The 121,896-nt window shown below is 39.8% G+C and overlaps 3 protein-coding genes and 4 long non-coding RNA genes across 10 annotated transcripts; 5 read left to right on the forward strand and 2 right to left on the reverse strand.

Annotated features, from left to right (window-relative positions):
- Positions 1–387: 387 nt before the first annotated feature.
- On the reverse strand, positions 388–2,670 carry LOC145451951 (uncharacterized). The gene is made up of 8 exons (XM_080330161.1): positions 2,311–2,670; positions 2,099–2,250; positions 1,887–2,037; positions 1,737–1,821; positions 1,601–1,669; positions 1,246–1,317; positions 1,020–1,184; positions 388–723 (listed from the first exon to the last, which is right to left on the reverse strand). The coding sequence occupies exons 1-7, from the start codon at positions 2,344–2,346 to the stop codon at positions 1,021–1,023; spliced, it is 729 nt and encodes a 242-aa protein (XP_080186287.1). The 5' UTR covers positions 2,347–2,670; the 3' UTR covers positions 388–723; position 1,020.
- An 8-nt stretch (positions 2,671–2,678) lies between these two features.
- On the reverse strand, positions 2,679–9,780 carry LOC145451954 (uncharacterized). Of its 2 annotated transcripts, XR_013919145.1 has the most exons (6): positions 9,344–9,780; positions 6,507–6,894; positions 5,964–6,156; positions 5,461–5,580; positions 3,374–3,563; positions 2,679–2,884 (listed from the first exon to the last, which is right to left on the reverse strand). It is a non-coding gene; the product is annotated as an uncharacterized LOC145451954 (long non-coding RNA). The 2 variants fall into 2 exon arrangements; XR_013919144.1 differs by lacking the exon at positions 9,344–9,780 and having other exon boundaries at positions 6,507–7,748.
- Positions 9,781–24,248: 14,468 nt separating this feature from the next.
- LOC145452746 (uncharacterized) lies at positions 24,249–26,044 on the forward strand. The gene is made up of 4 exons (XR_013919490.1): positions 24,249–24,587; positions 24,647–25,800; positions 25,865–25,939; positions 26,002–26,044. It is a non-coding gene; the product is annotated as an uncharacterized LOC145452746 (long non-coding RNA).
- A 25,946-nt stretch (positions 26,045–51,990) lies between these two features.
- Positions 51,991–82,347, forward strand: LOC145451741 (uncharacterized). 3 transcript variants are annotated; one of them, XM_080329981.1, is made up of 17 exons: positions 51,991–52,341; positions 56,864–56,949; positions 60,029–60,155; positions 62,328–62,525; positions 64,123–64,208; positions 65,744–65,933; positions 66,844–66,954; positions 67,799–67,896; positions 67,959–68,108; positions 69,116–69,595; positions 70,263–70,411; positions 72,319–73,311; positions 74,805–74,842; positions 75,812–75,838; positions 76,619–76,680; positions 77,537–77,607; positions 80,086–80,236. In XM_080329981.1, the coding sequence occupies exons 1-17, from the start codon at positions 52,258–52,260 to the stop codon at positions 80,097–80,099; spliced, it is 2,964 nt and encodes a 987-aa protein (XP_080186107.1). In that variant the 5' UTR covers positions 51,991–52,257; the 3' UTR covers positions 80,100–80,236. The 3 variants fall into 3 exon arrangements, with proteins under 3 accessions (XP_080186107.1, XP_080186105.1, XP_080186106.1); XM_080329979.1 differs by lacking the exons at positions 74,805–74,842; positions 75,812–75,838 and adding an exon at positions 75,951–76,040 and having other exon boundaries at positions 80,086–82,347; XM_080329980.1 differs by lacking the exons at positions 74,805–74,842; positions 75,812–75,838 and having other exon boundaries at positions 80,086–82,347.
- A 4,584-nt stretch (positions 82,348–86,931) lies between these two features.
- LOC145451743 (uncharacterized) lies at positions 86,932–88,198 on the forward strand. The gene is made up of 2 exons (XR_013919022.1): positions 86,932–87,831; positions 87,894–88,198. It is a non-coding gene; the product is annotated as an uncharacterized LOC145451743 (long non-coding RNA).
- A 6,956-nt stretch (positions 88,199–95,154) lies between these two features.
- On the forward strand, positions 95,155–97,997 carry LOC145452100 (uncharacterized). Its single transcript, XM_080330318.1, has 2 exons — positions 95,155–96,390; positions 97,678–97,997. Exons 1-2 carry the CDS (start codon positions 95,212–95,214, stop codon positions 97,762–97,764), a joined length of 1,266 nt encoding a protein of 421 aa, XP_080186444.1. The 5' UTR covers positions 95,155–95,211; the 3' UTR covers positions 97,765–97,997.
- A 347-nt stretch (positions 97,998–98,344) lies between these two features.
- Positions 98,345–104,477, forward strand: LOC145452101 (uncharacterized). The gene is made up of 4 exons (XR_013919199.1): positions 98,345–100,163; positions 100,221–100,380; positions 100,747–100,843; positions 103,720–104,477. It is a non-coding gene; the product is annotated as an uncharacterized LOC145452101 (long non-coding RNA).
- Positions 104,478–121,896: the final 17,419 nt, after the last annotated feature.

Here is a 121,896-nt window from a genome sequence, read left to right on the forward strand (position 1 = left end):
CGATCCAGAATTGTAACTTTGAGCTGTCATGTTACTCATTTCTGCCAGAAATTATAGCCAATCTGCTTGATCTGTATTTGAGGTATAGAGAGAGAGATATGATATTCTTTCTCGCCTGCACCATCGAGATGCTTTGGCGACGGAGTTGCGATACGGCCCCATGAGGTCATCTAGTCTGCGCCCCCGTTTTTTTTTCTCCTCCATGCTATCCGTGATTGCTGAGCGCCTAGCAGAATAGCTGCGGATACCATTTTTCGAGTCTTTGGTATGACCCGGCCGGGGATCGAACCCACGACCTACCGCTCGAGAAGCCGGACGCATAACCATTACACAATCTCGCTAACCAAATATCTTTGGAGTTAAAAACTTTAAACTCATAAGTCCCGCTGCTTGCAACACAAGGTTTTATACTGCTTTTCTAATATACAAGTTAGCACACTTCGAAAAAAATACACAAATTCAATCATGTGACAGCTCAAATCATCGGAGTGGCACCGTCGCTGTTCACGTGAAGGCAAAATTCACTTCAGTCCGTGGCCTATGTACATACAAGAAAACAGTCGACTGTCGCGGTAGGACAACATGTGGTGGTCAGAATCGCCCCAAAGTATATTGCCAGATTGTTATTTTCGAGTTGGTCGAAATCATTGCGATGACTTCACACACCATGAGTAGAGCTCGGTACGACGGAATGCGGCGGCGGAAATGCGACGATTGCCAATTCTGTAAAATCTCCACGATAGCATGACGTCGAAAAGGGCATCGTAGCACAATTAAGACTAGCACAATTTAATGAATAGTAAAATACAATAACATGCCTAGCAATAAGGGACCAGCAGGGTTGTAATGACTCGAGTCGTGATTTTTTGGTGACTCGGGTCATTTTGTTAAAAATGACTCGACTCGAGTCAATTTGTGTAGTGACTTGACTTGTACTCGAGTCATTGCGCATGACTCGGACTAAAACATATCACTCGAGACTTGGTTACAACCCTGCGAACCATTCTGATTAGCCATACCTCATTTCTGCATTGAATCTGCCAGTCGAGTAATAGATGACATGAACTTCATCATCATTTCTCGGTCTGCCTTGCATTCTTGCTGTAGAGCATTTAGTTCTTCACGCCTAAGCTTCCGCTCTTCGTCAAGATGGCTGAACAGCCTATCTTCAAAACTGCCAGATCCTAGTAGGTAGCAAGAACATACTTTTCTTTTTACCTCAATAAACAAAGAAATGGAGCATACGTTTTCTCTTATGCTTAGACGTTCTTTGTCTAGATCGTGCTCTGCTCCAGCTGTCAGACGTTGTGGAAGACTCTGGAATCAAGAAAGTAATTGCTGCAACCGCTTTGTGTTAAGTTACTTGCTTAGAAGAATAAGATAGAAGTAGAACACTTTCCTAGAGCATATCCTCATAACGAGAGGAATCAACTATATGACAATTCGACACTACATCTAGGTACCCAAGTCATACTTCTGATTTTAAAATGTATCTTTAAATTTTACAAACTCCTACTTCGATCATGTACATTGTACAACCGTGCAAAGATGCTGATCATAACATGAATGCTAGGAATCCGATCGAAACTGACCGACCTACCTTCATGATCATGCTCACTCACAACGAGGCTGTCGTCAGCGTCTTCGTCTCGAGTTTGGCCATCAATACCTGCCAGGCAGATTGAACAGAGATTATCACATGATTCAGGAATCTTCATTGATACCAGACACTATACCCGTGCCTTCCGAATCCGTGAAACTGGTCTCGTTCACTTCCACTGTCATCGTAGGAAACGACTGAAGACCTTCAGCAACTAGTGCCTGTAATGGGTTACTCGTGAGTCTTTTTGTGATTACCGTATTGATATTATTACAAAATCAAATACCGTAGTCCTGGGTCTCGTTCCGAGCAGCTCATCCAGTTGTGAGAAGGGTGGCCAATGACGCCCTTCTGCCCCCATTCCTGACGTCATGAGCTGCTTTTTTACTTTATAATACTGCCTTTTTAGATATTTCCATTGGTTCTTGACCTCTTCCCTGCATTCGAAATAAAGCTGTTAATCTTCCGACCAAAACTCGGAAGAGACGTGTACTTCACCATGTGAATGTGTATCCTTCCTCAGCTAACCTTGTAGTCAAATCTTCGAAAATCACCCTATTTCGTTGCCTACGGGCATCTAATTTGGCCAAAAGATCTAGCTCTTTGATCAGGCCTAGCAGAGCTTGAATAGCCGCACTGCTCCATGTTTTCTAAAATATATGCAGAGATGTTTGGAAATTGTCAAAATAAACTACCGTATGGTATCTTACCTTTTTCTGGATATTAATGCTTGCGGACTCCGACATAACCGTAACGTATACTTAATTAACCACAGAACTGCAAAGGAAGCATATATCGTGTGAAATTTTCGAAAATTCTCCGATCCATTGACATCTATTATTGCCGCTAACATTTCTCGGCCAGCGATCTTCCCTACATCTCACGACAAAGCGTGAAATACCCTGCTCCAAGGACGAGTGTCAACACGCACGCCAAAACGCATGACAAAATCGCCCGCCATGACGACGGGCTCAGTATTCTCTCGAATCGGTCACACATAACCGATCAACTGGAAATCTCATGACGCGTTCAGGTGTGTCGTGACACCAAATTGCTCCATGTGAAAAGGCTTAGTGAGAATGCAGAACTGTAACTCAGGATGAAATTTATAGCACAACGTCTATGTACGTCTATGAACGGTCTATGTATATTTGTATGGTCCACAAAACAGAAAGATTACGATACCTGTTTCAATAAGACATGCGCTTGGGTCTTGGATTGTATTTGCTTGTCTCTCGATTTGGCTTGGAGAAGAAGACAGTTGACTTCATCAACCTCGTTTTGCTGAAAATGTAATTGATTGCAAACAAGATCCGAAAATAAATATAGTAGAATCGCTATTCCTATGGGTTTGGATTTCCATTACAATAATTGACCAGACAAAGAACACATTGATTGTCTTTAGTACAAAAAACTTTGTGACATCTTATCGAAGGTGTTGAATACTTTTCCTTCATTGCAGTAATTGTAATTGTTCTCAATCTTTCAAAATACTTCCTTCCTGATTAAATTTAATTAACGAAATTATTTGGAATTAGCACGACATGGGAAATGATCTCAATTTGATGTTCCAAGTATAGATCAGTAAGCAGTAGTTTAAATACAAGTTACCCCAGCTCTTTACATTCAACAACACCTCTGTTCAATGTACACAGATCAAGCCTCTCTTCAGCTCATATCGCATATATAGATAGTTATTAAGAAAATTAGGACTGCAAAAACCAGCACATTACATGATCAATGGTGATATATGAAATGAGTAAATAGACTTACATGATCACATGTTTCCATGGGTTCTTGAGGCAAAAGTATTATCGCAAAAGATGACTGCACCGGCACAAAATCCGTTCAGATGACTCCTCACGTCACTATCAACATTGTCTGTTAGCACAGGCACGGTAGAACCAGGGGGTCTCTTCGAAGAGTCGACACCAGTTGGATGAATTTGAAGATCAATCCAAGACTGTTGAAAAGAAAATACTTGTTTCAAAAATTTGCAATACAAGGGAACTATTCAATATTCGAACAGCTTCTTCGAGGTGCAAAACTTCAATATAAAATTGAATAGTATATGCATATTGAAATGAGCCCGAATATTTTAGGCAGAGACTCGTCAGGGGTAATCGTCAGTAACTAGTAGAGAACTCGAAAGAACGTTGTACATCAAAAATCGTATCACAAAATATCACGTCACCGGCATTCAGTATTACGCAGATATCACCAGGGCATGGTATGGTATGGTATGGAACGAGAATTTTCCATACTCCATACTTGCCTTACTCGCTCCATACCATACTTGCAATTTTCCATACCATACCAACATTGTTCCATACCATACTTGATACATGTTCCATACTTTCAAATACTAAAACATCGTAAGTATATTTCCTTATCTAGCACCTATATTATTGATATTTTGGATGTCAATATTGCTTAAACTAGCCATGATGCGAATCTAATTCCAGGTAATAGTTTTACAGAGTCTCTTTTGGTGAGGTTTAGTCCACGGACCACGGTCCTACTCTATAGCTTCCGCGAGCAAAATGAGATAGTCAGCAGATTGTTATCTAGGACCGTCCATAAAAGGGACAGGTAACATTCGGCCCGCGACGAGATTTTGTCCGGCCCGCGAACAGCTTCCCGTCTTTCATGATAATGTGGGCCGCGGCCCCAGTCAGCCGAGATGCCCCACCACTTGCTTAAGCGTAAAATGTCAGTGACTGCGTACGTAATTATATAGGTGCGAGAGTGGAGCTCACGCGTAAGTTCGTCGAAGGTAGAAGACTTGCATTATCGGCATTTATGATGTACTCAACCCTAATGAACTGATATATCTTGGCGAATTTTGGGTACCGGACTTATGAAACGCTTTGAAATCTTAATTAAGGATTGCATCGTGGGTTAGTTGATCAGAGAGAAGCAAACAGGGCTACGCCTGTGTGACAATGCTGTTTTCAAATCAACATTGTATTATCATTATCGGCGAGAAATGGTTTTGAAGCGACATTGCTGTCGATAAAATACATTCATTAAGTACGATTTATTCCTTGTATATAGATGCGCGAATAATGTATCCATTCAGCAATCCGGCTTGCCAAGTACTCAATTTTCCTATATCCGGCCCACCGGCTCGGGAGTCGCGAGGTTGCCCGCCCCTGCTCGATAAGAATATCATCGACGTCGTGTCGATACTCAATAGAATATCAGATCAACATTACTGTTGTCATTATTATATCACAAATTCATGTCATTTCAAGTGCTCCTGAAACCGTTGCACAAGCGCATATTTGTACCTATACATCGTTCAATAGTTCACGTTCACACATAACAAAAGCGATCGTATTGAGTGAGCAGCGATCGACGCACGATTCATGAAGCTTGCACAGATCACGATAAAATGTATAAAACATCAAAGTATGGAAGTATGGAAATGTCGTTCCATACCATAGATTAAAATCTTCCATTCCATACCATACTTGCCTTCTTCCATATTCCATACCAAAATATCGATCCATACCATACCATACTTCCATACCATACCATACCATGCCCTGGATATCACACTGGATACATTTGTATGTGACAAAAGGGTGTCTTTCATAGAACAAATAATTATTGTAATGGAAAGTTGCATGTGACCGTACCACCAATTTTACTACAGCACGAGTAGCATACTTTCCTGGATTGTTAATCATTTTAGTGGAATTTTACCAGCAAACATTCATAAAAATAACCAAATGCAGCAGAATCAAATTCATTATCTAAGGATATACCAGTTTACTTACGAAATACCGCGATGCTTACCAGTATTTAAAATAACAAATGCATTTCAAGAAGGTGCCAATTGCAATACATACTACCTGCACATTAGGGCATTTTTCATATTCTTTCCATCAGCCGCAACCCAGGCTTGATGAGTCCCTGATTCGTGGCGTGCCATGGCGGATCTTTTTTTTACTGGTCAAATCCAAATGCTGCTCCTAGAAAATACGAAACATTACAAAGGAAAATTGTAAATTTGATGCAGAAGTAAATATAAATATTTCACACAGATAGGTTACAGAAGCGCTGGAGAGGTGCTCAGCCCCCCAGGTTGAGAACCACTGACCTAGCCCATTATAGTTCAGTAAGCAATAGTTAAAGTACAAGTTACACGAGCTCATTACGTTCAACTACATCTCTGTTCAGTGTACACAGTTCAGGGTACACTTTACTGTGCAGTGTACACAGATGAAGCCATTTTCAGCTCATATCGAATAGCCCGTAAGCTACTCTGCGAGATAGTTCGTGAGAAAAGTAGGACTGCAAAAACCAGCAAATTACATAATCAATGGTGATATATAAAATGAAAAAATAGGCTTACATAATCACATGTATCCATGGGCTTTTGAGACAAAGGTCTGTATCACATAAGATGACTGTGCCAGCACAAAACCCGTTACGAACGACTCCTCACATCACTGTCAACATTGTCTGATAGCGCAGGCACGGTAGACCCAGGGGGCTCTTTTTAAAGAGTGGACATCAGTTGAACGAATTTGAGGATCAATCCAAGACTATTGAAAAGAAAATATTTGTTGCAAAAATTCGCAATTCAATTGAACTGCTCAGTAATCACGCAGATATCATACTGGATACAGTTTTTTTTTTTCTGCAATAAGTTGTGCGTGACAGAAGGGTGTATTTCATAGAATAATTGAGTAATGGAATGGAAAGTTGCACGTGACGTTACCACCAATTTTACTCTGGCACAGTTAGTATACTTCCTGGATTGTTAACCATTTTTGTGAAATTTTACCAGCAAACTTTCATAAAAATCTTTATCACAAAGATAACCGATTGCAACAGAATCAAATTCATTCTCTAAGGATATACCAGTTCACTTACAAAACACTGTGATGCTTACCAGTATTCCATACAGCAAATGCATTTCAAAAAGGTGCCAAGTTCAATACATACTACCTGCAAAATAGAGTTTAGTTCAGTTACCGTATCACAATAAACTCAGAAAAGTCAAATTTGGGGATTGGGCAAAACAAATACTACCCCTTGTGATCCATGGTTTGTTGAAAAGATTGTTTGTTTGGCTGTGCTATTATTGGGGCGATTTTTTGGACCTAAAAAGGTAAGATTTTGACTAAAAAATTCAAATTCACACATATTTTGATGATGAAAAACTTAATTTTGACCCCATGTACTTAAATTAGGTGTTTCTCACATAGTGTTAGAATTGTATTACCAGAACTTATCTTTATTTCTGGCTGGAGCTGTCTGTTCTTCCGAAGTAATTTGATCTGAAAAAATCTTTTAGCATGAAAATTGACAAATTTTTACATGAAAAAGAACTTATTTTATCGAAATCTGGACCCATGAATAATTCTAGTATTAGTTACATCTCGTAGTATGGTAGAAATAATTAAAAATTTGTTGTAGTACAACGAAAGATACTTTCCTACATTTTCGGGTAGAAAGTGTCTGTCCTAACTAAGTAGCTTGGCAAGAATGAAGAAAGAACGTTCACCAGCTGCAGTTGTTGGCCGGCAACACTGAAGTTGTGCGTACACTGCACTCTCTTTCTCATTATGACAAAGTTGTCTACATTGCAAGTATTCATCATACGGTTTTTAATAGAAGAACCAATGCCCACGCAGTCTTGCTTCAGTTAGGATAGTGCAATAGGCTACGTTGAGTATTTGTTTCATTTGACAGTTTATGATTCACAATGAGCAGACGATGGTCCGTCTACAACGGTAGGACTATAAAGTAGGTTACAAGATGTAAATTGTAAAATGATAAGTTCACCGACAGTGCAATCATCTATGATACAAACGAAATGCAAGTTGCCAACAAAATTTTGATTTTGTAAAGAATTTTGGCAATTTTTTACCTAACGGTACAATTTTGACAAAATTCTGACCTATTTTGACATTTTAAAAAAATCGCTTTAGTTAACACCTTACCACTTGGAATAAACAGTAGGCCTATACAGTGTAAAACGTGTTGCAGTTGAAAAACAATCAAAACCGTTGCATGACTGTCATACCGGCATTCAATTGCTGACATTGCAGTACTTGTCCACAATGGACCACAATATCGCCTACATAGTGATATTTCAGTGTGGATAGAGAGAACATCCCTTTATCCATATGCAGACCGTGTTATTTTTGGCATTTCACGAGCCAGATGCCAAAACTGCCAAAAATAAAAATTTGAAAGTGCCAAAGATAACCAATTTTTGGCATATGCCAAAAATAACCAATGGTGTATTTTGTTCATGGTGTTGTGTTAACAGGACCGCATTACAAGCAAGAAGAGCGTGTGTGAAGGGCACGTTCCTTATTCTGGGTCCAGCCCACCCATTAGTGGTGAAAGCATGGCGTCCTAAATGGTGTGGGCACAGCGAGATTGAACAACTGACTGCATTTGGTTTACGCCATACTTTTCATTTGTCCAAAGGCATACGGCCATTCTTGACCGGCTTGCCAAGCGGGTATCAATGAAAAGCTGCCTCTGTACTGATTACTAAAGTATAAATTGGATTCTGCTCATGGATCTTGAACCCCCAAATTCAATCACGATTTTTGCATTGTGATTGAGTTGAACATTGTGACGCAACAAACAGTCTGGCTAATTCTGAGCTGCAGTCTCGTTTTGCCAGACAGTCTTGTTGCATGAATGTTCTTAAACAAGCTAACCTTCCCAGGACTCTGCCATGCGAGTTGGGAATACTAAAGCCATCTGACGTGACAATAGTCCTCCTAAAATATATATCGGTAGACAAATGGAGATGGGATGGTCGGGCTACAAAATAGAATGTGGTTGAGACACAACACAGGGAACACCTGGGAAAGTATCGGAAAGAAAATTATTTCCGCGATGAGATCGATGGCACTGGCACAGTGATTTCTTTTCATGATGCTTGGTTCGGCCCTCCGAAAATTTTGAAGCTCTGAAAACCTTTTGTGGAGGACTGGCAACATTATTCCCTCAACAGTTACTGTTGAAGCCGATATTTCCCAGATTCGTTAGGCGAAAAATGAATTCAGGAGAAACTTGCTGACCCGAGTTTGGAAGCACTGTTACAGTTCAAACAATTTAAGTCTATTCAACAGCTGTAACAATCAGGTGTTGAGCGTGGCTTCTCATTCTTTTTGCTTATTGGCACCGATTCCGAGTGGATATTGCACATTTTGTGGGTTCGTTTGATATTATTAACCTATGTAATCGCTAGGTTTTCTTATTGTTTGTTGGTACTGATTATAAGTGGATGCTGCACATTTTTTGGTACCTTTTGATAAACTGACCAAAATAAAGCGTTTTTATGACTAATTCGAGTCTGAAAATATCTATTTAGAGGTCGATGCCAAAACTGCCAAAAATAAAAATTGAAAAATGCCAAAAATAAGCTATTTTTGGCAATTTTGGCATATGCCAAAAATAACACGGCCTGTCCATATGTCAAAAAAGTTAATTTTATAGCAGCTTCCCATCAGTACCGTAGTACTGGAACTGGTCGCAGCCTGGTATATTATCAGATTCGAAGCTCGATCATCCAGCAATAATATCAGACGAATCATATACTACAAAACATCTAAAGAACATTCATATGAATAAGGGATATGAGTACTGAGTAGCCTGCTAAAACATCTAAAACAAACGACGTTACTGCAATGTCAAAACGAGTTAATTTTATGACTATTCTCACATTACATACATTCAATAACATTTACCGCATCTCCATACCTTACAGTACATGGAATTTATGATCCTTTACGCCATCAGGTAGCAGAAACTGCTTCAATATATCCATTTCGCCAAGTTTTTTCGTGTACCTTACTCTCTGCCTGAAGCCTGACGAACCACCAATTCAAATCCAAACTGAAATCGAGCGCGCTCTACCGTGACGAAGGTTGTGACCCCTCTGCGTCACAGGGAAATATGTATATTTCATTGAAATATTACCCTTAAACTAAGTGTTGGGTCAAGTGAGTAATATTATTTTACATATACCGTGATTTAATGTGATCTCCAAACGTAGCGATGGTTTATGAATGCAAAATTGATGATAAATTACCAAGTATAAATTTTCTTGAAAATAAGCCGCAGTGACGAAGTGTTACATGTAAACGGAGAAATACGCAGAAGCGTTGCGACGATAATGGCCCAATGCGTTTATATGCCCAAAAGTGTGTCTGTACGCAGAAAAAAGTGTTATGAAGTGTTCAATACGACCTTGCGGATTTACAGTGTAGGCCTACACAATAAACAGGAAACGCGCGTCCTCTTTCCCTCAAATTGTGTAGCTACACGTCGAGGGGCGCAAATCGTTTTTAAAAACCGCTAAAAAACTTCGAAATGTCGCGTTGCAAAGCTGCCATTACAGTGGCAGAGGCTTCGTAATAATTTTTCTTGTAAGAATTTAACCTGTAGGCTACGCAACATAGCCGCATTATTATAAGTGGAAATATAATGATAGCTGGCTATAGCCATTTTGTTGTGTTTCCTCTATCAGAATCAAGAGAGAAAAGGCTGGACGAATTAGGTGTAGGCGTGTAAGATGTACCGACTACGTTGCAACCCATTTGGGCTACAGCTCATTTGAATGACAAATAATTCAAATTCATTTAGGCTCAAGTTCATTTGACCGACAGATCACTCCTGTGGCGAATGCTAATTATGGTCATTTCAGTGTCGTGACAAGTATTTTTTTTAGGCTCAAGTTCATGCTTTAGTATTAAATAATTAAGTTCGAGCAGACTCAAGTTCAGTCGAGTGACAAATGACAATGATGGATTCGGGTCAGGGCTTGGTACGAGCTTGAATTCGGTTAGGATGGGGGTTCGAGATGGATTAGGTCAGGTGAGTGCCTAAACTAGGTAACTAGGGTTTATATTATAAGTGGAAGGGGTAGAATCAAACACAAGCGATCAAAACGACATTTTTCAATGTGTCACAAACAAAGACAGTATCTTTGTCACAAATTAAACGGGTAAAATCAATGTGTCACTGGTAGCTGTGTTTAAGTCACGCTAATCCTAATTGCTCGAATTGAAAGCAATTGCCACAATATACGTCATGGTGCCGTATATAGATTGGTTTTCCATCACGTATAAATTTCTGATCAATAGAATATCTGAGAGCTCTTCTCGTGTAGTCTATACTATGCAAGACAAAGACATGATATCATTATATAGCCCGATTATTTGACGATAGTATGGCTGCATGTACTTGTAGTAACAGATGTAGAGTACATACGACAATCGATGTCTTGCCACTTGCGATAGCAGCCTCTCGCTGATAACATATACCTTACAAATAAAAACGGTTGGCTCACCTGCGGCACACCACAGAAACACAACAAAAGCGTTGCTGTGCAGCATTTTGGTACCACCAACTATAACTGCCACAATGCGTATAGATTGTTTTGTCCATTGAATTTTTTCGTTATGGAAGTAACATTAATTCGTTGTCACATCTCACATTTTCGTCTCGCAAATGTGAGATTTATTCCGATCAACGTGGCATAGGTGCTATATGAGTTCACATTTCCGAAACATTAACCCGAAGCTTACATACTCCATACGACTGAATTATTATCCTTAGCGTATCATAGAATCTCCTTATACTATATCTTATATCCGAAATCCTTCTCATCGAATATTTCAACGTGGGAAATCGCGGATTTCAGCATAACATTCGCATTTCACTAATCCAGGAAGTCGTAGTGACACATAGGCCTACTCGTATCATACACCTCGATGGAACGGTAAAAATATCAAAGCGGGATCTTCCAAGATGAATTGATTAGGCCGGGTTACCATACGTCCTCTGGAGTGAGTTAACGTAAATTAGCACCGAATTGAAGCTCCGGCGGGTAATTCGGGAGCTGAGCCGGAAACAATATATCGAGATGTCACATTGAATCGCATGTAGCGCGAAAAAATTTCAAGATTAATTGAAATCTCTCCAGATATCGGTAGTCAATTCGAAAATTCAAATTGCATATCGACGGCCGCCAACACATATTAATTAGGCTTACCATATTTTGGAAATCCAAAAAGAGGACACTTTTTTAGAAATTCGCCACTTGCAAAACCGGAGTAGAATTCACAAAAAACGGTGAATTTTTCCTACTTTGTGATCGGTTGACTAAAAAAAAGGTCATCTCTCCCGCTCAGATCTCAATATACCGTTTTTCTCTCCGCATTGCCTAGTGGATGACTAAAAAAAAAGGTCATCACTTCTGCTCAGAGCTCAAAATACCGTTTTTCTCTCCACATTGCCAGGTGGATGACTAAAAAAAAAGGTCATCTTTTCGCTCAGAGTTAAATTCAACGTTTTTGACTCTGATATATCCGCCGGAGCGTCACTTCTGTGCTAATTTGCGGCATATCACTCGCAATTTGCTCTAAATCTGACCTAAATTTTCAAAAAAGAGGACAAAATCTCAAAAAAGAGGACAAAAGGGCGTCCTCCGAGGACACTTTCAAAAAAGTTAAAAAAGAGGACAAATCCCAGTGGCGGCTCGTCCTATAGGGCAACTGGGGCATTGCCCCACCTAAAATTCTGTTCAATAACAATTTAACCATTTGTAGACGCACAGCAATCAATATATACCGAGATCACAGCGAAACCCGCGTTCTTCTTGTGCTTTCGCTTGCAAACGCCCATACATAGCGAAGTCTCTGCGAAAATCGAATTCTCTTCTGTGTTTCGCTTTGTGAATGCCTAGCCGGGGCTTGCCCCGGTAGCGCTCATAACAAACTTTCACTATCTATTCTCTCAAAGCCGCGCACAATAAAGAAACGGTGATTTACTCTCTCCTATTCGTAAAATGGCCGAGCAACCGGGGCAAATATGCTACTCGCCCTTAAGGTGTAATGTAACAATCGTATCCATATCTGAACTCGGTTACCGCAATATGCGTTGAGTCGACCTTTGCTGGTATAGGTCGATTTTGACGGTGTTTCGCACCATGATAATTCTTGAAACTTGGTATGATATGTCGTGAAGGTAGTATTTAACACTGCTCCAAGTTTCAGGCTTGCTACTTAAAGATAATGGTAGTAATTCCGTTTCCGAAGTTCAGTGTGTGCTGATCTATCATGTACATAGTACAGCAAACAGATTTTACTCAAAAGCCGGTATTGGTCTCCATTGATTTTGACGATGTTCTATACCGAGATCGGTCATGACATTTGGCACGGTAAGTGTTAGTATCGACCGCTGTAACAAGTTTTAAGTTTGTCACTGAACTATGTGGGTGGTAATTTCGTTTCCAAAGTCGAGTAAGAGCTGACTCTTCATTTATCGCCAACAAATTTACGCAAAAGCCGTTATTGGTCTCTATTGATTTTAACGATGTTACATACCTAGATCTGTCATGAGCTTTCACACGGTATGTCTTGATTTTAGTATCGAACGCGGTGCCAAGTCTTAAAGTTGACACTCAATGATTGAGGCAGTTATTTCGTTTTCGAGGTCGAGTATGGTAGAGATGCGCGCTGATCTGATACTTAGCCTACCTACGTCATTGCGGATCTCACGCAAAAGCCGGTGTCGGTCTGTGCTAATCCATAGTCTGCGTTCCATAACGAGATCGGTGATGATATTTCCAATGGTATATCTCGATGATCGCATGAAACAGCTAACCAAGATTCTCGGTTTGCATTCAAATATTCACATAATTTTATGTTCGCCAATGTCCATTTCACTGTGAAATTGTGGCCTTCAAACCATTTGCTTACAATCCCCTGTCAATTGCGATAGCTATTTCATTTTCGATGTCGGCTAACAGCTGATCATTCGATCAGCCTATTCCTTGATCTATTTTACTCAAAGTTCGGTGTTCGTCTGTTTGCATTGATTTTGACAGTGTACCATACCGGAATGGGTTATGAGATTGCGTATGCTACTTCTCGATGATTTCTTGTAACAGTATACTAAGTTACGGCTTTTATTCATGTATTTATTGATTAATATATTTTCCAACGGCGATTTCGCAGCAGACTTATAGACAGTAAGCCGTATGTGTTGTGTCCAGTGTTGCCACTCTAGGTTCGCGGAAAAGCACAAGATTATGCCTTGAAAAAACACTAGATTGGCGAAAAAAACACTAGATCAGTAAATTGCAGGAAAAATTTGCCGTTGCCAAGTAATCATGATGACCAAGGTACAAATCCATAGATAAGAAGTGTTCCACACATGAATTCTATACATATGCATGATATACTGCTTGATTATTCAACGAAAATTAATGAAACGAATTCAATAGCGGTAAGAAAAATTAAATATTGTCGTTTTCGAATTGTACGGCATCATGAAAATTATCTTTCGATTGTAGAGCGTCCATCAAACATAAGTATCTTTTGTGTGGCATCTTGATCACTACCGTATACATCTTCAACCAAATGACGGGGAGACCGTCATGTACAGCTTACTTCATTTCCACGAATGCAGTGGAATGTGGCAATGCCAAGAGATTCGTCATGAGCTTCCCCAGTTAAGGGAAATTTGATTCACCGAATCCATTGTGCACAGATTTCAATTTTTGCAAAAATGCTGTTGGGGGGCATTGACTGACAACCTGCAGCTCATTTTGTGAACTTGCCAAAGCAGCCCATTCTTCCGACAAATCATCAAGTTCATCAAATAATATCACAGAGGGAAATTGCACAGCTGGAGGAATGATTGATTTTACTATTCTTTGTGTTGATAAGGCTGTTAACGGATACAACTCAAGTATGCTGTCCTCGGCAAATGAAAATCTTGCCCGAATCCGCAGACTGAGTTCAACAAGAAACGACAGAGCATCAGAGCGAAATCGCTGTTACGTAATAATTGCTTGTGACTGCACCACCACATAGAATTGTTGAAAACAAACACAGCCAGAGAGACCAAATCGCCTTATTAGCGATAAATTCAGCGTATAATTTAGTAATCTAACGTTAGAATATTCATTGTTCGCACAATTGCAGAAAAACACTAGATTAGCCAAATTGTGCGAAAAAAAACACTAGAACACTAGGACGACCGAAAAAACACTAGATCTAGTGTTAAAACACTAGGAGTGGCACCACTGGTTGTGTCACAGTCTCCAGTTTCAAGGCCAAAATGTCCTACGTTGTTACGAGACCGAAGTTCCGAGGCTGCTGTCCTTAGTTCTTCAAAGACCATTCAAATTGATGTTCTGGATTCAATATGACAGGCCCAATCTATGAGATAACAATTGCGTATGTGTCCGAACTCGTTGACCTTTCCAGTTAGGCTTACGCAATCTCTCGAGTTCTAGTCATTGGAATTAGTCAGGTCAAGTCAAGTGCGAACATGAATCGTATTGAATCTTTATTCCGTACGTAGTTTACGCAGTTGCCTTTAGAGCGAAAATGAGAGGTCTAGAAGTTGTCCAGTCTATTGATCCAATCGTACGCCGGGTGCCTCCGCTTTGGTTGCCTATTATCACCTGGTCGTAACCAGAGATGGCCACAGTCCGGTTCAGGAGCCGGAGCAGGATTTCAATGTTTTTTTTTTACTTGGCCGGACTGGATCCGGATTTCGAATTTGGGGTGACGGTCGGATTTTAGGGTCTATCGATTTGCGTAATCTATAACTCTACCATGAAATCAAAACGCATGCTACTAAGGATAGGCTTACCATATTTTGAAAATGCAAAAAGAGGACACTTTTTCAGAAATTTGCAAGATACAAAACCGGAGTAGAATTCCCAAAAACCGGTGAATTTTTCCCACTTTGCGGTCGGTTGACTAAAAAAAAAAAAAAAAAGGTCTTCATTTCGCTCAGAGCTGAAATCACCGCTTTTCCTCCGAAATACCCGCCGGAGCTTCACTTCTGCGCTATTTTACGTCATATCACTCGCAATTTCCTCTATATCTGACCTCAATTTTCAAAAAAGAGGACAAAATCTCAAAAAAGAGGACAAAAGGGCGTCCTCCGAGGACACTTTCAAAAAAGTCAAAAAAGAGGACAAATCCTCTTAAAAGAGGACGTATGGTAAGCCTAACTAAGGATGACCTGATACTTGATTCGTGGCATAGGGACGATTCTTAGTTCACGTACATTTTGTAAAATAATCCTTTGATTAAAAATAAATGAATAAAACATTTGTTACCACACTTCAAGTCACGGCTCACCGGCAAACCTCTCGCGGCACCTACGTTAAAATCACTTTTGTCGGGAAATTCATGTGACCATCATAAAGTTACTTTTTTACGTTGGAAAACGCCATTGTGACGTCATGTTGATAAAAGTCGCTCGCAGCCCCTGTCCCACCACCCGATATTGTCACGAGCCGCCACTGACAAATCCTCTTAAAAGAGGACGTATGGTAAGCCTAATATTAATTGAACAACGTGTCCACGGCCGCACAAATATCCTTCTACGGCCGCAGGTTGGCCACCCATGGCCTAGACCAGTGGTTCTTAACCTTGCCCCCAGCGCCCCCCAGGGGGCGCTGGCGATTTTGAAGGGGGGCGGAAACGCTCAGGGGGCGATATGGGGGGCGGTATGGGGGGCGCTGGAGAAAAATGGCTTCGCAGTAGATGATGTGGTGATAGGACATATCCTTAATGAGTATTCAGAGCAAATTAACACCGAAAACTTCGTTACATATAGCCTTCAAAATACATATAGGTTTAATTGTCCATGGGCGCCTAAATGACTGACACCGAATGTTTCTGTCTTGACAATATGAAGACGAATTCCATCTGGCAGGGAAAAATTATATGTCAGTGAAGATATACCAATCTGAAATCGTGTGCGTCTTTTAGTTTAGTACGATTGGGCGACAGGGATATTCCTGTTGGGCGATATCCCCGTTGAGCGATTCTATATTTTTTGATATTGCAGACAGGGGGTCACGAAATAACATCATGCAACGAAGTCATACCAACGGGTTCGCCCGCCCGAATATGTTTAATTATTAGTAACGGACCCTACAGTTTCCAAGAAACCTCACAATGTTCGCTTTAAGTTTTGATGAGTCTGCGCACACTCAACAACTCACTGCGCTGACCCTTGGACAACAGTGCGTATCGACTAAAAAAAGGTAATAACTTCGGATTTGTTGTGCGCAACGTAGATTTTCTGTGCGCAGAGACCGTGTCAGCACTGCGCAAGTGCGCAGCTTAGAGGGAACATTGCACCTCACTCAGCTCTACCGGTAAATGTGTTTACGTGAGCAGAGAGAGGATAAAAATTAATCTCAATTTACATGCAATTCCCGATGATATTGACCAATTCAATCATTAATTAGTGAAATTTTTTGCGCTTCGCGCGACTAGGCGAAAATAGGTGCCTCAGTAAATGGACACCCAATGTAGATCCCTAACAGGCTTTCAGCAAATAGAGGACAGCCTAATGGGGGTCTGGGAGTGAAGTCCCCCGGAAGCTTGGTTTATCACCCGATGGGGTCCAGGACCAACGTTTTTTGTTTGTGTGGGGGGGGGGGGGGCTGACGAAGTGCTGTTACGGCCCTGGTAACGAATATTTGTACCTGCGGGCACGCCTGAATATATTTAATTATTAATTACGGTTACAGCACACTCAGTTTATCGCGACTTATATATGTAATTACCACCTATTCATTCATGCAATATAGAAAATTTTGGTACCTAGGGCGACCAGGCCACACAAACTTTGCTGGCCATCGAAATCACGATAGGGAGTTCGTGGGGGCGAAGCCCTCAGAAGTTCGGTTTATCACGCTATGGGTGCGCAAGGCAGTCGTTTTTAGGGGGTTGACTAAGTGCTGTTACGGCTGTTACATTATGAAGTTGGGGGGAGGGGGCGCTGGAGCACGATAATTTTTGAAAGGGGGCGCTGGAGGAAAAAAGGTTAAGAACCACTGGCCTAGACCCAGGTGGTGTTTGATTTCAAAGAATACTACAATGTCGTTTCGACAGCTTCATCTTTTCATTCTATCGGATTCTTGTGGTAATATGAAATGATAAAATGAATAATAGTATAATAGTGATACAACATGATTTATTTGTATTATCAGGATTGCCGGACCACGACGTAACATCGACCTCGCCTTCCACCACATGCCATCTCATTTTGTCGCTTTCGTGTTATATTCTCTGCATTAGGCCTACTTCTCATTCAGTATGCACTGTGCATGCCTCTTCTTTACTTCGCCTATAGGCCAGAGGTCTCAAACTCAAATGTGCTCGCGGGCCAGTTTTCCAGTTTTGATGACGCCGCGGGCCGCAGCATTTACAGGGTGTTCTAATGTCATTCCAAGTAGGCCTTATTTGGCGGGAATGAACTGTCTTATTGAAAGTAAGCCGATCCAGCAGACTGACAGTAAAGACTCATCGTCAAAATGTGATTTACTCTTGTATCAATTTAGGACTGGCACGAGAAGAATCAGCACATTTATAACTATTTCAATAAAATTGTTGTTGTACTTGATATATATTAATTATAAGATATAGACACCATATGGGTGCTGGACAAATGTATGATGCCATCATAAAAACTATCGGGTTATAATTTTTCAGCTACTATGAATATTTTTAAATTAACAGATTGATAATAGAGAATAGCTAGGCTAATCTGATACCAAAACATTTTTAACCCTTACGAGGTGGGGCCATATTTTGCAGAATTGACCTTCACTTTTTAAATTCTCACCGTGACCCCACCAGGTCTTAAATCTGGGCCGTTCTAGCTTACAAGTGGGCGGAGTATAGCCCTCTACCGATTCCACCCTTGGTCAACATCGCATGACATGTCTGAGGTTTTTTAATAAGTTTAAATAAACAAGCTTTTCCCCAAAAAAATCTCTCTCTCTCAATTTTCAAGGCTGACCCTCAGGATGACGTCAGAGAGAGGAATGTGATGCTTCAGTGCGTAGCTACTGTTGCCTGGTTTCAAACCAAGCCCCGAACTACTGCTATCTCCGACTAAGCAAATTTGCGTGATCCCCGTGCGCAGATGCATTGTGGGTACACGGTAAATTGATTTAGTACAGGGGCTTATGGAAAAGCAGTCAATGTTTCAATATATTTGATTCGTGTTGGGTCTGTAGTACTGTATGCGTATAGAGCTTTGAATGACTAATTATTCTAACATTCAGGATTTGTTTCAGCCCAATATCTCGTGCCAGTATATTGATATTCCGTGTAATTCGACATGTCGAAGATAGTACGTTCATCAGGTGGTAGTGGTAGTCTTTGCTGCAGTGGTGCCACTCCTAGTGTTTTAACACTAGATCTAGTGTTTTTTCGGTCGTCCTAGTGTTCTAGTGTTTTTTTTCGCACAATTTTGCTAATCTAGTGTTTTTTGCAATTGTGCGAACAAGGAATATTCTAACATTAGACTACTAAATTATACGCTGAATTTATCGCTAATGAGGCGATTTGGTGTATCTGACCAGGGTTGTAATGACTCGAGTCATGACTCGACTCGAGTCCGACTCGAGTCACGATTTTCTGATCACTCGACTTGACTCGATCGACTCGACTCGAGTCAATCTGTGTATTCACTCGACTTGGACTCGAGTCATTGCGCATGACTCGAACCAAGTCATTGACTCGAGTCTCAGACGGCCAAGACCGACATTTCATTGTAATTCCAGAGCCAACACACTATTGGGATTCCGTCTGTTGGTACTGGTACTTAAATGCGACTAGAAACTGCTAAGAGTGAGGAAAATTGGTATATTTTAAATGCGAACCATTCGATATCACCAAACAGAGTTATAAAAAGTGGGTTTACCAGGATTTTAACTGGAAACTGAGCAGTGAACACAGTGACTTGGACTCGGACTCGAGTCATAATTCCATGACTCGGACACGACCCTCTGCTCGCTGACTTGGACTCGGACTTGACTCGGTGGTGAATTGAAATGACTCGACTTGACTCGAGTCAAAACTATAAAAGTGAGATTGACTTGTGACTCGGAGCCTTGTGACTTGGTTACAATCCTGTATCTGACTGTGTTTGTTTTCAGCAATTCTATGTGGTGATGCAGTAAAGAGCAATTATTACGTAACCGGGAGCGCTGTGAATCCGTATTTATGAGCGAATGTCTCGGAAAAAATGAAGAGCGATTTCGCTATAATGCTCTGTCGTTTCTTGTTAAACTCACTCTGCAGATTCGGGAAAGATTTTCATTTGCCGAGGACAGCATACTTTCGTACTTGAGTGCATTGAATCCGTTAACAGCCTTGTCAACACAAAGAAAAGAAAATCAATCGTTCCTCCAGCTGTGCAATTCCCTCTGTGATATTATTTGATGAGCTTAATGATTTGTCGGAAGAATGGGCTGCTTTAACAAATTCGCAAAATTAGCTGCAGGTTATCAGTCAATGTCATTCAACATAATTTTAACAAAAATTGAAATATGTGCACAATGGATTCGGTGAATCAAAATTCCCTTTTCTGGGGAAGCTCATGACGAAGCTCTTGGCATTGCGACATTCCGCTGCATGCATGGAAATGAAGTATGGTGCACATGGACACCTCCTCATTGTTTGGTTGAAGATGTATGGTAGTGAGCAAGATGCCACACAAAAGATAATTATGTTTGATCGATGGTGTACAATCGAAAGATAATTTTTATGATGCCGTACAATTCGAAAGCAACAGTATTTGATTTTTTCTTATTCTGTGGAATTCGTTTCATTAATTTTTGTTGAATAATCATCCAGTATATCAATTCGTTTCATTAATTTTCGTTGAATAATCATGCAGTTTATCATACATATGTATCGAATTCGTATGTGGGACACTTCTTATCTATGGACTTGTACCTTGGTCATCATGATTACATGGCAACGGCAAATTTATCGTGCAATTTACTAATCTAGTGTTTTTTCCGCCAATCTAGTGTTTTTTCACGACACAATCTTGTGTTTTTCCATAAACCTAGAGTGGCAACACTGCTTTGCTGTGCCTATGGGTGCAGTAAAAGGCGGAAGAAGATATCCAGTGAGTCGTATGCAAGAAGTAATAGTGACGGCAGTAGTGATGAAGAGTCGATAGTAAAGCGGCGATACCCCAGAACTTTTCACCGGTAAGTGAATAACAGAATAAGCATAGCAGCCAGACATGGCCAGATCAGTCACAGTTGTAATAAACAGGTCATGGTAAAGTGATAGCAGAACATTTCGTTGCAGTTATATGAATGAAATGACTTGACCAGACTACCAGCAGAAATCCGTGTCACCATATCAGCTATGTAATGTTCATCATCAATATCTGTAATAATCTGTAATAATGTCCATCTCACTCTTTGTATTTTCTCCATGATCGAGTACAAGCAGTTCGGCCAATAATCAGTGTGGTATTAAATTCTTGGTTATGCTATGTAGGCAAGAGTAGGAATACAAGGAAAGATTCAATTAATGGCCTATGGGTTTTTATCAGCATATAGGTAAAACAGGATATCTTGTTCAGATTCTAAACAAATACTGTGGAATTTGCAAATTCCATAGTCAAGTTCATCTATAGTCCTTATAGCTTTGTGCGAAACTGTCAATTTGTTTATTCAAAAATATTTTTCAAGGTTTACCTTTGAACTGCTTTAGCTTTAGAAAGCTACCTCAATCTTGAATACAATAAGCCTATGGAGTGGAAAGTGACAGATGTATAATTTTATCAGACAAGATATTTTATGTACCTTCTGCTTTTATCATAGCCCATAACAAAGAATTGTCTATTTAGTGTGCTTTGCTTCATACAATGCTCCGTATAATGCAGCTTTCCTACTAATGAATCGCTGAAAGGAAGATGGGTAGAAAGCATAAAAAGAAAAAACTGAGTTCCATCAAGATCGTCAGTTATCTGCTCCGATCATTTTCCGGAAAGTGCCATTTACCGTGTGGGCCAGTTGATACGTTTGAGGGAGAATGCGGTGCCAACAAGATTTCTGAACTTTCCGAAATATATGAGGACAAAGGTACAGTAGGAATTTATAAATTTACTTCTAAAGTCAAGTTTATATTAGCATACCCTTTACCCTAGCCACTGTTGATATGAAATTCGTTAATTTGAAATTCGTTGATTTCAGGCTTCCAACAAACGGCAAGCTAGACCAGCAACACTTCAAGATAAGAAACGTTATTGTAAAGTACAGACTGGTGAAGCAGTTCTCCACGACCACAATTACTGTGCACGTACCTCTCCTCAAAAGCTCATTCAACAGCAACGCCGTAGAGTGGTACAAATTAAAAAGAGATTGCATGCTGCCAGAATGAGGACATGCCGCCTGAGAAAAAAAGTGAAAACTCTGGATGAGGTCATTGCATCTCTGAAAAAAAATAATTTGATCAGCGATTTGTGTGGAGAAGTAATGTCACAAAAATTCAGTCGTATACCCAGTGAGCTGTTGCAGCGCATGAAGCTGCAAGCTGGTGGAAGAGGAGTCAAATACTCTAAAGAACTGCAATCATTTGCAATGACGCTGCAGTATTATTCTGCTAAGGCATACAATTTTGTGCGTCAAAATTTTCAACTCGCTCTTCCCCATCCGAGTGTGATAAGACGCTGGTATGGAAAACTTCCCGCTGAGCCTGGCTTTACTGGTATTGCGTTTTCTGCTATCAGAGGAAAAGTAGAGGCATCAACAACTCCTGTAATATGTTCCATAATGATGGATGAAATGTCGATCCGCAAGCAGGTTTTTTGGGATGGAAAAAGATATCGAGGATATGTAGACATGGGTACTGACTGCGAGGACGATGATTCTTTGCCACTTGCAAAAGATGTATTAGTTTTTATGGCTGTTTGCGTCAATTCATCCTGGAAGATTCCGCTTGGATACTTTTTCATTAATGGTTTGACAGGATCGGAACGAGCAAATTTGGTTAGAATTTGCATGAACAAGCTTAACGAAACAGGTGCAACTGTTGCTTCATTGACATGTGACGGGCCTTCCTGCCACTTCGCTATGCTTTCCTCATTGGGGGCAAATATATCCTCCAGGAACATTGTGTCTAGTTTTCCCAATCCATATTTACCCAATCATCAAATCCAAGTCATTTTAGATCCTTGTCACATGCTCAAACTCATCAGAAACTGCCTAGCAGAATGGGGTACTTTGCTAGATGGGAGTGGTCAGCAAATTTCTTGGAATTTCATCATTTTACTGCAAAAGCTACAGGCTTCAGAAGGTCTGAGACTTGCCAATAAGTTGAAGAAGTCTCATGTTGAATGGCAGCAACAAAAGATGAAAGTAAATTTGGCTGCTCAAACAATCAGCAGCAGTGTTGCAGATGCAATAGAATACTGTGACAAGAACCTTAGAATGAGATGCTTTCGGGGTAGTGCTGCTACTGTCAAGTTTTTGCGGAGTTTTGATCGCCTTTTTGATATCCTTAATTCGAGAAACCCGTTTGCAAAAGGATATAAATCGCCTTTAAAGGAGTCAAACCAGCATTTGTGGCGTCCATTTATGGCTGAAATGATGGATTATATTGTCAAATTGCAGGACCCCTCAGGAAAGCCTATTGTTGAATCTCGCAGGAAAACTGGGTTCCTGGGATTCCTTGTTTGCATAAAGAGCACCCAATGCCTTTTTGACGACCTAGTGGTTACGAAAATGGTGAAGTACTTGCTGATGTACAAATTCAGTCAAGATCATCTGGAGTTATTTTTTTGTGCTGTCCGTAAAGCCGGAGGCTTCAACAATAATCCTACTTGTCTGCAGTTTACTGCTGCGTATAAAAGGTTATTGATGAAGTTGGGAATCCGTGCGTCATCAGGAAATTGTGAAGAAAGAGATTCAACTGCCATGTTGGAACTCTTGGATAATTTCCGAATTCAAGAAAGGGGACTGTCTCTTTCTTCTGCAACCCTGATCAGGAAGTATGACCTGGAAGAGAAACGGCCCATGCAAGACGAGCATGACTACTCCGATGTTCCTGAAATTACAACTTTGTCAGAGTACAAAAATCAAGCTATATCATACATTGCTGGCTATGTTGCCAAGTCCGTGGCTGAGCGATGTGTATGCTCTACGTGTAAAGGGTCACTCCTGGTAGATTCAGCAAGCAGTGGCAGTTTCCTGCAATTCAAGAACAGGGGTGGCCTAACCAAACCAGCTAATGGCGTTATTGCAATATGTGAGGAGGCTGAAAAATGCTTCCAGCGAATGATTCGCGTTACTTCTGGGAAGTTACCTCACTGCAAGGGCTTGATCAACGCGTTTGCAACTGCTATTCTGTCAAACATGTCTTGTAAATCACCTGCTTTCCCAGAGCTTGAACACCATATTTATGACACCTCGGTGGGTGATGATCACGTGATTACTCTGACAAAAGACATAGCTAAGACCTATTGCAAGATTAAATTCAAACATCTAGGAGTGGAATACAATCAAAGGACATCAGACAAGAACGTCCGCAGAGTGTTAACAAAGCTGATTCTTTTCAAAAATCAGTAACTGCCACAGATGGTCAGTTATAAAATACATCTACTCGAGTTGAGTTAACGTCCTTCCTCAAGTTGATTGAATTGTCGAGATGTTGGCAGAGCATATTTCAAGCCCATCTGAGAAAGATGTGATTCGCCGACTCTCCAAGAGAGGTGTCTCAGGTTGCTCGTTTACAACTTGCAGAAGATCCTCGCCAGCTCGAGGGGCAACAATGCGCTCGGAGTTCCCATACTGGATTCCCGCAGAATTTGGGAGAACGAACAAAAACATCTGGACTGCATTAAATATCCAGAAAGTGCGTCGTTATATACCCAGACTGGCACCCTCGTGAAAGTGGGCGTCGCATTGCCAGTCTACCGCTGCGCTAGAGGATCCACTTCTCTGGACTCTTTCCATTTGCACCTGAACAGGTTTATTCCTGGACAGTGTGCTAGTGCTGCTCATTTTCAAGCGTATCTTTTTGGAAGAACTCTGCCGATGGAGCAAGGACCAGGCTGCCAATGCGATAGCAGCCGACTCCACGAGTCAGCTGCGGAGTTATAGTGGCTTTTTGTCAAAGGAACTATCCTTTCATCTTCATACGGCTCTGTAAGTTATTGTTGTGCAGTAACTCTCAACTTTTCATTTGATATTTTTGTAATTCAAAGAGTCGCAATTCGGACGTGCTACACAATCAATGGTCGGATCGACGTACCGCAACCTGGATAGGAGGATTCCTAAAGCCGGTGAGTTCGCTCCATGGTCATGACCACAGGTGGTCAGTGAATTCATTGTTGCTACTCAAGTAGAAGTAGTTTTAAAACTCGAAGTAGCGCAAGCGAGCAAAACCTACTTGAAGTAGAAGTACTTCATTACTGACCAACTTTGGTCATTAGTAGGGCTTACAGTCGTGTCTCTATAGAGTCGTGGCGTCATGATAATATAAATTATGTGAAAAGCTCAAATCTGTATACCTGAAACAACTAAGAGTTCTCTCTATATAACATATTTTGGTGTTTAGTCGATCATGCGTATTATATAGGCTTCCAATAAAATATATTCTCTACTAGTACGGATTGGGCGTTAATGTTGATTAATTAATAAGGATACTTTCGTTAGGGCGATGACACCTCTCTCTGTCACATGTTCAATAATGAGGTGCAAGGTGATTCATTTGTTGAATGACCTTAACCCTTTCATTGAGAAAGAAAATGACAATCCGTTACTGTCTTCCGATGTTGTCGTTGAGAAGATGGATAACAATTTTGTTACATCTGTCATCCTTCTATCATAAGGCAGCATTCAGTGGCCAATACCATCAGCGGTAAACTGTGAATATGTAATTTATATGATATGAGCTCTTGTACACACATAGTAACTGTCACTATATTCCATACTTGCCCGTGGTTGTTCTCTTCTTTTTCATTCAAAGGTTTTGGAATCGACCATGGTTAAGCTGTAAAGCCGACCCTTCGTCGCCAGAAGGAATATCTACATACCCAACTCGTACTTCAAACCCACGGAAGACACCGGCTAACCTACTGATTCTTTCTTTACTGTTTTATACGCCTTTAGCTATCCTTTACGCTACTTTCTTCGCATGCCGTAGAATTTTCATTATTTTAATTCTGTACTAACCGTTTTTCGTATCTTTACAGATAACATAATCAACAATTATGAATGAGCAGATATCCTTCATTTTTGAAGAAGGAAATACAAATTTGGCTGTGGAAGAAGATTTAACGGTCGATCAAGAACAACAACCTCCGAAAGACGTAACGGTCGATCAAGAACCACCTCCAAAAGAGGTAACGGTCAAAAGGTAACCCAATGAATATGGCGCCAATGTCATTTTCATTATACAAACAATCATCTATATTGTTCAGGACTCCGATCATCTGGGACCTCCCTCCCCTACCAAAAGAAACCAAAGAAGGGAGGGAGGTCGACGCAGCTCCAAGGTGTGTCGATCAATGTGTTTAGTCAAAAATTTCTCGAATTTTAGTTCATACCTCTTGAACAGTGTTGATCCCCCTAACCCCCGTCCCCGACGCACACATCAGTAGTGAGGGTTGATCAAATTGGTACGCACCAATCAGAGAACGCCACGTCATCCTAATTGCCACGCCTATATGACGCCCATTGTCACGCCTACAGGATGCCCATTGCCACGTCACCTGCCACTGCCACATCGTATGTATTTATGAGCAAATTTCATTGTTTTGTGAATTTCAATACCGGTTTTCCATGTATATTTAGCAATATGTATTGAATAACTTGAAATGTATCATCACTAATTAATTAATATAAAATGCGATTTTAAGCGCTGCGACTTGAAAATATTAATATAATAACTTACTTTTTTGGATATAAATAACATTCAGATTACACATAAATTTCGAAAACTATGATGTCAATAGAATACTATATTTGCCAGATATTCACAGATAACACTCATCAACGTTGAACTAGGCGCGGGGTTCTATGATGATATATCAAAATTCTACACATCATCACTAATTAATTAATTCATATAAAATGCGATTTTGAGCGCAGACAGATCGCGGTTTCGATTGCCGAGGTCTCCGCATTTCATGACCTAATATGAACGCACACTACAACTGAATTCATTCCAATACCTGCAAATTTACTTTGCATGTCGAGTATAAGGATCATTTAATCAGCGCTAAAACGCCAACGGACTAGCCGTAGGCGCACAATTCTCGGCGTTACAATTAAACAAACTTTTCGCGGCAGGTACGCGATTCCTAACGGTTTCTACAGTTTCCACATTTCACGACTTATTTTCTTTGGACGCATACAAGCGATTCCCAAGGTCGAGGCTATGGAAACAAATCAAGCATGAGTACGTAAATCTTGAGCTTAGATCTCCGAGATTCTTGTATGCAACTAACATTATAGACAACCATTCGACAATATTCAACCAGCAATAATGCTTTCGATATAGTGCATCATGTACAGCGACACGCTGATCAATTCAAATTCAACAATGGGATCCCCCGCACAATTATGAATCGAGTCATTACAACCCTGCCATTGAAACCTTTCAAATTCTACTTCGAGTCAAATTTGTTTCCGCATGTCTTAGAAATAGCAACTTGTACAATTTTCAAGCTTACTTGGAAATAGTTATTTCTACCCTAATTTAATAGATTTCTCAGATATCGTAGCAACGGAACTGGGTTGAGCGAGCGGTTAAGGCGCTGGACTTGAGTTTCAATGAACAACTGCTCTAAGTTACTCATGTTTTCAACATAACCTAATCGCAAAGTGCACGAATTTCCATACCCAGCAAACACCCGATCTCCCACGGACTTACGGGTACGTCCACAATTGTGCCCAATCGTCCCACGTCCCACTTTTAGTGACTGAGGACTTGCTCAGTGAGTCACAAATTGACGTCCAATTATGTAACTCCAAGTGACCCCCAGAGGAAGTAACTTTTAGAGTGCTCCTATGCCAGTTACCAATGACCATCCCAGTGGATGCCATTATAGTGTGATGCCTGGATGCCACCTACACAGTTGTTGATTTGGATGTCCTTACTGGAAAATCGTTTCTATGAACTCAAATGTGCATTATTCTGCAGTCAATGCTAAATAAGTTGTGTTGAATACACTCATGATACAAGTGAAATCTAGTGGAGTGAAGCCGTGAATGTTGATATGGTGATGACTTTCCCATCGCGTGGAATTTCACAAGCTCGGCTATCGATCATTGTGGTCGCACAGTGCTAAAGAGGCTCGGTTTAATGTGCGATACAGAGACACAGTTGCTTATTTTATTGTGACATTACTGAGTGGAAAATGCCCACATCAGGGGCAAATACTCGAAATGCATGTGAAATCTTCCGACATCAGAACTTGATAATCGTCATGATGGGATTTTCATGACTATTCCAATCACGGAACAACGCAGTAAGCAATCCTCTCGGCTATTTCGATAATGGAGTCGAACACGCCTGTTGCTACAAATTCATCCAACCGTAAAACCAGAAGCCTGCCTTCTTCTATTTGGCGAGCATCGCGCATGCGCGTGTAATTCAATTTGATCAGCGTATGTAGCAATGGCGGAGGGACGAATTATCACAGTAATGGTTTAGTTCTTAATTGGAAACGTTAACAGCGTGGATTGTGAGATGTCTCTATCATGAGTACCGGAAGGGCAGGAAGCTTGGTATTTGAGTGCTATATTTAATAAACAGCAACAGTCTCGACTCTCGATCATCACGAGCTGCTGATGCGATAGTGAATTCGACTATATGATTATAGTGACACGGCTGTAATATCAGCTATACAGACGAAATTGATCGACCCGCTGCTAATCGGTAACTCATGCAAGCCGATGGTAGTACATTTGATACTATATGATAATGTATTGATCATAGAAGTCTGATTTATTGTGCTCTGTTGCATAATGTCTCACAAGCAATAACTTGACATTTCATGTGCATCCTGTGACAAGTTTTACAAGGATTTCTTAGGACTACAGGACCCAATCAGAAAACCAGATGCCGCATAAAGTAATGTACCGGTATTTTATAACATATCGGTATATACTGAATTTTGAAATGTTATGTAGGCTAAGAGAAATGTGGAATGTTCCTTTATGGAATGTGAGATTGCTGAATTTGTGGATGCGTGAAGATTGTAGCATCACATTAACATCCATTTTCGTATTTTTGTGTCCACAACAGTATATAACCATCTATAATAGCGTTAATAAAATAATTGAGGCTTTCAGTGAACATGTAAGAATTTATGGGAATATTGGTTTGTATTTAGGGTATTTTAGGAACAACATTATAATAGTTTGTTAGCCCATCTTTAACCTCGCTCTAATCAAAGGATACTCCAACACTAAACCAATTATAAACTCTATAAACTTAACATGTTCATGGTCTGGTGCAGACGGGTTGTTGGCAATGTTACCGCAATATTGGCACGGCCTGCGTGCATACTTTTATAGCTTGATTATAACTTTCTATATTAGTATATATACACGGAAACATTGCCTACATTGCAGCAGTATTAAAAAAGTAGGCCAAGGATGGGCCCTAAGGAAGGCTGATTGCTCGATGGTCATCTTGCCGTCGATAAGAAAACGCAACCTTATTATCAATGGCTTCTTACTACATATGGATGGGACATATCTGTGTTTGTGTATACAAAGTTACTTCATTTCTACCAGGAGACTGGATATTGAACAGGCAATGTTATGTAGTTATAAACTTCAGAGGAAGGCGCCGCAGTGGTGCATTGTTCCTGGATCAAGATGTTGAATTATGTAAGTTGAAGTTACGAACTATATATGATGAATTATGATTGTTCAATAAGTAGCAATTTATTACCCTGAAAAAAGTGCCATCGATGATGCGGGAATATACTATTTACGGTGGTTCGCAATCGGGCTGCTAAAACGTGCTGGATGGAACTATAATTTTATTATAAACTGCATTCTTATAGTGGCATAGAGCGTGTAATTTCAGTAGGCTGTCTTGAAAATAGTCACATACTTGGCTCGAATCATAAGAATTGATACTCGTTCGAGATTTGAGTAACCATACCAATGTGCTCAGCCCTACTGATTAGTCATTATAGTGAGTAGAATGTGGGAATGGTCCAGCTTGAACTTCATTGTCTTTGTTATTTTTTACAGGATATTCTAGATTCCTGGCTTGGCTTCTTGACAAATGGCTTCACTACAAACATTATAATAATTTTGATTATTTAGATCGGCAATGTCTTCAATTGATAGTGTTCAACAACGCCAAGAACACTGTACAAAGAATGTCTTGATGACTGGAACCAAAAACGTTCGGAAGAACTATACTGCCACATGGAACAAGCGTTGCTGTAAATCGGTGCTGTGTCATCCTCAGGAAAAAGCCGAAAGGTATAAAACATTGATTACACTTCATGGAAACCAGAGGCTGTGAAAGTAATCATCTTTTGAACTGAAGTAGATGTAATGTTATGGATTTATACACACCTAGAGGTAACAACTTTAAAGTTGTGTTAGATCTACCCGAAATGGAAGTAGATAATGCAGTTCTGGAAAGTATACAAATAATAAGTTTTAAAAAGTAGATTTGGTTGAGGTGTTGCGTAGGCCTTCTTAGCGTTTAATCATAGCTGGTGGTCAAAGTAATTATTGTTTGCACTGGAGTTGAGATAGTTGCAATTGCAACGCCTTGAATTTCTACTGCTGTACAATTAGCCATTTACCAAGCTTGTAAAATTCACTTCAAAATGAATTAAAAAGTTCTAAAAGAAAATTTTGTGCTCTATTCTATCCCAAGGGTTCTTAACGAGGGCCCGTAGACCCTTTCGTGGTACGAAGCACCACATCAGAGGGTACGGTATTCATCGTGGAATTAGAACTATATGCTGTGGTTCTCGTGCTATGCGCAATTTTATGTGAATTGACTATCTGATTTTAATATAGGTACCATCAGAAATTGTGTTGAAAATAAATTGTGGGCTGCTAGAAATCTTTTAAGTAGCATAAAGGGTGCGATCGCTAAGGCTAAGAAACAATGCTATTACTATGGCTAAAGTTGTTATTGATATGTTCCAATAATAATCGAAGGCAACATCTAATTCTGAATTAATTTGACTTCGGTAATGACAGTAGCAACAGCCTACTTATCACGACTATATCAAAACCCGGATTAGGCCACATCGCTCAAATGCTCTAATACCAGATCAAATTTCAGTAGATTTTAAAATACCCTACAAAAAACTGTGACACGTCAAAGGTCCACCAACTGCAATATTATAACCCAGAGTTTGACGATGTCATGATGCATCATATTGCATTATCTCTATAACTCATTATTTTAACAAATTATGCCCAGCACAAAAATAATTTTATTGAAATATTCAAAACTGTGATTTTTTTTCGTGTCAAACGTGAATGATACAATAGTAAATTACATTCTCGAGATGTTTGTGGAATGCTTGTCTGCAAGCTCCCGTCAAATAAGGCCTACATGGAAATTATACATTGAATATCCTTATCTTACTGCGTCGTCAAAATTCCGGAAAATGACCTGCGACCACCTTTGAATTTGAAGCCTCTGCTCTATATGATGTGACAACATTAAGAACAAGGAAGAGTTGAAATATCTATCTCCTATGCGACTTCAAAGAAAATGAATACCGGCTCTACATCACATCGAAGAATATTTTTTAGATTTAAGATAATTCCTATTTTATTGTACTTTGAGACAATACATTTGTCATTCACACGATCGCGCGTAGCTACGTCCCACATGTGCCGTGTTCTGCAAAATGACCAATCGATGTTTTTAGGCCTCGCAGTGGTACATAGAATCGGAATTCTAATTCTTGTTGAGTACAATTCATGTACCCTAAAAGATCATCTGTTTCAACTTATCGTTACTCTATTCAGATCCGTGGCAAGCCCTAGTTGTAGTATGTGGTAAGTTCGAAATGAAGGTGGTCAAAGTATTCATCGTTAGTACCGTACTAAATAGTATAAATAGCGATTTACAAGACATCAAACTACTTCCAAGTGTCGACACGGTCAAAATATGGAGACTTGAGGAATGTCGTAGTTGTATGCTTTTAAACAGAGATAAGGAAAGTAATCATTTTCAGCACTCAATTAGAAATATTTGTAGAGTCAGTAGTCTAGTACAAGTAAGAGTAACGCAATGTATTTCTACTCGGGTTCAAGCACTCTAGCAGCGATATACACGGCTTATCAAAACTATTTTAGGTATAGTAGAAGTTCTGGAAAGTACTGAAGTATGTACTTGAGGTGTTTCCACAATTTAATTTGATTGACGGGTCGCTTACTCCGTATCACTACGTCAGAAGCTTCCCGCACTCGAGTAGACATGGCAGTATCGTCATAAATTATCACTCAGCACAAGTAGAAGTAGCGGTAGTGGATAACTAGACATCACAATTAATGCACGAGGAAATAGAAATTGAAGGCCTGACGCAAATTCCAAATGATCTGCTGACATTGTTGTATATGTTTCAGGCAAAACAAAGACCCAAGAAGAAAACTGTTGTTGCAACCAAGTTTATTGCGAATACGCGCTTGCGCTCTTAACATGATGCGGTGCAAATGATGCATCGTTTTATCATATGCAATGTAAATTATTACTTATGATTGCTTCATGCTTTTCCCTGTTTTAGTTGTATTAGCAGTTGTACTTTTTCAAAGTCATGTGACACGTTTATTTCTAATTTCATGATGCACTTCAATTGAAATGTTTGTAATGGTAATATAAAATTGACTTAGAACTTGCTGTTATATACAAAATCCCACTGACACATTTATTCGTAGTGATTTCCTGATCGATTTGTCACGTAAGCCTGAACTTTGTTAACAAGTTAGTTCATTAGTTAATGTTATACTTGTATTTTGCAATTGTCGTTTTCCAGTAACCCAATATAAACAGTTCGTTAGTTTATATGATGTTGAATTCCATGTAATTGCACCAGGTGTGGAGGGGAGTCCTGATATGGTAATCCCGAGGAATAGAACAGGTGGTAAATGACATATCCATAGGGAGTCACTTCACGTCCACAGTAGGTCTGACGCATCCATAGGGAGTCAAATCACGTTCACAGCAGGTCCTATGAGTCCATATGGAGTCGCTTCACGTCCATAGTAGACCAACTCAGGAAGTGTTTAGGACGCTTCTAGTAGTCGACAAATCCACTCCAGGGAAGTAACACTGGGCGCCCTGCGGCTATTCCGCAGGAAGTCAACTGGAAATCGAGTGTTTGCTGGGTATTGATCAAATACCACAAACTTAGAATGCTAACTTTCTTCGTAAATTGCCACTTCTACCAGTTGTATCGAGTTATCGAATGATTTTTTCCTTACATCAAAACAACTAAAATGTGTAACTGCATTAAAAAACGTATCTAAATGAGCTCCAGGGCATTGTGATTATGCAGCATACCAAATTTCATCACACATTTCATAATGGAACAACTTTAAAACTAACGCAGTTCTATAGCAACTTTTGCCTAAATCTGTTTTCGGTAGCGTGTACAATGTACATATACATAGTCAGCTTTAATAACAGAATTACCATACTAATATGTGACTCCTCACATTGAAACTCGGTACGTAGTTTAGGACATTGTGATTATGCAGCATACCAAATTTCCTTGCGCATTTCATAATGGAACAACTTTAAAACTAACGCGGCTCCACATCAACTTTTTGCGTGCATCTGTTTTGCGGGAGCGTATAGCACGTACCTATACATAGTCAACTAACGGAATTACCATGCTTAACATTGAATCCCAACTCTAAACTTGATACGTAGATGTAGGACATTATGGCAATGCACCATGCTAAATTTCGTCACACATCTAATGATGGAACACCTTTAAAACTAACGCAGTCGAATACCGACTTTTACGCATATCTGTTTTGCGTGAACATAGCATATACATATACATAGTCAATTTTAATAGCAGAATTACCGTGTTAAACATTGAATTCCCACCTTGAAAGTTGGTACGCGGTTATAGGACATTATAAAAATGCGATGGAACACCTTTAAAACTAACGCAGTCGAATACCGACTTTTACGCATATCTGTTTTGCATGAACATAGCATATACCTATACATAGTCAATTTTAATAGTAGAATTACCCTGTTAAACATTGAATTCCCACCTTGAAAGTTGGTCGGTGGTTATAGGACATTATAACAATGCACCATACCAAATCCCATCACACATTTCATGTTGGAACTTTAAAACTAACGCGGCTCTACAACGACTCTTTGCGTACATCTGTTTTGTGGGGGCGTATATAGCACGTACCCATACATAACCAACTTTAATAACGGAATTACCATCCTTAACATTGAATCCAAACTCTAAACTTGAAACGTAGTTGTAGGAGATTATGGCAATGCACCATGCTAAATTTCAACACACATCTAATGATGGAACACCTTTGAAACTATCGCAGTCGAATACCGACTTTTACGCATATCTGTTTTCGTGAACATAACATATACCCATACATAGTTAATTTTACTAACAGAATTAGCATGCTAAACATTAAATTATCACCTTGAACCTTGGTACGCAGTTGTAGGACATAATAACATTGCACCATACCAAATTTCGTCGATTCTTCTTGCTTCCTATAACATCCCACTCGAAGCCTTCGTTATTAGGCTATGATCTCAGGCTGAGCTATGTCTTGAAGCCTACGGGACTCTGCAAATTGTTTCGATTTATTCTAACCGTTTTAATTCGAGGGCGCTCATACATAACCAACTTTAATAACGGAATTACCATCCTTAACATTGAATCCAAACTCTAAACTTGATACGTAGTTGTAGGAGATTATGGCAATGCACCATGCTAAATTTCAACACACATCTAATGATGGAACACCTTTGAAACTATCGCAGTCGAATACCGACTTTTACGCATATCTGTTTTCGTGAACATAACATATACCCATACATAGTTAATTTTAATAACAGAATTAGCATGCTAAACATTAAATTATCACCTTGAACCTTGGTACGCAGTTGTAGGACATAATAACATTGCACCATACCAAATTTCGTCGATTCTTCTTGCTTCCTATAACATCCCACTCGAAGCCTTCGTTATTAGGCTATGATCTCAGGCTGAGCTATGTCTTGAAGCCTACGGGACTCTGCAAATTGTTTCGATTTATTCTAACCGTTTTAATTCGAGGACGCTCATTTCACTCAATGTATCGATGCGTACGGTATACTCTACATACAAAATTTTCTGAATAATTCTCCCTATGGTAATTTACCATAAGAAAGACAATTTGACTCCTAAAGCCCGAAGTACTTGTTCGCTTGAGCTAAGCCGCAGCGCTTGGAGTGGAATTTTATAGTTCTTGTAAAAAGTTGTTTGTACACAATATATGTTTAAGGTAAGTCTACGCATTAATGATTTCGTCCGAGTTTGCATTTTAGTAGTATATACTAATTCACGATAGCGCGATTGTAACTTGTGCAAGTACAGGAAAATCATAGTTCTTGAACCGTACTCAATGATTAATAGAGCATTTTTGCTATTTTTCATTGCCATAAGTCATTCTGGAGCGCGTTCCGAATAGTATTGTAGAATTTTCTAAAGTCGTAACAGCTTACTAGCATATACGCGAATCCCAAGGTGAAAATAATCGACCGAACTATAGCCGTAGGCGTGCGATTCGCAGGGCTTTATTTATACAAACTCTATCGATGCCTGTACGCGAACCCCAGCGTGAAAACGATTAGGTCTAATTAACACGTTCTGAAGCCGAAAATTTAGTCAACATCATTGAGATAGCCATGATTTGAAGATGGTGATCGAGTGTGACAATAGCACTCACCAAGGTTAGACAAAAATAACCTTAAACTACTCTCTACTTCACAAAATATAAAGTTATAAAAGTAAGCAGATTTCTATGAAAACCCGTGAAATAGAAGTAAAAGTAGCCTAGAAACATAACTACTTAATGAAAAATCGTGATTCTTGAAGTGACCACATTTCATACGATTCAGTCCTTTTCATGTCACTAGAATAAGGTGATTACACGATTCAAGTCTACCTGAGAATCCGAACTACCCTGTGAAGTTGATATATCAAGTTGTGAACCGTGAAAGGGTTGTAATCTCGGTGAAATAGTGTGCGACACATTTTTCCACAATTCGAATGCATGTCGGTTCGTACTAAGACCATGTTACGGTCAAATATGTGTGTTTTTCTGTCTCCAAGTCAGCTACCTCCACATTGAATGTACAGAGTCGGTGCATGTATGAGACTTCAGAACATGAATTTGTAATCCATGATGCTTGTAATGCCGGCCATGATGTTATCCATGATGTATGTAATGTCACACACCTCGTTTACGCGAATACTTGGTATTTATGAACAATCGTGAAGTATACTGGATGTGTAATGTCTTGTTATTTTCATGGAAACACGGGGGTGTAACATGTTTGAATATTGTTCATTGGTTTGTCGATTCAGAGTTGATATCCGGATCCGGTTAATACTTTCTCGGGTTTCCGATTTCAAACTGAACGGTGGGATATGTATTGACCAATAAAGAGTGACACAATATAGTAAACATGTGTGAGAAAACTCACAAGTAACCCGACATGTCAAATTTTGTTACGCATTTCATGATTGAACAACTTTAAAACTAACGCAGTTCCATACCGACTTTAGCTGGAGCGTAGCACGTACCTATGCATACTCAACTTTAATAACGGAATTACCGAGCTAAACATTGAATGCGCAACTTGAAGATTGGTTCACAGGTGTAGGACAGTATGATGATGGAACATATCAAATTTCATCACACATTTCATGATGGAACACCTTTAAAACTAACGCAGTTCTATACCAACTTCGCGGGAATCTGTTTGCGGGAGCGTAGCACGTACCTATGCGTGATCAACTTTAGTGATGGAATTACAGATGTAATTAAGTTTCAACACTTTTACAACGATTCGTCTTGCTTCCTATAACATGCCACTCGATGCCCTCGTTATTAGGCTGTAATCTCAGCCTGAGCTATGTCTTGAAGCCTACGGGACTCTGCAAATTGTTTCGATTTATTCTCTCCGTTTCAATTTAAGATAAGGAAGGCCATTTCACTCAAAATATCGATGCCTACGGTACTCTAGAAAATTTTCTGATTAATTCTTCCTATGCTTATTTATCATAAGAAAGATGATTTGACACCTAAAGTACGAAATACTTGATCGCTTGAGCTAAGCCGCAGCGCTCGGAGTGGAATTTTACGGGGTATGTGGACTCATTTCGTAGGGCTCTATGCCATAGGAGCATACTTTACGCTCCAATTCGATTCCCACACATTCCATATAATTACTAACAGAACCATTGAGTACCAGCCTTGACATTTTCCGTAGTACTAGATGGCATGTATACAATTTCATGACATCCGACAGTACGACGGAGACTATCAAAATATCGAATGAAGACGTCTATTCTTTTCTGAAATAATCAAGGTTTTATCAGGACTTCCCTTCATATAAACTCCAGCAGAATCACTAATAACCACTCAAGTTTACTCAATTTACTCTAATTTGATACTCGTGTACCAAATCCCTATTTTCCGCAAGTAGGATAGAGGCTATCGCTCGATACTCAACGATTCGTAATTTTGCTGGAATTTTAGTACAATTAGGGATTGAAAAGTGACTGATACAAGTGGTTATGTTTGTAGGATATTTACACTTCTACTAAGCGGTTTTTCAGGAGAAACTACCTACTTTTAGGACTTTATATTTTAAAGTAGTTTAAGGTTACGGTTGTATCACCTTGACAAATGCTATGATCAAAAACTGCTTTTGCTAAACTCTTACACATTCACTAAACTTCTACACTGAATCTTGAGCTCCAGGGCATTGTGATTATGCAGCATACCAAATTGCATCACACATTTACACTTCATGATGGAATAACTGTAAAACTAACCCAGTTCTATAGCAACTTTTGCCTACATCTGTTTTCGGTAGCGTGTACATGTACATTGTACATATACATAGTCAGCTTTAATAACAGAATTACCATGCTAATATGTGACTCCTCACCTTGAAACTTGGTACGTAGTTGTAGGACATTGTTATTATGCAGCATACGAAATTTTCTTACGCATTTCCTAATGGAACAACTTTAAAACTAACGCGGCTCTATATCGACATTTTGCGTACATCTGTTTGTGGGGGCGTATAGTACGTACCCATACATAGCCAACTTTAATAACGGAATTACCATGCTTAACATTGAATCCCAACTCTAAACTTGATACGTAGTTGTAGGACATTATGGCAATGCACCATGCTAGATTTCATCCCACATCTAATGATGGAACACCTTTGAAACTATCGCAGTCGAATACCGACTTTTACGCATATCTGTTTTTCGTGAACACAGCATATACCAATACATAGTCAATTTTAATAACAGAATTAGTATGCTAAACATTAAATTCTCACCTTGAACGTTGGTACGCAGTTGTAGGACATAATAAGAATGCACCATACCAAATTTCGTCAGACATTTCATGATGTAACACCTTTAAAACCAACGCAGTTCTATACAGACTTTTGGCTAAGTCTGTTTTTCCGTAGCGTAGCACGTACCTATGCATAGTCAACTTTAATAACGGAATTACCATGTTAATAATCGACTCCCAACCTTGAAACTCGCTACACCGTTGTAAGACATTATGACAATGCACCATGTCAAATTTTGTTACGCATTTCATGATTGAACAACTTTAAAACTAATCCAGTTCCATGCCGACTTTTGCGGGGGGCGTAGCACGTACCTATGCATACCCAACTTTAATAACGGAATTACCGAGCTTAACATTGAATGCGCAACTTGAAGATTGGTTCACAGGTGTAGGACATTATGACAATGGAACATACCACTGCGCTAACTTTCAGAATTGTTAAGTATAGTACTCGCACTTTGTGAGAATACCCAAGTAGCTTTTTGCCTACATGCACCAAATACTCTCAAGTCCTTATGATATTGGAGTACATCAACTTCATGATAGCTAGAGTATTGAACAGAAATAGACCCAGAGTACTAACGTTTTACTTACTCGGAAATGACTACTTCTACCTTATTTTAAACGATACCTCGTTCGAAGTGAAATTTATGTGGTTTTTGGATAATATCCAAGATGTAGGCTCACTTTGAAGGGTACTTCCTAAAACTCAAATATTGCGCAAAAGTACAATTAGGGATCTAAAAGTAACTAATATAGATGGTTATTTTCGTAGATTACTTACCCTCTACTCAAGAGGTTTTTCAGGTGGAACTACCTACTTTTAGGACTGTGTATGTCAAAGTAGTTTGAGCTTACGTTTATATCACTTTGACAAGTGACATTATCACACATGAAAATGATATTATCGCGTAATACCAGAAGTTAACACACGTCAATGTGGTTCGGAATTCAATAGAAATTGGTTACTAAGAGAAGTATATTCTTGTGTACACAATAGCGGAGAGAATATTTAAAATGTAGTAAGCAGGCCGATGGGTATTCATTGAGTTGTATAAGAATAAAAAACATTCCCGTGCGCGTTTTAGGATTAGGTGGTAGGGTTAGGCAGGGTTTAGGAGCGCGCGGGAATGTTTTTTATGCTTATACAACTCAATGAATACCCATCGGCCTGCTTACTACATTTTAAATATTCTCTCCGCTATTGTGTACACAAGAATATACTTCTCTTAGTAACCAATTTCTATTGAATTCCGAAACACATTGACGTGTGTTAACTTCTGGTATTACGCGATAATATCATTTTCATGTGTGATAATGTCACTTGTCAAGGTGATATAAACGTAAGCTCAAACTACTTTGACATACACAGTCCTAAAAGTAGGTAGTTCCACCTGAAAAACCTCTTGAGTAGAGGGTAAGTAATCTACGAAAATAACCATCTATATTAGTTACTTTTAGATCCCTAATTGTACTTTTGCGCAATATTTGAGTTTTAGGAAGTACCCTTCAAAGTGAGCCTACATCTTGGATATTATCCAAAAACCACATAAATTTCACTTCGAACGAGATATCGTTTAAAATAAGGTAGAAGTAGTCATTTCCGAGTAAGTAAAACGTTAGTACTCTGGGTCTATTTCTGTTCAATACTCTAGCTATCATGAAGTTGATGTACTCCAATATCATAAGGACTTGAGAGTATTTGGTGCATGTAGGCAAAAAGCTACTTGGGTATTCTCACAAAGTGCGAGTACTATACTTAACAATTCTGAAAGTTAGCGCAGTGGTATGTTCCATTGTCATAATGTCCTACACCTGTGAACCAATCTTCAAGTTGCGCATTCAATGTTAAGCTCGGTAATTCCGTTATTAAAGTTGGGTATGCATAGGTACGTGCTACGCCCCCCGCAAAAGTCGGCATGGAACTGGATTAGTTTTAAAGTTGTTCAATCATGAAATGCGTAACAAAATTTGACATGGTGCATTGTCATAATGTCTTACAACGGTGTAGCGAGTTTCAAGGTTGGGAGTCGATTATTAACATGGTAATTCCGTTATTAAAGTTGACTATGCATAGGTACGTGCTACGCTACGGAAAAACAGACTTAGCCAAAAGTCTGTATAGAACTGCGTTGGTTTTAAAGGTGTTACATCATGAAATGTCTGACGAAATTTGGTATGGTGCATTCTTATTATGTCCTACAACTGCGTACCAACGTTCAAGGTGAGAATTTAATGTTTAGCATACTAATTCTGTTATTAAAATTGACTATGTATTGGTATATGCTGTGTTCACGAAAAACAGATATGCGTAAAAGTCGGTATTCGACTGCGATAGTTTCAAAGGTGTTCCATCATTAGATGTGGGATGAAATCTAGCATGGTGCATTGCCATAATGTCCTACAACTACGTATCAAGTTTAGAGTTGGGATTCAATGTTAAGCATGGTAATTCCGTTATTAAAGTTGGCTATGTATGGGTACGTACTATACGCCCCCACAAACAGATGTACGCAAAATGTCGATATAGAGCCGCGTTAGTTTTAAAGTTGTTCCATTAGGAAATGCGTAAGAAAATTTCGTATGCTGCATAATAACAATGTCCTACAACTACGTACCAAGTTTCAAGGTGAGGAGTCACATATTAGCATGGTAATTCTGTTATTAAAGCTGACTATGTATATGTACAATGTACATGTACACGCTACCGAAAACAGATGTAGGCAAAAGTTGCTATAGAACTGGGTTAGTTTTACAGTTATTCCATCATGAAGTGTAAATGTGTGATGCAATTTGGTATGCTGCATAATCACAATGCCCTGGAGCTCAAGATTCAGTGTAGAAGTTTAGTGAATGTGTAAGAGTTTAGCAAAAGCAGTTTTTGATCATAGCATTTGTCAAGGTGATACAACCGTAACCTTAAACTACTTTAAAATATAAAGTCCTAAAAGTAGGTAGTTTCTCCTGAAAAACCGCTTAGTAGAAGTGTAAATATCCTACAAACATAACCACTTGTATCAGTCACTTTTCAATCCCTAATTGTACTAAAATTCCAGCAAAATTACGAATCGTTGAGTATCGAGCGATAGCCTCTATCCTACTTGCGGAAAATAGGGATTTGGTACACGAGTATCAAATTAGAGTAAATTAAGTAAACTTGAGTGGTTATTAGTGATTCTGCTGGAGTTTATATGAAGGGAAGTCCTGATAAAACCTTGATTATTTCAGAAAAGAATAGACGTCTTCTTTCGATATTTTGATAGTCTCCGTCGTACTGTCGGATGTCATGAAATTGTATACATGCCATCTAGTACTACGGAAAATGTCAAGGCTGGTACTCAATGGTTCTGTTAGTAATTATATGGAATGTGTGGGAATCGAATTGGAGCGTAAAGTATGCTCCTATGGCATAGAGCCCTACGAAATGAGTCCGCATACCCCGTAAAATTCCACTCCGAGCGCTGCGGCTTAGCTCAAGCGAACAAGTATTTCGTACTTTAGGTGTCAAATCATCAGAGGTGGTCAAAGTAGTCAAGAAAGCTACTCAAGTAGAAGTAGAAGTAGCAACGAAAAAATCTACTCAAGTACAAGTAGAAGTACTTCTTTCATGAGCAACCTAAAACTACTTGAAGTAGAAGTAGAATTGACTAACTTTAAAAGTACTCAAGTAAGTAAGTAGTTTTGAAAACGATCCTGATTGGATGGACTATAAATAGGTGCAAATTGAGCTATGTGATAGGTGACGAGCTTGATTCATATTGATGCATACCAGCAGGTATCCAATTTTCGATAGCATAAGCATTCGTCCACATCATGGGGTGAAAATGATAGTATTGATAAGGAAATGCGATACTAATCCTCTGTTTTCTCGAACAACGCGTTTTGGAAAATTGCATGGTATGGCGCCATCCCCCTATAAGGCCCGTAGTTTAGTCGAAGAGCAATATGGAAAAGTTGTATAGGATACGGTGTAAACACTTTGCGCGATTTGTAAACGTTAATAAAAAATATGGTGGACCGTAAAAATGCCACATTGTGTAGCTTTATTTCCAGAAATTAAAGGCATTACTGCACTTGCTTTTATACTTCAACATGTATGTTATTCGGACAAAAGAACTGATATTAATTATAACTCAAAGTATATGATACTGAGAATTGAAAGTGAAATATAAATACTACTTCTAAAAGCAGAATATGTATTTCATGTTTTTAGTCCAGAAAGTTTCAAGGGTGGTATGCTAAAACACTCTTCCAGGACATGCCATGGACATATATGTGCTAGATTACGATATGACAAGAAAATGCTAGATTGCGAAACATCAGTTTCAAACGTTATGATGAGCCATATACTGTGATGAATTATTTCATGGGTGAAGGGCGACAATGTGGTGTGAACGGAACCACGCCAACCCTCCGCCTAAATTATATTCACCGATACTTTCGTGAAATCATACTGGTCACACCGTATCCACTGCGCGCGAAGCGCGACGAAAATTCTGTGCTTTATTAAACTTTTATGAAAATTAAATGTTAATATACTCCGTGAAAACAGCTCCGAAATTCCTCAGGCTATCTTCCTGATTGGAAGATTGAACTACTTCTACTTGACAAACTGAAAATAGCGAAAAGTAAGTAAGTAGATAACAAAATATTAAGAAGTAGAAGTAGAAGTAGCGAAAATCAGATCTACTTGAGTAAGTACCAGAAGTAGAGGAAAACTACTTGAGTACTTCGAAAAAGTAGAAGTACTTCGTTACTGACCACCTCTGCAAATCATCTTTCTTATGATAAATAAGCATAGGAAGAATTAATCAGAAAATTTTCTAGAGTACCGTAGGCATCGATATTTTGAGTGAAATGGCCTTCCTTATCTTAAATTGAAACGGAGAGAATAAATCGAAACAATTTGCAGAGTCCCGTAGGCTTCAAGACATAGCTCAGGCTGAGATTACAGCCTAATAACGAGGGCATCGAGTGGGATGTTATAGGAAGCAAGACGAATCGTTGTAAAAGTGTTGAAACTTAATTACATCTGTAATTCCATCACTAAAGTTGATCACGCATAGGTACGTGCTACGCTCCCGCAAACAGATTCCCGCGAAGTTGGTATAGAACTGCGTTAGTTTTAAAGGTGTTCCATCATGAAATGTGTGATGAAATTTGATATGTTCCATTATCATACTGTCCTACACCTGTGAACCAATCTTCAAGTTGCGCATTCAATGTTTAGCTCGGTAATTCCGTTATTAAAGTTGAGTATGCATAGGTACGTGCTACGCTCCAGCTAAAGTCGGTATGGAACTGCGTTAGTTTTAAAGTTGTTCAATCATGAAATGCGTAACAAAATTTGACATGTCGGGTTACTTGTGAGTTTTCTCACACATGTTTACTATATTGTGTCACTCTTTATTGGTCAATACATATCCCACCGTTCAGTTTGAAATCGGAAACCCGAGAAAGTATTAACCGGATCCGGATATCAACTCTGAATCGACAAACCAATGAACAATATTCAAACATGTTACACCCCCGTGTTTCCATGAAAATAACAAGACATTACACATCCAGTATACTTCACGATTGTTCATAAATACCAAGTATTCGCGTAAACGAGGTGTGTGACATTACATACATCATGGATAACATCATGGCCGGCATTACAAGCATCATGGATTACAAATTCATGTTCTGAAGTCTCATACATGCACCGACTCTGTACATTCAATGTGGAGGTAGCTGACTTGGAGACAGAAAAACACACATATTTGACCGTAACATGGTCTTAGTACGAACCGACATGCATTCGAATTGTGGAAAAATGTGTCGCACACTATTTCACCGAGATTACAACCCTTTCACGGTTCACAACTTGATATATCAACTTCACAGGGTAGTTCGGATTCTCAGGTAGACTTGAATCGTGTAATCACCTTATTCTAGTGACATGAAAAGGACTGAATCGTATGAAATGTGGTCACTTCAAGAATCACGATTTTTCATTAAGTAGTTATGTTTCTAGGCTACTTTTACTTCTATTTCACGGGTTTTCATGGAAATCTGCTTACTTTTATAACTTTATATTTTGTGAAGTAGAGAGTAGTTTAAGGTTATGTTTGTCTAACCTTGGTGAGTGCTATTGTCACACTCGATCACCATCTTCAAATCATGGCTATCTCAATGATGTTGACTAAATTTTTGGCTTCAGAACGTGTTAATTAGACCTAATCGTTTTCACGCTGGGGTTCGCGTACAGGCATCGATAGAGTTTGTATAAATAAAGCCCTGCGAATCGCACGCCTACGGCTATAGTTCGGTCGATTATTTTCACCTTGGGATTCGCGTATATGCTAGTAAGCTGTTACGACTTTAGAAAATTCTACAATACTATTCGGAACGCGCTCCAGAATGACTTATGGCAATGAAAAATAGCAAAAATGCTCTATTAATCATTGAGTACGGTTCAAGAACTATGATTTTCCTGTACTTGCACAAGTTACAATCGCGCTATCGTGAATTAGTATATACTACTAAAATGCAAACTCGGACGAAATCATTAATGCGTAGACTTACCTTAAACATATATTGTGTACAAACAACTTTTTACAAGAACTATAAAATTCCACTCCAAGCGCTGCGGCTTAGCTCAAGCGAACAAGTACTTCGGGCTTTAGGAGTCAAATTGTCTTTCTTATGGTAGATTAACATAGTGAGAATTATTCAGAAAATTTTGTATGTAGAGTATACCGTACGCATCGATACATTGAGTGAAATGAGCGTCCTCGAATTAAAACGGTTAGAATAAATCGAAACAATTTGCAGAGTCCCGTAGGCTTCAAGACATAGCTCAGCCTGAGATCATAGCCTAATAACGAAGGCTTCGAGTGGGATGTTATAGGAAGCAAGAAGAATCGACGAAATTTGGTATGGTGCAATGTTATTATGTCCTACAACTGCGTACCAAGGTTCAAGGTGATAATTTAATGTTTAGCATGCTAATTCTGTTATTAAAATTAACTATGTATGGGTATATGTTATGTTCACGAAAACAGATATGCGTAAAAGTCGGTATTCGACTGCGATAGTTTCAAAGGTGTTCCATCATTAGATGTGTGTTGAAATTTAGCATGGTGCATTGCCATAATCTCCTACAACTACGTATCAAGTTTAGAGTTTGGATTCAATGTTAAGGATGGTAATTCCGTTATTAAAGTTGGTTATGTATGAGCGTCCTCGAATTAAAACGGTTAGAATAAATCGAAACAATTTGCAGAGTCCCGTAGGCTTCAAGACATAGCTCAGCCTGAGATCATAGCCTAATAACGAAGGCTTCGAGTGGGATGTTATAGGAAGCAAGAAGAATCGACGAAATTTGGTATGGTGCAATGTTATTATGTCCTACAACTGCGTACCAAGGTTCAAGGTGATAATTTAATGTTTAGCATGCTAATTCTGTTATTAAAATTAACTATATGTATGGGTATATGTTATGTTCACGAAAACAGATATGCGTAAAAGTCGGTATTCGACTGCGATAGTTTCAAAGGTGTTCCATCATTAGATGTGTGTTGAAATTTAGCATGGTGCATTGCCATAATCTCCTACAACTACGTATCAAGTTTAGAGTTTGGATTCAATGTTAAGGATGGTAATTCCGTTATTAAAGTTGGTTATGTATGGGTACGTGCTATATACGCTCCCACAAAACAGATGTACGCAAAGAGTCGTTGTAGAGCCGCGTTAGTTTTAAAGTTCCAACATGAAATGTGTGATGGGATTTGGTATGGTGCATTGTTATAATGTCCTATAACCACCGACCAACTTTCAAGGTGGGAATTCAATGTTTAACAGGGTAATTCTACTATTAAAATTGACTATGTATAGGTATATGCTATGTTCATGCAAAACAGATATGCGTAAAAGTCGGTATTCGACTGCGTTAGTTTTAAAGGTGTTCCATCGCATTTTTATAATATCCTATAACCGCGTACCAACTTTCAAGGTGGGAATTCAATGTTTAACACGGTAATTCTGCTATTAAAATTGACTATGTATAGGTATATGCTATGTTCACGCAAAACAGATATGCGTAAAAGTCGGTATTCGACTGCGTTAGTTTTAAAGGTGTTCCATCATTAGATGTGTGACGAAATTTAGCATGGTGCATTGCCATAATGTCCTACATCTACGTATCAAGTTTAGAGTTGGGATTCAATGTTAAGCATGGTAATTCCGTTAGTTGACTATGCATAGGTACGTGCTATACGCTCCCGCAAAACAGATGCACGCAAAAAGTTGATGTGGAGCCGCGTTAGTTTTAAAGTTGTTCCATTATGAAATGCGCAAGGAAATTTGGTATGCTGCATAATCACAATGTCCTAAACTACGTACCGAGTTTCAAGGTGAGGAGTCACATATTAGTATGATAATTCTGTTATTAAAGCTGACTATGTATATGTACATTGTACACGCTACCGAAAACAGATTTAGGCAAAAGTTGCTATAGAACTGCGTTAGTTTTAAAGTTGTTCCATTATGAAATGTGTGATGAAATTTGGTATGCTGCATAATCACAATGCCCTGGAGCTCATTTAGATACGTTTTTTAATGTAGTTACACATTTTAGTTGTTTTGATGTAAGGAAAAAATCATTCGATAACTCGATACAACTGGTAGAAGTGGCAATTTACGAAGAAAGTTAGCATTCTAAGTTTGTGGTATTTGATCAATATGGAAATTCGTGCACTTTGCGTTTAGGTTATGTTGAAAACATGAGTAACTTAGAGCAGTTGTTCATTGAAACTCAAGTCCAGCGCCTTAACCGCTCGCTCAACCCAGTTCCGTTGCTACGATATCTGAGAAATCTATTAAATTAGGGTAGAAATAACTATTTCCAAGTAAGCTTGAAAATTGTACAAGTTGCTATTTCTAAGACATGCGGAAACAAATTTGACTCGAAGTAGAATTTGAAAGGTTTCAATGGCAGGGTTGTAATGACTCGATTCATAATTGTGCGGGGGATCCCATTGTTGAATTTGAATTGATCAGCGTGTCGCTGTACATGATGCACTATATCGAAAGCATTATTGCTGGTTGAATATTGTCGAATGGTTGTCTATAATGTTAGTTGCATACAAGAATCTCGGAGATCTAAGCTCAAGATTTACGTACTCATGCTTGATTTGTTTCCATAGCCTCGACCTTGGGAATCGCTTGTATGCGTCCAAAGAAAATAAGTCGTGAAATGTGGAAACTGTAGAAACCGTTAGGAATCGCGTACCTGCCGCGAAAAGTTTGTTTAATTGTAACGCCGAGAATTGTGCGCCTACGGCTAGTCCGTTGGCGTTTTAGCGCTGATTAAATGATCCTTATACTTGACATGCAAAGTAAATTTGCAGGTATTGGAATGAATTCAGTTGTAGTGTGCGTTCATATTAGGTCATGAAATGCGGAGACCTCGGCAATCGAAACCGCGATCTGTCTGCGCTCAAAATCGCATTTTATATGAATTAATTAATTAGTGATGATGTGTAGAATTTTGATATATCATCATAGAACCCCGCGCCTAGTTCAACGTTGATGAGTGTTATCTGTGAATATCTGGCAAATATAGTATTCTATTGACATCATAGTTTTCGAAATTTGAATGTTATTTATATCCAAAAAAGTAAGTTATTATATTAATATTTTCAAGTCGCAGCGCTTAAAATCGCATTTTATATTAATTAATTAGTGATGATACATTTCAAGTTATTCAATACATATTGCTAAATATACATGGAAAACCGGTATTGAAATTCACAAAACAATGACATTTGCTCATAAATACATACGATGTGGCAGTGGCAGGTGACGTGGCAATGGGCATCCTGTAGGCGTGACAATGGGCGTCATATAGGCGTGGCAATTAGGATGACGTGGCGTTCTCTGATTGGTGCGTACCAATTTGATCAACCCTCACTACTCACGTCGACGTCGCCGCCGCTTTAAGACGGGGGTCACGGTGACCGTGCCCTATCTTCGGAAGAAGAAAAAATCAATTACACTTGAGCTGCAGTCTGAATCGGTACGTATAATATGCCTTGTCCGCAGATATTAAGCCCTAACTTATCCCTTATTTTACTTTCAGATCACCCTCAATTACGTCCAGGGCGACGTAAAGTCAATAACGATTATTTAATTTATTTCTGTTTTTATTTTTTCATGTTGTTATTTTAATAGAAAAATCATTCAAAACCTTCGTTTCTCATAACTGAAGCTGGTGTTTCTGAAAACGAAGTTCAGCATTTTGGTAGACACAGTACAGCGCTTGTGATCCCAGAATTGGTATATCTAAAGCTAGGTTGTCGTTGAGTTACCTTGCTATCTGATCAAATCAGTAACGTTAATTAACTCTTAGAGCGCAGATTGCTGTAACCGACATAGCGTCAATTTCAGTGACCGCTAGGCAATTGTACCCAGATAGAAATAAGGACTCGTGCATTCATCTTGTATCTCTCATTCAATGACATAAATATATTATTTCTCTCATTTGATCACCTCTGCAGAAATCACTAACCCATATTGCTACACATAACTCACATATTCTCACTTTCACTTTCTAGGATTTATTCCGACTACTTTGACACAATGAATAAGTAAGAATAAAAATTAGATGGTATAACTTTGATTGTAGCTGTGCCTTTCCATGTCATATGATGCTGAATTTTTCTCCGTCAGTGGTATTTATAGTCACCACGTAGCTGGCAGCATTAGCATTGACATCAGCGCCATTGTTGTGAGAAGATTTCGAATCGAGGCCAGGGTAATTCTGAGGCAGTCTCCGTTAATAACTTGAAGCTGGTGGTCATAGGCGTAGGTGCTTTTACTACCTATAGATACAGTACCTGGAACATAACAACAAAACTGGCATTATCCATTGCAATCATTTGATAGATTGGTTATTTGTCTACACTAAATGTGCCTGTTTGTTGGTTTTCAAGATTTGTAAGAATAGTTAATGACAGTGTGCGGTTGTATCAACAATTCGAGAACGCAGTACATGAAACTGAAGCTATGAGTAAAAAGACAACATCAGCAAGCTCCCTCAGGACGAATGGCGTCATATCCAAATCAAATTGCCATACACAGTAGGCCTACCTGAAACTGAAGGGATAAAGAAGACAACATCACCAAGCTCCCTTAGGATTAACGATATCATATCCAAATCGAATTATCAATGCCATGACAATTGCCTTAACCCAGTAATTGTGAAAACAGCACTCAAAGCCAGGAATTTTTAAGCAGAAGCATACGTTTATTTACCTGGATACAACGAGGTAAGCAATCTATATCAGGAAGATATTTTCAAATGAATACATACTGTGACACATATATAACCTTATATTGTCCGAACCATCGAAATCGATACCTCCAGGCCAAAGAGTAATCAAAACAGTCACATCACCCAACCACTTCTGCCTTCACCACCAGCTTACAGTGCAACTATCAACTTAACCCAAAGATGGCGGCCAATTGATCACGCAAATATCGCGAGTAGCGCACTCTAGTGTTTATATAGCTCAGTGTTTCAAACAAGCCGTCAACCATGGTTGTAAACCGCGCGGTTCGTCAGATATCGAAAAATGGAAAATACATATAAAATTTACAAATGGGCGTGGTCAGTGAGTGGTCATCAAGGTCAAGTTCATGATCAAGACTTAATCGGCCCCTACAGTCCGGTTTATGGCATAAAACAACGCGATATGCTTTCTTTTGTCATATCCAACCATTTGCAGGCATAGTAAACTTGTTTATGACTCATATGCCGACTGAATTTGCACTTGAACTTGACCTACATCTTGAAAATCACTGAAGCGTGACCAAAATTAACAAATCCCCCTCAGAAAACGTTTTGATGTTTGAAACGGTGTAAATTTACACAGAAAACCGTACATGTCGACATCTGATGTCCTGACAGATTTTCCGACAATATTTCCCACTCGGAAAATATCCGGAAGTTTTAGGTGATAACCATATTTTATTTTATTTTTAATTTTTTGTTTATTTTTACAAACCAAAATTTTTGAGTAAGGTACCAAATTCATCGGAAAAGTCTCAGCTTTTCAAAAAACGTAGTACCCGATGTCTAGGGCGTCTCAACATGGAGAAATCGGTGTCGGAGACATGCCATATCATATATGATACGCCCACCTCGTAAGGGTTAAGTTGAGCATGTAATGTCAATCCCGGTTTCGGGTATACTTCTGATAAGTAGGATATTAATCTCATAGCCTTAATATCTTCAAATATAGGAGCAGAAAAAAATATAAATATAATATAAATATATTAATGAATGTGTCCTATAGTGATTGAAATGTCGGAACGCCGAACGTCCCAGCATTGCTATTACATCGTTGGAGCGTACCACTACGGTACTCGGCACCTTTAAGAACATGGTTTAGCGACCAAAGATGTAACAACAGATTGCCAATGGTTGCCATAACTACTTGCTTATAGTTAGCGAAATACCAAACTGCGACCTTCTGATCTATTACTATTCTCCTGATACGCGATTAGTTTGTTGCATCCATGGTTCAAACAAATTCACGGCATTCCGAGTCACTCCAAGTCCACTCGAGTCATTTTCATTTTGCCATTGAGTTAGCCCGAGTCTGAGTAGTCCAAGTCCAACTCACAAATTTCAGTCACGAATCGCCTAAGAGTCATGTTTTGTCAACATGAATTGGAAATGTGGCGAAATAGTGAATCTTCCACTGCATGGTAGCGTTTGCAGTTGATATGAAAGTAAAGATTGATGAATAATTTAGGGCTTTCGGAGCAATTTAAGAGGGGATTGTCACTTTACAACCTGAAAAGATATGTGATACTTATATATTGTCATATTAAGAAAAATCTAAAATGTCTTCGCGGGCCGCACAAAATGCTCTGGCGGGCCGCATGCGGCCCGAGGGCCGCGTCTTTGAGACCTCTGGCCTAGGCCAAGGTGGGTGTCTCATCTTAAAGACTACTCCAAGTTGTTTCGACACCCTCTTTAACGAAATATATTGGTATAACGCCATTTTAATGATATCCAATAAGGAGTTGGTAAACCCGATGAGGCCTTCGTGAGTCGTATATTTTGTCGTGTGAACGTAGATAACAAAGTATAAATCGTACGATGTTTGGTGCATGTAATCTGTTGTGGTTATGATATATGTACGGATGTAATACAGCGTACATATACATTCATGATTATTAGCTGATTCGGAAGTCGATATACATTCATGGTTATTTCGATGATTCGGAAGTCGATAGACATTCATAAGTATTTCGCTGATTGGGTGGAGAGATATATCGCATTTTGAACCATACGTGATTGGCAATAAAAGTTACAAGTCGTGGAGACGGAACAAAATATATTCGTCAGTGTGATCCATCGAATACGTGTGCAATAGACAGGCTTCGTGGTACGTCAGCCAACAAGGCCATACGGCGTGGTAAGCCGGTCCGTCGAACGAAAGAAGAAACACGCAGCGAATTGTAAACGCAACCTTCTTGGAGTCAGATATACAATTATACAACTACAAACGTTCGCTCTGCGTTAAACCCTCCTATCTTTTCATTGTCTCGCAGTTTTGTGGTGTTTTGAAACGATGAAATTGATTGATTGATTTAGTAACTCATGTTTGCGGTCTCCGAATCGTTTGGCGTTTTATACGCTGGGTACATTGTATTTGGATTTGAAGTCCTTTGCAACTCTCTCAATACTATATATATACGTAATAACTCAAAGTCCTATAATATGAGCATGAGCAATTGAGCTACCATGTATACAAATATTGAAATATATATAAATATATATATTTCTGCCTTTCGCATAATAGATTGTTACCCTGCAACATTTATCCGCTAGATGGAAACTGCAGCACAGCCCTTGCAGTTTCGTGTTTTTCTTCATTTCCGGACTCCACGGTTTCGGGTCATTCTGGTGTGGCAACTGTTTTCGTATTCGGGTGCGTTCCGTAGCGGCTACAGTGGTCCGTGGCATGCCAATTTCATTGAGGAAGATCCCTAAATCTTGCAGAAGCTTTCGGCTGACTAAAATTATGAATATAGCGCAATGATAGCATCATCTGGTGAGCTGAGCATTGCAGCTTCGATACCACCTATCCAATCATCGCTGGCACATGCCGAGTAATATAGACCGCGCAACTGCATTTAGCCTGGGAACTTGAACAGTAAGATGTTCGAAGTGAAGGAGAATATGAAAGCTATCGGATGGAGCTCCACAATTGTGAACATTGACAAGAATTCTTCGCTTCCAATGGTGAGCAATTATGAATTTTGATTGCCCTATACCAGTGCTTTTAAACCTGTGTGACGGTTCGCACTTGTGCGAATGAAAAAAATTGCAGTGCGAATGACGAAGGTGGTGCGAATGGTGCGAACGAAAATCCGGATCAAGTGCGAATGAAAATCGTGGTTGATTGTTAACTTTTCTGACGTGAAATAATTCAAATAAACCATATGGTAAATTTAAGGTTAGTGCAACATTCGTAGTTGCGACGGAATTGTAAAACTTTATACGACGCACCACTAATCGTAGCTCTCACAAGCCGTAGTGAATTAATATTCCCGCACTATAATTATTACGTAACCAAACGCCTGGTTTGGAAGCGGGTTTGGTGGCAGTATAGAGATATGTACAATCTCTATAGTGCCAGACATACAGTATATCAGCCCGTTCGAGCCTGCGACAGGCTGGAATATGACTCCAAACAGACTTTCTACTCTCTTTCGCTAAACAATCATCATATATTCGTAAAAACTGTTCGATGAGCGCGAGGAACGAGGATATAGTAAATACCATCATTACAGACTCACATTTTCAAGTTACTGAAACGTAAAATTTTCCCGCTTCAAAGGTTATTAAAGTATGGACCGCAAAGGGTATAATTTTTGGTCGACACGATGCTATCTGTTAATATGTATGTAATATTTATTGCAAAATATACTGCGATAGTTTTTACATCCAAGGTCACTGTGTTGGGTACTGTAGCCAACAAGCGAGACACGCGGAAAATAGAGCTTTATCATGGGAATTCATGATAAGATTTGTCCGACTGTTTTTTCTGGAAAACATGGTCGAAGATCTTTGGGATGAACTAATGTAGGGGTGAGCAACGAGCGAGCTCAGACATATGAGATTCATTCATTTCGAGGCTAACCCCTGCTGCGTCAGGACACATGAAGACGTAATGTTTTGGCGAACAAACCGCTGGTAAAAGGCGGTGCCAAAAACATAAGCTGCGAAAAAACCTCAGTCAAGAGATGACCGATGTTGGATTGCCAAACCTTTCGAAATGGATTGGATATGCTCCGTTGTCGGCACGGAATAGTCCCGTTCTAGCAAACTTAGTAGAAAGTAGTACAACTGCGATAGGCAGAGTAATTTAATTCGCTCTAATTCGAAATCACGTGCGTCATACATGTTTTGTAGAGCTGTCGCGGGTAGAATTGTGGTGTACGCGTTCTGTATGTAACACATGCTCGTAAAACGTAGCAGACAACTGCAATATTAAAAATGAATTACTTTGCATGAGTGAGGCACGGGTCGGTAGATGCCACAAAAACTCAAATTCTGGTGGTAGTCTAAAAGCAACTTTACCGTTATTAAACTGTTATGAATTCTCAAGTTAGATTGAGCTAATAAGTAAAACACACATTATCGTGTGTTATTTGCTCCTCTCATAAACTCGCGAGACAGAAGGTGGAGCAACGTACTATAAGGTAAGCGAGCTCTAATGTGCCTTGATCGTTTTGCACCTTATGTTCCAAAGACGTAAGGCAACACAAACATACCGTAGGGGTTTTCCATTCTTTCGACAAACTGGAGCCTCGCGGGACCTTTGTGTCAGCTCTCAAAAACGATTTCTGCCAGCAAACATTTTTCACTTGCAATAATTGAAAGCAAAACGATCGAAAAAATTTGCCTTTTTAATGAGACACCTAATAGCTTAAGCTACATAGTAGTCAATTTGTTGCACATCTGAACAAAATGTTGTTAAGTAGGCCTATCTTCATCTCTTCATGCATAACAATTTTCGATTAGTTTGTGCGAATGAAATTTATTTTACAAAAAAAGTGCGAATGGAGCCCAGAAAGGTTGAAAAGCACTGCCCTATACAAATGAAGGATTGCTGGGAACGTTGTGTTTGTATTCATATAGGCCTACTGCTAACTTTATGCTACTTCAAACTTATTGTCTGAATCTCGTTAAGTGCAAATTTTTCGCATCTACACTTTGCATATACCGGGTAGCCTACATCCTGAGTTACCCAGAACGCATCCCAGACTCCTCAGATCAGTCAGCCAGAGTGGAATTAGTGGCAACGTCACACAGAATTTTGTGTTTAATTATTTAATTATTCTATGCAGAAAAGCTCTCATCACGCATGATTTATTTCACAAAATAGCGGCAGATCAGAATTAACGATTTATAGTCGAATGGAATAGTAAACGCAAGGATATCTATGACATGACTATAACACACAATTGCACAGGCTATATTATCTAGTCTGGGTGTGAAGTATGCCCCACTGCCCATTGAAATGGGCTATGGGTAAGCTACTTTTGGATGTATGACTTTGCAATTCAATTATACAACTGAATGCTTGAATTTATCGAACCCAATAGTGCTAACTATTTGCCAGAGTGCAATGTACAGTTTTGGTGCAATTCTCCGATGATCTACCAACCTGTCGACTCAAATGAAAACAGAATGTCAACACCTCAGCTTTACCCGAACTATTTATTGACTATAGATGAGATCACCAATGAGATCAATGCTCAGTTACTCCCACACTTTTACAAACTACTAATCTAGTTAGATGATAGTTCAACTAACTACTGGTATTTCGAGTAGATTAAGTTCAGGTTAGTTTCACATCGAAAGAAAGGCCTATTAGTTGTGGAACAGCTAGAAACTTGTGTCATTTGTTGGCGTGTATCGTGATTCTAGTGTTTTGTTGTGTAGTATCCTTGCAGCAAGCTAGCTCCAGAGTAATCACTATTAACAGTGCCAGAGTAGGTTTTGAGGATTGAAACCACTCCATTAGGGTTGGGATTTCGGGATCAAATTTGAAATGCCGGGATCGGGATTTCCCGGGATTTTCGCCCCTCAATCCCGGGATTCCCCGGGATTAGAAAAGTAGTAAAATACACATACAAGTTACACAAATTACATTTAGTCCTTGTGATATTGAATTGACGCAAAACATAAGAGCATCAAGAGTATCATCGTTTAGATCAGGGGTCCCAAACTCCAATTTGCTCGCGGGCTAATTTCGTAGTTTTTGATGACGCGGCGGGCAGCAGCATCAAATAGGGGTATAATATGTATTTCCCAGTACGCCTTTTTTGTCGGACGGACGTTGCAGATTGGCATTCCATACACATTGTGAAAATGTAATACACTATTGTAATATTCACGGTTGCCACGAAAAAGTCATATTTTTTAAAAATATTGTTGTGCTTGGCATAATTTGGCGACATGAGGAGTTATATAGACAGTTAGAAACCATGCGGAGACGACAAATGCATCGTGTCATCGTAAAAGCTGTCGCATTATAATTTAGCAGCTAGTGGACGTTTGATGTGTGATAGCGATTCAGGTTTTTGGAGTGGTTTCAGAATGAAATTTCAAGTTCTCAAATTCGAAATCTGAAATTTTCGAGTTTAATATTGTCGAATGCTTGAAAAGTCAAAACGCCGACGTGTGCCGCAAAAACAGTTCTGGCGGGCCGCGTGTTTGAGGCCACTGTTCTGGACAATCAGCCGAGTTTGTGACACTGCTTTATTACGGCGTTACATAAGCCTTGGTAGATGCTGTTCACAAATCCCGGGATTTCATCGGAACCAATCCGGGATCCGGATTGCTTCAAATCCCGGGATCCCGGGATCGGGATTTCCCGGGGTCCCAACGCTACACTCCATGTCCTTGTGAAATACTGATTCTATCACCAATGTCTCTCACTCACTAGCAATGCAATAATTTGTATGATCAGTTATTAGCAAATGATATAACATCAGACCAGTTTCTAAAACTGAAAGTATAGGTCACATGACTAAAATCGTTTGGTGGACTTTGATTTCATATTATCATGACGTCTTCAATTTTGACTTTAGACTTCATCGAAATTGTTGTATGGCTCACTGGGAAACAGTCCGAAATGCAGTAGAAAATATCGAACCCTTGACCATTATTCCCGACTCCTGAATCCCATTTTCGTCATGAATATGAGGGACGCAATATTACCAGATTTCCTCAATATCTGTATTGATATTTTGAGAGTAATCCTCTTTGCCCATTTTTAACAGCAGCTATGAGTAGCCAGCTTGATATGGTGCAATTTGATTGACACCTAATATTTACAGAGTATGTTTTTGTATGAATCAATAATTATTATACATATTTGTGTCGTCGTGATCAAATCATTTGGCATTTGGTGTTGGTCTTGAATTGATTTCAGAGCTGTTGGCTTATAAAAATATATTCATCCTCAATATTCATAGACTGCATTTGTATTTGAAATTTTTTTTGGAGATATGTCATCTGGCAAAAAAAGACCATTAGTGCTGAAAGTACAGCTGGCACAATTGCGAGTAACAACAAATTTGACTTCTGCAAACATTGTGGCCAACAGAAGATAAGATCATTTAGTTATGCACTTGGGTAATATAACACCACCTATAGACAAGTCTTCTCTCCTCTCTTACCTCAAAACTTCAGGAGACAATGACTCTGTTGAGATGATTCTGCGATTTTAATATTTTGATCACTTTTTCAGCTGGTGAAACCCACTAAGGAAACAGCAAGAGAGTATGCAATTTCTGAGGAACCGATTCTCTTGGATCAATATTGGATAGTGCAGAGGTACGCATCATTTTTGCAGCTCGGTATTAGATCAGATATTAATGTCTATAAACTTGCTGACCCATCCATGACGCCGATAAAAGACTGTTATTTTTCCATCCATGTCATTCAGTTTAATTATCTTTGAATTTGGAAAGAATTAACCATGAAACAAATTCAAAGCATAGGTTATTGGCACCTATGCGATTTTTATTTTGTCATTTGTATGATTAGTTACCATTGTTAACCAAGCAAGATGTAAATTTGTCATGATTCATGGGGATGAAGATAAGAATGAAAAATCAGGATTTTGTTCTGTTCAACTGGTTTCGAAATGAATGTTTACATTGGTTCCAGGTTGATTATACTATATACACTGTACAGTGAAACTGTTTACCATTACCATAATATGTGTATGTTCACTACTGATCTATCACTAAGATATCTATAGACTACTCAGGACTTGTCATCTGGAATGCCCTACCACAAAATATCCATGAATTGCCTTATAATAGATTAAAAAAAGACCTACTTAATCACCTCTTATCGCTATATTAAGACTGTGGCCCTACCTCGCCCAGACCTTGCTTTATTGATCATTTGCTACCATCATTTACTTTCTTTTTTATTTTCCATTTTTAACTAACATTTCTTACAACAGTGTGCCTGTTCGATGAGGGTGTGATCGGACTAGTTGACCCTCAAGGTCGTATCGATCATTCCTTTCTAATACCGTACCGAATACTGTACATGCATATTTTCTGTACCACCATCATTGTCGTCTGTTGTGATGCATTTTGGTTGGATGAAAATAAAGACTCTCTCTGTCTCTCTCTCGATTTACTGAAACATTGGCACTTTGCAAGTTACCATCAAAGTAAAAGCTCAGGGCATTTGACTTGATTATGAAGAGATATAATGCGGTGATGGTAAATATTGTTTTGTGATAGATTCGTCTGGCTGTATCAAGGCAAATTTTCCGTTAAAATAAGTTTGAAATGCCTAATGAATCCATTTACCTTACCGAAGAGAATGAAATTGTTGTGTCGGGACTCTGCTCGCAGAAATGTTGCCCAATGCAACATGCATTTAGAGTGGCGTGTTCACTTTCTAGTAGCACGTGATCTCCTATCTGGCAGCCAACGATTTAATGATCAAGGTATTGTAGAACTATAGTAGGCTACAATAGGGACTCGGAATTTCATCAAAATTGCGAGTCTGCTGGCTGAAAAGGCCATTTTTGCTCTGTTAAATTATGCCTTTATAATTGGGCACGATAAATTTATCCTGATATCATCGGTATCGCCGTTTTACATGTTATGACCTGCTATAAAACCTTCTAGGTCTACTGAAATGGTCGCGTATGATCTACCAAAAATGGTCATACCTGTTTAATGCTCATAACAGCATTCACAAAACTTGATTGTGAAAGGACCACAACACAAAAATTCAAGTTGCGAATTTATTCACTGGTAATGATAATGATTATTGTTTTGTGGTGATACTACCTGTCTCCAACTTTGCCGGGTGTTTGAGATTAGGCTAATATGACATCAAAGCTGTGCGGGGCAGTTCCTTAAAGTGTTGGTTTGTCAAAACTTAACTATGCTTTGACTTCATATATTTTGTAAAATGACTTGGCTTCGGGTATTCTTCTTCTGGGTCTTCTAAAACTGAACTCTAGTCAGAGGGTAAACGATACAGTTATTCCAGGTATTAGTTTGCAGTACGGTACCGGTATTATAAATGTAGAAGGCACCATTGTGCATGTGCACCTAGTGTTGGAAGTGACCTGCTCAACTGTGATAAATTATCAGGTTCATTACTGACCACTGTTTGCCAATGTGACGTATAATTCGTTCTTGGCAACTCGATTCGAGGGTGGGAAATATTTGTGCATTGGGGAAATATATATGCATTGTGCAATCATTAAAGGGCCTCAATCAAAGGCTCAAACAGCCTCACTTTGCCCACCCTGGTATAGACGCTGTGATGAACGTACTGTAAACTGAGAAACTTCATTGGAATCTGATTGATTTAATCATTGTAGCCCTGATAGTAATGACGTGGCTGGTATCTAGAATTTGAACATGGTATCAAATATCAATGGGACACATTCAACATTCAGATTATCCATTATATAGTAAATGATTTTTCTGGCATCATAATTTATTAAACTACTGCCTGGTACAGTATTGAAGACATTCCGTTGTCCGTATATGATTGATCTTGCGAATATTGCCACCATGAAAACTCTGCTACTTTGAACAAAATGCCACAAGCTTGTTTATTCCAATGCTGTCCATTGACTGGCCGACTCTTACTGATCAATATCATAATCATGTTAAGCCAGACATTGCTTCCTTCCTTTATCATGCTGGCCATGTTATGATAGCTTACACATAGCCTACTGTGTACTTGAAGATACTGTCAGTGTGATAGTTCATGTCGACCAATGCTATTTCCTACTTAGTTGTGAATGTTTAATCCCTAAGTTACTGTTTTACATGCATCCCTGTTTCTGGAATAGTCCCATGTGATAATTTAGTGCATTTTGCGAGTTTTTAGGCACATATGGATCACAAAAATACTGATTTTCATCAATTCCATGTTATAGGCTTAGCCGACTCAACTGCAGATGAACATTGGAAGTTTCACAACATTTCTTGTCCACTTTTTGATAGTGTAGTAGCACACGATTTAACAACTGATTATTATCATTCTTATTGAGAGTTCTCAAGTTGCTTACGATGCCGTTATTATACTCCTGGCACCTAGGGTGTTTAGAAGATATTCAATACACATACCACAATGAGGAGTCATTTATATTATAGTTACAGTAAATTGTCAGAAATAAAATTCTTCAAATGGGCTGGCTGTGATTTCATTGTCTAAACCGGGGGTCACTAACTCAGAATTGGCCACTTTTCTGAGAGGGCCAAAACGTAGCAATAGGGAACGGCCAAGGTTCTAGGATACTGCTCCATCACTACGCACCGTTTCCATAACCTGTTTTCATCCACTATATATTATTATGTCCTGGCGGGCTGCATGCGGCTAGGTCAAACTGTTAATTTTCAGCATTGGAATTTCGTTTCAGGATTGTCGCGCAGAACTTGGAAGATGAAGGAGCGTATGTTGTTGGAGCACAAGTGGACATACCCTCCGAATACACTGGCACTTTCAAATATCTACCAGATCAGAAGGGCAATAAAACACTGACTCAGGTACATTAAATCATGTTCATTCCTATTGTGGTGTCTACTTTTCAACAAATAATATGAAAAAACTTCCAATGTCATCAGTTTCATGGTATCCTGGATATTGCTAGGTAAACAGAATGACGAAAATGCCTGTGATGATGATAAAGGATGGTGTGAATAAGGGCAAATTTTACTGGCATGAAATTAGTGTTATGTTCCAATAATATTACCTGCACTGGTCCTGGTTAACCTGGTGCCGGAGAGAACTATTTACTACAATTGAGGTGTCTTCCCAGACTAATACTACTAGCAACTATCAAACCTATTACCGGTAGCCTACTTATAAAACCCTACACTTTCTACTTCTGCCCCCAAGTAGTTTTGACCTTCCTCACAAGTAATCATTACTTGTACTTACTTATATATTTGAGTAGCATTGCTGACTCTTGACTACCACCACCATTTCAGGTATCTGTGGTTGATACTTCTCGTCAATTTTGCCACTTAGTGTGGTTATATGTAGGGCTAATAATGGTATGGAGTTGTGTGAATAAGACCTACCAAGTGTGACACTCCCCATGAGACTAAGGACGATGTATAATTACATTTAGAATTGGAAATATATCATAATTCATAAATTCAAAGTCAAAAATTTGCCCTGTGAGATTTCTCCTTTAGAATTGTCAGTAGCCTCCTGACTGTTTACGATTCCATCGCTGGCAAAATCTTCATCTCATAGATGCTACACAGTAAGCAACTTGTAGCTGATTATACCATGGCAAAATTGTAAAATACAGATTCCATTATCTTTCTTTTTTATTCAGGTATTGTAAATCTGGATAACTCAGAAACTATGACACTATGACAAGACTAATTGTACTTGAATTTTTACTGCAAGACGCGGTACTACTAAAACTTGCCGTTACATGGTTATCGTTATTATATAGAATTCCCAAAAAATTATGATCCGACGCTTTTCAGCATCTCTGGAATTGTGTTTTTCCCAAGCAAGACATTGTCATATATCTTCGATTCAAGATAAAAATGATATTTTTTATGTGATACAGTGTTGCTGTACACCTGTTTTCAATACCTTATACTTACAATCATGCAACTTCGCAAATATTAAAGCCTTGCTATCTTTTAACATCCTCATTCACTCGTAGTTGAGTTATGTTGGTGATGAGAATAGGTAGTCTTCATCTTACTTTATGCTCTAATGCGATTTGACTCATCTGTATCTAGGAAGTTATTCCAGAGTGTTAGACTTCAGACCCTAGGCCTATGCAACCGCTGCCATATCCTATGACATCCTGGTATTGTACCAAACAGGAATATTCCTTGCTATTTTGCCAATATCTGCCTGGTTGGCTATCAATGTGATGTGTTGAAAGGATAGGCCTATGCGTGATCCAGTCATTTAGTTATGAATTGTGATTGATTACAATATTTCACACAACACCAGACAGCATCTGATCAACATAATGACTCTCAGACACTGTCATTCTACAGCAAAGTTCTTCCATGTCTTTTGCAAGTGACAATCAGTTTGATTCGTAGTGTGGATGCATTAACTATGACTACTACTGCAAAAATTTTGTAGACTCTGGAAATTACATTGAGTGTTCACAGTTTAATGTTGTTATTCACACTTGCGTGGGATATGTAAATGAAGTTATGGTGGTATGGCAATTGACTCATATTAATAATGTCTGCTAGTATTTGCTAGAATAATAGACTCTATTTAGGATAGGACATGGTATTCAAAAGTCTGTATATTGCACATGCACAATGTAATGAAAATGATCATGTGCATCTGTGCGCATGCACAAGGAAGCTATAAATACCTTTTTTGATTGCTGCTTTCTCTTTGGGTAGCATGTCGTGCACGATTCAGTGGTTGGTTCCACTATGAAAAATAGCTTAACAAGTTTCAATTCATATCGGAACGTATTTCAATCAGATCAGGTAGTACCGGTGATATTCAGGCTAAGACATCCCTTGCATATCATTTGCGCTACTGTATTGTGTGGCCAATATAGAAGATGGTTTATGGTCCATCTGTTTCTTTGGTTTCGTGGTTGCCAAATGTTACAGGATATGGTTAGTGTGTAAAAATAATCTACAGTAGTGGAGCCCTTCAAGCCAAATTCGTTACCTGACCAACTGAACTTTGTTTGGAACTTGTATTTTTAGACTTTCGCTACTCTGAAGGATGTCGCATATCTGATGCCGCAGAGGGTGTTCTGTCTCAAACGCACTGTGGTGTATCCCGTCATACACGTTGAGAGACCTCAAATGGACGAGAAAATCAGATCCGTTGTCCTTCTGCCTAACGAACAGTTGAATATTATTGAGAAAACCGAGGTCTACACTGTGCTGCCCTCCAGTAAGGTGAGTAATCATCGCTGAGTTGCTGCCTATCCCACCAACAGCACCACACATTGCAAACAACCCGCGATTTTCGTTACTGACTGGGAACTGCGAACACAGAATGGAAGGTCTAATGATCACTTGATATAATATCTGTCCTGGAAAAGTGCTGTATTGTTACCTGAAATACCATAGCCTACTTACACATTTGACCTATGGTATGCTAAAAGACGGTCTCCACTTTCGTATGAGCTTGTTTCTGTATTTCCATAATGCAGTGGCTCTCAACCTTTCCCCTGTTCACACCCCGGTGAAATAAGCAACAAGTTCTTGCGCCCCTTATATAGAAAAAAGTAAAAGTATGCCGCGATTATGTTTGAATAACCATATTTTCTTCTCCAACTTGCAGCCATTATGGTTGCAATCACCCAATTTTCACTACCGGTACCACTATAATGATAGGCCACACTTGGATCTCCATTGGCACCCCGTTGTTTGCGAATGCTCCGCATTCCTAACCTGCCAGACGCTTTCAATTAGGCTGTAATTGTGATGTGATCAATCATATTATTTAAAAAGATAGTGGCACACAGACACAGCAGAGGCCAGGGTAGGCGGAATGCTTTTCAGAATATTTTCGACGAAGGTGACCTGTCGGTATTCCTAGGGTGATGATAGAGTATCATAGCACTTTTTATGTACCGTTGTTTTGCCATGTACTCAATTAAAATAACATCCAATCCTTTGACGCATCTACATTGTGGATGACATCTATTGCAAATTTTAACAGTGCTTCCGACGACACTCAATCAATGCGCTCGCTGACTCTCATTTAGGTCAAGTTTCGGGGTCACTGACCTTGCTTTTCTTCAGAGGTCAGAATTTCTGATGCACATGGGAAATGGTTTGTCTAGGGGTGAAATGAAGTGAGGACCTCGCCATGCTTCTTTGACCCGGCAGTAAAAATCATCCTCACTCAGTGATGCCCATCAACCAAGTGTTACGGAAATCACTGATGCTAGTATGATTGATTGTCACGGGGCACAGTCATGGATGGGTTGCTTTTATTGAAGAAGTATTGATATTTCCTGGTGTTCCTAACATCTGGTTTGTTATTGACTGGAGATAATCCTTGAATCCTAATTGAATTGTCACCTGTATTTGGATTTCTGCCTTATTATTTCAAACTATTTCAGTATTCTGGAATACCCCTTACCTGTCTCAATATTATGTTAGATTAATGGAAACAAATGACAAGATAGGGTTTTTGTACCGACATTCGTGTTTCCTACACCTCAATTATAATTATGTCGACTGATTCACAAATGTTGTTATCAATTTTGACAACGCCATACTTTATTTGGCTATGCTCTGTGGAAAATGAGTCGGTGGCTGACTGATATTGTAAAAGAAATGTGATGAAGTGACATTTGACGGACACCAAATGGCTTCCAAAAGCAAGCCACTGCCCACCGTTAGTAGAGGAAGATGTTTCAATTTTGTAATCATAACTATTTCCTTCCTACGATTCATCCCTATCAATACTAATGGGAAATTTAATGATTGCTAGTTGTTTCCAAGAAATTTCAGTAACCTCAATGTGCCCTTTTCTTTACAGTTTGCGTTTATGGGAAAGAATAAAGTGAAATACTCGCTTGTGCCATGCCTGACTGTCGTGGTGGAATCTTCCAAGGAAATACTGAAGTAAGATGCTCTGGATACTATATTGACGATGCCTTTTATTCATGCTAGTGATTCCCGGGAAGTGCTTGAACCACGTGATGTTTTTCTGATTACCAATGGCAGCGTCGGACAAATGTCTGTGAACACTACCTGCAATGTAGATCAGTGGTTCACGGCAGCTTGATGATTGCGTTCCACTTGAGAACTTAACTGTTGCCGTGTATCACACAATTCTGAAAAAGGCTCAATTTGTTTGTCTGCACTTACAATATCGTAGGTAGAGTGCACACCATATGAGGAATGTGCATCGCCGGACGACAGTTTTTCCTTGCAACCAACTTGCTGAACGGAGTGATTTTAGTTGGACTGGTGACTTACATTTGAAATTTGTGTACGTGTCACAAAGGGTTGCCCGACATATGAGCACGAGACTTCATATCCCTGAAAATAACCCTTATATACGACCCAACCCTAACACCAACACCAACCTGTAATTTAACTCACATGGTCATCTGTCACATGCCAAAGTGTCGCATGCTATTATGTCGTATATGCCTACTCGAATCCAAATGAGTGGTAATTGCAATGATTCGGGTGGTGTAGCGAGAAACGATATTTTTGAGTACTGATAATATTGACGAAAATTGTAGTTTTGCTGCTTTTTCCAATATGGAAGTCTTCTGCTTCCTTTGGTAATATCAGAGCATGTAGTATCGTAATGCAGGAGAGTGCTAGTCATGTGATTAAAAAGCTGTTTATAGTGGCAACCTACTTTGCTGGAGACCGATTAGCATTCTTGGGATAAGCTAACGCTATAATCTCCACCATGACCGTTTGCTATTGGTGGAATTATTGAATAATCTACAATACTAGAACTTCTTGGAGGTACAGAACTTCAAAATTCATTGTAATGAACCATTTCGTAATGAACTGTTTTCGGCTGGCACTCATCAGGGGTAGGCCTAATCGTCAACAGCTAGTAGAGAATTGGAAAGAACATTATGTAGTAATGATCCTATCGCAAAATATGATGTTACAGACATGAAATTTCGAAGAATCGGGATGAAGAGAGCCCTTACGCTCAATGTACTATTTTAAGATGGTACAGGAACTCGTTCTGTTGATTTTTTGGGCAAACAGGATTATCCAACAAATATTTGCCAATGACAGAATTTATGGCCTTCACCTGTTCTGAACCAAGCTGTAGGGGATAAGTAAGGGTGAGCCTTCGGTGCAGCGTGATGCACATGTTCTGGAACATGCTGTTGTATGATTTCCTGCTAATATCCATCAAAATGTTGTGCTCGTGACTTCATGTTCGGTGACACGATTGTTGATATACAATGTTCTTTCCAATCCTCCACTAGCTGCTGACGATTACCCCTGACGAGTGCCAGCTGAAAATATTCAGGTTCATTTCATTATGAATATAGGATGCGATTGTATAATCGAAACTATGTACCCCCAAGAAGCTCTTCAATATGAATATATTAATTGTTTGTAGCTCCCAACTGCGAATCCCGTCCAGCGCTGTCAGATGCTTTCCCTTGTTTCAGCTTGCCTTTATCAACCCGGGGCTTGTTCTCCACACTGTGCAACACACCAGAACGGGACCGGCTTTACGATTTTCAAAGTATTCTCGCCGGATTGGACCTGCCAATCAATTTAACGACGACAAGGAACTGTCCTAAGACCCTGGTCGACGAAGCTTTTCTTCAACCGGGAATGCAGCTGCGGTTATCGGCGGTGCGTTTCACGAACTTGACTCGTACATGTGCGCCAGGAATGTTTGAAATTTCAATCACATTTCAATTAGCCTACGTAGTTGCGTTATAAAACGCTCCGCACCAAGTTTGGCTACATTCTGAACAGTAGGCCAAATCAGTGGTCTCAATGTTTTTCTTACTGCGTATAACCTTGAGGTCCTATGACTTTGCTGTGTACCGACACATTAACAATAAACTCGACCTCACTCCATGCGGATATAGGATTATTAACATGGGCGGATTAGCAAATAAGTGGGCTTGGAAATTTCGGAACAAAAGCAGCCTAGGAGCTAGTCTGCCCTTGGTTATCAATAACATGCACCAACAAGGCAAAATTTAATGTGGTGGTTGGCGGTTGCAATAGATTCTCTCTACAAGCTGATCTCGGAGGGCCGCAACTAGAACTAGAACAACTAGAATAGTCAGGCTACTGCCCGCAACTGGCATCAGCTACCGTCACATTTGGCTATTTCATGGAGTTCTGGCTGTTACGCTAAACAGGTCGTAATCATTGAATGGCTTAGTGTGTGCCATTAGCTCATTGTCTGATCTTTGCCGATTAATATGATGGGAATGGCATAATCAATAATCACGTTGAACTAATTGCAAATTTTCCTTCAAGTCACATAAATTTGTTTAGAGCTCACATATCACAAGAATGTAGCTCTCGCAATCGTCCAATGAAATAACCTTGTGTAAAATTATGAATTGAAAGAATTCGTAGTAGGTATTGGTGCTCTGAAAGCGGAAGAAGAATTTCAACAGCAAGTTTGTGAGTCATGACGTTAGCATTGTTGAAGCGAAATGACTGTAGGCCTTGCTGTTCTAGAATATGATCGTTACGTTATGGGGAAATTAGAAATGATTAATTGATAGTGTGTTGTCGGTAGATTGAAGAGCATGAAGTCATTCTCGGCGTCACTCTGGATGAAAGGATCATCGAGTTTTCTTCCGAGGGTGTGCAATTTCTTTTACCACGTCATTTGGATGATCATTCAGCGGTAAGTGTATAAAGGTAGAAGCAATCTGCTGTATGCCGATGAAAAGGTGCTTGTTCGTGAGTTTGGGCTATTCCTGGCCAATCATGGTGCTAGATTAACTGACTGGTTTTGCTGATTGTTAATCTTTTCGTAGTCTGATGATACTGTGGGATGGGCAAAATCACACTATAACATGAAATAACACATGACGGTATTTACCTGAATACTGTTACTGCTTAAACTTGCATGTAAATCGAATGTAATGTGACCTTCAGTCAAATTCTGGAAGCATTATGCTCTCCACATGATATTCAGTTTTTTCACAGTATTTCTTTCAGTCCAAAATAGTATTCCTGGGGGATTACCATCCACATGCCTATATATCTGGAAAGTTCTTCAATTCAAGTTTCTGGAAAATTATCATCTTTTGATCGACTCACGAAAGTCGGCTCAATTTTTATCCATGTTGTCCATCAAAACCACTAGGTACAGTTCGTCTCATAAATTCAAAGTATATGCGGTAAGTAGGGCGGTTCAAAAATTTTTGTTTTTACAAATTTACTGTCTTTTGCTAAAAATTGTTAAAGTGTCTTGAAAACGCTGCGCATCAAATTCGTTTCAATTCCAACCTGTACATTTTGTACATTGTACAAGCATTGTTATCAGACAAGAAAGATTTTCAAATTAAATTGAAACAATTTTTGGATTTTGGTATTATCTGGCTTAGTTTCAACTGAATGTAATCAGCAATGGTTTCAATCAATTTCAAATCAATCATTCGTAATGCCTATCGCCAATATAGTGTTAGGATGGTATTGCTCTTTTTGTTGTAAATTTTCTTCCTATATTTGCGTTTCTGTTACAGGGCAGGGGCCAAGAAATCGCTTATCAAACTGCGTTTCAACGATTTATTCTTCAATGTCAAATGAAGGACTCGCCGATACGTATTCAAGACTATCAGAAGTATAAAAAAAACTATTTGGATATAATCGACTCGATCAGCATACCGCGCTGTCGTATTTTAGATCAATCAGGCGTCACGTATCGAGGAACGTTCGCCCAGCAAAGCCGAAACCTTTGCACATGGTGGCGGCCCTGCGAGAGTCCAAATTCAGCCCACGGCCAGTCGCTCCGAACGAATTGACTGCAATTGCCTGTTTTTCATCAATTGATCAGTAGGTCTCATTTGATAATGATTTTATCTTTTCCTATAGGATAGCTGGGAGGGGAACCGTGCTTCCCTGCTATCAAACAACTCTCTGAGAATTTCATAGACTCTTGCTGTAAATACAAATAGGCTTGACGACCATCATGATAGCACTGCTTTTCTAAATTATACGTAGTTGGACCAAGTTGATGCAAAGGCATCGTGGTGAAGCTACGTAGGAGCATAGATGGTCATAGTAGTCAATGTTGGACCTCGGTAGAAGTAAAGTCGTAATCTGTTACTCATGAAGTCAGTAAAAAAGTATGTATTCTAGGCCTAGATCTGCTCATAAACTGATTGTAGTCTAGGAAAGGAAGTTTTGTATTTTTGTCCTCGATGTTTTTTGCGGCGTATACACCGACTCATGATATACATACATGCCATCTGTGCATATGCACACCATGAGTGAGGTGCAGATATAACCTTGTACGGCTTTCTAAGTCTTGCACCACCCCTCCATGCCATCCCGGCAATGCTAAACGCCAAGCGGGGAAGTCATGGATACCAGTGTTACTAATCAGGTCTTTGGTCTTACCCTGCCGGGGATTAAACCCACGACCTACCGATCGGGAAACCGGAAGCTTCACCATCACGCCGTCTTGTCTGTCTCACGGTGCAGTGAAGTAGAAGTGCAAGTAGTTTAAAAATGAAACCGTTTGTATGAACAGTGCAAGTATAGCCAAACCCTATCCACTGCCATCAATGGTACTACAGAGGTGGCCAAAGTATTCATCGTTGGTACTCCAAGAAAAGTAGGCCTCATTTCCCCACAACGCGAAATATGTTGTTTTGATCATTTTCGCACACAAGTAGATTTATCCATCATTACCAATGGCTGAATTCATGGATATTGCCTGTTGTGATTCAAACTGCTTGGCATGACCCAATTCTCTTTTGAGAAATAAAGTCCATATTCTGGTCCAGTTACAATCCTAATCCTTCTATTACGTGTTATTCCGTATTCATCCATTTCAGACCGCCTTTGAACCGCAGGTCATCCGCGCCCTCGCGTAGAAGCAGGCCACCACTACCACAGACACCAGATGACGGACCGAACACACCGCCTTTACCACCCCGTAACTCACGCTCGTTCAAATCATCCTCTCGTTTCATAGACTCAGAATACCCCACCAGGCCGCCACCTCCACCTCCGTGTGAAGCTGACGGCGTTTCAACGCTCGCACCCCCTTTGCCACCCTCATTACGTCCATTGTTTGTAATAAGTGACGATACTGTTGGGATATCTTCCAATCGTAATTATACAGAGATGGCTTCGTCTTCCGAAAGCCTGTCTGGTCAAGATTTTCGGCGTACGTCCCCGTGCCATAATTCCAGCGCCGCTTCCTTTACCGAGAGCAATGACTCGGGGATTAAAATCCCGTCGCCCCCTCGCTATTCTCCCCCGACCCCAGACACTAAGTCACAACAAGATTCAACCTTTGAGGTGATGGAAAGGTGGGTTTTTTGAGATTGCCTTGACTGGTGTTTTGTTATGGTCTCATTTCAATCGCGGGTATGAATTATCCAACCATCATGTTGAATCTGATCACAGCAGCGTACTACATGTTACGATTCCGTATATATCTATGTAGATTAGGGATTGTTGAACTTATTTAGTGTGTAGCCCTACGTTGTTTGAAGCGGTTGCATGGTCCCTGAGTTCAAATCTCAGATATCGATTACCTAAAAATGATCACCAGCTATCAGTTTGAGCTACCTGACGAATGAAAAAAGTCATCAATTTCATTGAGATTTGGACTGGTTGCAAAGCTACCTGGTAACTAAGAAAAGGTCAACACATAACAACGTAGTTTTATAGGTTATAATTGTAGTTTCAAGATTGGCCTATCACGGAGCCCTTAAAAGTAGTCCGTGACCCCCAGAGGTTCCTTGACGCCTGTTCAAGAACCCCTGGTGTAGAGCAATGGTTCTTCACTTATTCATAGTTATGGCCCGCATGAAAGGGCTTCTGAACAGTATATATCATATTATGAACCTGTCAATATTTTGTTACTGTATTATAACTGTTGATGTAAAGGAAACCGCCTGTGTTCATGCAAATGTGTAATCGAAACTTTCTATCATTGATTTCTAATATGATGGTTGTTTGTTTGCGTTTCAGTGATGATATCTTCGGCAATATCGGCGAATTCTCGATCTCAAAGCAGACTGATGGCGAAATATCGCAAATAAAGTCGTCTCTGGAAATTCCGGGCCATCAGAGTACGACATACGAGAACGTGTGTTTGAACAATCAGTTTTTGAAAGGGGGTAAGATCTTTTCCGTGTGAATGTGAAATGTTAGTCTGGATTTCTGACATGTCGAGCTAGTTGAATGACCATTTCAATAAGCTAGGGTTACATATGCATAGCGCTGAAGACTGGAGCTGGTCAGTTGTGGAGTGCGGTTTTCACGGATATGCCTACTTGTATCACTTACTCAAGTGCTAATGTTTGTAGACTACTTCCATATGTACTAAACGGTTTTTACGCAAACATAGTGCTTTATACAATTTGAATTTCGAAAAGCAGAAAGTAGTTTTAGCACAAGTCTACGTCGCTAATTTTGGTGAACCTGTTTCTATATCTAGGTGGCTAAATGTACAGTAGGGAAGAGGAGGCCAAGATGAGACACTTTTCTGATATTTCAACGCCACTCTAAGAGTAGTGCCTTATGAAGATTAATTTTGGTACCAATGGAAAGCATGTGATCTGTACTATTTATGACTATGTCTTGAGTTATATTGAACAACATACTTATGAATTTCTTGGCCCTCAAAAATCCTTGCTCAAATGTCTCAACTTACCCCCAAGTGAGGGTAAGATGAGACACGCTGTGTTCAAGATGAGACACCAAGCAATTCTTGCTGAATACACCACCAATTCATCCCAATTGATGAATCAACTAGCAACATCATGAATAAAATATTATAATCATGAAATAATTCACTTTTAAAAAGAATTTGTACATATAAGAATTTAAATGACGTCGAAAACCAATAATCCATGAGATAATGGGATACAACTATAATAAGAGTTTCGTTATTATTTTGTCTTGTAATGTCACATCTGGTCAACTAGTAGATGAAATCTATTATGTGTGCCTTGAACATTAAATTTGAATATTGTGAGGCTTACAATGAAAAAGCCCTCCAATACCCATGTCTCAACTTACCCTCATGACTTCGTCTCATCTTACCCCCACACCTCAATTATTGTATAAACTTCTATAAAAAATTTCTGTCTATTAGTTTTGAGAGGTAAGTGCATGATTACACTGCTAATATTGCACTCTACCAGCTCCAGTAATGTTCTTTTATAATATGAAATACTATGATAGGTATGTCCTTACAAACATGAATTCACATAACTTTCATAGACTATGAAAATATAGTTTTTGGCATTTTTCCACCCTACCTTAAATCTGTTTGGGTAGTTAAAGACGTATTCAAACATATTTTGCTGTCCGTTTTGACTGAAATTAAAAGCTGTGATCGAGAGACACTGTTTATTAAGCGACTAAATGCTAGTATATTTGTCAACAACGAAACATCGTTTCAGTTGAATCTATGTTCACGTTTTACAATTTTTCTAGTGTGCCACAAGCCGAAGAAGTTTTTTACCAATTTTCCAGTTCAATGCCAAATAAGTTAATGATTTCAGTCTTCTATCTTGCTAATGCCGGACAGGTTATAGCTATGGATTAAACATGAAATAAATATATTTTTTATAATTTGTAATGATCAGCCACCTCGACTGATCTCCACAGTGGCAAATAGTATCGAAACTATAATTTCCATGGCTAGAGTCACTGTTACTGCCACAAAATTCACTACTCGCAAAAAATAACCTCTCACTACACAACACTCAAATCATTAGAATTGTCACGCGATTCAGATGCCTGCACCGGAACCATTGTGACCAGTGGGGCTGTTCAAAAATAACTTTATATCCTTCGAATATTACCGGCTACTTGATAAATTGTTAGCTTACCCAAATAAATTCTGCACACCAATTTTGGCTCAATTCAAATCAGTGGAAGCGAAGTTATTATAGTAGGAAATTCTGGATTTATTTGATAAAAATAAATGTAAAATAGTTGGAAACAGCCCTAGTGCCCACCCTTTCTGGCGTCAACTGTCGACCTTCTCATCCAGCCGAACGATGTCCTTTCTCAGATCCGCCGTTCGACTCCACTCTATTCACGCAAACGACCGTTAGCACGTCTCAAATTTCCTTGTCGCCTTCGGCAGAAGCATTGCAACCCGTGGCGCGTTCGCCGTCGCCAGAATTCGCAATGTCAACCGCGTACGACAATCGAGCTTATGTGGCTTCACCGATTTTCCAAGATGAAATCAACGGCCCTACGGGCGGCTCAAGCCCGTTGACCCCTTCGCATGAGATAGATGAGACCGCGTTATCATCGGAGAGTCGCAGTGTTGACCCGGAACTCGGCATCGAAGCAGATATCAATGCAAAACAGTCCTTCGAACAGATTTTAGCGGTTGATGACTCCCATTTACCACCCGAGCATATAGAAATACAAAAGTGTAGAGACACAGCTTTAGACAGCCTAGTAATTCGTGTAAACGACACCCGTATATATGATGACGCAGAGATTAGCAACACTGCTCTTGGCAGCTTAGTAATTCGGGAAAACGATGCAGGTATCCATGATGATGCTGAGATTAAATTTGAAATTCCAATCGCAACACCTCCAAACCCGGGTGCAGATAACCGACATGGCTTCGCTGATCAATCAAATGAAAGTGAATTATCTCATAGGCCTATCCCTAATGTGGGGACTGCTGTTTACGGAAATGTGCAATTGCACCCACAATGCAATCCCGCCGAAATGCGTGACGACTCGTCACAATCGTTATCTGATGATGTCGGCGAAAATCAAAATTTCGTGTCGGAGCTGTCAAAGTTTGCCGACTCAAATAATAACGAGATCGTCAGTCGCGTTCTTTCGAGTCCGAGCGAAGCTGGTTCTTCCGAGAGAGGGAACGTGTTGGACGATTTGGAGGGCTTGTCGTCTTCCGCCATTAAAGGGGAACGTTCGATGTCTCCTGGGTCTGTCGTGTCTACGAAGAGTTCGTTTGTTGGGTCCGAGAGCGATTCGCATAAAACCGGTGAAGATAACGCTTCATGTGAAAGTGCGGAAAAAGGTGAGATTAGCTGACTGGGTTTTAGGATATTAAAAATCTTATGCATGTCTTGACCACAGTGTCAGATATTCTTACGGTCTTGGTAGTTGAATAGGTGACCTCTAAACTTGAATATAGCTTTGAGGACTACCTCCGTTTTAAAATAATTGATCAACTCGAGGACTTTTTTGTGTCTCCGTTAGCGGCACGACAAGAAGCTGAGATCCAAACGATGGCCAATTTGGCATAGTATGACCAAAACACTTATTGATGAAAAATGTTATGCAAATTCAACTGGTCTGGCAGTTCTAATGAAAATGAGAGAATATCGAATACTGCGATGCACGGAAAATTCAATTGAACCGATTGGCACCGGCTGGTTTTTCCGAAAAATTTTGCTTCACTTTTCAAAACTTGAAAACATGACCTTAATGTGATGCGAAAGCAACAAGTAATATATCGTTGGACGCAGAATGTCAACGCGTAACCAACTACGCCATGAAGCGAGACAGGAGCAGGTCATAATCGAGAAGACGAGAAAACCTTGTTTTGTTTACTTCCTTATTGAGTCCACTAGGTATATGTGGGGTGGATAACTACGTGCTGCTGCCTGCAACAGAGATAACATCTTTCGAACAAGACATGAGTGCCTGCTTTTGCTCAATGCTGACGCACGAGTCAGACTGAGGTTTTCAGTGAAACGCTCGACAGTGTTTTAATAGTAGCGATCTTGTAAGTTGAGCAAAAGTGGTCACTCAAAAGATGTAATCTCTGTTGCAGTAAACAGCACGTACTTATTCACACTAGGTCATCGTAGTGGACTCTATAAGGAAGCAAACAAAACATGAACTGTTTTACATCAAGGTTATCTCGTGTTCTCGATTATATATCCGCACGGCTGGGCTGCCCTCGTCTCTTTTCGTAGCGTAGTTAGTTAGGCGTTGACGTTCTCAGTCTAACAAGATATAAAGTGGCAGTTTCGCATCCCATTGAGGTTGTGTTTTTCAGTTTTTAAAAGTGAAGCTAAATTTTTCGGTAAAGCCTCCGGTGCCACTCGGTATGTGGTACTCGTATACTGTTACATTCCCGGTGTCATGGTCAGTTGGTTGTTCCTTGGGCTTTCTTCAAAATGATCAAAACAAATGCAATGTTGCTGTGGACCTATTGTAAACGATTGTTTTGTCGCGCTTGACCGTAGTGGGCCGGAGGCACTGATTCTGAACTGAGTTATGATGTTCTGAAACATGACCAAATCACGTTGACCACAGCCTGTCAATTAACCTAATTTTGACATCATTATCTTCATGCATAGTTTGGATAGCTCGAGTCTTGGTGGCCAATTCATGTACAGAGTCAATATCAAACATTTTTTAACGTCCAGCCCTAATATTAGCTTGTGAAGAACAGCAATCCAGTTGCCCGGCGCAGTAGATACATCAGTTGCAGGTCCATGCAACTTCAAGACACATAGTCTGTGCTTAGTAGCCTGCACTATAAATCTATTTTTCAATCAGCTACAAGATTGACGCTGAAACGCAGAAACCCTTGCTCTGTTTACGGCAGTGTTGGGATCAAGTCACTACCTTCGAGTCACGAGTCATTTCGAGTCATTGCACATTTTGACTCGAGTCAAGTCAAGTCAATCGATTTTCAAAGGTGACTCGAGTCAAGTCAAGTCACTCGATTTTTGGAGGTGACTCGAGTCAAGTCGAGTCAAGTCAAGTCAGGTCACGAGTCAAGTCAGAATTCAAGTCTAGTTGCCTTTTCGAGGCATGAGGCATGATTACGTCATTGCATTTTGCTAGCTGTCTGAAATACAGACTGAGTGGTCATTGATTTTGAAGCAATGAACGAATATAGAGTTGAGTATACATGCAAGGAGGCGCTGCTTCGCTCACATATACGTAGAACTGCTAAACTACGCAAGTAATTGCATAGCCTCAGTTTATATAGTCACCAGAGAATAGACAATAGAGAAACGAATTGATAAGAGGCAATACATCAACCATTTATAAATTGATATTATACAATTCGACCTGCGCCAATGATTGAGGACTATAAACTATATTCGAATTTAATTTCAATAAAACAAAGAGGTTCGGTTATGGTAAGAATAGAGATATACGTTTTGCTATTAAATTACTATACTATCTATACTAGTTTACGACAACGTAAGCTTCGATCACTTCGTTTGAGCTCAATTCATTTGTGAGAGAACAATGGAGGCTCAGTAGAACGCACGATCATTGAATGATTGGTCGCTCTCACGGGTTACACCAGCGTTTCGCGAACAATCCGACCATGTGCAAGATAGTGATTTTTAATGACACCGATTAAGCTACTTTATGACTTGAAATTGACTCGTGAATTTTGCTCCGAGTCACGAGTCAATCCACATTTCTGATACGCCGAGTCAAGTCAAGTCATTTTAGCAAAGTGACTCGAGTCAAGTCAAGTCATACGAAAAAGGTGACTCAAGTCTGACTCGAGTCAAGTCATGACTCGAGTCATCCCAACACTGGTTTACGGTCACTGGGATGCATGCTATGTAAGTCCAGAATGGGGGAATAGCGCTTTACAATAACAGCTTAACGAGGGTGGCAGTGGTGTTACAATAATGTTTTACTCGTTGAAATTTGACATTGTGCAATTTTATCTAGTGGATGAACTTAATCCTGAAACAGGGAATCTGCATTTTCATATCTTCTGCCGTAACCATATTGGCACCGGTCGTAGGTCTTTTGTGAAAGGTATTGGGGGTTTGGTTTTTGTAATGCCCGAGTCTGACAGTTCAGTTATGTTTTATTTTTGCTATTGCAAAAAGAATCTATCAGGCTCAACGATCAGCCATCTTTATGTCTAGATTTACTTTTCAATCACTTTTGATTTGTACCAAGACTGCACTAATCGAAACCCAAGCGAAACTTGCAAAACCCTTTTGGATAACAACCTTTTGGCATGGTGTAGTTTTATGCATTACTGTATGACTTGCTTTGGTTTTCTTTTTATTATGCTTTATTTATGTCTGTCTTATGTACATTATAAGTTAGGTGATGTATCTTTAGATATATTATATCCTCAAATTGTGCTTATACTCCTATGGTGATCATGGCTTGGTTTTGGCAATCACACAACTGGCCATTGACGTCGAATGATGCAATAGTAATAGCTTTAACAGAGCAGTTCGAGATGGTATGTACGAAATGCCTGTATGATACTCGCCTTTATGCATTGTCTCTATTGTGTTGTGGTACCTTTTCGTTATTGTTTTCTTGAAAAAATCACAGCATATCGCTCCGTGCCTAATACATGATGCTATTTTTAACAGGGTTTTGGGTGTCGCAGTATTCATTTGGCGGAGAAGCTTCGTTCACCTGCAACTATTCACACGTATGTATTACCTTAGTTCAGTGGCTCCCAACCTTTTTCCGGCTAGTAAAACCCTTCGGCCAATATGGGAGAAAAAATTCACCCCTAAATAAAAGTGGCCCAGTGATTGAAAAGGTACCGCGCAAGCACCTGATGTCAGCCATGGCTTTAATGCGTCACGGCAGACATGCTCAAACTATTTCGAATGCGAACCGCATTACACTTCATGGTAAAGTATCACTAGCCAATTCCATATCAATATATATAGCACTTGGTATACTGTTGTCCACAAAATAAATACATTAAAAGAATATAAGTCGTCACATTCCAGATCAGAAATATTGCATTAAATTTGACAATAATTTTTCCTATTTGGTTAGCTTTGGAGTAAAATTAAATCAAGTTTGCTTGCGATGTCTTGGAGTTGAATTCATGAATTTGACGTTTCTTTTTCGCGATTAGACAGATGTTGACTTGAAAAAGATAAACACTTTCAATAGCGACCTCATTGTGATGGATTCGGAATGACTTTCTCCCAAGTAGAAGATATTTGGTGGTGAGCGTGTCACAAACCCAACAGATGTGTGCGAAAAGGGAAGATTTCGAGTAGCATCTGAGCACACGTCTAGCTAAAGATCTGCCAGCAGGCACACACATTTGGAAAGAACTAGTTTCATGTGTTGTAATTCTGCTATAGAAATGAAATATTTGGCGCTCCAGGTGTAGCCTACCTTACCATCTATAAAATCCCAAGTCAGAATCCACCCTAAAAATGGCAAAATCCCCCCTAACCAGGGAATTCATTGTGGTTGGGAACCACTGCCTGAGGAGGTCAGTAATAATATTTCCCCTGGTTAACTGCACTTTATCCCTTCAGGCACCGGAGAATTGGATGCCTCCCGATGATTTATCATCCCTCTCTGTTGCCGGTGTTGCGGACTCTTTGCGGTGAGCCTGTTTGACATGTTATTTTATTATCGGTATCAGTTCGCTGTGCACAACGATGTGTTCTTATAATGAATTTGGATTTTGATTGGTCCGGAATCTGCAATGTTTTCGAAATAGGAATGGATTCGTATTTTTGAAGATTCCGATTTGGATCAAGCAACGATTTCAAATTTTCATTTATAAATTGGACGATGAATAAGGTCTTTTAAGGGGACTAGCAACTCAACAACGCTACCCCATCACACTATGAAATTTTCACAACTTCTAGGTGTCGCTCTGCTGTAGTTATAGCCCAGACAGTTTAGATTTGATAAGAGATATAATGCTCCGACACGCGAAACACCGCACCCTAAAATTGAATTGCTTCTTTTTCGATCAATCGTCTGTTTTAGGAAGTAATAGGACAGTCCTGCATGTTGCTAAAACTTGAAGGATCATGTGCAACTCATCTTCGAGAAATTTTGTTTTGAACTTTTGAATTGCTGTATCTCTGGACCATGATATACCTAAACCAAATAAAAATTAGCAAATAATAGATCTCGGTGTTGGCTTTTCAAAAAACAGTGACTTAGTAATTTACGATGAACATTTTGTACAACTTTTATCGAAATGCTTGTGACTCTTTATATAATGCCAGATGCGATTGCTGGAGATAGCGTGATTAGTCTATCCAACAAATCAACACTCCTAGACCATTGATCCAAAATTCTTTATCGAAAATGTTACTTGCTCTGGTTGATTTTAGGTGTGAGAATCCACCTAACAACATTCTTTCTGATTACAAATCATGACACCTGATGACTCGGTGCTATGTGCGTTCGTCCTTCATTGAAATAATGTCTGATGTAAAAGATCGTTTGTAGTAAAGTGCTGAGCCTACGTAGAAAATGTACAGAATTGATTGCCATTGTCTGTTCGGATTCTATCCCCATGGGGTTAATCAAGGACGAACTTTTCTCCGAGCGTAAAGGTGCGTGTTTTATTCGATCTAGGGACATGCTTTATGCCAGTGGTTCTCAACCGGGAGTCCGCGAAGCATTTTCAGGGGTCCGCGAAACATCCGGATTTGTAAAATGGTTGATAACCTAATTTGTGACAAATTTTGCGATAGCGTGAAACACTATTGAACATTTTCCCAATAGTTATTATTTGATTAGGAAAGGCCATGACGTAACAGCACAAGTAGGCTACCATCATTATATTATAATTATTATTATATAAGAATTTGAAAATTTTGAAACTTTTCAAATTTTACGGTTGCTAGAGCACTTGAATAGGCCTTGCAGTTTATCCGCAATGCATCACACTCACACGTTAATACAAATTTCAAATTCCGATGCCTGGAAAATACCCGAAAACAATTTTTGATGACCTTCACGATTTACGCTTGAATTTGAATGAGATTTTGTCGTATGTTGATCTTGTATAAAAGCGAAAGGAAAAAAATGATGCATCCTTTTTGGATTCTTTATACTGCGCGTAATAGTGACCCTTTCGTCATGCATACTGGGATTACCAGGCCTCTAAAACAGAAACAAGCTTAATGAGAAACATACGTCAGAAACTGTATACAAAAACTTGTCAACGCTAATCTGTGCATCAATAACTAGACCCCATATGAATTGAAATATCTATATTGACTACCATTCACGTCTCCGTCTAAATGAGATTTTGAGTTGTAGCGAATAATTTAGTAATGCATACCGAAATTATTTTTACCCACCGTCATCGGTTTTATGAAAGTACAGCATTTGTCATGGATAATACTTATGGTTAAGCCCGCAGTGACTATAAGACTAATACCTAGAAACATGCAGTTTAGTTTGATGATAATCCTATTGTGGCCACACTGTGATAGTTAATTCTGTACTAGCGTTCAGAACAATATCACGTCAGTTAAAGGTCGAGTTTTGATGTGAAACTTGCTTCACGGAATAATCTGCATCTAATCAAATGTCAGCATGGTGCTTTCAAGTTATACATGTTTCAATGTGTATAATATAAACTATAGCTATGTATACCGTGAGATTACTCATAATAATTGATTGGGATGCCGAGATCTGAGTGAGTTCGAAAATATATCTTCAGAACTTCAAAAGTTGCCCTTCACTGTCTTGTCCAAGATCGATCAAATCAAAACTGCATTCTAAATTCATTGTCGCGCTTCCGTGTCTATTACCTACTAGATTCGATAAAGGTTTGAAAGCAAAATGTATAATGCCCCTTGAATCAATAAATTGCTATGATCTACATGGGAGAACGAAATTTCATTTAAGACGCTTCTAGAAATCAGAAGTCTTGGATAAATGCATTGGTAATGTATTGGTTGGAAGTTGTTATTTTTATTCACCTATCTTTTGCACTCTCTATTAAGTCGTCTACAACAAATAAATTTAACAATTATTACTGTGAATTATCGCAGTAAACTGGCTTTTTTTGTCAATATTCTGTCATCCAAACCTGACATTTTACGCCTAGGTTCATCGGGATGAATGATGAGACGGTGGAATGGTTTTCTGCGGAAAAAGTAGACGGCCAGTTGCTTTGCGCTTTGGACAGCGGCGAGCTGTCCGAGCACTTTCATCTTTCCCCATTCCAAGTCAAGAAGTTGGTCATGTTTCTTAACGGCTGGCGGCCCAAAACATCGTGATGTCATAGTTTTACACACGCAGTATTTTAACTTTTATTTCATGACTCTCTGCGTTTTCCGTTGCTCGATATTATGCAGTGAATAGTAATGTATACGTGTCTGTTAATCAAGCAATATGTCCCGCCAATACGCTTCAATATTTATTCGCTGATATTGTATCTTGCCAGAATGCGCTACTATTTTGCAAGCAACTTAGACCACTGTTCGCTCGTATAACACCCTGGAATACTTCAGCTTATAAGATATGCCGCTAATTTGTTAATGCGTGTCTGGACGGATCATGCATGTTTCTACTAATAATTACAAAAGGCAATTGGGACTATTCAATTTTGATTACGATTGACGAGCTGTATCAATGGTGATGCTCATCCAGAGAGAGTATGTGATTCACAACCTTTATTATCATGCATCTTCCTTCCCCTAGCTTTCAAACGGAAGGCCCATATACCCTGATTATGGTGTTGCAAATAGGCTACTCTAAAAAGATCATGACTCCGAATCTACAAATTCACCCTTTCAGAGTGTGAATTTCCCCCAACTCTGGTTGAGCACCTGTGTTACATAGAGATATGTCTGTAAATTATTTTTCATTAGTTTTCACGGACGAAATTTGAGAAAAACTGCGCATGAATTCTGTCTCCGTGTATAATTCAGCTTGGACATTACGTCCACTATTTTTAAATTGTTCGCAATCTGCTTTTTGTATCATTTTTTTTCTCCGAGTCCAGCCGCGAGATATAAGTTCCCTATGCTTGTGAAAAGTTCGAATTCCAAATCTCGCGCGCTGAACTCATTGTAAGTAAAGTTTTTTCTCCACTTGCCGTCAGCAGATTTGTAAACGATATACCATGCATGTTTTCGATTTAAAATCATTGCTGTCGCACCTCACACATTGAATTTTTTATGATTGTTCATTGTGATGATGCACAGAGCAGTATTTAGTCGAAGCTACTTTCAGTAATATGCGCCATAATTAAATTCTATAACTGATCATGTTGCACCGACCAACATGGTGCCCATCTTCGCTAGCTGAACTATCAATACTAGAATTCTCTCTTGCAATGTCAATACAGTTTTCTAACTTCACAGACTGCCGCTATCACTAATGTTTTAGCATTGCGTTTTTCTGAAAACTGCGGAGAGTATTTCTGAATTTTATTCACACCCAGCATTGGATTTGACTTTAATAATCCACCCATGCATCACAAAAATACGGTTCATTGTCCTTCATTTTTAACCCTATGCAGTCAACCGCGTGCGATTCGTAGCGAGAACCTTTTTTTCAACACGCTTTCAAAGCTGCGGTCAAACTTCCTATGTCGACTATAATTATTGGAATATCTAGTCAAATGTCACTGCTGTTACATTCTTGCGCGGTTACAATGGAAGCAAAATCACCTAAGCGTGAATGCTAGGCGTCACGTCATTCGGTATTTTCAATCCACTTGCACTTTGAACATGATTATTGATTATATCTTGTCTGTTTTACTTTGCGGTTGTACGAATTTCGGTTAGGTTGCAATTGCAACAAAGCAAGCGGGTGACATTGTAGTGCGAGACGCTCTCAAGTTTCAACAAGTTTAGTCAAAATAACTCCGTCTGATTGCCTTGCGCATGCCATTGAACTTCGCGTGTGCTGTGAAATCCTTTTGAACAGAGGCACAGGGTACTGGTGTGTGCCTTCGCGTGGTAATTTTTTCAATGTATATGAAATTGGTATTGGTATTTTTTATATGTTTACATAAACGGAAACTAGTCTCTATTTTCACTTTTTCATCTTTCATACCTTTTCTATGTGTGATTGTTCATCTCCATATAAGGCTTCCAATCGTATAGCCGCGATGGGCGAAACTGGCGATACAGCGTCTAAGGCGGACTTTGTCTATCGACACGCTTAATATGACATCGACTGTGGTGGATGGGCATGTAATTTTTCGGCGACGTGTTCTGTTTTGTGCTCTCAACTTCGTCTATACACGCGTTTCAGTCTGAAAAACAATGAAATGACACGACCATTATAATGTTAGTGTATCCATTGAATTATTCTGCTCCGGGGTATATTTAAATGAATATAATGCTCATGAAAAGTATGCTCGTCAACTGTCAATTTTATGTGGTAAGTCTGATGAGGGCGGGAGTTCAGGTTGTTTATTCACAATGTCTCGATATATTGAGTATTTTACACTAGGACAGTGATAATATATATGCTTATTGCTTATTGACCAGCCGACTTCCAGCTTGGCCCAGTCCCTCTTTCGGTGTAGCACAGTGTTTCCCAAACGTTTTTATGCAACGCCCCCGTTGGCCAATAGTCATGGTTCTAAACGTCCCCCAAAACCCCAACATCGGTTAAAAGCTGTTTTGTTTATTGGTCTCACAGACGAAGCTGGTGAGTATGGCCTGTTAGATCAATATAATTCTTAGGCTACACGTTGTTTCCAAATTACAATTCCTAGCCATCAAAGCATTGCGATCCAACCCTGAAATTCACATCACCAAACCAGACAAAGGATCCGGTGTTGTCATTCTGAACAAAGCTGACTACATTTCGAAAATGGAATCAATATTGCAGGACAAAACCAAATTTATCTCGCTTGGTTCGGTTTCGGAATTTGATAATACACCTAAAATTGAAAGACGACTGACCAACCGTTTGCTGACATTGAAGAAAAACGGTGTCCTAACGGCAGAAACATACAGCGCCATCAGACCGACGGGATCGCAAAGACCACGCATGTACGGACTGCCAAAAACCGGTGTTGGGATGACTCGAGTCAGACTCGAGTCACCTTTTTCGTATGACTTGACTTGACTCGAGTCACTTTGCAAAAATGACTTGACTTGACTTGACTCGACGCCTCAGAAATGCGGATTGACTCGTGACTCGGAGCAAAATTCACGAGTCAATTTCAAGTCATTAAGTAAACAGTGTCGATTAAATCACCCTATATTATGTATGTTTTGGTTGTCAGCGATACGCCGGTGTCACTTGCGAGAGCAACCAGTCTTCAATCATTAAAAGTTTCACTAATCTTCCATTGTTACATCACAAATAAATTGACCGCTTACGAAACCATCACACCTACATTGTCGTAGTAGCAGTAGATTTATCGAATCGCATCGTATCTCTGTTTCTTAGGCAGCTTAGTGCTTACATTGCGCAGTGCTCACCTTTACCAACACTCTTGTATGATTTAAATCTAACGAATATAGTTTATGCCTTTATATTCTCACAGAGGTGTAGGTCGGTAGTGCCTATTGTACCATATCAATTTGTTCAACTTCTCGAGGCTTCGTATTCGATCCTTTATATTGGCTGATAAAATCAGACTGTAGCATGTAGCTCACGTTACTCACGTATTTTATTATCAGTTCTACGTGTGCGTGAGCGATAAAACACCTTTTTGAATGAATATTTAACTTTATAATCGTCATTTGATTCAAGATAAATGGCCAATTAATCTATCCTTCACACAGTTAGCACACAGTTGGGTCATCACATATACTTCGACAATTCAATTTGACTCGAATCGTGACTTGACTCGTGACTTGACTTGACTTGACTCGACTTGACTCGAGTCACCTCCAAAAAACGAGTGACTTGACTTGACTCGAGTCACCTTTGAAAATCGATTGACTTGACTTGACTAGAGTCAAAATGTGCAATGACTCGAGATGACTCGTGACTCGAAGGTAGTGACTTGATCCCAACACTGCCAAAAACTCACAAAGACAATGTCCCAGTGAGACCTATACTTTCCATGATCGGGTCTGCTCACCATCAGCTGGAAAAATGGCTTATTGACATTTTGGAACCGGTTCGGGAATTGTACGGCACGGAATGTGTTCGCGATTCGTTCACGTTCGCTGGTGAAATACGAAACCTGGATTTGCCGAATCCAGACGTGTTTCTGAGCTCATTTGATATCTCTAGTCCAGTGGTTCTCAACCTTTTTTACCCGCGGACTCATCTCAAGCTCGCCAGTATACCCGCGGACTCAAGCTATATATTACTGATTTTTTTTTTCCAAGGGAGTGTAATACGGCATCAACAAAAAAATGAGCTAAAATTGAGTCAAGGAAGCTTTCTTAAATCTGTCTTTACACATCTGTCGGCTTTGCAATTCAAGCAACTATTCAGTAATGCAGACCACATCTCGATTTCCACTTATATTAGACAACTATAGATTGTTTCTGTGATTAGCACATGTCCCTACGATTTGTAATTTCCCAAATAGTCTGTAAGTGAACAAGTCGCCATAATCAATCACCAGCACTCAGCGTATATCGCACCGGAAACCTGTGCAATGTGCCTACGTGCAGGACCGTAACAGCACTTTGTCAGCCCCCCCTCAATAACAAAACGTTGGTCTTGGGCCACACAGGCCTTAAACCTAACTTCTGGTGGGCTTCACCCCCAGACCCCCCTTCCGATACGTTTTTACCGCTACTTCTCTGCGAAATTTTTGTACCGTTCGTTCAGTCGTTTTGTTTCGAATAAACCGCGCGAGGCGTGAAAATATTCCATAATCATGATTGAATCGGTCGACATGATCGGGGATTGCATCTAGTTGTAAATTTTTCATGCTATCTCTGCTCATGCATTCAGATTTATCGGTCGAGCTGAGCGAGACGTTTCGGAACATGATATAATGATATAATTTTTCTAAAAAGTTGCATAAATTTTCAAAAAACACCCTATAATTTATGTTAATTCACGAATAATTTTGGCCCCCCTTCGAGGTCCCCCCTCAATTATGGGGGTTTGGTGTACGGCAGTTACGGTCCCGCATACGTGTGTAGTGTATAAAGAGCTGTCCCAGGGGTTTATACCTGGCATATTCTGTATGTGAATTGTTAATAGTGAACACGCGGCATTAAATTCCGAGTCCGGTCGTACTAAATTCAAGTGAATCCGACCAAAATTGTAGAGTTTATGACCGTGATAAAATTGCTTATGACAATTTTAGCAATAGGCTATACCTCGAACATAAATGTAGGGCATTTTGAAAAATTCCAGTTGGCGATAATTGGGGTTTTATACCTGGCGTGATTGGTATCAAACCAGGATGATGCGACAGATGTGCAAAGCATACCCGTTTTGCCTGTGATACTTGCAACCAACTGGTTTGCCCAAGACACAGAAAATATCGGGAGAACCAATAATGCTTGGAATGCTGATCAATTTGTAGTGGTGCTGTTTCGTTGTTCTTGCGTTTGAAATATACGTGGCCAAACATCGCTTGTTGAGGTATCTCTAATATTGCTTCCAAAACTACATTCACTGCAGTATAATTTATTAACTTGCAGGAATTTCGTATGCCCCTTATCTACAAGAGGTAACGGCACAATAAGAAGCATATAGAAAGAGATTCAAACAAAATCCAAATTGGCGAAATATGACGTAACAATGCAATGATAAAAAGGAACGGTAGCTGGCCAAAGTCAGCTGTACCGGTACTCCGGTAGTCATAATAAAAGGATAATAGAGAATCAAATTATACGATACTCAGAAGACGTTACACAGACAATTAGGGGAATATATTAATGGAATATTGAAAGATTGTATACAAACTCTTTATCCTTTTTATGGTGCCGTTAATTCTTGATAAGGGAAACCCGAAAAGTCACCGAGGTAATACATTCTACTGCAATGAATGTAGTTCTGAAAGCACTATTGAAGTTGAGTGCCGCCAGTCACATATTTGAGGTATCTATGCATTTTCTATGACAGCTATTAAGGTTACTAACATTTCAAAATGGGTATTTTGCAAATCACTCAGCCTAATTCTCAAATCGGAATTGGACGAAAGCGGACCAGGACGGGGCTCATTCACTTTCGGACCAAAAAGCTATTTTCTCCGTAAGGCTGCAATGACTTTGGTCCGAAAGTGAACGAGCCCCGTACGTCTGTCAATTACATGTTCCGAAATCGTATCGGAAGTGGAAGAAAAAGTGGGCCGAGCCGATTAAGTTACTGAAAATTCCTGTGTTCGCGGACTCACCAAGGACCTTCCGCGGACTCAAATGAGTCCGCGGACTCGGGGTTGGGAAACACTGCTCTAGTCTTTTTACGAACGTTCCGCTGCATGAGACTATTGATATTTGTGCCAACGCGCTGTACGGTGGTAAGTTACCGCCACCATCAATCCCGCGTAACGTCTTTGTTGAACTTTTACAAGCGGCAACTTGCTGCGTGGAATTTAGCTTTAACGAGGTCATGTTTCGCCAAATAGACGGCTTAGCCATTGGTAGTCCCCTGGGTAGGGTTCTGGTTTAAATCAGGCTGATTTAAATCAGTGTGATTTAAATCAGGTTTTTTTCGTTGATTTTTGATTTTAATTTCACCATTTTGATTTTAATGATTTTTTTGATTTTTTCAAATTTTCTGACGAGATGCGTAAATGTGGTCTATTATCGGACAATCATGTGCGTTTTATATAAACCGGACGTAGTATTTCGTCACCGGCACCGTTATGGTTCAGCTATTTGACAGACAGGCGGGAAAAGAGCACAGATCGGTAGTCAATCAATATGTTAGCGTTTGTGCTGTGGATAGTCAATTGTCTACGACATGCTGCTGCTATTTCCGAGGCACTCGTGGAATACCGAAAAGGAAGCGCAATCCGGAGTCTCTATCGAAAGATTCCCTCATCTCTGATGCCTATTGCCTAAGCGTTGCAAAAAGCAGTTGGCAGTTATTGTGGGCTGGAACGATGGGCCAACTAGCTGTGTCGCCTGTGGCTGTGGGATGTGAACACAAGTGCAAGTAAGATACCATGTCATTATGTGTGATTCATATTTATATAGCTGCTTGATTACTGGTTATAGATTAAAATAGAAACGAATCTGTGTGTACCGTAAACAGGAACGGATACCGTAAAACAGCATGTCCCTAGGGCTAGATTTATCAGAACATGCGCACGACGTTCGACGAAAATCTCACCTTTGCCTCATCCCCTCAAGCTCGATGCTGAGCAATCAAAGGCCATAACTTTTGCCATTGGCGAACATCTATTGGACAATCCCGCTTGTATATGTTAACCAAAAATATGGTAGCTCGTGAGATTGCCATTTACATTTAATTTTACTTCAGAAAGAGAGGGACAATATGGCACTTGGTTTTTGACTTAAACATGCATGCTGTGCTCAGAACAAGCAAGCTCCAATTACATAGAATAACTAAGTACTGATAGCGACATCAAAACATATAGAAAGAAAAGATTTCGACCAGTGGTTTCAAAACTTTTTTTGACTAATCGCATGTCTGAATTAAAAATCTTGCATTTTTGCAGCCATCTCTGGACAATACCTCTGCTGCCCTTCTCTTATCAAGCTGGATGTGGCTCAAGCTCGAGATTATAAAGACTATTGCTCTTTGTGTGGACTATAAAGTCTGATGTTGTCAAAGATGAGTTAGAGTATGTGGCTTGGACAATGGACATGAATCGCAAAAGAGTTGTTCGAGACCTGGTAAAATGATTAGTTTCGAAGATGGAACCAGAATGCAATGATTGATCTGCTGGTAACCTATAATCGAACGCTGGATTGGATTGATTATGATTGTAAAGTTGGTGAGTATAATTGTGTATACTCCACACACACTGAATGTCTCTTATCTTCCCTCGATTTTTAGGAATTTTCAATGCAGAATCGAGTATTTCGGTACCATATCTAATTCATCAGCCAGCATTATTCTGGATGGATCATGCCGGTGTTCTCCAGTACTTTCAAGACTCGCCTTTCGTCTGTTGCACATGCTGCATCTTGTGCGGGGCATCGGTCATGTGCGGCCGCAACTGCAAACAAGAGTCGTGATTGCTTGCCACAGGCAAATCTTGAAGTGATGCTGCGAGTGAAAGATCACTTCATGGACTATGGTACTAACAAAGCAGTAAAGAGTTCATGAAGATCAACAGTTTGCTGGCAGAGACCAATCCATCAATCAAGATGAAGATGCAACTATTATGGATGGACCCGAGATAAATCAACATGTTTCGGCGCTACTAGAACGGATCCGTAATGATTCTAACGACCCATCATTACCACATAGGTTAAACGTTTACAGCTATGTGGATGATGATTCACAGCCCCACATTATGAAAGTTTGATCGTTATCCTTCATCACCTTGATTGACAGTGTCGTCATTCATCCCATTTTCTGTTCATGTTGTTGTTGTTATTATGAGTAAAAAAACCAAAAAAATCAAAAAAATCATGATTTGAATTAATTACTCGATTAAAATCTATTTTAATCAGAGGCAAAATGATTTAAACCGGAACCCTACCCCTGGGACCTATTTTGGCCAACATTTTCGTAGGGTATTACGAGGGTGAGCTTCTGTCCTAGCGTGAGTCCGCCAAACCACTATTGTACCGCCGATACGTAGATGATACATTTGTCATTTTCAGGAATGAATCGGAGTGTGACCAATTTCTCATTCGCTTAAACTCGCTTCACCCGGCCTTGCAATTCACAATAGAAAAAAGAACGCAATAACTCGTTATCATTTCTGGACGTATTAGTTGAAAAGCGCAATACCAACAAATTTGAAACGTCTGTTTTCAGGAAACCGACATTCACAGGCCAATAGGGGAGATGTGGTACCGATGGATCACTGGGACCGAAAATACTTTGAAAATTCTCTATGATAATTCCATGATTACACTCCGTGAACTTGTCTACAATTGCATGCTGGCAAAATCTTTCCTCACATACAAAAAAATTCGACGTGCGCGAGCTATGGGGTCTCTCACAGATATTTTTTGTTTTGGGGGGTGTAAACTAAATTTAGATCGACATATACATTTTTCTTTGTAACCTTCAACACGAACAAATCAGCAATCACTTTTATTGTGAAGTGTAGGGCTTGTATCAGGCTATATAATGGCACCTATTATTTTTTTCAGTACCTTCCTTGAGTGGAATTTTTTTCGATTCATGTATAAAATTCGTAGGGTGGGGACCGACGATACAATAGCCAAATCAAGCAAAATAATCGAGCATACTAATCATGAAACAAATGAAACATGCCTATACGTACAGAAAATCTTTATGTAATAATTGCATATGATGTTTTATCGCTATAACGAGGTATTTGGAAGTCACACTGCCGATTTTCGGGCAATTTGTATGTAGCCTCAAATTTATAAGTTCGAGCCTAAATCGAAACGTGATTTTATGACAACATTTGAGTTAATATTTATTTTTCTATTTTTAGGCGGTTGCGACCAAACATTCTTCTTTGGCTTGCTGTAGCTTAGATTATAATACTGAGCAAGAACAGTTGTCACATCTGAGTTTTTAGGGTATATGTGTCATAGGTCCCTGGGTCGTGTGCCATTGGACCCACCGGGGGGGGGACCGATGATACGTTCGAGCAACAAATTTTGAACGTCCATAAATATTTTTTGAAAAGACGGATATTCATGTATATGTGCGCGATAGGTAGAGCTTGTATCAAAGTTCTGAGCCAGCAAAAGATTTGCTGTTTTCGGCTGAACATTTCGGGGCCAGCGATCATTTTCCAATTTTTGATCCATCGGTACCACATCTCCCCTACCTCCGCTGGAATTCATTTAGTCCTCGGCGCAGAAAAATTAACCTCATAGGCACACTCGTGCATAGAGCGTTGATGATATGTTCGGGTAACAAACTGAGTTTAGAACTTGACTACATCCGAAAAATCTTACTTGATAACGGTTACCCTGAACACGTCATCAGCCGCGGCACGGAGAGGAAATTAACGCAATTCAACGCAGAAAAACGAGCAGAGCCCACCGCACGAACAATAAAAGATGTTTATATCCATCTACCTTGGATTGGCCCCATTTCCACCCGCTTTGAAAAACAATTGATTTCTGCTGTCGGTAAATGTTACGATACAGTCAAAACCAATGTGATTTTTACAACAACACAACTGCTCCCTTCAACACGCAAAGACGTGCTTCCTGCACTTCAACAAAGTAATGTAGTGTACGAATATAGGTGCCACTGTGATTGTGGCTACGTGGGAAGAACGTCAAGACGTCTGCAGGACCGCATAAACCAACATGTCCCCAGATTTATCAGAACACGTGCGTCACGCGATGTGAAAAGCTCACCCTTAACTCATCCACTTCAGATTGATGCTGAACGATCAAAGGCCATTAATTCTGCCATCGGCAAACATCTGTTGGATAATCCGATTTGTCCGAATAATTATCGAGACGACCGATTTCGAATCGTAGGTCGAGGTCGTTCACAATTCCATTTGTGTGCCTTGGAATCAACTTTTATCAAAATACACCAACCAAAACTCTGTCAACAAAAGGAGTTCGTGTATCACCTAAAAATAGTACATTGAACGCTCTCTCATTCGAAATTTCATGCTGGTGACGTCATATTTTGTGATACGATTGTTGATATACAATGTTCTTTCCAATTCTCTACTAGTTGCTGACGATTACCCCTGACGAGTGTCAGCCGAAAATATTCGGGTTCATTTCAATATGAATACACTATTTAATTACAATTCCGTAGAAATCTCAGGACAGACACGATCAGGGAATAGAATGAATTTACGGCCTCTTCCGACGACGCAAAATTTCTTGTCTCTGTAATTTTTCACACCATTCGAATCACCCATCAAATATTCTCAAATGACAGAATTGGCGTCTTCCACTAGCCCTTTAGGCTTCAGAGACGACATTCAGTGTGCGATGTGCTCGTTCATATAAATCTTGGGACATGCTGCTTTATAGGACCCTGTTGTGCCGTTCATGTCAGTTAGTCGCAATCACATGTGCTGTCGTACTAGGGCACCACACATCAGCCCTTACAACCTACGATAAACAGTAACGATAGTTAGGAACTGCGTCTTTTCTTTGGTACACATACAATTGGGTTACCATACGTCCTCTTTTTTGACTTTATTGAAAGGGTCCTCGGAGGACGCCAAAATGTCTTCTTTTTTGAGAATTTGTCCTCTTTTTTAAAAATTTCAGATAAATGTATGTTAAAATTCGACTAAGATATAGGAAATCAGTACTCAAGTAACGTTCCGGCGGATATTTCTGGAGTTGAGTCAGAAAGTTGACCTTTTTATGTTTAGTCAACCAATGGAGAATTCAATAAAAGTGTAGGCCTATATTTCAGGAGTCAAAGTCGGAAAATGACCTTTTTAGTCAACCAACTGCAAACTCGGAATAAATTTAACGATTTTTCCTGATTTTCCCCGGTATTATAAGTCTGAAAATTTTTACAAAGTGTCCTCTTTTCAGATTTTCAAAATATGGTAACCCTAACATACAATCACCGCACTGCAGAACCTGCCATGTTTATGGTGACAGCAATCGGCGCGCGGTGCTGGCTCATGTAAAAATAAGTAACGAGGTATGATTTCTGGTGTAAACGGTATCAAAAATCATCCAACCTTTAATGAGGGTGATATACGAAATTAATATGAATACTGGAACGGGTGATAAAACAGAAGTGGCTCTTATCACCGAGAACGGCCTTATTGTGCCTCGTGCACGATGTACGCCACAGTAGTCATGAAAAGTCTTACTGGGGGAATGAAAACACAAATAGAACGGTTACGTTGATCATTTTCAGATTACGGATTTTGTATCGAAGAAGTTCCGAAGTTCGTTTTGGATACAATAACATAAATTGAGCACACAATAGGGATGGGATGAACGCAGTGGCGGCTCGTGACAATATCGGGTGGTGGGGCAAGGGCCGCAAGCGACTTGTTATCAATATGACGTCACATTAGCGTTTTTCAACGTTCATGATGGTCACATGAATTTCCCGTAAACAATGATTTTTAACGTAGGTGCCGCGAGAGGTTTGCCGGTGGCGTGACTTGAAGTGCGGTAACAAATGTTTTATTCATTGTTTTTTATTCAAATGATTATTTTACAAAATGTACGCGAACTAAGAATCGTTCCCATGCCACGAATCAATCATCAGGGTATCCTTAGTAGCATGCGTTATGATTTCGTGGTAGAGATTACGCAAGCGCCGAGTAAGACTATACCAAAAAATACACAGACCAACTACCTACAAAGAGCATTCGCATGACACCTTGTGGTGTTTTAATCGTTCCATGCTCAGCAATTCTGTAAAGTGCTGCAGCGCCTCCGACCTGATTTGTATATGGTAGGATTCTCGTCCCGAAAGCGAGTCAAATCGATTTGCCCTCGTTTTTCTAAGCCCGTCCGAAAGTGTTTGGTACACGATCCTGATGCGTTACGACCAGGGGATAGGCAATCAAAGCGGTGGCACCCATAAACGTAAAACATTATAAAAAGCCAGCTGTTATCCATGGAAGATTAATTACGAGTCTGCCTGCCATCATTCAAGCAGGAATCCAAGCATTGTGTTAAATTGAAATGCGAGCACATATCGCATTTAACAATTTCATGAATAAATTATTTCATCTTGATGAATTTTTTTGCTTTTTTTCCATAGCCATAACAAAATATATCGGTAAATTAACTGTCAGTGTGCCTCGAGTAATAAGGATGAAAACCACTCACTTTTCCTTAGCCATAGACATGGTTGAGTTACCTGGGCTCACTTTTGATTGAAATTATTCGGAAAGAACATGATGTGTACAGTCGTCCGCCCACCAGCATTAATTTATGTCTTGTATAAGTATTGTGCGCGACGTGATTTCTTATTAGCAAAATGTTCAATAACGAGTTTATTGAAATCTGGAATTCCCAGAACCACGTCGTTGTGAATCGAGAGAACAGCCAACGCATTAAGCCTATCTTGGCCCATCCTGTTTCTGAGAAAGGTCTTGATACGTTTCAATGTGCTGAAACTGCGCTCGGATTCCGCGGATGAAATCGGGGTGGTCAAAATGATATTCAGAAAGCTAGTTACTGTAGCAAAGTTGATCGAAAGCGAATTTTCAACTAGGAATTTTGAAAGTTCACTAGTTGTTTTAACTTCCGAAAAGGATGTATTAGAATACAAACAAGTCAACTCGCTCTCCAACCGAGCAATGTCGATCATCGGGTAATAACGAGGCACGCTGCGCAGTAGTCCAGAAGGAAAATGAATTTTGTAGGCAGGGAAATTTCTCGGATTTAACAGGGCGAAAGTAACCAACTGGTCACTATTCAGACGATGTTGGATTTGGGACATCAGTATATCGCAACATTCGTAAGCCGCAACAAGCAGGTTTTGCACACTTATCCCACGACGTAAAAGTGCTGTGTCACCAGCGAAGTGTACATTCTCCCGAATATGCGAAATTGCCTCACAAAAATGTGCAATATTTATATTTAACTGCACTAGCCATGTGCACTTGGGATTTTTGGTGCGCTTTCACACGCTCTGACAAATGCTTCAGATCGCGATAACCAATTTTGTTCCAACAAGAGCCACTGCTTCCGGTACCGGCACTGTCGAATAAAAGACAGTAAAAGCAAAACAAGGCGTTTTTATCCTCGCTATAAGTAAGCCATTCATTTTTATCGAAATGCGCTGAAGAAAAGGCACGAGTGCGTTTTCCTCCGGCGTAAGATTGGACCAATGGGCAATTTCTAGGCTGATACGGACCTAGTCGCTTTACCTCTAATTTTTGCTCTAAAGGCAGCTGGCTAAACGGCGTACGGAGCAAAGATTCAACACGATTCATGTTCGCACTTGACCTGACTACTTATCTGCAGAAATGGAAATGACTATAAATCGAGAGATTGCGTATGCCTTACTGGAAAGGTCAACGAGTTCGGACACATAGGCAATTGTTATCTCATAGATTGGACAAGGAAATGTCATACTGAATCCAAAACATCATTCTGAAGAATTACGGATAGCAGCCTCGGAAATTCGGTCCCGGTACAGCTTGGGAGATTTTGACCTTGAGGCTGGAGATTGTCACACGACACATACGGCTTACGGTCTATAGTGTCTACTGTCTATATGTCTGCTGCAAAATCGCCTTCGGAAAATATATTACCGAATAAATACGTCGATGAAAGCCGAAAACTTGGTACACTGTTACATGAAATCATCGAGAAGTAGCCTCATGACCGTTTTCGGTATGGTACACTGTCAAAATTAATACGAATTGATCAACGCCGAATTTTGCGTAAAATTTACTGAGGAATAGGCTGATCAAGCGATAAGCTGTTAGCCGCCATCGAAAACGAAACAGCTATCGCGCTTGACAGGGGTTGTAATTGTGAGCAAATGGCCCGAAGGCCACCATTCCACGGTGAAATTGACATTGGAGAATATAAAATAAAACTAAATTTTTGAATGCAAACCGAGGATGTTAGTAAACTGTTTCATGATATCATCATCTCATCACCTATCTCAGTATGGAACACAGATACACCGGCTTTTGCGTGAAATCCGCAATGCGTTAGGTAGGCTAAGTGTCAGATCAGCGCACATCTCTACCATATACTCGAACTTGATAACGAAATTGCTGCCCTAATCATTGAGTGCCAACCTTGAGACTTGGCACAGCGTTCGATACTAAAATCAATACATACCATGTAAAAGCTCATGACGAATCTAGCTAAGGAGCATCGTTAAAATTAATGGAGACCAATACCGGCTTTGCGTGAAATATGTTTGCGATACATGACGGATCAGCACACACTCGGCTTTGGAAACGGAATTACTACCCTAAACTTTGAGTAGAAACCCTGAAACTTAGGACAGTGTTAAATACCACCATCACGACATGACATACCAAGTTTCAAGAATTATCATGGTGTGAAACACCATCAAAATCGACCTATACCAGCAAAGGTCGACTCAACCCATATCACGGTATCCGAGTTCAGATATAGATACGATTGTTACATCACACCTTAGGGGCGACAGGCATATATGCCCCGGTTGCTCGGCCATTTTACGAATAGGAGAGAGTATATCACCGTTTCACTAACGTTCGCTACTGATGAGAGTTAGTCGAAAAGCTTTTAGCGAATAAATTAACAATATGAAGTTATTGTTTCGCGTTATTCTGAAGTTCTGTACCACAAATCACTTGTTCAAATACTTTCGCAAAAGGTACAGTGACCAACAATTGGAGATCCTTAATAAGTTGGTCAGAACTCGGGGGAAAATTCGAAATCTGCGGTATCATGTAGCCTTTCTTAAGGCTTGTATAAAGAAAAGAGTTGTACCAAAGTTTCTGAAGACGAGGATAGAGAAATCGCGTGCTCGCATCAACTCCAGGATTGAGAGTGCATTTTTACATGATGAGATCGAGAACAGCATAAAAGAGATGAGTACCGTAACGCAACGTTGTGCCAAGCTTAAGCAGCAGGCAGTGCAGTTTTTATCTTATTTTGACCTGATACGGTTTTGTCGTTATATGGCCAAAATTGATGCACGTAAAGAGGATGAGAAGGTACGGCAGAATGAGCGTAACATCAGCTTGCTTCTCAAGACACGATACGGTACCAAGGCAGTTGCTGGTAGTAAGGTTATTACCAACTTATCGGACTATGAGCTGAGTGGCACAGAAGAGTTGGTACTATCTCTTGGTCTTGATTTTTCTGTGCCACCGACAGAAGTCAAGCGTGAGGAAGTCTTTGCTGAATTTGAGGTATTACTTGGACAATTGTCACATCATCACCAGAAATTTGATGATGAAAGCAGAGCAAAGGAACACAGTGAGAAAATTGTGGCCCTTAAAGCCAAACTAAGTAGCTTAGCGCATGGTTTTTGTGGAACTCCAATCGACAGAAGTGATTTCACGATGACGTCCGATTGCTACAGGAGCATCAGATCCCTGAAATCCAATAAGTCAATTCACATAACCAAACCTGATAAAGGATCTGGTGTAGTCATTTTGAATAAGTGTGACTACATTTCTAAAATGGATTTAATTCTCGGCGACAAGTCTAAATTTGAAATCCTTGGCCCTGCGTGTGACAATGACAACACCTCCAAGATAGAAGCTCGTATTCAGCGTCTACTATTGACCCTCAAGAAGGCGGGAAAAATCTCTTCTGCTGAATACGACGATATCAGACCCACTGGCTCCATTCGACCACGTATGTATGGTCTTCCGAAGACCCATAAATCGAATGTACCCTTACGTCCGATACTATCGATGGTTGGATCAGCGTATCACAAAGTCGCGAAGTGGATTGCGAGATATCTTGAGCCGGTGAGTTTGTTCTATGGTGGTAACTGCATTCGTGACTCGTTCACATTTGCTGATACCATTCGTAATGTTGATCTCGATGAGTCCGAAATCTCTATGTGTTCGTTTGATATATCTAGTTTATTCACGAACGTGCCAGTTCAAGAGACTATAGAGATTTGTGCCAATGAACTCTATGGTGGTGTCCTTCCATCTCCTCCATTCTCAAGGTCTTCTTTTGTTAAATTAATGCGATTGATCACTTGTGATGTCGAATTTAGTTTCAATAACACCATATATACACAAATCGACGGTGTTGCAATGGGATCGCCGCTTGGTCCCATTCTGGCTAACATTTTTGTGGGGTATTACGAAAAACGGTTATTCGAAGATATTGATCGACCATTAATGTATCAAAGATATGTTGATGACACCTTCGCCATATTTGAAAATGAATCCCAGTGTGATTTGTTTCTGAGCAAATTGAATGGTCTTCACCCATCACTGAAATTCACCATGGAAAAAGAGGTTAATAATTCATTAGCATTCCTTGATGTTGTAGTGGAAAAGACGGGTGCTAATTTTGTTACATCAGTTTACCGTAAGCCTACATTCAGTGGGCAATACATTTCGTGGGATTCTTTCTGTCCAGTAAAACGTAAAGTAAATTTGATAAGAACTCTGGTACACAGGGCTCTGATGATATGTAGTAAAGTCAAACTTGATTCTGAATTGGAGAACATTCGGTCAATCTTTCAGTCAAATGGTTATCCTGATCATATCATTAAAATGACCATAGATCGTAAACTCAAAGATTTCAGAAAAGTTAAACCGTTCGGACCTAGAAAATGTCCTGTTTATTTGCATCTTCCTTGGATTGGGAAAGTGTCCAACAGGTTTGAAAAACAAATTAAATCGTCAGTGAGCCATTGTTTTTCACAAGTAGAACCTCAGATAATCTTCACGACGAAATCTCTGATGCCTGCAACGCAAAAGGATGTGCTACCTGCGACAAATCAAAGCAATATAATATATGAATACACGTGCCGATGTGACAGTCGGTATGTAGGTCGCACGTCTCAGCGCTTGCAGCAAAGAATTCGCCAGCATGTCCCACGGCAAATTAGAATAAATAATGTTTCTCCAACTCCTTCATCGCAGTCTGTTGACACACTGCGTGATTATGATCAAGTTACTGCTTGTAATTCGGCTATTGGACAGCATCTCTTATCCCATCCAGATTGTGCTGATCATTACAACGACAGTCAATTTTCTATACTTGCTCGTGGCCGTTCTCTTTTTCATTTAAAGGTCCTGGAATCTACGATCATAAAGCTACGAAAGCCGATTCTCTGTCGCCAGAAGGAACGCCTCTACACTCTTGGAATATTTCATTAATGTTATGTGTTGTGTTTTCGGTTATTTATAACCGAATATGTACTCGTAACGTTTGTTTTGTACCGTTACTACCGTATCTAGCCCGTCTACTAGTTGTTTGTTTTTGTTATTATTACGTCATACAGACAAAATAGTTCTTACATTTCGAATTTGATTCACCCCATCACTAACGTTCGCTACTGATGAGAGTTAGTCGAAAAGCTTTTAGCGAATAAATTAACAATATGAAGTTATTGTTTCGCGTTATTCTGAAGTTCTGTACCACAAATCACTCGTTTCTTAATTGTGCGCGGCTTTGAGAGAATAGATAGTGAAAGCTTGTTATGAGCGCTACCGGGGCAAGCCCCGGCTAGGCATTCACAAAGCGAAAACACAGAAGAGAATTCGATTTTCGCAGAGACTTCTCTATGTAGGCCTATGGGCATTTGCAAGCGAAAGCACAAGAAGAACGCGGGTTTCGCTGTGATCTCGGTATATATTGAGCGCTGTGCGTCTATAAATGGTTAAATTGTTATTGAACAGAATTTTAGGTGGGGCAATGCCCCAGTTGCCCTATAGGACGAGCCGCCACTGGGTGAACGTGAGGTTCACGTTCGTGTTCTGTGTGTGAACCTAGGAAATTTTGAGGTTCACGTTCACAACAGAACCTTGGTAGGTTCTGCACTGTGAACCTTTTTTCATATAGAAATTTTCACTTCATTATAACATCTTTGGTTCAAATTTATTGCATTTCAACTCTATGCATCGCGCTGGCAGCATAAACAATCAACACTAAACTAGCATGCACCTTGACAATCTCAAAAATTTTACTTGCTTTCTTACAAAAGTTTGCTCGAAATATCCAGCTTTCCGTTTGTGAATATTTAGTGACTCTCTGCTGTGAGCTTGACCCGCAATCACACAACATCAAGAGCGAACATGTAGTCAGCGAATGATGCTTCTTCAACCAATCAATGAGATTGATAAATCGATATAGGTTTCTCTAGCAGGCGTACGGGGTCAATCTTGACTTCATATGTATACCTGTATCATAAAACCAAATCCGTGCGATTGGCGTGTTGGCTACTGCTGTATAACTAGGTAATGGGGTAATATCTGTAGCAAGTAGAAACCCGTTTTACGCTCAGCTCAATATCCATGTAGCAATACTCAGACGCCAAATAAATTGTCCGGCCTGGCCTAGTATTAAGGCGTATGCTTATCTTCCCTGGCAAGTCCTTGTGGAAATTGTTGGCAAAGCGACGGAAGATATTGATTTTAGGGGATTATTATATCATTTGATGGCCTCAGTTGATACATTTGGCGACGTTTAAAACGTCAATATGTATCACAGCATTGTGGCATTATGTGACCCTATTCGTCGCTAGCTATCGTGTACAGTATAGGCTACATTAATATAGGCTATCACTTCATTGAAATTTAAGGTTGAAATTAGCAATATGACGTCACGTGACGTCATGAGGTTCACGTTCGCGTTCACACAGAACCTTTCAAAAAGGTTCGCGTTCACACGAACCTGAACCTTTCGGAGGTTCACACCATCCCTAGCACACAATGAAATAGGCCTATCCATCGATTCGTAGCTGTCATATGACATTCAATTGTCACAAGTGCGTCACAAAATCTACATCCTTTTCGTTATGTATAGTTCGAGCAGAACTTGGAGGTATGAGCAACGGGATATTTTCTGAATGGAAAGGGGTCAGTAGTTATAAAATGGTTGAAAACCACTGGTTTGGACTACAGAGAACGTCATTTCCATGAGGTTTGTGTACAGCAGGGATGGGCAAGTTCTCCAGTCGGCGGGCCTGATATGAAAAATGAAGTAGCCTGCTTGGTGGACTGAATTCCTTACTCGATACATTAATCGCGGCACTATAGCGACGAGCGACAGTACCTTCCGATTAAGACCACTTTGATTGAATCTCAGCGCTCGGATCGCCGGCTATAGCACCGCCAATTCTTCTTCTTTTAGATTGTTCAGCAAAACTAAGTAAGCCTATCCATCGTAGTTTAGTAATCTATAGTTTGTTGAAGCTCAGAAAAAAGGTAATCTCTCATCTAAATATAAGGGATATGCTGGCATGCTTGAATTAGAGCACTGCCGGCGTGCAGTCGAGATCAATTTCAGGACTGTCTGCGAGAATATTCCATAAGTAGCCTACCTCTTAAAATGGATGCATCCTCGGTAACAATTGCTGCGATCCTCTTGTCGGCAACAGCACCTACAGTGCGCTATCATCAGTCATGTTCAACGTTCCGAGACCTGTACTGCCACCAGTGCCAAGGTCTTTGCCGAGCGCAGCAAGATACTGGTCCAAGTGGAGATGACTCAGGTTGTCTATTAACTACTGAACTTAGCAACGTGGAAAGGATAGTCGAACGAAAATTAAACGAAAGTAAGAGTGATAGATTTCGTGGTGGCAATATTTCCCCATGCCCTTTCTTTATTTTAGAGTGTGGATTCCTGTTTGCGCCGAGAAATTGTGAAAGTTTTTCTAAATAGTCTGCGAAGTCGCTTAACGATACCGGGGAGTGATTGACGTCTTCATTCCGTCCTATTTTAACACTACAGAAATATACTGCGATGATAAAACCGATGGCGGTGACTGGATTGTGAGTTTATGATGCTGTCTATTTTCCTTTTTTAACTAACATTTTTTACAGCCAGATTGTTTAGAGTCAAGTGTACCTGTTTGATGCTGGTGTGATCAGACTATAGATGACCTTCACGGTCTTATCGATCATTCCTATCTAATACCAAATACTGTGCATGCATATTTTCTGTACCACCATCACTACCGTGTGTTATGTATTCTGGTTGGATGACGATAAAGACTCTCTCTCTCTCTCTCTCTCTCTCTCTCTCTCTCTCTGTCTTAAGCATACCGAATCTCTACTGTTATGCTGTAAGACATGTCGAATATCTACTGTTATACTGTAAGACACGTAATGAATCTTCACGTAGCCTATACTGTTCAGGTGTTTCAACGAAGAATGAACGGCGAAGTTGACTTCATCCGTGATTGGAAGGATTATGCTACCGGATTTGGGCAGCGGGATAGAGAATTCTGGCTCGGTAATCGTAGAAATGAATTATAACTTCTCCTCCTCTATTTTGTTTCGACAAGCGGCTGGTTTGGGTTTTAACAAAATGCTACAATACAGTGATTACCAGCGTGATTTTCACCACAACTCAATTGCTTCATTCCACCAGTTCTGCTTTGAAGCAAAGTAATGTGGTGTGAATTGAATATAGGCCTAATCGTTACTGCAATTGTGGCTACACGTGAATTGTGTCACCGAGTTTGCAGGACCGCATGAAGCAGTGGTTCTCAACCTTTTTACCTTCGCGGATCCCCCCAGTTTTAATACGAATTTGGCTCAACTATCGGACAACCGTCAATCGTATTGTGCAAATATTTACTGTCGGGTAATGATAAACAGAAATAAAATAACTTTTATCATTTCTTGCTGCATATCTTGAAATACGCGTTCGAGTCTTGAAGACCTGCGCAGTCGATTTGATATTAACGATTGCCGAAAATCCATTCCAGAAAGTCGGTGGAGAATGTAATATTAACGCGTAACGCTTCTGACGACACTTTCGGATATAACCGCAAGTCGCAATGGCACCAAAATTGAGAAACATAAATCTGAAGAACTTATAACATCCAGCCTAGTCATGTCTATCTATCAGCACATTTTGAAGTTATTCAGAAATAGCGGTTATGTATATCACAAGAGGAAATGGCTTTTTGCGACCAAACTTTTCCAAAACATCTCGAAACAGTAATACGTTTGGGCTATTGGCAATTTGGGAATTAAAATGAGTTTGCACATTAGAATATATCATCTTGGATAGCCATTCTGCTTATGTACTGGGTCGATCCCTGAGTTTTAGCATTTATGGAGCCAAACACCCTCGTGATTTCTCTAATTTAAAAAATAAAAACACAAATTAGGTTATCAACCATTTTACAAATCCGGATGTTTCGCGGACCCCTGAAAATGCTTCGCGAACTCCCGGTTGAGAACCACTGGCATAAAGCATGTCCCTAGATCGAATAAAACACGCACCTTTACGCTCGGAGAAAAGTTCGTCCTTGATTAACCCCATGGGGATAGAATCCGAACAGACAATGGCAATCAATTCTGTACATTTTCTACGTAGGCTCAGCACTTTACTACAAACGATCTTTTACATCAGACATTATTTCAATGAAGGACGAACGCACATAGCACCGAGTCATCAGGTGTCATGATTTGTAATCAGAAAGAATGTTGTTAGGTGGATTCTCACACCTAAAATCAACCAGAGCAAGTAACATTTTCGATAAAGGATTTTGGATCAATGGTCTAGGAGTGTTGATTTGTTGGATAGACTAATCACGCTATCTCCAGTAATCGCATGTGGCATTATATAAAGAGTCACAAGCATTTCGATAAAAGTTGCTCCTGTTCCAGGCTTAGAAACAATTCATCAGCTGACGAAAATTGGAAATACAGAAATGAGAATCGACATGATCGAGAGAAATGGCAAGCAGTACTACGCAAAATACAGGTGCATATATATCGGACTTAATAATATCAGTAAATGGTGGCTGCGCGAAACCATATGCTTGACTGTGTGTTATATATGTTGGGTTTACAAAACATTATGACTGTTGTATTTAGTCTGCTTTATTGCCCTCCGCTGCAGAATTGGAAAAATAATTCAAATTAACGGTCTTTTAGATATCGTCATGCCCCGTGATAAATTATCCAGGAGACATACAGGCATAACACCGACACACAATAAGCCTCAAAAAGTGGGAACCAGGCAATTTCTTCTATATTATCCATCCATTTATTATTTAATTTGTGATCGATCACTAAATACGCATCGCTTAGGCCTGTCCATAAATGTATAACTTCTCACAATATTGGTTTCTAAAAGTACACCGATTTAAGCGCTATAATCAAAACCGGATATGAAAGGCAGATGATTTTATCCCAGTAGCTAGGCACAAATATTTTATTCATGTTCGCTACGTCTTCTATCAATATATTCGAAATTATAATACCTTACATTGTGATTGACCTGATAATAAATGACTAGAAAACTAAACATGTTGTACTCGACTAAAAAAGGAATCGTGCAGGTACTCGATTTTGTTCCGCAATATATCTTAGAGTGGCTGATTAGTTATTAGTAGGGTTGTGCAAAATCGAGTAACTGAGTGATTCGATTCTGAATCATGTAATATGCTTGTGGTCGAGTCCAGTATTCGAGTATCACTCATGGTGACGTCATAACAGAATGTAATATGTCACAGTTTAAATGTGTACCTCCTATGCGACCAGAAAGAATATAATGCCTGTTATCCTTCTTATTAAAGATACTTTGATATTTTTCGACCGTAACGATTTCATTGCACTTCGTGAGAATGTTGTGGGATGATCATGACTTTGGAAATGTTCTATTTTCAGTAACGTTCGTAGCTTTGTACTAAATGTTTGTATGTTACGATACGGCGAATCAAGGTTTCAAGGCTTCAACAGTGAAAATTAGTCTCAAACTCTAATTCGCGTTGATAAATTAACTTTCACTGGCCAGGAGCGTATAATTTCAGTGCTCGAAATAATCGTCTTTTACTACTCTACTCTACTCCACTCGAATCATTAAAATTAATACTCGATTCAGATTCGAGTATTCGAATCATTGCGGCCAGCCCTAGTCAATAAACGGTGACCGATTATTATGTACTACGAATTCAAAGTCGCTAACTAATTATTGCTGTGAACATCTGCAGAGACTCCAGTGATTTTTAGTTCCTAAATTAATGTTGAAGTTTTATGCGCCAATAAGACAAAAACGTCCATGATCGAGAGTTTTCAATGATAACGGGCACTAATGAAAACCACGTATGATCATATTTCTCGAGAATGTTCTGTTTGATGCCTGTTTTTCAGTTCTTTTCACGTTGGCCCCGCATCAGACAACTACCGGCTTCATATCGGCGGTTATTCGGGTAACGCCACGGATTCTATTTGGATGCAAAGGAATACGCAAACCCGACTCAATGACCAACAGTTTTCCACGAGTGACGCGGACAACGATCAATCGACCAGACGGCATTGCGCTGAAATTAGAAAAGCGGGATGGTGGTACAACGACTGTATGAATGCAAATCTCAACGGGAAATATGACCTCGTCGATTTGCCTGGTATTGCGTGGTATCATCACACAATTAACAAATACCTGTATATGACGTTTACGGAAATGAAATTTAGGAGTAGCTTGTGAATATCTTCAAAGTAAGTAGCGTGGCTCCCAAAAACAAAATATTTCAGTAGAGAAACATTTCGGATTTGTGACATGGGCTGTGCCGATACTGTTATCCGTAAAAGAGGCGACAAGACCATCTACATAACTGCACTGCGTTTTACTTTAGAATTGGAAAGAGAAATCTAAATAGTAGTTAATAATTCCACATTCGTAATTCCGTTCAATATCGAAGGTTTTGGCAGTTTTTGTCGCTATATTTTTAAAACATATCAGACAGTTATGTGACATGTTATGCTTAATAAAAAGGCAATAGTTCTCAGTTTAAAAACGGTGTTATGTCGACGTGTGCAACCAATCCAAGAATTTTCGAGTTGTCGAGCAGAAGGAAAATTGTGTCGCTACATCGTTGGGTTGAACGTCTGAGTCTGTCAGAGAACGATTCTGGAATTTTTTTTAAATGTTGCAGGTTTATATCTTGGTTCAGTCGTCATCCGATACACGTATGCATGAAAGTTTAGTATGCATAAGGGGGCTTTTCTCGGGAGTCACGGAAAAGAATATTGCCGTACTGCAGAAGGACCAATGTGGGCGAAACATCATGAATTCAAAAACCACAACCAGGGAAAACTTAAAAATGCAACATAGAAAACTTAACCCAAGTTAACATTTAATATGCAAATGCCTTCAACCAACTAAGTTACAATATATTATATGGAAATGAAAATAACTTCATGCCGATCGTTTTTTCGTTTCTGCTCTATTTTTAATAACATTTTACTAATTTCATGCCATTTAGGATACCGGTTAACCGTGTTATTGAAATATTTACCAGAAATACAGAGAGAAAGAGAGAGATAGAGAGAGAGAGATTTAATTATTAGACTTGGGAGCCATTAGCGACAAATAGAAGATATATCATTTCGTTCTATTCGCTACAAGATCGTTTCAAATTAATAGATTCCAAATCACAGCATTTCTATCTTATTCGCCGTACCTTAGCGTGCATGACAGTTGCGCACTGTACATACGGTTGTATTTAAAACAAACGGTATTTTAAACCACTTTGTTTAAAACCTGTTTAAAACAGGCCTTTAAAAAAATTGTGTTTATTCAAGTTATGAAATTATGCCATAATTGTGTAAATACTTTTCAAAAACATGCTGCATGAGCCTACGGACAATTATACCCGATCTAGCCGACGTATATCGATATGGGATGATTGGAACCCCAAAAGTAGTCGGTTCAACATTAATAGCACAGATATTTCGTCAAAGGAGCTATATTTACCCTATATTTATAATTGACAATGTCATTCCACTATGGCGTCACAATTAAATATTCGTGACGTCATGATTAAAAAAAAACTATTTTTAAATTAGGGCCTTGTTTTAAACATGTTTGTTTTACATTGATTTTTGTTTTAGATGCAACCGTAACTATATATGTCTATTTTTACATTTCTTAAGTAACAGGTGTTTAACATCTTATAGCTCGGTGAAACTGTTGGCCAGGGTCCCAAACTCAAATGTGCTCGCCGGCCAATTTCCCAGTTTTTGATGACGCCACCGGCCGCAGCATCAAATTTGAGGTACTTAATGTCTTTCCAAGATTGACGAGATGAGATTGTCAAAAGGAAAGTGAGACGACCCATGAGACTATCATTCTATGCATCGCGAATATTTGATTTACCACTATAGCAATTTTACCTGCACTATAAAGTTCACATTTATAAGTATTTGAAAACAATTGGTGTACTCAGTAGAGAGTGAGCCTAATTTAAAGTTATGATATATAGACACCATGCGAGAGGACAAATGCATCATGTCATCAAAAAAGCTGTTGCGTTATGAATATGCTTCTAGCAGACATTTGACGTGCCACAACTATAGCTAAAATGTGTTGGAATTAATTTAACAATGATTGATCTGATATCACACCATTTGAGCAGTGTAGTCTAATCCAGGTTTCAAGTATAATCCTGATAAGTAGGGTATTGGTCATGTCATTGCCAAAGTCAAATCGAAAGAGCGTTAGATTTACCTTCAATGTTGGAACCAATATTCCCTCTAAGCTGCGCGCGTGCGCAAATGCGCAGTGCTGACACGGTCTCTGCGCCCAGAAAATCCGAAGTGATGACCTACGCACTGTTGTCCAAGGGTCTGCGCAGTGAGTTGGTGAGTGTGCGCACACTCGTCAAAAATTAGAGGGAACATTAATTCGAACAGATAAATAACGACATAAATAAAATAGCCAATATGTCATAGTAATAGAAATGTCCAATCTCCTAACAACCCGTTAGTATTACTGCGGTGTAGCGTACCACTACGTGGCTCGCCACTATTAAGTGGCGTTATTAACATGGTTAAAGGAGCTCAACTGTATGCGGGCTACAGAATGTCAATGATGGCCATAACGACTTGCTTAGATAGCGAAATACCAAGCTACGTCTTTCTGAACTGAAGGTACTGAAGTTTATGAGCACTTTGAGCAGTCTTTCGGTTTTTGAAGCAATTTTAAAGTGAAGTATATCTGTTCAAATGAGAAAAAAATATGTGGCACTAAATATTGTCACGTAATTGAAAATCTAAAATATCGACGCGGGCCGAGTGTTTGAGATTCCAAAAAAAACTCGCAAATGTGGTGTCAAGATGTCCTCATCCTACAACATGGGAGGCGATAAAGCCTTCGCCCGAAATGACGACTGCATGTTCTCCAATACCTGCAATCTCCACATGCTGTGTTGTTGCTGTTGGAACAGCATATAGTCTTGACCCCTACGAATAAGCATATGCAATGTTTTGACGTATTCGGTGATGGCCAGTTCGATTGCCCTTGTGGGAATTAGACCACTGAGTTGATTGCAGCTGGTTCGTAATTGTATTTGGGAGTTCTCGACTAGTAGCACGGACCACTTCTAGGATTATTTTAAGACATTGCTTACGCGGATGAGATGGCGAAGACAAGCCTAGATAAACTCCAACACTTAGGTAGGAATTTTTGAGTCTACCTCGATCGGACTCGAACCCGCAACCCATTGGCGTTGCAGCGGTTTACGCGGTGTAGATTTCATTTGTCACTGGATATATTGTTTTGGTTTACGTTTGTTTGTTTGTTTTTGTGGTATTCATGGTGTTTGTCGACTGCTATGGTCATTTACACCAGGCCGATATTCTTCATATTTTCCCGTAACTGCCGACTTATAGCACGGCCCACCTCTAGGCTTTTGTAAGACACCGCTGACGCGGATTAGGTGGTGAGGAGGAGCCTAGGTAAACCTACGTTTACGCTTGACGTAAGTTGTGACAAGCATGGCCAAATCCGATTATGATGATGACGATTTCTAGCAAAAGTACATACGATAAGGGAAGTCATTTCGAAAATTCATTAAGAGTGAGTATTGGACCTCTTTCTTGTTGCGTAACATAAATTCAGGGATCCAGCTGGACTAGGCCTATCGCGCATATGTTCTCTGATTGACGAATTCGCAGTGACACGCGTACCTAAGTCTAAATTATGAGCAATCACCATTATTATGACCCGTATACAGTCTGGGTCAAGCATGCCGAACGAATTTATATCATCCGCTATTCAATACTCAGCTAAAAATGGTGGTTATGTTTGGCACATTTCCATTAAGATGAGAGGCGACGAGGCAATACTGTAATTGGTTTTGAAATTCAAGCCGCACGTGCTTCGGACAAAGACGCATAATGAATTAGATGAAATCAAAGTAATAATATACTGTATAAATATCAACATGAATAATATTTTCGTAAAAGCGAAATATATATTTCATGCCTTCTATTCGGAAAGCTTTAATGATGCTTTGCTAAAAGAGGTTTGAACGCCCAAAGCCGAAGACCACTTCCTCGCGATTAGGACGTGCCGTTTGCTGCTGGATGAGGATACAGCAGTGCCAAATGTTTTACTGTGATGAAACAAGTGATGGGCGACAATCAATGCGATATTAAAGACACCACGCAACCGGTTACCGAAACGACATTGGCCGATAACTTTCATGAAAATATATTTGTGACTCGGAAGTTAGAATCTATCTCGGGTCGAGCACCATGAAAATTCTGTCTTCTTAACTTTTGTGATTTTTTTGTTCTTGCCCCTAAATTTATTCACCCACCTCTCTCTATCTCTCTCTCTCTCTCTCTCGCTCCCTCTCTTTGTCTCGTGGTAATAATATATTACTTCTATCTGAGAAAACGTAATTAAAGAAACGTAAGTAAGTAAATCACAAAATATAACCAGGTAGAAGTAGATGCAGCGGAATATTAGATTTGCTTGAGTAACTACTGCAAGCAGAAGAAAACTACTTGCGTAATTCCAAAAAGTAGGAGTACTTCGTTACTAACCGTCGCTAGTGAGCATATAGGGCAACGTTTGATTTGCCCCATTTGCAAAAGGTTCACGTAAAAATCCTCCTTATCTGCTCTGAACTTGAATATGATTTGCGTTACATCGGTACATCTCATTATCACCAATTACAATCATGTTGATACAAGCAGGGCTGTGGTCTCGGTAAATTTCAGCACCGACTCCGACTCCACACCTTTTCAATGGACCGACTCCGACTCCTGAGTCTTTAAAAATACCGACTCCGACTTCGACTCCTACCCCGACTCCAACAGTATTACCAATTTACTTCGAAAATTATTTGCCACAGTGACGGTTAAATGACTATCATATAACTATTAAACATATGCAAACATCAGAGGTGGTCAGTAACGAAGTACTTCTGCTTTTTGAAGTACTTGAAGTAGATTTTTTCTTCCAACACTACTTTTTAAGTAGTTATGATTTTAGACTACTTCTACTTCTACTTGACAGTTTTCAGTTTTGTAGGCACAAATTAGCGTAAAATACCTACTTACTTACTTACTTGTAAACCATCACTTCTACTTCTACATGAGTAGAAATTCCGGCGTTACTTCTACTTCTACTTGAGTAGCGACGGTGACTACTTTGACCACCTCTGGCAAACATATGATTAACGATGGCATGCAAAATTGTTTCATTGTGGCACAGCTCGAATTATTCACTATGCATGGAGGATTGCCTTTCTAAATTTCCTTCATTTTTTTTCCATATTTTATCAGTTTTCATAACATGGACTCTCTAATAACCTAATATGTATGAATCATTCGAACACGACATACATATCATACTGTATAATTAAAATGTAGATAAAACAATCGAAGTGTTGCTCTTGTGGATGAGTCAGCAACTAATACAGAGATGCAACTTACTGATTTTCTCACTACACACTGTACTGATTACAAGCATGCACACACAATCTCACTACTAATAGACATTGGTCATAAACGAAATTTAGGAAGTAGTCAAATAGCATATGTCTAGTCTACATGCACTTGATCAAGTATTCAATGACTAGGACCTGCAGTCTCACTTAATCATTTGTTTGACCCAAGCAGCTAAGCTACACCACAAATATTTTTAATTTTGTCTAGTAGAAAGGAGCGTTTGGTTATATTTACGTAAATTTTACAAGACGATATATTTGCTCTGTCACAATATCATGGTATAATTCAAAAAATTGCATCAATTTGTGACTGCATCGTGAATATGCATATTGCTTCTTTCTACCTCTATGCAACTGAATTGTATTTTGCAAATAATGTTCAATTCCATCTATGTCATCGGTGGCCAACCTTTTCATCCAAAGGGTCGCATGAGATTTACGAACCATTGCGCGCGAAACTTGAATGTTGATAACTTTTTTTTTAGTCGCCCTATAGGAACGAACCCAATTCGATAACATTGAAAACAACACTTATATGACTACGTTTTAAAATTGTTAACAATTACGTCATGAAAAGTCAGTGTAAAACTGTATAGTGTGCACTGTGCAGTCATGCCCTGGTCGCGCGAAGCACGAAATTTTTGCAAAGGTAATGAATGAATTCGATCAATAAATATATTACTTGAACATATTGGGGGTCGCCTCTGTATAGCAATTGGGCACATTTGGCTAGGATAGGATTATTTGGTGTTTTAGACATAGCAATATTGACGGTTTCGGTTCTGCAATTTTGCGCAAATGTTTCATTGCCGACGATCTCGCTTCGGGCGTACAAGCGAAGTCCCGTGTTGGACGATACGTTATCTCCTAATTGCGAGTATAGGTGGACTCAATTCTGTAAATTACGCGTATTTATAATTTGTAGGAGGGGTTCCAATACTAAATGCAAGAAATGTGACAGTAAATCATGCGAAGTGCTAAGAAAAATTTCAAGTCAAATATATCTGCTACGGAATATTCTACGTTATGGTAATATACGAATATCTGCGCTGAATGTGGCTGGCTCCTGGTTACGCCAATGCGTCGAAACTGATGTTTAAGTCATCATCAAATTTCGCGGTCAGGCTAATCAAATTTTGGTTGGCCTTGCAATTTTACCTGATGTTATATTAAATTTCGAGCATTACCTCGCAGGCCACACAAAACATTATCGCGGGCCACATTTGGCCTGCGGGGCACGGTCTGGCCGCCCCTAATCTGTATCGTTACTAATAACAGTGATTGATAGTAGCCTACATAAAATCCTATTATGGTTAATATTAGTAATTTAGAAGATATCTTTGAAAAGAAATTGTTTACATGATAAAGAAGTTGGAGTCGGAGTCGGAGTCGAAGTCGGGGTCATTTTCACTAACTCCGACTCCGACTCCAGTCTGTATTTTTGCCACGACTCCGACCCCGACTCCATCAAGCGAAAATTAGCCAAACTCCGACTCCGACTCCACAGCCCTGGATACAAGCAGTGTTGGGATCAAGTCACTACCTTCGAGTCACGAGTAATTTCGAGTCATTGCACATTTTGACTCGAGTCAAGTCAAGTCAATCGATTTTAAAAGGTGACTCGAGTCAAGTCAAGTCACTCGATTTTTGGCGGTGACTCGATTCAACTAGAGTCAAGTCAAGTCAAGTCACGAGTCAAGTCACAATTCAAGTCAAGTTGCCTTTTCGAAGTATGAGGCATGTTTACGTCATTGCATTTTGCTAGCTGTCTCAAATACATATTGAGTGGTCATTGGTTCTGAACCGCTAAACGAATATAGAGTTGAATATACACGCAAGAACGCGCTGTATCGCTCACATATATGTGGAACTGATAAACTACGTAAGTAATTACATAGCCTCAGTTGATAGTTACCAGCCAAAATAGAGAATAGAGAATTGAATGAGAACGAATTGATAAGACGCAATACATTAGCCAAGATACAATTCGAGCCTGCGCCAATGGTCGGGGACTACATAAACTATATTCGAATTCAATTTCAATGAAACAAGAGGTTTGGTTAAGGTGAGAACAGAAATAGACATTTTGCCATTCAATTACTTTACTACTAGTTTACGACGACGTAAGCCATAAGCTTCCATCCCTTCGTTTGCGGTCAATTTATTTGTGAGAGAACAATTGAGACTCAGTAAAACACACGATCATTGAATGTGGTAGCACTCTCATGGGTTACACCAGCGTTTCGCGAAAATCCAAACATATTACAGATACAGATTTTTATCGACACCGATTACTTGATGACTTGAAATTGACTCGTGAATTTTGCTCTCTGAGTCACGTGTCAATCCACATTTCTGATACGCCGAGTCAAGTCAAGCCAAGTCATTTTGGCAAAGTGACTCGAGTCAAGTCAAGTCATACGAAAAAGGTGACTCGAGTCTGACTCGATTTAAGTCATGACTCGAGTCATCCTAACACTGGATACAAGACGTACATTATACGGAATATGTTTATTAAATTTCAAGAAAACAGAACGTTTATGTTAGCTAGAAAGAAAAACACTTCAAAATAGTTGCGAATTATTACAGTAATTTCCACAACTTAGTCATCAAAGTTACTTCAACCGTCCGGCTTCCTTGTCTTGATGAAATGCTGATGACTCACACTCAGCATGAGCATTCAGCATTCATGCAGTTCACCGTATGACACGCGTCCAATACACGTCGACGAAGCAATTACATACTCCTCCGAAAAAATACTCTCCAGTTCGTTTTACGGGCATATCGAGGAGCTGTGGTCAATTGGACTCAGGATGCGATAAAATCCTGTGTAGGCATTGTGAAATCGGGTTACCACCAAAGCCGGGAGTAATAGTCCACAATATTCCAGGTGGTAGCTCTGACTCTGACTCACGGCAGACCTACTGTTGAATTCACGTCTACCTACTCTTTTGAGAATAGAATTCCCACTCAGACTCTCACTCACAACAACTCCCGATTGAACTCCGACATCCTAGAAAGGCTATACTTGAGGTTTATGTTCCGATTGTATGACTGCAGGATTACTTGTGCCCCGTACCACGAGAAAGATTCTACTAATTTTACTAGCACTTGAAGTTTTTATGTCGTTGAACAGTCGCCTGTTTTCCTCTTTCAAATCAGTTGAAGCAAGTAAATAAAGAAATGGATTCAAGCATTCACAAACGCGCAGGGTCCCGTGAGGCACCAAGTACAATGTGACCATTAGATCTTGGGGAATCTTGAACTCGTGGGCCACACGGAATATTATCAACCCGTAATAAGTCGAATACCCAATCACAAAAGTCATCACGATCGCGGCAAGTTGAATTAGGGCTTGTTTCTCTTTCGTTCTTGAGGTAACGGATGATGTGCTAGGTGTGAATTGACGGCGTAGAAGAAATGCAAGAAGCGCCAGACAAAGTGTTATTGTTAGGATGGTGGGCAATAGCAGATTCGGTGTTTTATTCAATGCCAGAGATATTGAGAGAAATCCCCTCATCCCCTTCATAGTACCGCAATAATAACGAGTTTTATTGATCTCTTGGTACTCGATGACATTAAAACTAAGAATTACGTTTATCAAGAATGACATTATATATGACGTGAAAGCGAAGGCTTGACACTTCTTCGCAGTCATTTGTTTGTATGATACAGTGCCGCTTGTAACACTACGGAATCTGATGAAGCTTAGGATAGGGTTACCATATTTTTGTAATCCAAATTCCGGACGCTTTTGAGCGCCCACTAGCGGATTTCAAAATGAGGTGGATCATATTGACGTCACACAGGCGAAGCTTTGTCTATCGACTAGAGGTGGTAACGATCCGGTTCAGGAGTATGTGGTTGTGCGTTGTAAGTTGTAACCAGGGCTGAAGCTACATTATTTCAGCCCCCTACCGCCCAAATAGACACTGATCTTGAGCCCACAGTAGGGTAATCGATGCAACTTCTGGGGGCTTACTATATGCATCTGGTCGTTAAATGATTTCAATGAATTATGTCAATAATATTGATTCTTCCATATATTATTATATAATTTGATCCTCTCTCCGCCTGGCGCCTACGTGATCAGCGTTAGCGGTAGAGCTGGTGGAAAATGATGACTTCGAAAATACAAGGAGCGTAATTGTACATCGTTAGGTCATGGCCAAACGGCCTGAACCGACTCTATGAATATACGGTTATCTTGTAATTGCGATAACAACGAGACTTTATTTCTGTAACTGAATGTTATTTTTATTTATTATTGAACGCAGTTTGCGAGGGCAGTAGTCCCCATATTAAAACCAATAAAACCAACTAAATCGATAATACGAATTAGTTAATTGGCATTTCAAAAGGACGGGATTTCTAGTTATAAATGAGAAACTCACAGGCTACGCACATGGGATTTTTATGCCGACAATGTGATGGTAATATCAGTTAGGGGCCTACGGTCTACGTAGGCCCCGATCAGTCGGTCGAATTTGATACCTTATCAATAGAAATACATATCCAATGGGTTTGAAATTCGATCCGCGATATGGTTGCGCTCGATAGAGTCCGCCCAGCAATGAAGTTTATTGGGACATAGAAGGTTCCCGTTCAAACTAATCGAATAAATTCATAATTTGCGCCACCGAGAATCTCGTGTTGCATCAATTTTGACATCGAAATTCAACGCCGTGCACTGCACAATGCGCAGTATTGATAACAAATCAAACGCGGACAAGTGACACCGAGGGAATACGAGTGTATAAAGCAGACATACTGCCTACAGATCATAGCAAACGAGAAAGCGCGCATCTAATCAGTAATTCCTCAACTTGCGTACAGCACAATCGGGTTCCAAGTCTGACATCGCGACAATTGTTTGCTCATTATAACGACGTATGAGCTGCGTTGTTGCATTCCCTGATAAAAGTTGGCATATCCCTGTTAGAGTAATGAATATGCGCAATGCGCACTTTGCGCAGGAATGACTTTCAATTCCCATTATACACAAACACACTGTCCTATTTCGCCACCCAAGCCTCCAATTAAAGAAACTATCACGCACTTAACTCAAGAATTCTTTTGCTAACGATTATTGGCGCAAATACAATTTAATTAAGAGTAAGGGGAACGTGAATTCGCTCGTCTGGTCGAGGAGGAAGTTGATGTTTCTCAGCCCATGCGGGTCGAAATCGACGTCGTAAATGAGATTGCTTCGATTTTCTGATTATTAATCGCGGATTACAATTTATCGGGGCGTTTTAAGCACTATAGTTCGTCACCGCCAACGAAGCTGCATATTCAGTTATTCGCGCCCGTATCGGTTAATGGTAAATAATTGGCATTTACGCGCTATCATGGACTCGCTAATTGACAGCGCTGAAGATTTGAAATCGCAGACGGCGGGCGTTTGATTTGTTGTATAGGGTGCGCCACCCCGCCACTCCGTAACCCGGCGCCTATGAATGTGATACTAAACCGCGCGCAGCGCGAAGAAAAATTTCATGTGGCATGTGCCTCAAAATAATAATATTTCTGTCGATTTAGGTAAAATTTATGAGCTTACTTCAAAATTCCGGACATTTAGGCATATTTTAGAAATTCCTCCCGGACGCAGTTTTAACAGTGAAATTCCGGACATGTCCGGGAAATTCCGGACGTATGGCAACCCTAGCTTAGGAAGAATACGTGGTGGGCGGTAATGGAGGATGTGGCGACATCAAACGGTATAGGAAGCACACAGAATATGTACGTCAATCGGTAGCCGTGATTGTTCAAAATATGATAGATGAAAAACGGGCTATTTATGGCAGAAATGAGATCCGAGACAATTAGTCCCAGTAGGATGACCGTGAAGAAAGTTGACTTCATTCGAATTAGGAGTGTAATCATCCATCCGTTAGCAGCGAATCCAATCACACACAGAATACCGAAAGTCGCCCAAATGGCTGCAAGTTGTATGGCAATAAGATTGAGTGGTGCATCGTACTTCGTAATATTTTTGACCAACTTCCACGTACGTTCATCAGTCGTAAATGAGATGTTGTGATCCATGTAGAAATATGAAGATATGCCAGGTACTTTAAAGTCGTAGACACGATTAGAAATTCTAATATTATCTGCTGATAAGCCAAATAAATCTTACCAGAGAAAAATCAAATACCAAGAGCCATATATATGTTTTTATAATGCTGATCTGCTATAATCCTTACACACGCTTTGTCGATGACTCACGATGAGCATAACAGTTGTGGCATGTTTTGTATACCACGTATTCTATAAACCTTTCTAATGTAGCTATGTTTCAAGATAATATGATCAATGATCAATGATCAATGATCATGAATGAAAGATGCATGGTACATGAAATCGTGAAATATGTCCAAGGAAATATTCGATGCTTCTGTAAGGAGCCCGGCGTTGTAATGAATCGAGTCACGATATTTTGATGACTTTAGTTGACTGAAGTCATTTCTTCAAATGCGTAAAGTGGCTTGACTCGACTTGAGTAAATTTATGTAATGACTTGTCTTGTATTCGAGTCATTGTGTATGACTCGAAATAAGCCACACGACTCGGGACTAGTACGGCAAAGATAGACATTTTATTTTAGGTTCCAAAATAGTTATGACACCACATTATTTGCATTTCGTATATCCATGCTGATACTTGGAACATAAGCGCAGAAAATGTTAGGACTGAGGAAAATTCCGATGTTATGAATGCGAGCTATTGTATATCACTCAAGCAGAGTTGAACAAAGTGGTTTGAACCGGTTGAACTCAAAACTGAACAGGGAACAAAATGATTTGGACTCCGACTCGAATCACGACACTATGAATCGAACTCGACCACCTACTAACTGACTTGAAGTCGGACTTGACTCGGTGATGAATTGAAAATGACACGACTTGATTCGTGTCAAAACTACAAAACTGACATTCATAGGCGCCGACTTTTATTTTTGCATGCGGTGGCGGCAGGCGCGTAGCCAGGGGGTGTCGTAACCCCCTCCTTTTCAAACGCCAAACCCCGTTCTTTTGAAATGACCATTCTGACGCAAATATTCGGTTGTAATTCAACAAGTCGTATTATCAGTGTTACGCGGGGGCCGCGAATAATTAGCGAAATTCGTCAGTCCACGTATATCGCACAATGTAACGCGACGCAATCTCCCGCAGACATGATTGCGAAATTAGGTCATTGATTGCCGCGAACTCGGCATTTGTCGCAGGACTGAGCGACGCAACAATTCTGGAACACAGTGGGTTTTTGCTTGGTATTGAGTAGCTCGCATCGCGACAATTGGTTGCTGATTAAAACATCGATTTTGACTTCATTGCTGCATTTCCCGATTTCCGTTCGAAAAACATGATAGGAATAATATTATGGGCACTGGAATAAATTCCAACTAGCAGGCAATCACAATAAAGCACTGTTCAACTGTGCGCTCCGATGATATTGATCACAAACATGGTTCACAAAATATTTTAAACGCGGGTCGGGGCTCTCATCGATGTAAATAATGCACTTTAATTTGTAGAAGGTGGAAAGTATATTTGGTCGTCAAATCGCGATAGAAGATGGCGTTTCTCAGAGCGCGCGATGAAATCTACGTTTCTAGCGATGAGGTCTAATTTGTACATCTAATAAGGATCGTTCGTTCGCTGAAATCATCATGAGTACGCTCTGCGAAATACATAGTAGGGATTAATTTTATCGGACTGTACCATCGGCCGGCAAGGTTGCGCTGATAACGAAATTGCAGACATGCCGCCGACCTGCAATGATTACAATTGCAAGATGCACTAGTCATACCTAAATACCCTGATTCGACAATGGCTACAAGCACAATTTGCTCAGACGTGGTCGTAAGTTTTAATCAAATAGATGCAGAAACACAAACAATATTACACTCAGAGATTGTTACTGTTTTGCGTAAGTGTTTCTGCGGACGATAGCAGGCCTGCATGCGGACGCGCCAAATCAAACCACCGACGATAGCACACATGAGATATCATTGACCCATTTGCCATTTCGCATACAAATGATTCTCGCTAATTTGCAGTACGCAGCATCGATAATACGAATTAGTGAATTGGCATTTCAAAAGGACGGGATTTCTAGTTATAAATGAGAAACTCCCTGGCTACGCACCTGGGGTTTTAATGCCGACAACGCGCTGGTTAATATCAGCCCGTGGCCTACGTCCTAGGTATGCCCCGATCAGCCACTCGAATTTGATCCTAAAATGGTGCGCTTTTAAATATCCACGTGTTATTGCAGAAAGAGCAATATGGGCGCATGCCGCAACCTTATCAATAGAAATTCATATCCCAAGGTTTGAAATTCGATCCGCGATATGGTTGCGCTCGATAGAGTCCGCCCAGCAATGAAGTTTATTGGAACAAAGAAGATTCCCGTTCAAACTAATCGAATAAATTCATAATTTGCGCCACCGAGAATCTCGTGTTGCATCAATACTTGACAACGTAATTCAACGCCGTGCACTGCACAGTGCGCAGTATTAATAACAAATCATACACTGACGAGTAACACCTATGGAATACGAGTGTATAAAGCAGACAACAATTAGTAGCCTACAGATGATAGCAAACGAGAACGCGCACATCTAATTAGGAATTCCTCGACTCGCGCACAGCACAGTGGGGTTTCGAGTCTGACATCTCGACAATTGTTTGCTTATTATAACGACGTTTGAGCTGCATTGCTGCGTTTCCCGATAAAAGTTGGCAAAGCCATGTTAGAGTAGGCTAATGAATATGCGCACTTTGCGCAGGAATGACTTTCAATTCGCAGGCATAGGCTACACAAACACACTGCCCTATTTCGCGCTCCCAAGCCTCCAATTAAAGACAGTGGCGTAGCAGCCACTTGGCGGTTCTGGCTCTGCGCCAGGGGCGGCAGGCTTCAAGGGGGCGGCAAAATGAGGCTGCACAGTGAGAGAGAGAGAGAGAGATGGTATTCTTTTTCGCCTGCACCGTGGATATGCTTTGACGACGGAGATGTGATACGGACTTTATAGTAAGGTCACCTAGTCTCCACCCCCGTTTTCTTTCTCCCCCGTGATTGCTGAGAGCCTAGCGCCATAAATCGCGGAAACCAGTTTTCGAGTCTTCGGTCTGACCCGGCCGGGGATCGACCCCACGACCTACTGATCAAGAAGCCGGACGCATCACCATTACACTATCTCGCTCGGCACAGTGTACACAGCCGGCTAAAAGAAGCGTAATTGGTATTCCTATAGCTGGCGTCCCGTGACGTAAAATTTAATCAAACAGGTCTCAATCGAAAGCTATAGTGTCGCGCTGATTCCGAGAACACGAATTAATATGTTAACATGGCGATGGAACCACTCTGAAATAGCCGTCAAGGCCTATTGTTCGGAGAGTTCGCAGAAAAAGGAGAATGCCTGGCGAACAATCAGAAGATGCTGGCCTCAGTGTTGCTGAAGAAGTTAGACGATGCATGTTTCAAGCTTTGGACAGATTTAAACTTGAAGCTGAAACTAGGTTTACCGGCATACACCACTAAAATGATATGTTTGGATTTTTGAATTCCCACGCGCTGCTGCAAAGCGAAAGTCACAATTTATTCACCAGCGCTTTTAGAAGCACTTATGACGACGAGGTGGGCTTTTTGGAGTTAGCTGCGAAAATTGTCATGCCTTATACCTTTGAACTAGGGATAATATAAATCAGAAGATTGCTAGCTTTTCGTACAAACCAATATGCGGCCTCTAGGACGAACACAAATTAAGATATGATCATATGAAGAGTTGTTCAACTTAAGATTTCAATATGGTTAAGAGGCTGGTGCGGAGCAGTGAAACCACGTTTGATCGTAGTGCAACAGCGTTTGATGTTTTACAGTGGTTAGTCAATGCAAAGCTACTTGATTCGACTTATTTACGTTCTACCTTGAATGACGATCGGCTATCAGCTCTATCCATTCTGTGTATAAAAAGAGACTACGTTCCAAAACATGAATTTGAGGATATTATCGCTGATTTTGCTTTGAGGCGGCTATTGATTTTCTATTTGCACAATAAATTCGTCCACTATTTCTTGTTTTTATTATTATTTTTGGCCTGATAACGTTGAGACGTTGAGGCTGAGACCGGGCATATTATTTGTAATTATTTTTATTGACAAGATTGCTTGAACACGAATCTATGTCGAAATATGCTGCGGTTTACTTAGGGGGGGGGGGGCGGCATTTTAAGCGAGAGCCAGGGGCGGCAGTGATTAAACAGACTATCACAGAACTAACTCAAGAATTATTTTGTAAACGAATATGGGCGCAAACACAATTCAATCAAGAGAATGCGAACATGAATTTGTTCGTCTGGTGGAGAGAGAAGATGGTGTTTCTTAGCGAAAGTGTGTCAAAATCGACGTCCTAAACGAGGTTGCTTCAATTGTCTGATTACTAGGGCGGTTTTTTTTTTGACATGTCAAAATTTGTCAAAATTTTGTCAAAATTGTAGCGTTAGGTCAAAATTTGTCAAAATTTTTCATAAAGTCAAAAAAATTTTGACGTCTGCATTTTGTTGGTATTGTAGATTTTGCACTGTCGGTGAACTTATAATTTGATATTTTACCGCTTTTAGCCTATTTTATAGGCCTACCGTTGTAAACGGCTAATCGTCTGCCCATTGTGAATCATAAACGGTCAAATAAAACAAATAATAGGTAGACATGGTGTTATGGGCAACGTACCGCAATATCCTAAATGAAGAAAGACTTCTTGTGCATTGCATCATTCTTACATTAAGAAGCGCATGATGAAAAATTGTGATGTAGACAACATTGTCAGAATTAAGCAACACGGTGTGTCACCAGCACCAGCCGTGTACGCACAACTTGAGTGTTGTCAGCCAACAACTCTTGCTGTTGAACGTCCTTGGCAAGCTTCTTAGTAAGGACGTGCACTTTCTACCCAAGAATGTACTACAAAATATTTTAGTTATTTCTACCATAATACATATTGTAACCACTGGAATTCTTCATAGGGCCAGATTTCGCTAAAATATTGTTTTTTTCATGTAAAATGTTGCCTGTTTCTAAGCCAAAAACGTTTTTCAGGCCAAACTACTTCGTTAGGACAGTCAGTTCCAACCAGAAATGAAGATAAGTGGTACAATTTTAACATTATGTAGGGAAACACCTAATTTGCATACGTTAGGTCAAAATTTGGTCAAAATTTTGATTTTTTTAGGTCAAAATTTTCTATTTTTTAGGTAAAAAAACGACCACCCTACTGATTACTAATCACGGCTTACAATTTATTGGGGCGTTTTAAGCACTAGTACGTCGTCGCCGACGAAGCTGCGTATTCAATTATTCTCGCGCGTATCGGTTAATGGTAAATAGTTGGCATTTAACCGCTATCACGGACTCGCTAATTGACAGCGCTGATGATTTGAAATCGCAGACGGCGGGCGTTTATTATCATATTGTATGGGGTGGCCGCCACCCCATAAATGCGTCATGAGGTGGCTGCGCCACCCCGCCACCCCGTAACTCGGCGCCTATGCTGACATTGACTTGTGACTCAGAACCTTGTGACTTGGTTACAACTCTGAAGGAACCCCTCTCTCTGGGCCAGGCGTTTTTTCGTCAATGTTTATAGCATTAGCAGCGCGATTATAAATGACCCATAAGACTTAAGCTACGTGTATTTCCTGGTTAATCTGTTACAAGTCCACCTGATCATAATTTTAGCCGACTTGCACTATTACAACGACCTCTTTTGGGAACAGAACTTATCTATTTTCTCGCCCTAAATGTTGTAAAGCCGCAGATAGATATTGGGCAGGTTTGAATGACTTTCAGGATTGTTTCCGTCATACCAAGTAGGGAATATAATACTTCAACTTAAATTATTTCATACCTCAACTGCAATTGGGAGAGTAACTATACCATCGTTTAGTTTAGCCTACTCTGCGAAAGATCTTTTTTGATCTATGCCGTTGGACCTGCAAAGTCTAATTGGAACACCCTGCTCACTCTCAAATATAAAGTATTGAATAGCGTCTTCTTCTACTTAATAGCATGTCAAATTTATTCAGACCGTTATATACGTATTAAGTCTCTTAAGGAGCAAACATTAATGTATACGCAATTGATCCAGTTTCGATGCCGCAATTAGACGTCGAAGCTGAAGTGGAGGTTGTGTCACCATTTTTTTTCAAATACTAATGCAATCGATGACGTTTACATTTTGAGTTGACAATGAAACCACTCTAAATATCATTTCATGAAGTTCTTGAATCACTTTGAATCTATTCGACTGCAACCAACTCCAACACTCTGTCGTCAACTCATACTCGTCAATTGTTCCGTTACAACATACGAAAAAAACTGGCATATACAGACTGTGACAGAAAGAAATACAAATACTATATCGATGGATATAACTGCAATCGGTAAAAAGGGAGCACTAATTAATGGGCACATGCATGCAAGGTTGTAATGACTGAAGTCATGACTCGACTTCAGTCACCATTTTCTCATGACTCGACTTGACTCTAGCCATTTTCTCAAAATACGGAAATGACTCGACTCGATTC

The sequence above is a fragment of the Botryllus schlosseri genome, chromosome 12 (genome assembly GCF_051294905.1).
Source record: "Botryllus schlosseri isolate E-star chromosome 12, Bs_hap1, whole genome shotgun sequence".
Taxonomy (NCBI): Eukaryota; Metazoa; Chordata; class Ascidiacea; order Stolidobranchia; family Styelidae; genus Botryllus; species Botryllus schlosseri.

Coding starts and splice junctions, on each gene's coding strand:
- LOC145451951 (XM_080330161.1), bottom strand. CDS start 2,346: ATGTCGGAGTCCGCAAGCATTAATATCCAGAAAAAG. Junction 1,822..1,886: donor GAACGAGACCCAGGACTACG/GTATTTGATTTT, acceptor AACCCATTACAG/GCACTAGTTGCTGAAGGTCT. Junction 1,670..1,736: donor CACGGATTCGGAAGGCACGG/GTATAGTGTCTG, acceptor TCTGCCTGGCAG/GTATTGATGGCCAAACTCGA.
- LOC145451741 (XM_080329979.1), top strand. CDS start 52,258: ATGTTCGAAGTGAAGGAGAATATGAAAGCTATCGGATGGAGCTCCACA. Junction 67,897..67,958: donor CGTATTCAAGACTATCAGAA/GTATAAAAAAAA, acceptor GTCGTATTTTAG/ATCAATCAGGCGTCACGTAT. Junction 76,041..76,618: donor TCGTAGGTCTTTTGTGAAAG/GTATTGGGGGTT, acceptor TATTTTTAACAG/GGTTTTGGGTGTCGCAGTAT.
- LOC145452100 (XM_080330318.1), top strand. CDS start 95,212: ATGAAGTTATTGTTTCGCGTTATTCTGAAGTTCTGTACCACAAATCAC. Junction 96,391..97,677: donor TTGCGAGATATCTTGAGCCG/GTGAGTTTGTTC, acceptor TTTCATTTAAAG/GTCCTGGAATCTACGATCAT.